The 106,698-nt window shown below is 38.5% G+C and overlaps 3 protein-coding genes across 4 annotated transcripts; 2 read left to right on the forward strand and 1 right to left on the reverse strand.

The window, feature by feature from the left end:
* Nucleotides 1-243: 243 nt before the first annotated feature.
* Nucleotides 244-13,474, reverse strand: LOC139935327 (scavenger receptor cysteine-rich domain-containing protein DMBT1-like). Of its 2 annotated transcripts, none has more exons than XM_071929858.1 (10): nucleotides 13,185-13,474; nucleotides 11,026-11,130; nucleotides 10,095-10,433; nucleotides 8,412-8,744; nucleotides 5,725-6,045; nucleotides 4,774-4,940; nucleotides 4,374-4,554; nucleotides 3,377-3,724; nucleotides 2,083-2,415; nucleotides 244-1,838 (listed from the first exon to the last, which is right to left on the reverse strand). In XM_071929858.1, the coding sequence occupies exons 2-10, from the start codon at nucleotides 11,102-11,104 to the stop codon at nucleotides 1,642-1,644; spliced, it is 2,298 nt and encodes a 765-aa protein (XP_071785959.1). In that variant the 5' UTR covers nucleotides 11,105-11,130; nucleotides 13,185-13,474; the 3' UTR covers nucleotides 244-1,641. The 2 variants fall into 2 exon arrangements, with proteins under 2 accessions (XP_071785959.1, XP_071785961.1); XM_071929860.1 differs by having other exon boundaries at nucleotides 11,026-11,135.
* Nucleotides 13,475-22,352: 8,878 nt separating this feature from the next.
* LOC139935259 (cysteine-rich venom protein VAR5-like) lies at nucleotides 22,353-71,101 on the forward strand. Its single transcript, XM_071929769.1, has 9 exons — nucleotides 22,353-22,613; nucleotides 43,999-44,138; nucleotides 61,427-61,714; nucleotides 62,224-62,324; nucleotides 63,857-63,945; nucleotides 64,872-64,907; nucleotides 65,982-66,083; nucleotides 68,285-68,413; nucleotides 69,098-71,101. Exons 1-9 carry the CDS (start codon nucleotides 22,574-22,576, stop codon nucleotides 69,109-69,111), a joined length of 939 nt encoding a protein of 312 aa, XP_071785870.1. The 5' UTR covers nucleotides 22,353-22,573; the 3' UTR covers nucleotides 69,112-71,101.
* Nucleotides 71,102-75,818: 4,717 nt separating this feature from the next.
* Nucleotides 75,819-102,916, forward strand: LOC139934696 (uncharacterized). The gene is made up of 5 exons (XM_071929057.1): nucleotides 75,819-76,002; nucleotides 87,209-87,443; nucleotides 92,822-93,027; nucleotides 95,042-95,164; nucleotides 96,097-102,916. Exons 1-5 carry the CDS (start codon nucleotides 75,924-75,926, stop codon nucleotides 96,669-96,671), a joined length of 1,218 nt encoding a protein of 405 aa, XP_071785158.1. The 5' UTR covers nucleotides 75,819-75,923; the 3' UTR covers nucleotides 96,672-102,916.
* Nucleotides 102,917-106,698: the final 3,782 nt, after the last annotated feature.

The raw sequence follows: 106,698 nt of genomic DNA on the forward strand, positions 1-106,698 counted from the left end.
ATGCGTATGGTTAGAAAGATGTTTTAGAGTATAATGATCCACACAAGTATCACTCAAAATTGCACGGTTTTCTTTTTACGTCGCGAACTATCACCGTCGGCCATTTATGGGAGTCAAAATTTTGCCCCCCATAAATGGCCGACCGTGTTATTGGACGAGGTAAAAAGAAAACCACGCAATTTCGAGGCATATTTGTGTAGATCATTGTATTCTACTTTTACATCATCTTTCTAACCATATGCATTCTATAACAAACGGTCACAAAACGCTTTTAATAGACCAACTCGATCGATCCAAGGCAACGTGTTCCTTTAATACATAGTTTTCGAGAAAGAAGTAACTTTCTACGAATTTGATCCCGAGACCTCAGATTCAGAATTTGAGGTATCGAAATCAAGCATCTGAAAGCACACAACTTTGTGTGACGAGGTGTTTTTTTCTTTCATTATTATCTAGCAACTTTGATGACCAATTGAGCTCAAGTTTTCACAAGTTTGTTATTTTATGCATATGTTGAGATACAACAAGTGAGAAGACTAGTCTTTGACAATATTACCAATAGTGTCCACTGTCTTTAAGATTCACTATCTGCAGAAGTATACCTCATGAATGAGCCACCGTGGGGTTGATCTTCCTCCGTCGTGTGGTCTTTATTCCGATTGAGACACTCTTCATATAAAGTCTCTATAGACCGTATTGAATAACCCCTTTTTGCTATAAAAAGTCGCCACCATGTAGGGCAAACTGTATGCGCATCCAAACGCCTAAATCATCGAAGCACGCAGCACGCAACATTCCCTGTTTGATTTCTACAGCACATGTATGCACACACACAGGCATGTTTATGGTGCAGACCGAGGACTTCTCTTTATTCTCCCATTGTTTGGACATAGTTTATTTTTCAACATCAATAGTAGACATGCCCACGCACACACGCACACACACGAACGAATATCTGAACGGTGACGTCATATTCAATACGGTCTATAGAAGGTCTAATGAAGTAAATAAATCATACATTGATATGCCTCACAATGTCCCTGGCCCTCCTAGCCTCTTTGAGTTGGTTTTTTTTTTTTTTTAAATCTCCTTCACTTTTTTGAGGGTCACTTTACGAGGTGCACCAGCTTATAAAGCAAACTACCTCTCAAGTGATAAATGCAGTAAACCCAAACCTCATATAGAGGTGTACCTTTTGTAATCTGTCTTGTCGTAGGCATCTATGTATAAGAAGAAGGAATGAATGGTCTCCGAGGCTTACTTCATTGGTGAGGCACACTGACTTTATGACAAAACTTCCTCAATGAGGTTAATGCAACAATGTGAGGTTGGCACAGTGCTACCCCTCACCATGACACTTCTCATATCTCATTGCTGAGGCACACTGACTTAAAGAGGCTAATGAGGCTAAAAGAAGAAGCCTCAACGAGGCTAAATATGAACTTCTCACACGGCTGCCTTAGACGCCAGTCCACTCCTCATACCACATCCCACCTAGACACAGCCGTTTCAAACTCACTTCAAAGGGGGAAAAAACCTTCAAAGCCAGGCATTGTGTTTTGTCTTTACTTTGTTCTACAAAAGCGAGGCAATTTCAGACGGCAAGTTTGCAACAAAATCTATTTACAAGGATGTGCCTCATCAATAGGCAGAGGAGTTATCCTGTCTGTCAAGAACCGCGTACCTCATCTGGGTCGCAGCTTCAGTGCGTCGTGATCGCCTCACGAAGAGGCAGTAGCCAGCGACGGCGGAGAGTACGAGGGCCATGATGGCTAAGAGAAGTGCCAGCATAATGGCTAACTGGGACTTTTTGGATGTACTAGATGAAGTCTCAGAATCTGTGAAAGGAATAATGAAAATAGCTTATTGTAATGTGGTGGGTACATGTAGCTCACTCAACATTTGAGAAAGATGTAATTTTCCATGAATTTGATTTCAAGTTTAGTATAAAACATTGTGAGACTCATTTCGAGAAAGAAGTGATTTTCCACGAATTTGATCTCGAGACTTCAGATTTAGAATTTAAGGTCTCGAAATCAAGCATCTGAAAGCACACAACTTTGTGATATGGGTCTTCCTCACCTCCTGTTGAGCAAACTATCCCGGCAGTCTTCTTCTCATCACAGACATGCTTACTGGCATCGTACCACTCAATGGTAGCACAGTCCTGCACCAGCAACTCTGTTCCGACACAGGAAAAGGCCCACATGCTGATGTCACCGGTGCCACTCCCGTAGTACCCGGTCTCTTGGACGACTTGTCCCTCTTTGTACCCAAGCTGACGGCAAGCCACCTGGGCCTCGTTTTGGGTAAGCCCCGCCCCGCAGACTGACCCCCAAATGCTGTGGTGGTACACCTCCACTCTACCATTGGAAACCTTGGAGCCATTGTTGAGCCGGATGACTATGTCCAGCTCTGTAAAGAAATCAACATTAATTGTTCATATAAGTATTTAGTTTTGTCATAGTATGAATCAAAAACGACTTATCTATTATAATGACCCCTTGACGCCAGTGACGATTTTCCCCTAATTGGGTTTGAACACAGTTCTCCAGCTTGGGCAAACTGAGGGCGCTATTTTCCACATCAAATAGCCGCCACTAACGTCACGATTCCTTTGTCGTGCGGGTTTAGTGCGGGTTGTTTGGGGCGTTCTGGAGAAAAACCATTTTTACCATGTTTTAACGTGAGGTAAGAGACTCGTTATATTTTTTTTTAATGTTTCCTATGGAGTGCAGCTACTAGAAAACTGTAATATCTATATATTTGAGATCATCCTTTATTGGCTGTTTAATGTGGGCAGTAGCATACATGGATAGTCTACTTCTTAAGATCAAACCACACCTGATACTGCCCTCATGCTTCAATGCATGATTATTCATCTAGGTCAGTTATGTAACTCAATCATTGCGGTTGAACATGGCAACAATCATTACAAGTACACAGACCATAAAAGGTTATTTAAAAAAAAACATTTTAGGACACCTTTGGTTATTGTCAAAGACCAGTAATCTCACTTGGTGTATCTCAAATTATGCATAAAATAGCAAACCTGTGAAAATTTGAGCTTAATTGGTCATCGATGTTGCAAGAAAATAATGAAAGAAATAAACACCCTTGATGAACAAATATGTGTGCTTTCTAAAGCATAATTAAATGCTTCTTGTTTCAGTGAGAAACTTCTTGGTTACTTCATAAGTGTCAGAGGGAGCCGTATCTCACAATGATATTTACTATCAACAGCTCTCCATTGCTCGTTAAGTTTTTCTGCTAACAATTGTTTTGAATAATTACCAATAGTGTCCAGTGCCATTAAACAAAAAACATGCTTTCTGACACTTTCGGTCAATGTAACATAAACTGCAACTGTACCTACCACTATCAATCATTGACCCATAGCAGACAACGGCTGCCGTCTCCTCTGGTTTACAGTTATGCCAGTCATGTCGATACCACTCCAGAGGGACACAGTTAGCGACGCTCTCCTCTGTACCGGTGCGACACGGGAGTTTGTCCAACAGAATCGGTTTCCTCCCATCGCTGAACCGTCCATCTGAGGGAATGTACCTAGCGGCGTAGAAACCTAGCTGCTTGCAGACGACGTTGGCGGCATGCATGTCAAACCCAGTCACGCAGATGGTTCCCCACAGTCCGTCGTGGTACACCTCCACCTGGCCCTCTTTGTGGCTGGGGCTGCCCGTTAGTCGGACGTCTACTGACACAACTGAAATTGTTCACAGAATTCCTTATAAACTCTTGTAACGGTTGTGGTGTTCACTGACTACCAGTAATAAAGTGCATTTCACAATAGTGTCTCAATGCCTTTTACATCAGCAAAAATGCTTTACACCAGCAAAAATGCTTGCCAAAACTTAGCTACAACTTGAATCTACCAGTTCAAATTTAGCGAGACTAGAATTAACCAGATGCAGTATGAGCCGTAGTTTCCCTGTTGTTTTGACTTTCAAAGTAGTACTCAAGTAGTTCTGCAGCCGATTTCACAAAACTTTACGCAACTGCGTAAGTCTACTTGCGCAACGTTTATGGCCTAAGTTGCGCCATAAACGTTGCGCAAGTGGACTTACGCAGTTGCATAAAGTTTCGTGAAATTGGCTGCTGATTTACTTGAGTAATACTGAAGTAGTTCTGAAGTAGTACTCAGGTACTACTCAAATAGAACTTGAGTAACACTCAAGTAGTTCTTTACGTAGTAATCAACAAGTACTCAGGTACCAGTACGAGGTACAAGTACCAGGTAAAAGCCCTACAACACTGTTATTCAACATACGTACATGTCTATGAAAGAGTAACATTTCCCTGGGTATTCCTTTCTCAAAATTGTCAGTGATTGAGCGTTTTGTATCGTACCCCACCTGTTATTGGTTTAGACTCCACGTCGCATCTGAGGCCTGCAGTGTCATGTGATGTGCAGACACTGTGTGCCGGGTACCACTCGGTCAGCTGGCAGTCCTCCAACTGTTTTACATCCTCTGTGCATTGGACACCGCTTAGGATTATAAAATCACCATCACCATAGAAACCCGGTTCTTTAACCTGCACAGAAACAAAATAACTTCTTGACATTAAGTTTCCATAAAAATCTTGTTTTGCAGAACTGAGTTACAAGCCAAATGCTTTTCATAAAAGGAAAGGCCTAGTGCTTTCGACTAGCCTACATGTAGTTCCTTGCATTGTCAGGGTTTTCTTTTGTTACTCTGCGGTTTGGCGGGTCGTTCGAACTCCTTCTCTTCCTTCCTCCGTGCATAGACCTACCTCAAGGGCTTTCCTGAATCCCAGCTGGCCACAAACCACATCTGCCTCGAGTATGGAAAAGGTCTTGCCGCAAACTGCTCCCCATTCTCCGTTGTGATAAGCCTCAACCATACCCATACCAAGTGATTCCTGCCCACCCTGCACAAGTCTCACTGTGACTGTAGGATCTATACATAACCAACGAAAGAAGAAAACATTCTTAAAAGGCCCTATCCCATGTGGTTCAAATGATGTTGTTGGTGTGTTAAAGACACTGGACACTATTGGTAATTGTCAAAGACCAGTCATCTCACTTGTGGTATCTCAACATATGCATAAAATAAAGATCATGTTAAAATTTGCGCTCAATCGATCACGTGACCAATTCTTATGTGTTGTAAAAGAAACGTTTTAGATTTTTGTCATGGTTCCTGACCATTAAAAGTAAAAGTTAAACTTTTTTTCGTTAATGATTGGGGCCGAAAATCTTTAATATTGAGAAGTCAATCAATCCACTTATCGAGGTAACTCTACTGCACTGCAGCGGAGTGAGTCCTTAATCGGCTAATAGCTACCTAAACGAAGACAGATACATGTACATGTATGATACTGTATGACATCGGCCTAATGGGCCATTTGTTTTTACCGTGCAAGGGGGCTCTCAATCTTTTCCGGGGGTATATTCATTCATACCCAAAACAGTTATTAATCACTGGAAAACATTACAACCCCAGACATCTAATCTGTCACGGACAATAAGACTTTTAAAGAAGCTGTTTTAATCCACATTTAGAGCAGGGCAACTACGGGGCAACAAACATAATAGAACGTCTATTAAAACTGTGCAGGACTAATCGCATTTACCTCCGGAAAAGAGAAAACTACTAATGGGAGCGCCCTCATGTTGTCAAAATTTTTGCGCATTGGTTAACAAAATGGAACGTCAAAGGGAAGAGGCAATTTAAAACCCACCTTCAGGAACTCCACATATCACTCCGGCATCCTCTCTATGATGACAGCTCGTCTGTGGGTACCAACCCGGTTGATCACAATCCGATATCGACGTCTCTGTCCCTTCGCAGGCCACATCAGACAGCAGAATGGGCCCCTTACCCCTGCCGTAGGGGCCTCCGATGGAGACAGCCGGGCCGAGACCGAGCTGGCGACAGACAACCTGGGCGTCGTTCAGGTTCCACCCGTCGTCGCACACTGTTCCCCATTCACCGTTGTAGTAGACTTCAACCCGACCATTGTACTGTGATGTGCCATCCATTAATCGAACCATGGATGCCTCTACATGTAAAGACAACAAAGAAGAAAGTTTTCCCAATATTCCTCAGCACGCTACTCTTGGGGCATGATAATCTTCTTCTTTTCTTTTTTTTCTTTTTTTTTTAATATCCCGGGGGATAATGGTTTATTCACAACATTTCACAAAAAGTACATCAAATCGTCAAAACAAACATACGGTATACTATTTAGTGAAAGCAAGACACAGCGTATTTAAAGAGAGATAACCCTTAGAGCATTAATCTTGGAAAAGAACAGAATTGTGATCCCATTTATGATAGAAACTGGCCAACTTATTGTTACAGGTGGAAATAAATTTTTTCATGGCATAATAATTTTTGAGTTCTGTTTTGAATACTAAGAAGGATGGTTTGTTCTTGGACATTTTCATTTTGTAGATATGAAAACGGCAAATTAATAAAATAAGGTTAGCAGCTTTACACTTAAAGTCTGTTTTGCCAAATAAAAATGTTTCATGGTCAAGGATGATGTTACGCTAATGTTATGATAATCTTCTTAATCTTCAGATTGTTTGGCCCTCAGAAATATTGCTAGTAATAAGGCCTGAATAGTCTATTAGAGCTTACACCTGGTGATGTTGTACAGCCCTTCTACTCGATAAAATTACAATGTTCCTACTTTTTGTCCAGCAACCAAACATCATGTCTGCTGGTACGGCATAAAAAGCTTTGACTTATGGTAAATAATGAAAGCGGCTTCTTTTACTATATTGCTCCAGTCTGCACTAAGTGATGCTTATGGCGCTCAAACATTTGGTTACTAATCCTGCAAGGTATGGGGAGCTACATTTAAAAGTAAGGGACATTTTTCCTTAACATACGCCAATGGCTTACAAGGTGCCGTGACGTAATATGAATCCAATTAAAGCCATACACTTTCGGTACAGAAAAACAAAAAAAAGTTCACAGATTTACAAATAATTTACAGGGTTTACAGAAGGTAATGGTGAAAGACTTCTCTTGAAATATTGTTCCATGAAATGCTTTACTTTTTGAGAAAACATTAAAAAAATATATAAATTCTTGATAGCGAGAATTACAGATTTATTTTAAACACATATCATGACACGGCGAAACGTGCGGAAACAAGAGTGGGTGGGTTTTCCCGTTATTTTCTCCCAACTCCGATGACCGATTGAGCCTAATTTTTCACAGGTTTGTTATTTTATATATAACTTGTGACACACGAAGTGTGGGACTTGGACAATACTGTTTACCGAAAGTGTGTAATGGCTTTAAACCAGGAACACCAAAGGTTCTTTGCCTATTTTAATGGCTTTACAACCAGAATTAATGAGTATAAATAACGGATTAGTCTTAAATGACAAGAAGGCTGAAGCCACATAAGACTTTATTTAAAGGAACACGTTGCCTTGGATCGGACGAGTTGGTCTATAAAAAGCGTTTGTAACCGTTTTTTATAAAATGCATGGTTGGAAAGATGTTTTAAAAGTAGAATACAATGATCCACATAAGTTTGCCTCGAAATTGCGTGGTTTTCTTTTTACTGCACGAACTAACACGGTCGGCCATTTATGGGAGTCAAAAATTTGCCTCCCATAAATGGCCGACCGTGTTAGTCGACGAGGTAAAAGGAAAACCGTGCAATTTCGAGGCATGTTTGTGTGGATCACTGTATTCTACTTTTACAACATCTTTCTACCCATGCATTTTATAAAAAACAGTTACAAACGTTTTTCAAAGACCAACTCGACCGATCCAAGGCAACGTGTTCCTTTAAAGGCCATGTCACACATGGCAAGTAGTAAGAAAACCCTTCAAGACAATCTCCTAGAAGAAACACAACATTCAAGCTTTCTCTGCACATAATTGTCTCTGGGACAGTGAGATCATGTCAGTTGTGCTGTCGAAGTGTTCCTTTTGCATACATGTACTTAGTACAGTTGGTTGCCTCCAAGTTGTCTGGACAAGAAATTGCCTTTTGTGACACCACCTAAAAAGGTTTGGGTTAACTTGCACAGTTTAAGGATAATGATGGTAAACATGCATGTAAAAAAGCTTCCCTTAAAATATTACTTCCTGACCTGCCATAGTTTTTTGAGAAATCAGTAAAACAATTTTTTGAAAAATAATTTTCCTCTCAATGAGACGAATTCTTTTTTTAGCATGTACATGTACAACAGATTTACTTGACTCTCCTCAAAACATTGCTCTGTGATTTTCCCTTTTTTTTTCTTTCAAAAAACTGACAACTAATGAAGGTGAAACTTCTACAGGTAAAATATATAACATACATGTATGCCTACATCTGCATTCATGGTGAGTATGGATTCATGTCATGGTCAATAACCTGATCTACAAAAGATATCAAAACCCTTTAAGACTCACCTGACTGCATCATCTTACAGATGACGCCGACATCGTAATAATGGTCACAGTTGTGTTTGTACCAGCCTTGGTGACTGCAGTTACCGAGAAAATCCTCACTGCCATCGCAGTCAACATACGACAGCATAATAGTTCCGTTGCCTACTCCGAATGGGTCATAGTGGTCCCTAACCCCAACAACATCGGAATAGCCGAGCTGATGACAGACGACTTGACCATCTGTGTGTGACCAGCTGTTCTGACCACAAACTGTTCCCCACTCACCATTGTAGTAGATTTCTACCCGGCCAGAGTAAGCTGTTGTCCCGTTGACCAGACGGATAGACATTGGGTCTGGTAGAATTGAATATGAAATTAATAATAAAAAACACGTCAATCGCATTATGAACCACAGTTTCCTCAATGCGCCTACCGGTAACTTGAACTAATGCAACAATAAGGCTAAATTAATTGAACCATTGAACGTGCTCAAAGATCCAAGTGATGTCACCGGGCATTTCGGAGCGCAGTAGTCAGGGTCTCAGATGTCCAGCGTGCCAAGCTCTCCTGGATGACTTAGCATGCTGTTGTTGCAAGCAAGAATCTCCAGTACTCTGCTATAGGCCTACATGTACCTCCCTTACGTCCCAAATAAATCTTCGAGACTTCTTTTGTTATCGTAAGAGTGCTTTTTCAACATGCAACCTAAAACCCCCTTCTGGCTTTCAGAAGAACCTTCTTTGTAATTCCCGCTCCACAGATACTTTATTATGTGATTACTTTTCTCGCAATACTGTCGTAGACACTCCACTCGTTCACCACACGATTTACTTGTTGACACTGCCATGACAGCTATGGTACGAGCTAGAGCAAAACAGTCGGTCGACTCAGCACGGCACTAAAATCGACTACTTTCGCTTGCTGTGCGTAGGCATACATGTGGCATGACATAGCATGACGTAATACTACTATTTGGTAATCCGGATCTTTGAGCACCCCAGATATCCGAGTCCACCACATGGGGACTGCACAATCAGTTACAATCAAGGTCGAGGCCTACTCTATCTACTAATGGGGGTAATATATTAAATCTTTTGAGTAAGGTAATGAAATCCCAAGGAATCTCAAAAGTCATCAAAAGCGTAATGAACGATTTCCATTGTACAGCAGAGCAAAAAGCTCAAAAATCAGGATTTGCTACTCAGTTTTATTAGCATTCAGTGTGCACAATACTAGGTTCAGTCTAAATTTCTTGCTATAAGAAATTGCTGGACGAAGTTGTTCCCTGAAAACGTAGCGTGGGTAACCGTGGAATCACTCTTTAAAGGCAGTGGACACTATTGGTAATTACTCAAAATAACTATTAGCATAAAACCTTTCTTGGTGACGAGTAATGTGGAGATACAGATGGTATAAAACATTGTGAGAAACGGCTCCCTCTGAAGTGCTATAGTTTCCGAGAAAGAAGTAATTTTCCACGAATTTAGAGCTTGAGGTCTCGAAATCAACCATCTAAACGTACACAACTTCGTGTGACAAGGGTGTTTTTTTCTTTCATTATTATCTCGCAAGTTCGATGACCGATTGAGCTCAAATTTTCACAGGTTTGTTATTTTATGCATATGTTGAGATACACCAATTGTGAAGGCTAGTCTTTGACAAATACCAACAGTGTTCACTGCCTTTAATCCAGTCGTGACTTACCTGGGAGGTTAGGTCCACCATCTTGATGACATGCAACGGCCGCCCTGTAGGTTTCAGGACAAAGGTCGTGTGTACCGTTCCCTTGGCGACTACAATTCAACAACGACGCCTCGTCTCCTACGCATGACACCATGTCATTCCAAACAGGGTGTGAGGGCGCTTTGTCTTTGTAGTTTGCGTACGGCGAAACCAGGGAGCCGCAGCCAAGCTGACGGCATACGACCTGCCCCTCCGGCTCGTCCCAGTTGGTGCGGCATACCGAGAACCATGTGTCCTGGATGTTGATCTGGACCTGGCCACTGCAGCGGGTAGCTCCGCCTATCAATCTGATTGTGGCATCTGGTACAAATAATATAAAAAGTTGTTGATGAGATTGGAGACCTTCCGAGCTTCCAGACCAGGGCTCAATTTCACAAAGCACTAAAAATCCATCGTACATTCGTAAGACAAATTAATTGTCAGTATCACCGTAGTGATTTACATTGCGAGGTCACACTTCACGTAGAAAATTGCTACTAGCAACTACGATTGATTTCCAGTTTAAAAGATCAATCTTAGCTCTTTGTGAAATCGGCCCACGGGCCCAATTCAAAGTAATTGTAAATATTCAGATAAAAAAATCTGCTATACGTCAAAGATGTGCTATGGTTTGTTTGTTTGTTTGTTTGTTTGTTTGTTTGTTTGTTTGTTTGTTTGTTTGTTTGTTTGTTTGTTTGTTTGTTTGTTTGTTTGTTTTGTTTTTTGTTTGAATGATCTTCCCATTAAGGGAACTCGGCAAACTCCCACAAAGGGATATAAACACCAAGCTGGCAACAGCCAATCTCTCTCATACAAACATTGGTTTAACGTCTTTGATTATGAGTTTCACAAATCAAGAAATTGTGATTCAGTAAACTAGACGACAATATATTTACTCTAGTCATCCACTCACCCTGTCCCTCTTTGCCTGCCTGTGATTGTTGAATCAAAAGAGCAAATAACAGCACCCCTAAAAAGACGACCGCTTCCATTTCTGTAGACCTTCACTCAGGAATGTCTGCACTGACAAACAGTGGTATGGGTAGAACATTTTGTATAGTAAAATTAATCAACCAGTCAGCTCATCTTGAAATCTAGGAAACCACTTACAACCTTACAAACACTTTTTAACTCATAACCCCCAAAAGAAGTATAATTTTATAGGCCTACTGTAGGCCACATTAAATTATAGGCCTACAGTAAATTTTAATGTAAATTTTACTATAAATTTTACCAGGCCTATAAATTCTTACTTTAAAATTTTTACTGTATTAAAGTTTAAAGGCAGTGGACACTTCATGTTTTGGTAATTGTCAAAGACTAGACTTCACAGTTGGTGTGTACTCAACATTTGCATAAAATAACTAACCTGTGAAAATTTGAGCTCAATCGGTCATCAAAGTTGCGAGATAATAATGAAAGAAGAAAACACCCTTGTCACACGAACTTGTGTGCGTTTAGATGGTTGATTTCGAGACCTCAAGTTCTAAATCCGAGGTCTCGAAATCAAATTTGTGGAAAATTACTTCCTTCTCGAAAACTATGTCACTTCAGAGGGAGCTGTTTCACACAAGGTTTTATACCATCAACCTCTCCCCATTACACGTCACCAAGAAAGGTTTTATGCTAATAATTATTTTGAGTAATTACCAATAGTGTCCACTGCCTTTAAATACTGATACAGCGCACTGCCCATGGTAGGATGCCTTGCGGTGATGGCATTTGCCTGTACTTTCTGGAATATCTAAGTACATGTATTTGAGTTGCGATGTCCTCTCGACCAATCAGAATGGATCAACTGTCCAGAGTATCTGTGAAAATTTGTTCCTACTCCTGATCTTTGTGTTTGTCTTTTCATAAAACGCAGTGTCACTTTGGAATAGCTGACAACAAAGACGGTAACAACAAAATACAATATTGAGCATCAGTAATAGTCTAATGAAAGACAACAAAATCTATACTGTGTCTCTGTCTCTTTCTGGTTAACGGAATCCTGAGCATTAGCTCTAACATGTCTAATATACGAAATCAAGCATCTTCGTGGAACAAGGATATTATCCTTCATATTATCTCACAACGCTGACGACCAATTGAGTTCAAACTTTCACAGGTTTGTTATTTTATGCATTTTATGTTGAGATACACCAAGTGAGAAGACTGGTCTTTGACAACTACCAAAGGTGTCCGAGTGTCTTTAAAGAACACTTGTGATTGTGTTAAATACAAATAAAAAAAATTTTACCCGGCAAAACAAAAAGAGTACTGCTAGCTGGTTTCTGTTTTACAGTTCATTTTGTTCAAACAACTGACACTACTCCACTGACAACGCACAAAGACATTGACACATAACATTCAATCATCATGACTTAATAAAAACAAAAACACTGAACAAGGACGGACAATTAATGACACTAAATCATGCATTAGTAGCAACACAATTAGCACAATTAGGACAGCAAAGACAAGCTGACAAATAACATTCAATTATGACTTAGTAACAAACAACAACAAAGACACACAATGATTTACATTAAATCATGCGTAAGTAACAACACAATTAAGAAAACAACGACAAGCTTACATGACATTCAATAATGAGTTACAAATTACAAAACAAAACAAAGACATTCAATTGGGCCTATATTGACATTGAGTTAGCCTACCTTTACTGTCAGGTCAGCAAAAAAAGAAACAAATAACATTTGTTAAAAACAATATTACTTACTTGGCAACAAAGACAGTGGCAAATGACTTAATTTAGTTATGTTAACAAAACAATCAACTGCCAACAAACGGCAAGCCACCGACCATAATGTCAATGAAAATATTAATGAGTTTATGACACTCATTCATTAAATGTCAATCATGACTTTTAATAATTATTTCCATAATCAATCAATCACAATGTCAATCAATGGTATTCAGTTACAAAATTAAGCTGGACACAGTTACAAATCACATTAATTAAAGCAATTCAACTTTACTCTCTTTTTTGTCAGTTAGTATCATTGTTTAGACAATGTGTGTGCTTTTTGGTGATGTTTTATTAAATTAAAACACAAAAAAACTTACCCGACACCCGACCACATGTGCAAAGGCCAGTGCAGTGCAGTGACTGCAGTCAGTCAGTGAGAGCTTCGTTCTAGTATTTTATCGTCGACGGTTCGGGGTCGTATAAACTCCTTAAAAATGTTCTTGAAATAATATCTCCGATGGAAACATTCAACACTTCGTGAGAGCATAGAGCAAGACCGGAGGGATAGAGGCAATCTAACATTGATCAACAAAAAAACTGTGCCCTTATAAAAAATATGAAAAGGAATTAAAGTACCAAAAACAGAGCCTGTGTTTATGGACACAACACAATTACTAAACACAAACTCAACACACACTCAGTTTGATGACGCCCTCTACCGCTTCAATTATTACAAAAACAAAGTACAAAGAAACATTATTAGAGGGCGCTGTTTTAACCAACAAATGTTGCAACTAGTTGGGGCGTGGCAGCATTGGTACGGGGGGGGTAAAAAAAAAGGTATAGGCATATACCTTTGGAAAATACTCAACAAATTAGTAACCATAACAAAAACCGACTTAATTGGCTCAAGCTGTTGATAATGTATACACTTTTGATAAGAAGTTATTATCAAAGGAATAATGGTTTTAGAGGGATTCAAACAACATTAATTCAATCCGACTCTAGAAGAAACGACGGATTATTACTCAAAGCAAAATTAACTTAAAAACTGCTTGATAACGAGCATTGGAGAGCTGTCGATAGTATAAAACATTGTGCGAAACGACGGACGCCCTCTGAATATTAAAAACTTCCAGCTAGGTATTTTATTCCTATCTGAAAGCACACACATTTTGTCCAACAAGGGTGTTTTTCTTTCATCATTGCCTCGCAACTTTGATGACCAATTGAGCCCAAATTTTCACAGGCTTGTTTTTTTTTTTTTGTTTTTTTTTTGCTTATGATGGGATACACCAAGTGAAAAAAAACCTATTTTGTTGACAATATTATTACTAAATGTGTACAGCGCCTTTAAACGATCAAGCGGTTCCAAAAACCAAAGGTGTATGCCTACTTTTATTATTTTTAGCCCGATCTAGGCATAGGCCCATCAGTGACATTACATTTTTTAAATGAATGTGCAAACGAAAACAGAGAGTCTAAGACAAGTGTCTACAATTATTAGACCGTTCAACTAAACCAACCAAAAAGTCAAAATGATTTTGTTATTGATAGTTTCATGTTTTCGTCCCTTCGTGAAAATTGCTGACGACATTGGTTGATATTGACACATTTCAAAATGAACTGTGGGGATGTTTGTCTGGGGCCTATAACCATACATCAATTCGATCTTGTGATATGGAAAGGTTTGCAGTAATACCATAACTATCTCTAATGAGTTGGGGTGGTTCTGAAAATAACCGTTGGTTTTAACTCGACGTTTCGATCAGATGCTCTGATCGTCTTCTAGCTTTCTCCAGGCTGGGCGATCAGACCATACTGATCGAAACGTCGATCAACGGTTGTTTTCACAACCACCCCAACTCATAGAGATAGTAAATACATGGTGTAACCGCAAACCTGTCCATAAATCGTATTTCCACTATGCAAAACAAGCAGAATAGGGACGTGCAAAACCACAAACAACGTGTTTAATATGTTTTGACAGACTTAAGTATACGCAGATCTCGTGTGGTTATAAGTTCTCCATAATAAACTAAAGTCGTCTGCATCATTTAGATTCATGTAGACTATCCCCAACGGTCACTTCCAAGGAAACAATAGTGTCTATAGTTTCGCCACAACGCAACGCGCATGTTAATGAAGTATTGGCTCGATCGGAAATAAATTTAGTCAAATCAACCGGACCCAAGGGACAAAGAAGTACTAATAGTGAGTTTTTGGTTGAATTATTACCGCTCCATCTGCAAAATAAACGGAATGCTAATAATCATCTTTTATTTTGGATTTTCTACCATCCTTATCACTATCAGGTACTTGCCTGAGCCTAACCTGGCCGTGTTCCCCTGTTCAAGGCAGTGGGCACTTTTGGTTATAATTACTCAAAATAATTTTTAGCATAAAAACTTACTTGGTAACGAGTAATGGAGAGCTATTGATAGTATAACACACTGTGAGAAACGGCTCCCTCTGAAGTAACGTAGAATTCGAGAAAGAAGTAATTTTCCATCAATTTGATTTCTAGACCTCGGAATTAGATTTTAAAGTCTCGAAATCAAGCATCTAAAAGCACACAACTCCTTGTGACAAGGTATTTTTTTTTATCTCATTCATATCTCGCAACTTCGACGACTATTGAGGTTAAATTTTCACAGGTTTGTTATTTTATAAATAATATGTTGAGATACACCAATTCAGAATATTATTAGTCTTTGACATTTTACCAATAATTTCCATTGCCGCTAAAGCATGAGCGGTTCGTGCGATGTACGAATAGTTCAAAACGATTTACATGTTTATTTATTTCTTATTTTCAGTGTTGGTCTTCTTCAACTTTACCCGAATTGGCGGCTCTTCTCGAAATCAATTATCTGAAAGAACACAACTTCGTGTGGGGGGGGGGGGGGACAAGGATGTTTTTCTTTCATTATTTCATAGATTCGAATGTTTCTGAGGGTTAAAGATAATCCAAAACTGTATTACTTCGAAGCCAATCCTTTCTCGAAATAGTTTATAATATCAACAAGCTGCAGTGATTCTCATTTTATGGCCATTCTTTTTTTGTACATTTTTTTTCCAATCTACGACCCTACCTTTAAATATCCCCATGTGCGTTAAAAAATATCCCTTCAAGCCGACTACCTTTGACTTTGCCAACAAATTTCCCCAAGGACTACGGTAATACTCAAGCTGATCACATCCTCATGCTAAACAAGTATGCCGCCTCGGTTCGCTTCAAATGTATCATCAGCTAAACACAAGAAAGAAAGGGAAGACAAGCCACGTTAATGTCTGACGCCTCTGCATTTATTTACGAAACCCATCGAGGCAGATTTCCAAAAAGCTCTGGAACTGCAATTCGACATCCCGATAATAATAGATTACTGTCAGATGATGACAGATGATGACGTCATAAACGTAAGATGTCGACATCCAAAGTTATAATGAAGATGTAGAAACCCTGAACGTAGAATATAGGATAGTAACATCCTGCAAATTTTCGAGAACCAACCCAAAATACACACTTTCGAGATGTCGTAATCCAGAGACTATGCGTTCATCCGGAACACGACATCTTACTTTCAATCATGTCGTCATCCCGGCCATATAAATCATCTCAGGGCGTCGTCATCTTACGTTCATGACGTCATCATCATGCAGTGAGCTATCACAGGATCTCAACAAGTTTTACAATGGCACTTCCGGGGATCCGTATAGGATCTCAATGGGATTTCAAAATGTGATCTCTCCTCGCAAATCCACCTTTGTGATGGCGTTATGAACCATCTTGGTCGTGTTCCTTGGTTACCATCCACCGTATGATGTGGGTTTTGTTGGTACTTTGACATTGATTAAATTGTGACATGATACTTGCATAGGGTCTAGGTACTTTTTGTAAGGACAAAAAAAAAACACAATGTCCACAGATTTCACCAGTTTTAAAATAATGATGGTAGAAAGCTTCACTGAAAATTTACTTTCTAAGGTGCTGTAGTTTTTGAGAAAATTGGTAAAATAAGGTCATGAAAATAACTTTCGTCTCAGTGATCGTGAGACGAAAACTATTTTAACATGTAAAGACGTATGTTCATGACTTTGTTTTATTCATTTCTCAAAGTACAGCACCTCAGCAACTAATATTTTAAGGTACACGCTTTATGTCTACTATCATTATTTTCAAACGGTGTAAGTTTAACGTAAATCTATGGACATGGTGCTTTGTGTGACAAAAAGTCGAGAAATATTTTAGTCTAGAAAAAACACGAAACAGTGCTTGGGTCAATGTTGTAAGTATAATTAGTTTATCAGTCTGAAATGTTAACTGGAAGGTTTCATCGCATCATACTTCCTTCCCGGTCAGAATTGACCCGGATCCGGGTCCCATTTCTGGGTCAGTATGACCCGTTAATCAATTATCAAAATTTAAAAAATGTCACAGAAACGGTTCAGACTGCCGCATAATCTATGTCAAAATCCCTTTTAGAAATCACATTGAATCTGACTTCAAAAAAATGGGCTAGGCCCCTTAATTTGAGGCACTGGAATCTGATCATTGTGACCAGGAAGTTTTTAGAATGAACGCAATTTATTCAGTTCGTAAGAGAGCAATCTTCTCAAACTAAAGGGCACTTCCCTGGACTTGATAACAAGTCGTTAGGCGCTGTCTATTTGTCTGCCGTTCATGCAACAGTCACAGTGCGATTATACATTGTATGCAACGGTCGTAGGTAGCGCGTGGCAGCTCTAAAACTCACTGACTCACATACACATTGGGAACGAGGATGAGTGTACCGTCCCCGTAGCGATACCGCGCAACTACACACCGCGCTTAACAATTACCGTCTTGACTTCAAGACTAGGCACTTCCTAGCTCCCATTAAAATAAAATAAAAATGTCCTTGTCAACCTGAACCCACAATGGGCCACGGACCCCTGGGACCTGTAATCCGGATCAATTATTCTGACCCAGGAGCTTTTGGAATGACAGTTCTCGTTTATAAGAAGCATTGAATTCCCAATTTAAAATCGCTCATTCCAATCAGGGAGGCTAGCGCATCACACCTTTAAAGGAACATTACAGAATTGGATTTTGCTAACAAAAAAATCACTGGCGGTGTAATCACTTTGTGTAATCCACCATATATACGTAAATTGACAAACCTGTAGAAGTTTGAGATCGATCGGCCATCTGGGTCACGAGAGAATAGTATGAAAACCGATTACAAATTTTGCATTGCATCCATGCCAAAATGAAAATGAATAAAACGCTCACTGAGCGATAAACTCCAAACGCGAAGTTAGATTATTTATTTCTCATCAAATATGATATTTCAGACAGAAATATTTTAAGAGATGTTTTCAACTATCATCATCATTAGACTGTGTAAATCTGTGATCTTCAAGGTTTTGTTTCTTACCAATTCTGTAGCGTTCCTTTAAGTTACAAATCGGCCAACAACAAGTGACGGAATTTCCGGTGTTTAAAGAGACGAAAATAATAAACCCTATATCAATATTATAAGCCGTATTTTTTTCATTGACAGAAGTGCACGGACTCGGTTCGTAATCTTACGGGTCGTGGGACGGCCGGTCGTCAGGCGATGTATCACTTTCCTCGAGTCACTTGGACCATCCCTTGACAGGATTTTATTTCCCGCTTTTTGTGTAAACAACGGTGATCATACACCCGTTAAGAATTCACTGCCGGACGGAGCGGAGTGTGAAATAATTCGCGCAGCATGAACAAAAATCCAATCTTATTATATCTGGTGATTATTATTTTTTTTCTTCGGGCGAAGGATAGTTGTATTACCCCCCCCCCCCCCCCTTTTAAAATTTGAGAAACCAGTTTGCCATCTTTAACGACAATGGACACTATTGGTAATTGTCAAAGACCAGTCTTCTCAGTTGCTGTATCTCTATATAATGCATAAAATAACAAACCTGAAAAAATGGTCGTCGAAGTGGCGAGATAATAATTAACAACAAAAAATATACCCTTGTCACACAAAGTTGTGTGCTTTCATGCTTGATTTCGAGACATCAAAATCTTATTCTGAGGTCTCGAAATCAAAATCGTGGAAAATTACTTCTTAAAAAACACCCTTGTCACACAAAGTTGTGTGCTTTCATGCTTGATTTCGAGACATCAAAATCTTATTCTGAGGTCTCGAAATCAAAATCGTGGAAAATTACTTCTTAAAAAACACCCTTGTCACACAAAGTTGTGTGCTTTCATGCTTGATTTCGAGACATCAAAATCTTATTCTGAGGTCTCGAAATCAAAATCGTGGAAAATTACTTCTTTTTCGAATACTAAGTTACTTCAGAGGGAGCTGTTCCTCACAATTGTATTATTACCAACCTCTCCCAATTACTCGTTACCAAGTAAGGTTTTATGCGAATAGTAATTTTGATTAACTATACCAATAGAGTCCACTGCCTTTAAAGGAAGTGGACACTATTGTTAATTACTCAAAATAATTATTATCATAAAACATTTCTTGAGTACGAGTAATGGGGAAAGGTTGATGTTATAAAACATTGTGAGAAACAGCTCCCTCTGAAGTGACGTAGTTTTCAAGAAAGAAGTAATTTTCCACAAAATTTGATTTCGAGACCTCAAGTTTAGAATTTGAGGTCTCGAAATCAATCCAAGAATCATAGTGTCCATCGTATTTAAGCTGACGAACTGGTGAAAATTGACAAGCTAAACTGGTCCTATACTGGACTGGGCAGTCTCTCTACAGAAAGTTAATAACAAACTCTGGGTTTTCAACCAATCTGATAAAGGTTCACTCCAACTTCCGCGTTGGAGTGATACAACTTTTAAATTCGTTGACTGAAATGTTTGTGTTTTATGCGTACTTGAATTCTGTATCCTTTCACCCTTTTAAACGAAAGGAAAAAATAAAGACGTCAAGAATTATTCACTGCTTGATGAGGTAGAATCCAACAGTTGAGTGTCAACAAAATGTCTACTTTTTAAAGGTTAAAACACACTCATCACTTCATGCCTGGTGTACCTTCTAGCCGGATACAGTGCAGTGCCGGGTTTCCAAGTATAAACCCGTGTCTTCGTTTTTAATGGAAGTAACGCCAGTGCTACCCTGTGTGACATGGCCTTTAAGACCATGTCACGACACACCGGGCAATTTTGACAGGCAACTTGAACGGCAACCATATGCATTAAATGCAAAAAGGAACACTTCGGCTGTACGACGTACATTTATAACAGCTTTTTTGTTTCCTTAAGTAATCTACACTCAAATAACGTATTCTTCTTGGAGATTGCCTGAAACTGGTTGCCTCGTCTGACATGACATTAAAGACACTGGACACTATTGGTAATTGTCACAGACCAGTTTTCTCACTTGGTGTATCTCAACATTTATGCATAAAATAACAAACCTGTGAAAATTTGAGCTCAATCGGTCGTCTAAGTTGCGAGATAATAATGAATGAAAAAATACCCTTGTCACACGAAGTTGTGTGCTTTCAGATGCTTGATTTCGAGACCTCAAACTCTAAATCTGAGGTCTCGAAATAAAATTCGTGGAAAATAACTTCTTTTTCGAAAACTAGGTCACTTCAGAGGGAGCAGTTTCTCACAAAGTTTTATACTACCAACCTCTCCCCATAACTCGTAATCAAAAAAGGTTTTATGATGATAATTATTTTGAGTAATTTCCAATAGTGTCCACAGCCTTTAAGAGTGAGTGAGTAAGTCTGTGGACGTGTGTAAGTCCACAAAGTATTGCAAGTCCGTGTGCATTTCGTGGGCCTCTTTTTAAAAACAAAAACAAACACCCATTCTGAACTAACGACTCAGAATTACAAAACAGCATCTTCATTTGCATCATTTCTTCGGGGTCATTGAGGGGGCCCATAACTTTGCGATGCCCTATTGTACGCGAACATTCCTCATAATAATTTTCGCTGAAACACGTTATTTCCTTTCCTGAAAAGGGGACAAAGGACACCGTTACAAAATTTTCATTTCTAGTTTTTCTCAAACACAGACAGTCTCAGATCGCATAGTAGGGCAGTGTCATTTCTGTAAGACTAGCTTAGGGCAATACATCGGGTCCCAGTCCCAAACCCCGTACACGGTTCGCGATCAGCTGTTAAGACCATCTTTCACGTTAATAATTGAGCTGCATACGTTCTTTCACACTTGTGGAAATGGATCGCCCCCTCCTCCTACTACCTTCCAACCTGGATTTACGCTACATAGATATAGACCTCTCTTTGGCTAACCCAGGTTGTGCATTTTTAAACGTCAGTATGTAACTGTTGCAAGTTTTGGCGACATAGATGAGGGCTATTCAATTGGAAATGGCTAAGTTTGTCTGCCTTGTCTAACAAACACTTGGCAACATTTATATTGCGTCAATACTGATTTTAAGCACCACCACAAGGTAATCGGTAATTAGAAGTTTCAAGCGCAATATCCAAACATAGGTCAGCTGTCATGACGTGCCTTTGTCTATTACTGACGTAATGCCCTGGAATGACTGATAGTTTGTCGCAGAGGGCGTTCTTACCCCAGTGGACAATTACTTGTTTCACCGGAGTGCAACTCGTGCAGTGAAGTGAAAACTTGTAAATGCCACTGGCCTATCTTAACACCTGGTCCAACCCCATACCCCATCGTAAATATTCATGTATGTAAATATTTATTCACATACAGCAACCGCTTGTGTTTGATACTCTCGCATTATGTTCACAAGATTAACTTATACATATCTAAGCATTAATTTGAATATACACTAAACCAGAAGCAGATCCTTACGAACCTCTCCGGAACTAATATCATGCCAATTTTTTTCTTGTACAGTCCTCGGTCATTTTAACAGCTGTTCTTTGAAATTGAATAATATCATTTTGCAAAACGTGGAAAATGAAATAGTTTGGAAAAAATACTCGGTTCCGATCCTATAGTTTCAAACAAAGAAAGTAAGATAATTGGAACACGTCATCGAAGTTTAATGCAGCGTTTAATTATGCTAATTTAAGTCTGCTATATACATGTTACGTTTGGGTAGGGGAATCAAAATGAATTCAGAAACAAAATTTGCAAAAGATATTCCAGATACAATGACGATAATGTATGACAAATCTTTAATTTAAACTATTTCCTACAGTAGGCCTTCGCAAACAGCACGTGAATTTTTTTTTATATTTAGAGTGTACAAATGAAGCGCAATTGTTGTGCGTATCGAGTTTTAAAAGAGTTGTTCAGCATCTGTAACATATTTTATCAAGTTTTCAGAAAATGGTGACCTCAAGATGTGAAATCAGAACAACATATTTGCCTCCAAGGAGAAAATCAATGCGTGAAAAGTCACGGCCAGCCCCAGGCTCTCCCTTGCAATTGGCGTTTTGCGCAGGGAAAACTCTCCGTGTATGGTATTTGCTCAAAAAGGGGCGGGACCGATTGTTTCTTTTGGCCAATCGGGGCTCGCGTTGCATATCACTGTCAATGTGCTCGTATAAAAAGGCGCGTGGATGACTTTTGCTCGTGAGTATCGTCTGCCAGCGTACGAGGGTTTTGTACAATTATAATTGTATTGTGTGTCGTGCCGTGTGTGTAGTAGATATCAAAATCACTTTAATTTAGTACAAACAACAAATTAAACAACCCGCCGTGGCCAGGGTGTTTTGTTGTTGAAGACTGACCAGTATAGTTTGACACCGAGCGAGTGGGGGCCAAATAAGACGTGGAGACTTCAGAAATATTTTGTGGCTGATTGCAAGCATTATGACAAGACATCTGACGTTCCTCATCTGTTTGTTCTATGGTAAGTAAAAAGAACTCTGTATGTCGCTATTAAAGGCAGTGGACACTATTGGTAATTACTCAAAATAATTATTAGAATAAAACCTTTCTTGATTACCAGTAATGGGGAGAGGTTGATGGTATAAAACATTGTGAGAAACAGCTCCCTGTGAAGTGACGTAGTTTTCGAGAAAGAAGTAATTTTCCACAAACTTGATTTCGAGACCTCAAGTCTCGAAATCAAGCATCTGAAAGCACACAACTTCGTATGACAAGGGTGTTTTTTCTTTCATTATTATCTCGCAAGTTCGATGACCGATTGAGCTCAAATTTTCACAGGTTTGTTATTTTATGCATATGTTGAGATACACCAACTGTGAAGATTAGTCTTTGACAATTACCAATAGTGTCTACTGCCTTTAACAACCGATCTCGCATGTGTGTGTATCAGTGCCAATGATGTGTACGTTTATACCAATCAGTGCAAATGATGCGTCAGAAATATCTGATGCTACATCGTTGCAGTCAGAATTCGCCTGCCTGCCGAGCAGCAAACAATTTGGACACGACGACCGGTTTTAAATAAAAATAATTTGTTTAGAGGCAAACTATCACACAATGCTGTAAATGGTATAAACTAAGTGCATTGAATTAACTCAGCACTGATTTTATGGAAAAATATTAGCCTTGCTCAAGGCAGTCGCATTATTCGCTCCGAAAAGACGCAGCTGTAAACCCACCCGCCGTATACTCTGTGCATGGTGTGTGCGATCACACCGAATGACCCACCCGTATACACACTGTCACATCGCACGAATACTGTTCACACAAGTCATCGCACTCGTACACCACTAACCGCATGCGGAGGCCGTCAGACCGACAGCCTTGTCGGATCTGTATCTTCCCGTTTTAATGTGTTGTATTGAAAAAATTCCAATAGTGGACGAAATTGGGGGGGCTCGAGGATAGGCTAGTATGCAGCTCATGAATATGTATATCGTTCGTCAGACCTATCAGACAACACAGGATGTGAGGCAAATGAATTATTCATTTTGACGTCCAATCACGCACTTCCCTTACCACGACCTTTGGACCCTATCATGCGTCCGTGGTGGTGGTGTGTGAGGTAAACATGTCTCGTCTTTCGCGGGCATTATGGTAATGAGCTGACCGTGGGAACTCTTCGCTTATTATAGTAATGATGTCAGTGGCTTCAACACAGATCCTACAAGGCTGTCGGCCTGACGGCCTCCGCATGCGGATAGTGTACGGGGGCATCGTGTCGTGCGATGTTACGCACAGTGAATACGGCTGGGTTTTACGCACAGTGGATACGGCTGGGTTTTTATACAGCGGCGGTCTTTTTTCGGAGTGAATAATTCGACTGCCTTGAGCAAGGCTAGGAAAATATTTGTGGATTGAAGGTCCTCCGGTTGTGGTAATCTGTAAGTTACTTCGAATGGGCGCAACGAGGTTTTTTGTGATCTGACAAATGCACGCGATGATGGAAGACGAAAGAGTAAAATTTTATTGGTAATTTTATTGGACACTATTGTTTGTTTGTTTGTTTGTTTGTTTGTTTGTTTTTATTTCCAAATATCACAATAAATAATCATGAAACATACAAGAAATAAGAACAACGAGTGATAAGAGGAGGGCACCAGGAAAAAGCCTAGGCTTGTACAGAGCCTGGACCCTTTATAATGTAAATTAATAGGTTTTAGTTTATAACAATAACAATATTGATTATTGAAATTAAGGTACGGTGAAAGGTATAGTGCAAACAGCAAAAATAACACAAAACAATGATTGTTTGTAATTAAACTGTTTTGAAAAAAATTGTTTGCTATGCAGCCATAAATACATATTGAGAGTTGATAACAAAAAGGAAAATTAACAGAACATTATTTAGGAAATTACAAAACTTGATAATTTGGAATGGATAATCATGGTACGCGTGTAGTTACAGGTGGTGTCATTTTAGACGATACTGGTTATAAGTAGGTTTTTCATGTATTTTTTGAAGCTGTGCACAGTTCTAAATGAAGGTATTGGGGTGAGCTGATTCCAGAGTAGGGGGCCTTGATGTCTGACTGTTTTCATAAATAAAGTGGTCCGAGCCTTTCCAATATGAATTTTAGTAGCTGATCTAGTGTTATGTGAATGGATGTCAATATTTCTCGTAAAGAGGAGTCTTACGTTACCTGGTAACAAGTTAGATTCAAACTTAAACATAAGGACCCCAAGATGATATTTATACAGTTTAAAAATATCGAGTGTTTTAAATTGCTTGAAAAGGGGTGCAGTGTGCTCTCTAAAGCTAGAATTGGCTATAACTCTCAAGGATTTCTTCTGTACGATTAATAGCTTGTTCAGGTAAGAAGCATGAGTATTTCCCCAGGCTAGAATTCCGTATTGAAAGTGGGGCAATGCCAGCGTATAAATAGAGAAAAGCACATTTCTAGGCAGAATATGTTTAAGTTTACGTAGAACACCCAATATTTGGGAAACTGATGTGTGAATCTTTTGGCAGTGAGACTTCCATGTAAGGTTGCTGTCAATTATAACACCTAGAAATCTAAAAGAATTAACTTGGCTTATTTTAGAGTTGTTTATATAAATATTGGTGTTGTCATCTTTACATATATTTGAAAATAACATAAAGCAAGTTTTCTTTTCATTAATTGATAGTTTGTTACATTTAAACCACAATGAAACCTTATGCAGTTCTGAGTTCATTACTGAAACTGCCTCCTTTAAGTTACTATGACTAAAGAAAACATTGGTGTCATCGGCAAAAAGAATAAAGGATAACTTAAAAATTAATTACTATTGGTAATTACTCAAAACAATTATTAGCATAAACCCTTTCTTGGTGACAAGTAATGGGGAGAGGTTGGTGGTATAAAACATTGTGAGAAACAGCTCCCTCTGAAGTGACATATTTTTGGAGAAAGAAGTAATTTTCCACGAATTTGATTTCGTGACCTCAAGTTTAGAACGTGAGGTCTCGAAATCAAATTCGTGGAAAAGTACTTCTTTCTCCAAAACTATGTTACTTCAGAGGGAGCCGTTTCTCACAATGTGTTATACCACCCACCTCGACCCATTACTCGTTACCAAGTAAGGTTTTATGCTAACAATTATTTTGAGTAATTACCAATAGTGTGCACTGCCTTTAACTCATTCAAAAATTATGATCTTTGTATCGAAAAATGGTGGATGAAATAATGAGGACACTTTCACATTCATTAACGCTCCAACACTGTTGACTTGAGATTTACATAAAACTATCAATTAAATGTGTTTTGCATTTTTTTTCATGGATAGGCATAGTTTTTTTATGATCGTTATTATTATTATTATTATTTTTTAGATTGACGGATGGAGTTGGGAAAAAACTAAAGAGTCGACGAAATGTGCAAAAATGTTGGGGGGTTTTTATAGGAAAGACCGCAAGGATATTTTGTGTATAGTTACTCTCTACTAATTGTTTAACTTGAAACCTCGGTTACCAAGGCGATCTCATATCGGCATAAACTTAGCCCTGGCGGCCTTACACTTTCGTTTTGTGTACAGAGAAAGAGTCCTATACAGGGCTAGCATAAACTGACCTTTCGGTTGTTGTACTCGGAACAGGGCTGTTAGGAACGGTACCCCAAAATAACTGTATCTATTTCCTTCTGAATGTAACCCCTTAATCCACAGGAGAGCGGATTCCTTTAAAAAAAAAACTTGCTTCGGGGAGGTAGAGGCCTTGGTATGGGTGTTTGTAAACAACAGTTGACGGGAGGTTTAAAATGATCTTTGCGCTAGTTATTTTCGCAGAAGGAATTACCATACATTTGCCCGTAAAAAGAGAAACAAGTTCGTTATGATGGAAAGTTTACAGGAAGACACTTGGGTTTATGGCATCTGCGTTAGAAGTGTCTTCATTTCTGTTTGTGTAATAAGTATCTTATAAATCAACAAGTTGTTGTTTTTTGAACACTTTTTTTTCCCCCGGGTATGGTTTGTGGTGTGTTATTTATACCAACGGATTGGTGAAATTTTACTCGTTTTTCAACACCAAGAAAACTGTCTGGATTCGTTGGTATTCTTCGGTATTATTGTGTATGATGTATACATAAGTCATTTATCAATCTTGACTTATTTTGGTCATTATTGAATAGCGATCTTTGCGTTGGTCGACTCACTTCACGTCATTCGTCACTGTAGCTGCTCACAACCAAAAATAGTTTTCTGTTTGTTCGTGGACGACAGGTTTTTCAGGTTAGTGAGGACCAACATTTCGTTTGCGCTAAAACAACCTTTACAACACTGATGTAGGATTTCGCTTGTATTTTTTACTAAGTTATGGATTTAAAACATGATGATTAAACGTATACAAACAAAAAATTGTATCATCGAAGGGAAGGTTGTCTAACAGCTCAAACGAGAGATTTTTGTGCAAACAACTCGACGTTTCGGTTTATTGTCCTCTTGTCTTCATTGAGTTGTTGGTGTAGCTACGAGTCTTGTTGTGTGTACTCCAGTGGTCGTATTGTTCTTAACGGAGGTGATGCTGATGTACAATGCTAGGGATAACGTTCTTGCTGTTGACTACATATTTGCATAAACTTGTTGATGTTCCAGCTGCTGTTGATGTTTTCATTTGTGCTGCTTTGTTTATGTTGCTGCTGCAGTTGTTCTTGTGGTATCATTCTTGTTTTTTCTTGCTGCACAACGACAATGACAAAATCGACGATGACGACGACGACGACGACGACGACGAAGACATCAACAACAATAACAACAACAAAATTAACAACAACAATAACAACAACAACGACGACGACGACGGTGACAACAACAACAATAACAACAACAATGACGACGGTGACGATTATAACGACAACGACAACAACACCAACAACACCAACAACACAACAACAGCAACAACAACAACAGCAACACAGCACCAGCAGCATGACAGCAGCATGACAGCAGCAACAACAACAACAACAACAACAACAACAACAACAACAACAACAACAACAACAACAACAACAACAACAACAACAACAACAGCAACAGCTACAACAACAACAACAACAACAACAACAACAACAACAACAACAACAACAACGACAATAACAACATCAACAACAGCTACAACAACAACAGAAACAACAAAAACACCCAGAAGTACACTCCCCCGCTGATGGAGGGAAAACAATAATGATCACATCATCATGGGATTGATTTTCAAAAACGGCCGTGCGTTGCTTGACGGTTCCATGATAATGACAATCAATACAAACAAAGTTGCCTTCGGCCTTGAGCATCATAAATCTTAATCTAATATACAGGATATCAAGAAACTATAATTTTTAATAACTATCCAAGTATCATGATTGATGTACTTATGTACGCGCGCACGTCATTTCCGTAAGAAAAATATAACATTGACCCATGTAGTGGGTGTTAAGGGCTTGATTAGTCACACCTCGGTAAAACTAATTACGACCCGTGTCAAGTCTGATCTCACATCGTATTTCTACACAGTGTAACATTACAACACAGGTTGGGCTCTCAATTTCGGGAGGAGGTTGTTTCTTAATGTGAGGCGTTCATCAACAGCTGAAAGCCTCTGGTCTCGACGTGTACTATGTTATGATTCCTACCACAAACACCGCGAGATTACGCAAACCGGGTTGTAATCTTTCCTCCGGGGGGAGGGCCAGGAGGGGGGGTTTGGCTGCCCAAGACGGACTGGATACAGACACCTGCTCCATCCAGTGAACGGATTTTTGTCAGGAGTGGGTTGTTTTTATGGCTGGTGTTACTTTTAGCAATGGATCAGCCTCGGTTGAGAGAGCAGAAACGGAATAAACATCGTATTGCACGGTTCACCACGTTCCAAAAGGCCACGTTTGAATTGGCTACTTCTTTCGCGCCAAAACAACTTAAACGCAAGCGTGTTCTAGTATGATAGTTGTAGTTGGTTGTCGTTGTTTATGGATTTCCTTTTTAACTCGGCGATTTTTATGCCCCTTGGGCGGATCGACAGTAATTTTGATTAACTTAACTTGCACTTTTGGAGAGAAAATTGATAGTCTTTGTTGTAATCAAATGTACATTCTAGCATTTAAAAAGAAAACACGAAAAAACACAATTTAAGAAATGAATGAAATATTACAATGTGCCAGAAACATTTTGCAACTGCGTTTTCAAAAACGGAATAACCAAACTTTTTTTTTAAAGGAAGTGGACACTGTTGGTAATTACTTAAAATAACTATTAGCATAAAACCATACCTGGTAATGAGTAATGGGGAGCTGTTGATAGTATAAAACATTGTGAGAAACGGCTCCCTCTGGCGTAACGTAGTATTGTTTCCACGAATTTGATTTCGAGACCTCAGATTTGGAATTTGAGGTCTCGAAATCAAGCATCTGAAAGCTTCGTGTGACAGAGATATTTTTGGTTTTTTTTTTCGCAACTTCGATGACCGATTGAGTTGAAATGTTTACAGGTTTGTTATTTTATGCATATGTTGAGATACACCAAGTGAGAAGACTGGTCTTTGACAATTACTAAAAGTGTCCAGCCGTTGATTTCACAAAACTCTTCCTAACTTAGGACTAATCTTATGACTTAGGACGATTCCTAACCCTGCACTTCAGCATGACGACCTTAAGATTTATCCTTAGGACGAGTCACTCGTCCTAACTCGAGATAAAACGATTCCTAACTCTTTGTGAAATCGACAGCTGTAGGGTATTTAAACACTTTTTGATGTTTTTTAAAACTAGGCTTTTGCACAGATTGTTGTTTCTCTCTTCCTTCCATACAGACAGCTTGTTCTCTCGCCATAGTTGAATTAATGTTGTTGACAGCAACGTTTTACGAGCCAGTGTAGAAACATTATTTTAATGGATTTATAAAATACAAAAAAAGACTTGTGTGTGTTTTTTTCTCGGTGAAATTGATTAACAAAAAGACAAGCGGCCTGGGGAGAAATCCATTTAAAAGCTCGCTCACGTCATTGCCCGCTGCAATTGTAATTGAGCCGCATAAAACAAAATAGTCGCATCATAATCTCTGAGGAATATGCAGACATTTTTAAAGGCAATTGTTATTGAATGTTTAGAAACTCGCCTAAAACTCGCGTTGATTTTAAATGTATAGCTTCGAAGTGTATTGCTGGTTAGCAGATATTGTAAGAGTTCACGGTGATAGCCTAAAGTTGACACAGTCAAGAAGTGTAGTTCCTGCGTAGCTTGTTATCTTATAGTGCGTCTCAAAGACTTTTTTGCTAAGACAGGTTTATAAGTTGTTGAATCATGTGAACCAAAGGAGGACCTTAAAGACAGTGGACACTATTAGTAATATTGTCAAAGACTTGTCTTCACAGTTGGTGTATCTCAACATAAGCATAAAATAACAAACCTGTGAAAATTTGAGCTCAATCGGTCGTCGAAGTTACGAGATAATAATGAAGAAGAAAAAAAAACATTGTCACACGAAGTTGTGTGCTTTCTGATGCTTGATTTCGAGACCTCAAATTCTAAACTTGAGGTCTCGAAATCAATTTCGTGGAAAATTACTTCTTTCTCGAAACCTATGTCACTTTAGAGGGAGCTGTTTCTCGCAATGTTTTATACTATCAACCTCTCCCCATTACTCTTAATCAAGAAAGGTTTTATGATAATAATTATTTTTGAGTAATTACCAATTGTGTCCACTGCCTCTAAGGGTTTACAAAAAAAGGTGCTGCGCCGCATTTAGCAGCAAGGAAATTTCAATATCGTTTCAATAAAGTTGTACTTGGTAATGTAATTCGCCTCATTAAGGCAGTGGACATGCTATTGGTAGCTACTCAAAATAATTATTAGCATGAAACCTTACTTGGTAACGAGTAAGGGGAGAGGTTGGTAGTAAAAAACATTGTGAGAAACGGCTCCCTCTGATGTAACGTAGTTTTCGTGAAAGAAGTAATTCTCAACGAATTTGATTTCGAGACCTCAGAATTGGATTTTGAGGTCACGAAATAAAACATCTGAAAGCACAAAACTTCGGGTGTGACAAGGGTGTTTTTTCGTTCATTAATATCTTCGACGACCAATTGAGCTCAAATTTTCACAGGTTTGTTATTTTAAGCATATGTTGAGATACACTATTTGAGAAGGCTATTCTTTGACAATAACCAATAGTGTCCACTGTCTTTAAGGGAGAACACACATGCTTGAAAACAAGTTGGGTTTACAGCGCCCCTTTATAGTACAAGTAAATCACATTACGAGTTTGTCGCATCAATGTCTGAACTCGAGCAGAGATCATCACGCCATCGCAATATTAATAATTGTGTTGACTCGTGAGAATCACGTCTGACCTTTTCCCAGATGCGATTTTGTTTGCTCGTGAAAGCAACTTACATCAACATTGTAATTTAATTAGTGATTGATGCCTTCTGAAAACAGATGAGTTCTTCCACTTTTTTTCGTCTCCAAAACGGAGACAAATATATCTGCCCTGTTTGATCTTCGTCCAATTGGATCGGCCGTTAATCCTCCAGTAATAGGTTTCTTGTCCACTTAAAGCCATTATACACTTTCGGAACAGAACAAAAAATAAAAGTTCACAGATTTACAAATAACTTACAGGGTTTACAGAAGGGAATGGTGAAAAACTTCTCTTGAAATATTATTCCATGAAAGGCTTTACTTTTGGAGAAAACATTAAAATAGTTATAAATTCTCGATAGCGAGAATTACGGATTCATTTTTAACACAAGTCATGACACGGCGAAACGTGCGGAAACAGTAGGGTGGGTTTTCCCGTGATTTTCTCCCGACTCCGATGACCGATTGAGCCCAAGTTTTCACAGGTTTGTTATTTTATATATAAGTTGTAATACACGAAGTGTGGGCCTTAGGACAATACTGTTTATACCGAAAGTTTCCAATGGCTTTAACCCCCCCTCCCGCAGATCACCCTCTCTTTACGTTGTTGATCGGCAGTTCATTTTTTTTTCCGCAAAAAGTAAGTTTGAAGTCAACAATTCAATAACAACATGAAAATGATACGTTACTGCTTACAATTATTATATCAAAACAAGAATCTTTCAGGAATAGTCTTCACTTTCTGTAAAGTTGAAAAATAAAAATTATGTGGATAATTAATTTGACACCAAGGGATCGTCAAAAGTGCCATTGGCGCTAAATTCACGATAATCCGAATGAAATACGATCGAGAAATAATCCGTCAAGAAATAATCCGGTCTGGGAGGAGAAAAAACAGAGATGAGGGAATTCGACGTAGTTATGAACATTGAAACTCTAACAGTTGACGTGGTTACTGCCAGGTTCATTTTGCATGAATAAAAAAAAAAAATTAATGACGTCATGTGCAAAAGGGTCTGAAATGAAATGTCGGGTTACGCATTATCGTATTATACAGACAAACAACCGGTTTGAATCTTTCGCCATCTTGAACGCTTTGTCAAGCGCCGAACAGCTATCTCTCGATGGAGGCCAGACTAATTATTCCTTCCGACCTCGGTTTGGATACATAGGGCTGATGCAGGATGAAACACAACATGATACACGACACTTTGAACGGAGTCCTTAGCATCACATGACGATGCGGTGATCAAAGACCCGGGCCCAATTTCATAGCGCTGCCAATTTTTCGCTTACTGTGCGATTTCTATTTCATAACGCTGCTAACCGTAAGCACACGAAAAGGCATGCTAACCTTCCATTGCTTACCGCACGAAATTAAATGACGTCACAATGCAAATCCACGGTAAACACGCAATATGGCCGCCCAATTGTTCTGCTAACCTGTGAAATACGCTAATGCTTTAGCAATTTTGTTCTGCTACAGTAAGCACTCAAAAATAATGTGCTCACTGTTAAGCAGCGCTATGGAATTGGGCCCCGATCACCATTAATAAATCGATTATCATGCGGAGCGAAAAATATCATGGCAGATTGCTGCCACTCAGACAAATCAACCAAATATCGCTGTTATTATTTTGTCATCGAGTGCTGAGGGCGGATATTTTCCGCTTTCTTTCTCTCTTTATTTCTCTCTAAGTATCTGTTTTTGTAGTGGGCCGAGTTTTATTATAACGCTTCAATTTGGCCTAAAACCGTCGTGAGAGCTTGTAGGGTTTCAGGCGAAGCAAACCATGACGTGTTTGCCAAATGATGCGTGCGAAACACTTGATTCTGAAGGTTAGAGTACCTCTCATGACGGGATTAAATTGTATTTCAATTTCATGGACAAAAATAAATGTACACTTGTGTAGATTTACAAAACCCATTGCATTCTACATCGCGACGTACGACCGTTACGAAGTGTTGCATATTAGATTAATGGACCTTTCAATTGATTTCATATTGACATATAAATATATATATATATATAAGATTGACAAATAATTACTACTAAAAGGTTTTTTAGGTTTTAAAACCACATCAACCCGATCCCGGGAGACTGCTTTGTAGCATCCAGAATACACTATTTAGTTTCGTTCTATTAAACAGCTACATGAGCGGAATGTTTTCAACGGAAATGTTATTTTAACTTGTGAATGAACGGAAACTGTATTGGTTCATGCACCTTTGTTCAAAATATGGATAGTGCGCATGATCAGTGACATTTGAAACTTTGCATGAAACAAACCTAGAAAGTTAACAGGCTTGTGGCAATACCATAACCCCCTCTCTTAAGTCTGGGTGAATTCACACATTTTATTACCAACTAAATCATCAAATCCGTAAGAAATGAACTTACGGGAACAAGAAACAAAAATTGAAAGTGTTTGCACCGTTGAAGACATTTTGTACTTGCTTATTTTATAGACACTAGACAATACTGGTAATTGTCAAATACTAGTCTTCACAGTTCGTGCATCTGAACATATGCATGAAATAACAAACCTGTGAAGATTTGGGGTCAATCGATCATCGAAGTTGCGAGAAAATGATGAAAGAAAAAACACCCTTGTTGGACGAATTTGTGTGCATTCAGATAGGAATAAAAGACTTCTAGCTAGAAGTCTTTTATTATTTTAGTGAGAATTTACCCCTTTCTAAAAAAAATACTTTACTTCAGAGGGAGTCGTTTTCCACAATGTTTTATACCATCAACAGCTCTCCAATGCTCGTTACCAAGTAAGTTTTTGAGTTAATATTTGTTATGAGTAATTACCAAACACGTACCTTCCCTTTAATGGTCACACAATGTTTATATACCTTGTTTTGTTACGAAATGCGTTCCAGCCTGCAAAACGCAATTATTATTCTAACATTGACTTCTAAAAGTATTTACTTCAATAAGACGACCCTTTCATCCGTCTATTTTTAATAGTCCCAGCTCGAAAGTAAATAATTGTATGTTGAGTGTAAACTTCAATCAGTTAAGGTTTTCCTGTGGGTGTATGTTTTCTTTTCCTCCACCCCCACTTCTTTTCCTGAAACTCTTCTAAAATGTCAAATAAAGCAAAGGTTGTTTCGGTTTTATAGTTTGCATTGTCTTTATAGAAGTATTTGCAATTGGAGATCTGAGTTTGGGTACTTGTGTCTTTTGTTGTTGTACTTTAAAGACAGTGGACCCTATTGGTAATTGTCAAAGACTAGTCTTCCCACTTGGTGTATCTCAACATATGCATAAAATAATAAACCTGTGAAAATTTGAGCTCAATCGGTCTTCGAAGTTGCGAGATACTAATGAAAGAAAAAAGCATCCTTGTCGCACATTGTCACACGAAGTTGAGTGCTTTCAGATGCTTGATTTCGAGACCTCAAATTCTGAATCTGAGGTCTCGAAATCAAATTCGCGGCAAATTACTTCTTTCTTGAAAACTACGTCACTTCAGAGGGATGCCGTTTCTCACAACGTGTTATACTATCAACCTCTTATTACTCGTTACCAAGTATAAGGTTTTATGCTAATTATTATTTTGAGTAATTACCAATAGTGTCCACTGCCTAGGACTAACAATTTCCACGGCACACGTTTTTGCTGCTTATCAAAGATTGGTTCAACATGCTCATTCTGATGGTGACTTTGCTGTTTTGTTTCTTTCTTGTTTTTGTTGTTGCTGTTGGTTCCTGTTGTTGTTGAGTTAGAACTCGTCTTATCTCGAGTTAGGACGAGTAACTCGTCCTAACTTAGTATTAATCTTAAAGGAACACGTTGCCTTGGATCGGACGAGTTGGTCAAAACAAAAGCGTTTGCAACCGTTTTTTATAAAATGCATATGGTTGGAAAGATGTTTTAAAAGCAGAATACAATGATCCACACAAGTTTGCCTCGAAATTGCGTGGTTTTCCTTCTACTGTGCGAACTAACATGGTCGGCCATTTATGGGAGTCAAAATTTTGACCCCCATAAATGGCCGACGTGTTAGTCGACGAGGTAAAAGGAAAACCACGCAATTTCGAGGCATGTTTGTGTGGATCATTGTATTCTACTTTTACAACATCTTTCTAACCATATGCATTTTATAAAAAACGGTTACAAACGCTTTTCAAAGACCAACTCGACCGATCCAAGGCAACGTGTTCCTTTAAGGTCTGCATGCTACAGTGCAGGGTTGGGACTCGTCCTAAAGTCCTAAGATTAGTCTTAAGTTAGGAAGAGTTTTGTGAAATTGACGGCAGTAGATATTGCAATTGGACACAATGTCAGGGGACACGGCAGAGATAGTCCACTTATTATAGCAGCCAAGAATATGAAACCATATTTCCCTGATTGCCATTCACATTATCACATCGAGGGTGAGGACAAGCAGAACCTGGTTCTTTCTAGCATAATGCAAATCGGCACTTGCTTTGCACCTGACACACTTTTGACGGATATATTGTGAAGGCATGACCGAAATATTGAATTGAATTGATTGCCGTTGCAGCCAGGTTACAGCATAATAAAGTTCAATTCTTATTGACTATCATTAATTCATAATCAGAATATGAGTGAGTGATGAATTACCATAAGACAAAGTAAATAGTGTGATGTTACGGGACGCCGTTCATTGAAAGAAGTTGAAACGGCCGTTGTCAGATGCAATTGTGTCCGCCATGGAATACTGTCCGCTCCGGACACTTTTGCATGTGCAATTGTGTCCGGGGCTATGCAAAAACCGTCCGGCGGACATTTGCGCGCGTAAGCGAGCGTGCATGCACTGAAAATGCAGCATGAATATTCACGTGTTTTATGATTGCAGCGAATACCCGACGACCGAACATTTCCCATGTCATTCATAACATGCACTTAGCTTGTAAAAAAAGTGACGAACGTGTTCCGTCGACCAAGGGCGTTTAATTTACTACAAGGAAGGTTTTGCACGGGGGCGGACACAACTGCATATGCAAATGTGTCCGGGTGGACACAATTGCATTATGCAGCAGCGTCCGGGCGGACACGATTGCATATGCAAAACCGTCCGGCGGACATTATTGCATATGCAATAATGTCCTCCGGCTAGTAGTGCATAGAGGACATAATTGCATGCGTTACCGTTAAAAACCGGCAGGGTCGTGGCCGTGTTATAAAGACACAGTTTCGGAAACTGAACAAACAATGGATCAAGCTCCCTTATTCATGTTAAAGGCAGTGGACACTATTGGTAATTACTCAAAATAATTATTAGCATAAAACCTTACTTGGTGACAATTAATGGGGGAAGGTTGGTGGTATAAAATATTGTCAGAAACGGCTCCCCCTGAAATGACATAGTTTTCGAGAAAGAAGTAATTTTCCACGAATTTGATTTCGAGACCTCAGATTTAGAATTTGAGGTCTCGAAATCAACCATCTAAAAGCACACAACTTCGTGTGACAAGGGTGTTTTTTTCTTTCTTTCATTATTATCTCGCAACTGCGACGAACAGTTGAGCTCAAATTTCCACAGGTTTGTCATTTTTTGCATATGGTGAGCTACACAAAGTGAGAAGACTGGTCTTTGACAATTACCAATCGTGTCAAGTTTCTATAGTATTATTATTTTTTTCGCCATTATTTTATCGTATTTTCCTTCACAACTATAAAAGAACAGGAAAGACTTGTTGACTTCTCCACCATAAAACCAATCAATGTACCATTCCTTGAAGGCATCGACATTTTCTGAAATTTGAACTCCCTTGTCCGCAGATCACATCAACACTTGATTAGTACAATAATTACTCGAGGTGCTGCTAGCTAACAACGGGATTTATCCATCCCTATAACCATAAGGAACTATGGAGTAAATAATACTCAAAAGAATAATCTATTATACAAGTCACCTCGCTCGTGGAATAATGTGATGGCCCCCAGGTTAAAAACGAAATGACATTGAGTGGGTCGCCCGCCTGATGATAAAAATAGACAAGTTGAAATCAATGTAAGTCTTTTTTTTTTTTTTTCGAGAACGTGTAGGCTGAACAAGAAATGCAAAACCAATTCACTATGGGATCAGGTGAAATTGGGCCCATGTGGGTGGTAACGCCAGTAGAGTGCCCCACGCTTGGAGTAGTGGTGTGGGAGAAAAGTAAAAAGACTTATATCTTAAAACACTTGGGGCAAAAACGTCTATAAAATGCGTCCATTCCTGATTGGAATCGAAGGGGGAAATCGAAAATAACCTGAAATCTGCTTGAGCATTTTAGTTTTTAAAGAAAGGGGTCTTTCGGTAACTTATCTTGAGTTATAGGTGACATCATCGTGTTATTTTCGAAAAAGACCAATAAATAACTGTGTCTTCTTCTTCTTATTATTTTATTGCAAGAACGCTCGCTATCCATTGTATTGTGTGTATTCTTTGCAGTAATGACTATTGAATGAGACAATCAAAAAACCCTGTCTTTGTTAAAGGCAATGGACACTATTTGTAATTACCCAAAATATTTATTAGCTTAAAACCTTACTTGGTAACAAGTAATGGGAAGCTGTTGATAGTACAAAACATTGTGAGAAACGGCTCCCTCTGGAGTAACGTAGTTTTCGAGAAAGAAGTTTAATTTTCAACGAATTTCACTTCGATTTTGAGGTCTCGAAATCAAGCATTCGAAAACCACTCAAATGGTGACCTATCTACAAAATTAATTTAATGAATATAGATATGTGAAAATCATCCCCTTTCTTTAGCTGGCATGGTCGCCATCTTTGACGAAACGTGCAGGGCTCTCATTGGCTGAGAGTAATCCCCAGTGCGTACACGCGTGCACTTTTCAATCGTCTGACATCGAAGATGGCGGTCAATGACGTTATGTGTGATCCATCTTATAATCTTATGGGACAAAGATGTAGTATTTAACATTTTTGAAACAAACACAGCAAATCTTTATTGAACGAGGGACAGTTCAGAATGGTTGAACATACCGTAAATCCACTCTGAATGAGGGGGGGGGGTTCTCACACAGTTCAACATTTTCTGGTAACCAAGCTAACACAAAATCGTCGTCAGTGTTAAGATTTAAATTGCATAGTAAAGTTGAACGCCTCACTGTTTCCGGTCTCCCGGATTGACTCTCATGGATCAACTCAAAAACGAGAACCTTGACTTTTATAACGCAACATTTACCCAAGCTGTACAGTGCGTAAAATCCTACAGGCCTACCCATAGCTCGTACACGGCGACTCATCGGATACTATTACCATAGAATTCAGTCACCATCCATCTCCATGATGAGGTTAATCGATACTGTCTTGTCACTCGTGTACGTCAGGAGGGCAGACTTCCAAGTATACGCCGCAATACGTATCCGATTACCTTTTACCCCCGATCGAACTTCCTGTCATTCCAGCCTATATTATACGCAATATTTGTGTATCCGTTGTCTTTTTTTCTCATTTTTTTTAAACCGGTTTAAAGCTGCCCATCCCTCAGACGTCATTTTTCTTTCTTGATACGACTGGCCCACGTCACACGGAAATCTCCGGGGCTTTGCAAAATCTGAAAGTTTCCTTCCATTTTCGTTGAATTTCGTCTGTGGCTTTCAAAATGGAGTAGGGGTTTTACAATACAATCGGATAGAAGTGGGAAGGGCTGGTTCTTTTATGTATTGTTAGAAATATATATTTCCCGAAATTTCAAACATATACAAAATGTATAGCTAAATCCATTACTCAAAACGTTTTCAAGCTATTAAGGAAAAGACTACAGTTTTATTCAGACAGATTTGGCACAAAGAACCAATCTTTCAAAGGAAAAAACGAGCCACGATGCCACAATGGCAAATAGGTTTGTTCGGCCGTTTCTTCCCTACCTTTCACCAAAGATTATATATTTGACAATTACCAATAGTGACGAGGGTCTTTAAAAGCGAAGTGTATTTTTTACAATAACTTTCTATAAGGAATATGGCGTATAGTCCACCATAAACATAATTTTGTAAATGGTTATTACACCAAAATAGGTCAATATAATTTCATTTACGTGTTTTCCTATTCAATCCTTTTTTGGAAGTTACGAGACTCATGGAAGAAAAAAATAAACCTTTTCACACAAAGCTATGTGCTTTCAGATGCCTTGAATTCGAGAGAGGTCTAAATATTTTAGAGAGAAACTACTTCTTTCTGAAAAACTGCGCTACTTCCGATGGAGTGGTTCGTAACATTGCTTAACACCACCAACGATCTCCATTGCTGTTTCCAAAGAAGTTTTTTGGCTAATAATTATTTTGAGTAATTACAAATAGTGTCCAGCGCCTTTAAGGTGCGAACCACTTGTCTTTATACAACGTGGGTGCGAAGGACGAACCGTACTACCCCAACAGTCGCCACCGTCCATTAAAACCCTAATCCGTCTGTGAGAAACGGACAAAATTAATGTAATAATTATGTTGGCGGGGGAGATTTTTTTCTGGTATAGAAAAACTACTATCATCGCTCCTGTTTCCCTAGTGCATTCCCCGAGTATTATTCTACAACTGTTAGTAATTTCTCCGTATATTATGTAGGGAATACATTATAATTGCGGTCAGTAAGCATTCATATCACAAAAATAAATCGGCACCCCAAACAAAGATATTGACAAAACAGGGACACCGCCAATATAGGGCTGGATGGCTTAGTTGGTGGAGCGCCGGCACGTTGGTCCGGGGGTCGTTGGTTCGAATCCCACTCTAGTCAATTCTTTGTTCAACCCCAAGAATCAAAAATAAATCTTATGTCAATATAAACCACAAGGGAAACTGACTGGGTAAATTTTGAAATGATTTTTGGGGTTGAACAAAGAACTCTTTGTTCAACCCCAAAAATAAATCTTATTATTTCATTACCAAAACAAAATTAGCATTTGAGGATCGCTTACATCTCATATAAACGTTTGTTGCAAGACTCTTCGGAAAAGCGATTTAATAATAAGAACAATTGACGTAAATGCATGCATAAATACATACAAATAAAGTGATTTACTTATAAAGATCGCTCACGTCTCAAATCTTGGATACGCCAAATGAGGATACTAGGTCTTGTATTATTACCAAAAGTAGACCCTGCCTTTAATCTTTCGCTGTGTAGCAATCCTTCCATTCCGAAAATGGTTAAATATAATACAACTTTGAACATGTGCCAACGTTCAGTTATCAACCATAGTATTGAAACAATATTGTGATAATTTGTCTGACGCAGACAGCTCCCGCTGCACTAGTTTTCTGTCTAGTTTTTGTTTAAGCAAGGCAGGACAATATGAAATCCCCTTTTTTTAGGAACTGTGTGTCTATTCTGTGTTGTATGAAAATAATACGGTTTTATGAGGTGTGAAATGTAAGATTCCTACAAGCTCCAACAATCACATCTTATGTCAATACATGGATAGGAGTGGAAAGAGACCACAAAGACTTCTTTGGATTGCAGTTTATTAGGGACACCCTGAAACATGGACACTCATAAAATGGATTTCGCTAGGGAATTATAAAATAACATCAAGCTTGGAAATGTTATAACCGTCTACAAATACCGAGTCTTCTATGCAATTATACTGTATTTTCTAAACTTGAAAGAATGTGTAATTCTGTGCACTGTTAGACCATACTCCGTTTTCGATTCTTGCTCGGTGTTGCAGTCACTGTGGGTGTGTGGACTTTGCTTTGTTTTTAGGGAAAATCCTATTCTTTAACACTCAACAACACTGCGTGGACGTGTGTATGTCCACACACTGTTTATATTATGTAGACTTGTCTCGTTATGAGGTCCACACTTCGTAAACAGAGTTCACTTTTCTTTTCTTTTTTACTTTTAAGATGTTATTGACTGATTGGTTTTTTTTTATTCATTATTGGGTAGGGTGCGTTCTAACGCCCTTTTCTCAAAAAATTTGCAGACGAAATAATTCTTTAAAGGCAGTAGACACTATTGGTAATTACTCAAAATAGTTATTGTAATAAAACCTTTCTTGATTACGAGTAATGGGGAGAGGTTGATGGTATAAAACATTGTGGGAAACGGCTTCCTCTGAAGTGCCATAGTTTTTGAGAAAGAAGTAATTTTCCACGAATTTGATTTCGAGACCTCAGATTTAGAACTTGAGGTCTCGAAATCAACCATCTAAACGCACACAAGTTCGTGTTGCAAGGGTGTTTTTTTCTTTCATTATTATGTCGCAACTTCGATGACCGATTGAGCTCAAACTTTCACAGGTTTGTTATTTTATGGATATGTTGAGATACACCAACTGTGAAGACTAGTCTTTGACAATTACCAATAGTGTCCACTGCCTTTAAAAGGATTGCCACTGGGAAGATGTTTTTTAAATCAGTGAGCTCTCAGATTTGAACTATATAAATGTACCCCCCCCCCCTAACTGTTTTGTCTTTGGCAACCCGGATCTTGAGCATGCTATCATTAGTGCCCTTTGACGCACACCCGTCAGCATACATAGTCTCGAACGAACTCCTATTTATTGCCAAGGCATTAAAGGCAGTGGACACTATTGGTAATTACTCAAAATAATTATCATAAAACCTTTCTTGGTAATGAGTAATGGGGAGAGGTTGATAGTATAAAACATTGTGAGAAACAGCTCTCTCTGAAGTGCCATAGTTTTCGAGAAAGAAGTAATTTTCCACGAATTTGATTTCGAGACCTCAGATTTAGAACTTGAGGTCTCGAAATCAACCATCTAAACGCACACAAGTTCGTGTTGCAAGGGTTATTTTTCTTTCATTATTATCTCGCAACTTCGATGACCGATTGAGTTCAAATCTTCACAGGTTAGTTATTTTATGCATGTGTTGAGATACACCAACTGTGAAGGCTGGTCTTTGACAATTACCAATGGTGTCCACTGCCTTTAAATCATATTAATTCAGCAATAATACGAAATGTGTATCCGTGTTCTGTGCGGGGACAGTTAATTGTTCAATCGTGAGTAAAATACCCCACTCTGACATTTAATTAACTAAACTTCGCTTTGGCCTTTATACATTAAGGCAATTTTAATGAGGACTCGATCAGTGTCGAAATGGGTTGAAAACGTTGAGGTTTGACGAAGAGGTTTACGTGATATAGTCGTGTCCCCCTGGGGTAAAAGATATCATTTTACGCTCCTTTTTTTTCTCTTCAAATAAGGCTGTTGAATTATTTGCTCACTCTGTCAGTACATGATAAGACCATTTCTAGAGAGCCTTCGGGTGATATAGAAGTAGACAAAATTCCTAGGCTTATAGAAGAGTATAAAAAAAACTCAGAAGATCCAGTCCTCCCTTTCTCTCTCTACGAATGGTGATGATACGATAAGCTACAATCTTTTGGCCTACTACTTGTTATCAGCTATTTACTTGGTTGCTTTCTGGGGAAACGGAACCAAGAAGTATCCTTCATTGTGACATTGCGTTGCGTTGCAAAAGTCGATGCACCGGGATAGATGTATACACGCCAAAAAACTTAATGGTGGGTGGGTGGGGGGGGGACAAACAGGCTATAGTTATTATTTTAAAGACACTGTACACTATTGGTAATTGTCAAAGACCAGTGTTCTCACTTGGTGTATCTCAACATAAGCATAAAGTAACAAGCCTGTGAAAATTTGGGCTCAATGGTCATCGAAGTTGCAAGAAAATGATGAAAGAAAAAACACCCTTGTTGGACGAATTTGTGTGCTTTCAGATAGGAATAAAATACTTCTAGCTAGATCTTTTTTATTATTTGAGTGAGAAATTACCTCTTTCTCAAAAACTACGTTACTTCAGAGGGAGTCGTTTCCCACAATGTTATAAATTATCAACAGCTCTCCAATGCTCGTTACCAAGTCAGTTTTTAAGTTAATATTTGTTTTGAGTAATTACCAAACGTGTACCTCCACTTTAAACAACATTATTCTGCGTATGATTTATTGTACCTGGCAATTATAAAGGCAGTGGACACTGTTGGGTATTACTCAAAAAATTATAAGCCTAAAGGTTTACTCTTTCTTTTTAAGTGCAAGCAATTTTTTGTTTAACCTTACTTGGTAACGTGTTATAGGTAGCTGTTGATAGTATAAATCATTGTGAGAAACGGCTCCCTCTGAAGTAACGTAGTTTTCGAGAAAAGGAGTAATTATCCACGAATTTGATCTCGAGACCTCAGAATTACACATGTTATAATAGTTGTGCACAAGACAACAAACATTTAATGAACATTACATGAACATCAGATAAACATTGAGTAACTCTTTGCAGATCATGTATTTGACAAACTCGGGCACTTTTTGTTCGTTGTTTTATACACATCGATGTTATTGCTAGCATCGCTATAAATGCTTCAACAGGGGGTGGTTTTCAAACTTTGTTCATAAAATGGACACGAGCAATGTGTAAGAATGACTGTGTGATTTGCAACAACAAAAAACAGATGGTGGCACCAATAGTTTCCTGTTTCGTTATAGATTTTTAAAGGTGACAATGACTAACCTAAGATATTCAGTTAAGAATAGAAATGGTGCGAACTATTGGAAATTGTCTAATCACCATGCTTACAACTCATTGTAAATAATGTATTCATAAATACCGCAGACAGTTTCGCTATTCCTATTGGTGGAGAGCGCGTCACGTGGGTGTGTATAAACCTTTGATAATGACCAGTAAAAAGTGTTGAAACATGGGCGTGACACGCGAGCTTGCACCTGTCTTATAAGACAGTTTCGTCATTCCTATTGGTCGAGAGCAACGGCTGGAACAGTTGTGCCACATCACGCGATACGCGCGACGCGCACAGCATTCCCTTATAAGGAGTTGTTTACCCGAGGGCGGCGGAGGGCTTTACCATTTCATAGCTGGAGGGGTGTTGTGTTGAACACAGACTTATGAATTATTTGAAATCCATCTCACGACACAATTTTGTTTGTGGTGCCAAAATGCTTTTGTTTCCCCCAAATGGAAGGCCATCTTTTACAGGGAAGGTGAGAGGCAATAATTTCTCAGGAATTTTTATTTGTGTTTTCTCAACAGTTTCGGACGTGAGCAATGCACTGTATCTCCCTGAGCTAGAGATCAGACAAATGATTGTAAACACCCACAATACCTTGCGGCGGAAGGTGGCCACACGGTGGGCAGACAAAGGACTGGCCGCGAGCGACATGAGGAAAATGGTAGGTCAAGGTTTAAATTTAAAGAATGCACTAAAATGCTACCCCCCCCCCCCCCCCGACCTCAATAACAGGGTATAGGAAATTAGTCCTTATACTTTTACCTTATCCATATTGAAAGTCATCCCCAAATTATTTTTCTTTTGTAAGTTTTCTGAATGTGTTTAGTTTCCAAAATCAATGTGTATAGATATAATAATTGCAATCTTGCCCATAAAAAAAAAAGTCCAGCGGTGATCGTTTAGCTACGTACTGCCATGTGATATTTTCTTGCTGTTCGTCATTAGTGACCTGTTGCAGGTAACTTGTTATTAGTTATTTGTTTATCCCCCAAACCCAATAAATGTTTCATCTCTATTACAGAATCCCCTTAATTATTGTGTCATTGTTGTTGTTTTTGTACAATTGAGACAAGTTATAGGCCGAGAGGACACGTGAAAAAGCCGATGTCGTTGTTGTTTAAGTTATAGCCAACGAAAATAGGATTTCTCGGTCAATTTCGGAAAATGAGCAGCCAATTTAACCACCAAGCTATTCTATTTCGCACAAAATCGAATGCTACTCAAAAGGGTCATTCGATTTCGTTTTGGGATTAGTCAAATGTAATGTTGCGTCATTCGAATTAACAAAATAATCATTCAATTTAACAATTCATCAAAGCAGCATTCAAATTCGTAGACGCTTCTTGAGGCGTGTGTGTCACGAAAAAGAATGACGCTGCGCAAAATTGAACAGAGTATACTAAAGGAATTTGGCTAGATTCAAAACGAAATTGAATGGCCGCATTCTGAATTTGTCACACAATAACAACTGGAGAGGCAAAACAGCTTTAATTTGAACGCATGAAAATGAAATTGACTGCTCATTTGCCGAAATTGACCGAGAAAACCTATAATATGGGGATGATAACCAAAATAAAAAATAGTATCAGTTACTTTTATGCTTAACCACATTCCAATTAGAATCAACTTGAACTGTCTAAGTTTTGGAGAAGTCTTTCATCAGTCGCCGCTACAACATTTTACAAAAAAATTATCAGAGAATTACAGACTCGCTTACTTTGTATCTCTTTGCTTTATAATGGTGAGCAAAACAAAACTCCATGATTCGTTTGCCGACCGAGTGATCGAACGCAAGGGACTGAGGTGTTTCTAAGGATCAGGAAGGTTCGAGTACCGTCCTTGATACTTCTTAAGCACGAAGCTTTGCCATAATTGCTTTTGGTTGGGACGTTAAACCATACTCCAGGGTAAAATGCATGTCTGGAGAACCGGTAAAAAAATATATTTACAGTTATTGCTCAGATAATCTGTTTGTCCCTGTATTTTGGGCAGTGACTTCCGAGTGCGCTGTAGCAACCTTTGTAAGGTGTTACATAAATGAGTCTCATAATTCAAAATATTAACTGGAAATAAATAATGATAAGCGCTTTGAGTAGTAGATCAATCGGTCCAAAAAACTAGAATTATTACATAGTAATAAAGAAGTCGGTATTTAAGAGAGGAAGTTGTTAACTTAGTATGTATGAAACACGGGAATACTGTCTTTGGGTTTTTTCTCGGTTTTTTTTCATCGAGTCATTTTCCACTTTATTCTAGCTCCCTAAAAAGCACTTCCAGTCACCCTTATCCCCCACAAAACGAAAGCGAACTGTGGACAAAGTGCATATCAGCTCTTCGAGCGATTTATCGATTTTGCGTGGGGAAAAACGCAATTTCACGGGATATTGTGCGATATCCATTTACACTTTTACAGGGTTGCTCAATTTCGTAAAAATAAAAAGTGTGATTTCCTTTCGATTGTGCTGGATGGGGGGGGGGGGGTCTCTACATTTTTTAATATAGGCCCTTCCTTTGGGCATGGAAACATATACTGTTGATATAGGTGTACTTTCTGAAGACACTGTTTTCGATTTATCCCTTTAGTCCCTGCACCGCCCGAGTTTGCTGAAATCCAATTTCTCACGATTCTTGCAGTAAATTACTGGAATCGTAGTTCAAATTTTAAAAGATAGCCATGGCTTAATGTGTATGCACAATTTTTATCCTTTCGGTAATATTTTTATAAAAGTACAAGTTCTCATGGGAACAATAAATGCCTCTCGTTAAACGGCTACGGTAATTTTTATGACGATAATTTTTGTGCACGGATAAAATGGACACAATAGCTTTTCAAGGCTTTTGTCTGGCTCAATGCTCATACTGATTAAATGCGAAGGCGTTAATTTTCGACAATATCATCATAAAGGATGAACAGTTTCCTGTTTACTAATGACCGTTTTATTTTTCGTAAGAGCTAAATTATTTCATCATCATTAGCTTCGACAAGTCAACTGTGAAGTGAGAATTAATAACGATCTATAACAACTAGATATATTAACAAATGCGTAGACCTACTAATGACTATCGAGTTTTCTTTTGATGTTCCTTTTTTCCTACAAACACAAGCTAGCGAGGTTTCCTCGTACCGCATACAGTGTATCGCTATAGGCGGCTGGGCGGTACAGTGGCTAAATGGTTATGTGTAAATTATTGTCTTTACAGAATGGCTAATATTACGAGGGTCATATGGTTATAATCGTTATTATAAAAAATAATAGCTAAGGCCATCTACCCTAAACTCATTATATTAGTATTAAAAAAATGGTACATTTATATTTCTGGCAAGGGAACCAGAGATGCCTCATATTAAATGAACTTAATCAATGTAGCTTGCAAGCCTGAGGAAAACCTGTATACAAAGTTGCTTGCTATGGACGTGAACCAGAAACATTGGGGCTGACTCATACGTCTCTTCCCTGGGTTTAAAACACTGGACCGACGGCTTAGAGACACTGGACAGTATCGGTAATTGTCAAAGATTAGTCATTACAGTTGGTGTATCTCAACAAATAATGCATAAAATATAACAAACTTGTGAAAATTTGAGCTCAATAGGGCGTCGAAGTTGCGAGATATTCATGAAAGAAAAAACACCCTTGTTACACGAAGCTGTGTGCTTTCAGATGTTTGATTTCTAGACCTCAAATTCTAAATTTGAGCTCTCGAAATCAAATTCGTGGAAAAATTACCTCTTTCTAGAAAACTACAGAGGGAGCCGTTTCTCACAAAGTTGTACTCTGTCAACCTCTCCGACATTACTCGTTACAAAGAAATGTTTTATGCCAATAATTATTTTGAGTAATTACCAATAGTATCCACTGCCTCTAAGTCTCATCCAACGCAAGTAGGCAAAGTCACTTGCACTGGGACACAGGTGCCACGGTCGGGACTCGAACCCCCACACTTAACATGGATGATTTTGGGAGCCACTTCAATGATATAATTATAGTTTTAAGTTTGATGATGGTTTGGGTCATGGTTCAGTTTGTTAAAATGATAACGAAACTGTGTTGTGTGCTTGATATTTCATTTGAGGTAGTTTTTTGTACAAATATTTGTATATGCGTTAGTTAAATAACTGCTTCATTTGCCATACACGCACATTTGGGAAAAGCGTTGGACGTTGGATTTTAAGAATAATCATCACCCCCCCCCCCTCACTTCTGTGACAAACTCTTGGTGGCGCACTTTTTAACGAACCCTCCTAATTATTCATTGCTTGTTTTGTGTCTGTTTGCATTTCATCATTGTTGTGTATCATATCTACAATTTAAATCGAGCACAATTTATTTTCAACTTCAAACAATTTGAATTTAACCACGCTAGGACAAGCAGCCAAATTTGTACACCTCAAATTGCAGCAAGTACACATCAAAGTACACATCAAATTGCAGCACGAAGTACAGCTTTGCTTTGATCTATGGCACAGCAACACTTTAGTAGGCCTACTTCACCTCAAGAGGCTAACAAACATTAAAGCTTTCCTCCTTAAAGAATACTCTTTCTAAAAACAAACAGTACAATTTCAACTGTGTGAGATGTTGTTGAGGGGAAAGAAGAATAATATTTGGAGAGAACTAACATATTAATACTCCGTCTGATGAACGAGGTGTTTTCGTCACACCTAAATCAAAAGCTAGCATCACAAACATCGAGACCAAAGTATTTGTTTTTCTGCCTTTTTTTACCGTGTTTCTCATTGTTACTCCTCGCATGTTACACACTGACGCTTACATTAAGGGGTGTCTCCGCTCTGCCACGCACCCTACCTGCACAAATATTATCATCATTTTTTTACGCAATTGAGTTTTCTGAAGCTGTTATTTTTTCGCAGGTCATCAGCGGCTACGTAAACCTTCTTTGTGTCTTAGCAAAGATGCATGCACCGAGAGGGCAAAACATAACTGCAATGATTTTGAGAGGCTGGTGGTAAACACCCTGCGAAAAACGTTTGTCTTTTTCCCCCTTTCTTTTCCAGTATTTTGACTGGGGTGACATGAATAACATGTTTGTTTGCTCTAGGGTGGACAGAACAAGTTCTCGACAATTGCCGAAGTATTTGAGAGTTTTTTGAGAGAGACAGAGACACGGACTTGACAAAGTAAGGCAGTAGCTTGATACCGCCTCATGTGTCTTTAGTGTGTCCAGTTTAACAGGCGATGTTTGTATTAGTTTTGATTGTTCGAAAATCTTTTGACTAATTTTAAACCCGGGTAACCTTTTAATAATAATGGTCCCCGTTTCGAGGGGGTATGAGACTGCTGCTCTTATCGACCCCAAGATCGACCCCGATTCTCCAGCTTCATTTACACACCTTCACCTTCGCGTGTAACTTTTTAATAAAGGCAATGACAAAAACAGTTCAAATTTTATTAGAGAGATGAATTAGCTTCTGGGTACAGATTGTACAACTCTTAGGCAGTTCACATATTAAAACCCGCTCACACTGATATCTTGTAATCCTGGAGTAGTATATGTATGTGCGTGTTCGATTAGCTTCTCTGGGTCGACCCCGCGGTGCTCACCCGAGTGAGCCCCTGACAAAAGCTAACATCTGACGTCACACTTCGAGCTCGTAAATAACGCCCCAGCAGACCGGCATCAAAAAACAGCGTGTAGTTTAACCTTTGACATTATTAGTTTCATATATAAATACGCAGTCAAATTCTATTGCGGATTTGAGAGCAGTGTACTGTTTGGGCAGCTAGCTCATGTCACTGCACGTTTATAAAAATGATAGTACACTGGATCTAGCGGCAGGGACCTGTCTTTATCCTTGCAGATAAAGACAGGGGCAAGTCTAGAGCCAAGCGAATTCCCACACTCGCCCTCTCGTGGTGACGTCACGCACTTCGGGCCAACCTCGGACCCGTTAAGCAGGGCACTGGGGGCTGACCCGGGTGAGCCCCCAGTTCTATGTTCCTGGCAAAGAAACAAAAGGATGCTTATAAGTGAACTTTAATTACAAGTTTACAAAACAGTGTAATTGATACCCTGCATTTGCGTAGGAATTCCAAAACAAAAGACGTTCGATGACGTCGTACTATTTCAAATAATATTTTTTCTTTACATTTTGTTTGCACAGATGATTGTTTAGTTCATTCCTGAATTTCGATGAAATTGAATCAAGACACCACTTAATTTTAAGTGTTCGTTGGGGTAAAATGTCCTCTTTGGAATATATAGACACATTCATTTGTTGTTGGTGTCCGATGAAAATGTTTTTCAAACTTCACCCTGAAAGAGTATCAAAATCATACACCATTTGAACATGAGGTAGGAGACCTTAAATTATTTTCCCCGACTTTTATGGGGACTCTCACTTTTATTTCAAAACTTGTCTGTGCGCCCCTCCCGTCCCCGATACAACTCAAGAATATTTTGTAATACACACTCTTTGAAGCTGATACTAAAGCATAAAAGACAAGATAAAGATCAACTTAATAGTGGTTGAATACTTGAAAGTAATCGTCCCATGGTTTGCCTATTAAGCTTGCTAACCGATAAGCTATGTAAGACGATCAAATTTCCTTTGCGAAAAACAATTATTGTGTCATATTTCAAGAATTTGATAAGTTAACATCAATGGCCTACGGACACCTATAGTGTCACGCGATTGACTTCAACGCGGAGTTTTTTATGGCATTTTTTTCTTCTTCTCTGACGACGATGGAGAGAAACCAAGTGCTTCGGGAGGCTCTTTATTAATAATCTATCTTTCACGCAGCTTTTTGAAAGCCAAAGTAAAACAATACATTCCAAATGTGAATTAAGAGTCCGATTTATACCACAGCTTAAAGACACTGGACACTATTGATAAAATGTCAAAGACCAGTCTTCTCACTTGGTGCATCTCACCATATGCATAAAATAACAAACCTGTGACAATCTGAGCTCAATCGGTCATCGAAGTTTTGACTCGGAGATAATATTGAAGGTAAGAAAAACACCCTTGTCACACGAAGTTGTGTGAGTTAAGGTGGTTGATTTCAAGACCTCAAATTCATAATCTGAGGTCTCGAAATCAGATTTGCGGAAAATTACCTCTTTCCTTTCAAAAACTAAGTCACTTCATCAGAGGGAGCCATTTCTCACAATGTTTTATAATACTGTCGACCTCTCCCCATTACTCTTTACCAAGTAATGTTTTATGCAAATAATTTATTTGAGTTATTACCAATAGTGTACACTGCCTTTAAACATGCGTGAGATACACGTTAACAAGCCAGCAGTGGAATAGCACAACACATGATCCTTGCTCAAATCTGCTAAGTGTAATGATCATTAATTTACGTCAGCCCGATTTCAAGTTACTTTGAACAAAAATGGCCAAACAAAATTGAGTCTGTTTACCAGATAAAAAAAAAGAGTTTACCCAACAGAATAAGTAGCACGAAAATTAACTGTAAGAGGTCATGGACTCATTGTCCGTTGCATATTATTTAAAGCAATACCTTTATTAGAAGCAGCGTGAAATTTGTCCCATTTTCTTTTGTTATAAAACATCATCAGTGCGCAAATAATTCTGCTTGCATGGTGGAAGCAAGTCACCTGAAACAAATGTCATGCATTATTTTGGCTTGTGTTTAGCACTCTGTGTCTTTGCTATAGAACTTTAATAAGGGAATCAATGTGTGGTGAAGAGGTTTTCAACTAGTGGTTTAATCCCAACGAGGCCTGGTTCTTGATAGTTTTACCGAGACGAAGTCGAGGCAAATTATAAAGAACCAGGCCTCGGCGGGTTCAAACCACTAGTTGAAAACCGATTCAACACACTTTGATTCCAATTCATAATTATATTTTTCGGTCAAAAAACATTAACACTTATGGTCAAAAAGTAATGGTAAGGCCCAGTCAAGGCCCTCGGGTAAACAACTCCTTATAAGGTATTGCTGTGCGCGTCGCGCGTTGCTCTCGACCAATAGGAATGAAGAAACTGTTTTAAAAGCACAGGTACAAGCTTGCCCATGTTTCAACACTTTTTACATGTCATAAACAAAGGTTTAACGTACCTACGTGACGCGCTCTCCACCAATAAGAAAAGCGAAACTGTCTGGTTTTTATGAATGAACATTGTAACCAGCAAAAACACATGTCTGTATTTATAGTGTGTCTGACTGGTCTTCCATTTGAATGCTTTTGCTTTCAAAATGTTGGCTCCTGAGTTGGGTTGGGATAGACTCACTCGGACTCGACACTCTGCAGCTTGTAAGTTTAAGGCATTTGCAGCCCCAATTATTTGCAGATGGTTTTAAGCAATTTCCAAATGCATGTCGATAAAATTAATTTCTGACACATTTTTCAGGAGAGTTCATAAACTTGAACACAACACGGAGTCACACATGAGAAACAACGCCAGTGGCTGATCGGATCAATTTTCTGTCAGATGAATCCATAATTAACGAAGTATCGGTGCTGAGGTATTAATATGACACTCTTTCCCCCGGTTCGTTGGAAATTGTTTACAAAAATGATCGATCTGTGTTCTTGTCAGCTGCGTGCATTGCCCTCATTTATTCCTCAACCCAGTCATCTGCCTTCAGTCTATATGACCCTTTGCAGTCCCACTGCACTGCCGCGGGGGGCCAAAGGTCACCACACGAAATGGCGGGAAAGTCACGTCTGCGACCAACACGTGGCAAGGTAGGGGTTGACTCGCGGGCGATCGGCTCGCCTTGCCTTGCTTGTTTCACGCCCGTCTTCTTGCAAAGCGGGGATCGACACTTTCATGGTGTAACCTTGCGGCTATATCAGAATCGAATTCCACCATGGCTGGCTGGGATATGACTGTATAATGTAGTCTTAAAAACTGCCAAACCAGCATTCAAGGCTTGTGCGTGAGAATAATTGACATATTTTCTAAATGGATTGTGTGACTTTTTCACTTCTTAGAGTTAAGTACGGCATTACTATTGCCATTGGTTGCCCGCGGCGGTGGTTACCAATATATACTTGATGTGTTGATAATTGTCTATTCCTTTAGGCAATCTGAATGTGTGCATGTCAGAACGGATAGAAAGCGAAGTGAACATTTGTATTGTTCAATTCAATCACATTACTTAAAAGGAAGGTTCGGAACCACTCTTAAAATAACGGCAACTAAAAAAAAAAAAATAGCATCCGTGAAAATTGTCCATCTTAAATGAAGTCATGTTCGAGGAAACTGCATCTGAAACCTTTCGAAATGGTAACAGCTTGTTGTGGGTTGTTACAACAGAAATTAAGAACAATGTATTTACATACTGCAAATTGTGCATGATTTTTCCCAATTTCCCCGATTCACATAACGAATTCACTATGCCTTCGATTGTTTAGTCAGCAATACCAATATTATGTATAGTACAATTACAATACATTGAAAGACAATATGCAAAAAGACAGACTCACTTCCCAACGAGAAAAAAAAAATAATCAAAAAGTATTTCGACACTACACAACTTCTGACCTGATTCCATAATAAAAAGCGATTATCCTTCCTCCTAATGCCGTTCCAAGGATCTTTGCAGGGAATGCACTTAAAGATTGAAGTAGCACGCGTGAACTTTGAGGCTCGAGATTCGTCTTTAAAGGCAGTGGACACTATTGGTATTAATTCAAAATAATGTTCCGCATAAATACTTACTTTGTAACAAGCAATTGAGAGTCGTTGATGACACTGTAGATTTCCACGAAATTGAATTTGAGACCTCAGAATAAAATTGTGAGGTTCCGAAATCAAGCATGTGAAAACACACAACTCTGAGTGACATTTTCTTCCATTATTATCTCGCAACTTCGATGACCAGTTGAGTTCACAGAGGTTTTATGCACATGTTGAGATACACCAAATGAGAAGGACTTGTTTTTGACAATAACCATGAGTAGTGTTTATTGTCTTTATAAGAGAAAGTACGCCTTCGGTTTTAAGAACTGTCGCTTTGTTTGTATTTATATTCCAATTCAAAACGTCGTAGCGTTTTTAAAGATGCTGGGCACTATTGGTAATTATCCAAGACTAGTCTTTACAGTTGGAGTGTTTCAACATATGCATAAAATAACAAACCTGTACAAATTTGAGCACAATCGGTCATCGAAGTTGCCAGATATTAATGAAAGTAAAAAAAAACACCCGGTCGCACCATGGTCACACGAAGTTGTCTTCAAAGACAGTGGACACTAATGGTAATTGTCAAAGACCTGTCTTCTCACTTGCTGTATCTCAATATTACATAAAATAACAAACCTGTGAAAATTTGAGCTCAGTCGGTCGTCGAAGTTGCGAGGTATGAATGAAATTAAAAAACACCCTTGTCACACGAAGTTGTGTGCTTTCAGATGCTTGATTTCCAGACCTCAAATTTTAAACTTGAGGTCTCGAAATCAAATTCGTGAAAAATTACTTCTTTCTCGAAAACTACGTCACTTCGGAGGGAGCCGTTTCTCACAATGTTTTATAATGTCAATCTCTCCTTATTACTCATCACCAAGTGAGGTTTTACGCTGATAATTATTTTGAGTATTTACCAATAGTGCCACTGCCCATAAGCCCACACTTTCACAGATTTTCGCATCAAATTATGTTGAGACCACTCTTCATTGTCAGCCGATTATTCAGGTCATTATCACCTGCTTGGCACGGTCAAAAAACTTGATGTGAAGCGTCACAAGATATGCTTCAAACCAATCAGGATTCCTAACGATATAAACCTATATTTTCTGACAAGATGAAATCTAATATACCTGAAGTGAAATTCATTTTGAAGTTAAACTGCACTGACTGACCGAACACGTCGTATACAATGTATACACTGCTTTTATTGGATTGTACTAGAGGGTGGAAATTTGTTGGCTGAGTATTTAGTGGTGGCTGTCTCACCAGTCATTCATCCGTGCTTTACATTCTTAATAGTTGTTTTAATATTAATGACAAAGAGAGTCCCCTTAAGGTCCGATGGATATATGCAGGCAGGAGGGAGACTATTGGCGGGGGAAACGTCACAACAACACGGTCAATGACTTCTCCCATTTCTCGGTCATCGTAGGCTGGAGTAAAGATAAACATCGGTCCTGCACCGCTCTAATTGGGCTTTGAACTCTTTTGATTCTGGCTTTTAATTTCAATTGTCGGAGACCTTTTTCCCAAACTCTATGGTCAAAAAACCATCCCCTTCGAATGAAGGAGAGGGGACGCCTCTTTAAAGTGACCGCATTATCATCACCAAAGACGGAGATGTTGAGTTGATAGGTTTTTCGATACGGTCACAGATATCATGTTGACAGTGATAATGATAGAAGAGCACCCGTGTAGATAATATGCGCAAAGCTCATAGCTCGTGAAGATCGCTCGTGGTGTGTTTAAACTAGATTGATTGACGATCTGTGAGCTGTGACACACAAAAGCTACAGGCTTATGCTGGATCACCCTGCTGAAATTGGTTTCTCCGGTAAGGATGTAACCCCGGTGTTGATGAAGGGGGTTATTTCGTCTCTCTTGATCGGGTGTTGACAAGACGAAACTCGTCTTCGGTTTCCGATCTTAAACGATTAAAATCAGCGCGTTACGTGTGTCACCCGAGAGTTGAACAACCTACTTGTTTTCTTTCTCTGCATGTCCCACCCTCTCCCATTTCAGAAAAAAAAATGTTTACTTACTTTTAGCAATCTTTTACTCTTAAAGACACTGGACCCTATTGGTAGTTGTCAAAGAGCAGTCTTCTCTCTTGGTGTATCGTATCTCAACCTGTGAAAATTTGAACGCAATCGGTCATCGAAAGTTGCGAGATAATAATGAAAAGATAAAAAAAAATTCCAAATCTGAGGTCTCGAAATCAAATTCATGGAAAATTCATAATAATGAAAAGATAAAAAAACTTGTCACACGAAGTTATGTGCTTTCAGATTATTGACTTCGCGACCGCAAAATTCTAAATCTGAGGTCTCGAAATCAAATTCATGGAAAATACTTTTTCTCGAAAACTACGCTACTTGAGAGGAAGCCGTTTCAATGTGTTATCAATAGCTCCCCATTACTCGTTTCCAAGTAAGGTTTTATGATAATTATTGTTTTGAGTAATTATCAATACTGTCCACGCCCTTTAAAGGAGATTGCAATTGCTTACCTGTGTATTCTAACACACAGTAAGCTAACTTGCTTAATTTATTTCACTTGGTGCGAAACAATTCTTGTTCGTTGAGATTGTACCAGAAAACATTTATTTTAACAGGATGAGAGTACTCTTGGTTATTAAGATCTGTATGTGTGACCCTATCAAGTAGAAAATAAAATCCTACTTTTTCCAATGATGATGCCTGCAAGTGTCCAATTAATATACTTTGCGCTTAATTAACTCACGTGAACTTCTGTTCTACTTTTATCTTATTTCAATTCTTAATTCTTTACCTCTTGAAATTACCTACATATTGTGTAACAAAGATGGCACAAAGTTGTACCATTATTTACAATTGTTGCGATATCATCAGCTGGATCCGATGATAACCAAATGATCATATAGGTCTCTAACAAAAAGTCATCTTTGGCAAAATGAACTAATCGAAGGAATGGGTGGATACCATTTTTACCATCATAGGATCAATCCCAAACTTCGAGGATACATGATCTGATTAAAGGCAGTGGACACTATTGGTCATTACTCTAAATAATTACTATAGCACAAAACTTTACTTGGTATAGTGGGGAGTAGTATAAAACTTTGTGGGACACAGCTCCCTCTGAAGTGCCATAGTTTTCGAGAAGGAAGAAATTGACCACGAATTTGATTTCAAGACCTCAGATTTAGAATTTGAGGTCTCGAAATCAACAAATATGTTAAACGCACACAACTTCGTGTGACAAAGGTGTTTTTTCTTTCATTATTATCTCGCAACTTCGACGACCAATTGAGCTCAAATGTTCACAGGTTTGTTATTTTGTGCATATGTTGAGATACACCAAGTGACGAGAAGACTGGTCTTTGACAGTATTACCAATAGTGTCCAGTGTCTTTAAAGGCAGTGGACACTATAAGTAATTGTCAAAGACTAGCCTTCACAGTTGGTGTATCTCAAAATATGCATAAAATAACAAACCTGTGAAAATATGAGCTCAATCGGTCGTCGAAGTTGCGAGCTAATAATGAAAGAAAAAACACCCTTGTCACTCGAAGTTGTGTGCGTTTAACATATTTGTTGATTTCGAGACCTCAAGTTCTAAATCTGAGGTCTCGAAATCAAATTCGTGGTCAATTTCTTCTTTCTCGAAAACTATGGCACTTCAGAGGGAGCCGTTTATCACATTGTTTTAGACCATCAACCTCTCCCCAATACTCGTCACCAAGAAAGGTTTTATGCCAATAATTATTTTGAGTAATTACCAATAGTGTCTACTGCCTTTAACGTATCTCAAAAATATTCGGGGCTGATCTTGTCACTTGGACGATTCTTCTTGTAAGGAGGGACTCAAAAAGAGTATTTGAAATCCGATCTCCCCACAGGTTGCGGTAAAAAAAAAAGCCTTGGCGGAATCATCGATGGACAACACTCGTAGGCGGTGTGTGACGAGTATACACAGAATCAAAAGAAGATACTTGCGGGGTCTCGGGCGTTAGATTTCATCCCACTGACCTGCACTACGATATCAACTCCCAATATCGATATGACATGAAAGATTAGCGTTGAGAGAGAGAGTGCGAGAGATAGGCGCTCGTTGGGAAGTTACGCGCGGTGTAATCAGCGATTTTAGGCGGGAAATCCTCCCTCTATACTTCACTCCATTTTCTTCTTCTCGGTTGTTCTTCCTCCGTCTTCAAAATGAGGACAACTGCAGTTAACGGAGGGCATTGATACTGGGATTGTAGTATCTATCTAGCCTTGGGCTATGTGTTTTGAATCTGATGTCGTTCCCTTTCAGATCACATTGCAGTTGTCTTCCGTTAAGTCTCGTGTTTTCTTTTGGGAGTATCTTTTGATTACTTTATTAAGGGACGAACAAACATCTGAACATCTCGGTATATTATGTGTCAATATGAGAGCGAGGGCGTACTTGTTTCTTTACCCAGGCTATTTCTAGTTTGACTTTCGTCTTTAAAAATAAAACGATCGTTATAGGGGGAGATTGGGTTGATATGATAGAAAAGATAACCACAATTATAGAGACACTCTGTATGTTATCATTTCTCCTTTCTTTTTTGTTGTTGTTATTATTCAATCTACCACCCCCCCCCCCTTTTTTTGCGGGGTGTGCGTATTTATTTTGTGTGTTTGTGTGAGTTTTATAGTCACACATATTAAAACCGGGGACCTATAACAAAAGGGGACAATATTATGGTCCACGGTTCGGGACAGGTCCAACAGCCAATTGAGTTCTTCAATTTGAATAGTTCCGCAATTTTTATTATTTTTTATTTTTTCAAATATAATAGACCATTATGGTCGCAAAGATTATTCAACTTTGCAAAAGCAGCGAAGAGGCTGGTCAACCACTCAATTCCATCAGCTGTGAATAGGAAGAAGACACTTCAACCGAGGAATGGTGAAAATGTGGTATTGAATGTGCAAAAAAAAGAATGAATGAGAAGAACAAAATCATGTTTGCTCAAAAAACGAGATTGATTGCAATCGTAGCTCAAAAGGAAACACTATATAGGGCCCATAGCTCGACTGAAACTGTGGAACATGAAATACTTTGAAAGCGTCTACTGATGAAACTTAATTAACTTTTGCTGAAATACACAGACCAAACCTATAAAAAGGAATTTCTTTAGAAAGGCGTCGACAGCAGTGGAAGTACTGAACAAACTTAACCCGAGTACGGAATATTAAGCAAGAAGTCGATTTTCTTTTTGATTGTGAACACTTGTAATTAGACACCTATCATGCTGCCGCCATATTGGTCATGTTCCTTGTATCCAACAACAGTAACAAAAGGAGTACAAAAGGGAACCAGTCTTTTTTCCACTTCGATCCACGGTTTGACTCGGTGTTTTGAATGTGAGAAAGTTGAGTACTGCACCATGATAAAGGTATATCATTGAGAATCATTTACAATCCAGATAAATAGTTCAAGTGCTATTAACAAATGAATTAAACGGTTGGCCTAATTTAAATGAAAGGCGGTTAATTACAATTTACAGTAATCTTACAATTATTCCAGATTTCAAAGTTGTTGCGTCCAATCAAAAAAAATAGAAACTTGCTCGTCGATGCAAATTAATTTTACTCAATTATCCACGCTATAATTAATAGTGTTTATCGGCCACCATGGAGACCATGAAGCGTGAACCAGTGTCAACGCATTACTGTGACATAAACAAAATTGTATAGTGGAGAACCATGCAGCTTCGATCGGGCAGTAGAAAATTAGCTCTAACACGCCTCAGCAGTGTGTGCCATTGATGAGAAAGTTTACTCTTCATTCAACCATGAAGAAGCAATCAAACATTAATTTTTTGTCTAAATATAATATTTCATTTGCATATAACACATCTTAAAGGGTCTATGTATTTTTTGGGGGAGAATAAACACAATGTCCACATATTTACATTAAACCTACACAGTTTGAAGATAATGATAGTAGAAAGCGTCCCTGAAAAAGTACTTGCTGAGGTGCTGTATTTTTTGAGAAATGAGTAAAACAATGTAATTAAAATAATTGTCGTCTAACTGATCATGAGACGACAATTATTTTAGCATGTAAAAACGTTTTTTCATGACATTTTTGACTCATTTCTCAAAAACTACAGCACCACAGCATCTGAAATATTCAGGGAAGCTTTCTACTCTCATTATCTTCGAACGGTGTTAGTTTAATGTAAATCTGTGGACATTGTGTTTTGTGTTACAAAAAGTACCCAAATCCTTTAAGTTGTGACCTGTCCAAACAACACGCTGCATTATACCACAGGCACCAGATTACACAAAGCCCTTTTTTAACCAAAACTTCTTAACTCTCTAAGAAAATAACCTAATGTGTTTAACATGATCACGCAGATTTGCCGCAAGGGTTTTTATTACGACATTTTAAACAGCAATTAATACTGATTCACTGACTTCAATTTCGAAAGACGATTCCTTCATACCATTATCTGCTGCTATGCGGCCAGTATCAATTAAGGGCATGCTCTAATTTCATTATTCATACTTCAATTTCTCTCGGGTTTTATTTTCTACAAGACACTGTTAGCTAAACGTGCACGCATCGGGTACGGTATAGTCTTTTTCTTAGTCGACGACAAGGGTCCGTGACAAAGGTAAATTTGTTACCACACATGCGTGGTCGCAAGCAGTTCAAACTTTACCGCGTGCATGTTGTGCTATGAACTTGTTCATGCCAGTTACAAAATGTGTTTTTCTCTCATCCTCATCTCTCTATTTATTTATTTATTTTTTTAGCATGACGCACCATAAAGCAAAGCGAGACGATGACATTTTATATTTACATTATATTCATAGTTCGTCCTGCACGTTTGCCAATTTTTAAGTACGGTGTCGCATTTTATGAACACGTATGTCCAATCTTCTAGATAGTTTGTTAATGTATAAGGGGTTACGCAAGAGGCACTAGGCATGCTTGTAATGGGGATTAATGTCTGGGGGTAAAGATGTAGATCAGGTTCCTTTTATAAAACGAGACTATACTTTTAAAGGCAGTGGACACTATTGGTAATTACTCAAAATAATTATTAGCATTTGTTTACGGGGTCGGGAGCTGTTGATAGTGTAAAACATTGTGAGAAACGGCTCCCTCTGAAATAACATAGTTTTTGAGAAAGAAGTAATTTTCCACGAGTTTTGATTTCGAGACCTCAGAATTAGATTTTAAGGTCTCGAAATCAAGCATCTGAAAGCACATAATTTCGTGTGGCAAGGGTGTCTTTATGCTTTCATTATCATGTCGCAACTTCGACGACCAATTGAGCTAAAATGTTCACAGGTTTGTTATTTTATGCATATATGTTGAGATACACCAAGTGAGAAGGCTGCTGTGACAGTTACCAATAGTGTCCAGTGTCTTTAATGGATCACATTAGGTAGGTCCATTCAAACTTCTGTGTTGATGCCTTCGGGTGAATGTACGAAGAGCTGACTGCACCACACGTCAAAAACTTTAACAATCATTTACTTTACATGTATAATAGATTTAAATCAAAGTATAATGTTTGGCGTGTCGTTGCCGCATGGTATAAGCAACAGAATGTGGGTTCGAATCCCGGTCACGACACTTGTGCCCTTGAGCAATGCCTTTTAACCATAATTGCTTCGTTAAAAAGTTGGGAAGGTAATGTATTCTGCCATCTCCTCGTGGGGCATTGGTGATACCCACGCATTTCATTTTGGACTGTCACAGGAAGTATGTGGCAATGTGTCCTTATTATAGTGACAGCCCTCAGCTTGAAATGATGTCAGGCGAATTCTCATAAAGAAAAAGATAAGAGATGTTAAATTTGCATCGGGGATAAAGAATATTAATTTTTTTTAATTTTATTTTTATGTTTTCATACACCGATGTGTGTTAGCACTGTATACTCAGTACTTTCCCGAGTCCTGTAAAAAAAATATCACAGGCATGTTACTCGGGTGCAATTCTAGAGCAGTGTGTTACCAACTAGACTACCGAGGTTGCCCGGCAGCTGGAGGCAGTTCGAATCCTATGTTAAGGCAGCGGGTACCGCAATGATATAAGAGAAAAAGATGTCAATGCCAATGTGAAGAACGGGCACGAGATGTACAACTGTCAACAACAACAAAACATAAACAACAGCGCCGATGGCGACGACAACAACAACAACAACGCCCTTGTATTGTATATTCTCCACTGCTTTGTTTTGTTCTCTCTGTGACTCAATTAATTAACAACTTGCTCCCGCATCAGGACGCAACATTTATTTTTCACTGCAACTGAATTTCCAAACCATCTTCTTCTTTTTTTCTTTCTAGCGATGGGACGAAGGGTTGGCAACAGAAGCCGCTTCCATGGCAACGTGTGAGAGTCTCAGCGGTGAGGAGGCAGGTTACGACTACATGAGCTCATCGACATCTCTAGGGGGCGATTCAACCGCCATTTTCTACGACGACCTTGTGAACATGGGGAACGGAAAAAACGTCGCCGTCAGCCCGTATGGAAACATCCGGCAGATGGTCGAAGGGTGGAGCTCGCAAGAAACTCATTTTAACTACAAATTCCAGATGTGTGCGTCGGGTCAGAATTGTGACGCGTTTTTGCAGGTAATAGCGCCCTCTTTGTTCCAGTTCAGAAAGTACAAACTGCTATAAGCATTTACAAAAGTTGATCAATAAAATTCTGTATGTTTTTTATATCGTAATTTCTCTGGCCCACAATATTTATGTATGTTATGAAACTTAACCCTGTGTTTGTGTGCAACCTTTACACGTCGGGGAATTTTTTGAGATTTTCTATTTATATTCTTAAAGTCAGTGTCAAATATCGGTTACTACAAAATTTTACATGATTTTTGTTTTACCAGAGACATTACTCATTCGTCACTGTGTGTATTCGGTAACTTCCGGAGACGAAGAACAAAACAAACAAAAAAGGAAAATAACAGAACTCAATAGGAAAATACCGGGGTGGTCCACAAGGAATTTTGTGCAAAAGTCTAATGGAAAATCATAAGTAAAGGGACGATGGGAGGAACAGCAAAACTCTCCACAGGGATGCATATTTTGAGAATGTGTGTTTTCGTCAGTGGTAATGTTTTTGCTGTGGTTTACAGATGATCTGGTCGAAAGCAAGCAGTGTCGGTTGCAGCTTGAATCCTTACTGCTTTCAAGATGGTGAAAGTGTCAAACTGCTCGTCTGCCTGTACGATAAAGCGTAAGTAACTCATAGTTTTACCTAGAACTTATGCACAAGACGTCATAGTATAGACGATGTGACCTATGGTTACATTCAAACCGCCCTCTGTTGACAAAACACTGTATACTTCATATTTCGCCGGGCAAAAAGACGCGTATAGTCATGGTAAGATTGCATACACTTTCTAGCTGGCTGCCAAAACACAAAGGTTTTGCCCGGCGGTATGCACGCAAATCATGTTATGGTTTTCGAGTGACGTCAGAGGTCACATCGTCTAGGGGACTCTCGGCCAGTGGTCAATGACGGTTGCTTATTGGTCCATCGTGTGTGTTGCACCAATACAAGTGGAGGGAATGTAGTTCGTTTAATCATAGAGGAAGAAAATAGATTTTAAAAAAAATATTTTCTTCCTCCATGGTTTAATCACTCTTAAAGATACTAAACACTATTGGCAATTTTCACAGACCAGTCCTCTCACTTGGTGTATCTCAACAGATGCATAAAATAAGAAACCTGTGAAAATTTGAGCTCAATTGGTGGTCGAAGTTGCGAGATAACAATGGAAGAAGAACAAAAAACTTTTCACACGAAGTTGTGTGCTTTCAGATGCTTGATTTAGAAACCTCTCAAAATCTAATTCTGAGGTCTCGAAATCAAATTCGTGGAAAAATTACGTCTTTCTCAATAATTAGGTTACTTGAGAGAGAGCCGTTTCTCACAATGTTTTCTAATATCAACCCCGTTACTCGTTACCGAGTCTGAAAAGCGTTACTGCAGTAACACTTCTCAGAGTGCGTATTCCTTGTTGGTATTATTGTTCATGCTTTCATATTCGCTCCGGAATTCGGCGATATCTCACACACGAATACAATTTTCACATGTAAGTTTCTTTGTATTACGCCTATATAAAATAGCACAACAATCGAAAGGTTCCAAAAATGAAGATTGTACTTTTCCTTCATTTTTTTATTACCGATTATTTGGAAAGCTGAAACAGTCACCACTTCCATATTTGTATAGGAAGACCTATACCCTCTCGTAAAGTATCAAGGGCAGGTTTATTGCTTTCTCACAATTTGAGGGAAACTGGCCAATAAATCCTCCTGTGTTTTAACTTGAATCAAAAATTAAAGATGTACATTTAATGCAGTGGACACTATTGGTAATTACTCAAACTAATTATCATCATAAAACCTTACTTGATTGGAGTAACGGGGAGAGGTTGATAGTATAAAATATTGTGATAAACAGTTCCCTCTGAAGTAACGTAGTTTTCGAGAACGAGGTAATTTTCAACGAATTTGATTTGGAGACCTCAGATTTAGGACTTGAGGTCTCGATATCACACGTCTGAAAGCACATAAATTCGTGTGACTATGGTGCGACAAGAACATTTTTCTTTCATTAGTATCTTGCAACTTCGACGACCTATTGAGCTCAAATTTTCACAGGTTTGTTATTTTATGCATATGTTGAGATACACAATTGTCCAGTGTCTTTAAACTTATAGCTTTATTTATTTATTTTTGTTTCCGTCATTTTTATTTTAGTGCAAGTATATTCGATGTCCCATATTCTGTCGGTGAAGTGTGCAGCCAGTGTGGTTCGGAGGCAGGGTTTTGTGAACGAGACTTATGCGGTAAGTAACTTTTTAAAAAGGTGCCAGTTCAATTGAACACGCACAATTTAATTTAGCTTATATATACACAAACACCAGCTAAATACGACTGTTTCCTAATATTGTTTATTACATTTAAATTCAAGCAGTTTTATAAAAATTCAAATCTGGGGTTTTAATTGTATTGAAATGATCGACTAATTTGTTCAAAATTAATGATTGACTTTGTACAGTAACTTGTGGCATTTACTAATTTATGTTCGGACATTAACTGAAAAAGGTTGCACTCTTCATTGTAAAGTCTCGGGTCATAATTGACTCAGATCATTCGGGTCCCGGGTGACCACCATTTTGTGGGTCAAGCTGATACGGAAAATGGTTACAAGTGGAGGTTTTAACTCAGGGTTAACCCACTTCTTGGCCCATCTCCTGGTAATTTTTGTCACAAATTCAGGCTCATACTGACCCGGAAATGGGTCAGGGCCCACGGAATCCGGATTCAATTCTTGATTTTCTGACCAAAAGTTGTTAGTGTGGTGTGGCCATAAGTAATCAACCTCGTCAAGCTTGAAGACACTGGACACTGTCAAAAACCAGTCTTCTGTGAAATTTGAGCTCAATCGGTCGTCGAATTTGCGAGATAATATGAAATAAAACACACCCTTGTCACACGAAGTTGTGTGCTTTCAGATGCTTGATTTCGAAACCTCAAAATCTAATTCTGAGGTCTCGAAATCAAATTCGTGGAAAACTATACCCCTATCTCGAAAACTTCGTCACTACAGAGGGAGCCGTTTCTCACAATGTTTTTACTATCAACCTCTCCCCATTGCTCGTTACCAAGTCAGGTTTTATGCGAACAAAATTTATTTTGAGTAATTACCAAAAATGTCCACTGCCTTTAATTCTTTATAACTTGATTCCAATTATCTGTTTGTTTAATTTAGTTCCTTCCTGCCATGGGCGCCCATCTGAAGAATGCGGTATGTATCTTAAGTTATAATAATAATGATAAAAGTAGTAGGTATTTGTAATGCGCCAAATCAAACCTTACAGATGTTCAAGGCGCAGCAGAGACAATGTAAACAAACACATGTACATATCCAGTGAATGCTAATCAAACAACAATAATAACACCATTTAAAAACAACAACAATTGGAAGAAAACAGAACCAGGAGGGAAACCACAACCAGACCTGAAGCATTGAGCCAAAGAAAGTGCCGCCAAAGCCGGTCTCTCTAAGACGACATCGTGCAGGCCAAGCCGAGAGATACCGGGCACACACTAAAACATTATATGAAAGATCAAAAAAGCAGAGTATGAATTAGGGAAAACATACACAAATTAACGATGGAAAGCAACAAAACTATGCATTTAAGAAATACATCTTGAACAGGTGATTTTTTCAGGGCAACTTTGAACTTGTGTACATCGGAAATATTATGAATAATTTGAGGGAGTTTTTGTTGTCAATGTAAACATAATAATGAATAATAGCTGTTATTACATCTTTTTTTCAGAAAGGAAATTAATTTACCATCAAAACTTACAGCAATTAACAAAACAAAGGAATATTATTACAAAATCCTGCTGTTGACATTGAAAGCACTTTTGGGTCTACAATCCCGGTCAAAATGCTTCGGCCAGCCATTCTTAAAATTACAAAAAAACATTCCCTGTCCACTTTTCACTGACAATAAACATTGTCTCCCCTCCTCGCTCAATGTTGACTGGAATAGAGAATACTGTGGAACAACGAGATAATGGCCGAGATTGCCTGAATTTTTTTCAATTTTCTTTCAAACATTACAAACTCAGGCTTTAAAAAGACTATAAAATTGGGCCTAGTAATGAAAACAAGTCTCAATAGAAGGTCTAAGTCCAGCATAATATTATCAAATTTTGATTTAAAGGTTTAAATCGACGGAATTCGTCGTAATATTTTGCATTTAATAATGTTGTTTTCCTACATCCACTCCTATGATTCAAGTCATTTATCTATAAATGATTTATTTTCATATAAATTACTAATTCATTGGTCTTTTTATCCCGAAAGGTTGTCTGAAAACGTGTCACCACCCTGGAATCGGTGAGGGCGTGCTTGATGAAGAAAGCTGTACGTGTAACTGTTTGTACGGACTCGGATCCGATTGTCAAGGTACAATTAATTCTTCTGTAGGTGCTCCGTCTTCAAAATGATCGTTAAAGACAGTGGACACTATTGGTAATTGTCAAAGACTAGTCTTCTCACTTGGGTGTGTCTCAACATTATGCATAAAAAAATAAACCTGTGTAAATTTGAGCTCAATTAGTCATCGAAGTTGCGAGATGATAATGAAAGAAAAAAACACCCTGGTCACACGAAGTTGTGTGCTTTCAGATGCTTGATTTCGAGACCTCAAATTCTAATATTGAGGTCTCGCAATCAAATTCGTGGAAAATTACTTCTTTCTCGAAAACTACGTCACTTCAGAGGGAGCCGTTTCTCACATGTTTTTTACTATCAAACGCTTCCCATTACTCGTGAGCAAGTACGGTTTTATTCTAATAAATATTTTGAGTAATATTACCAATAGTGTCCACTGCCTTGAACATGATTTCGTCTAAGTGCGCCTTTCAATATTCCTTTTTTTACAAACTGTTTAATAGTATTATGGCTATTAATATAAACCACAAGGGAAACTGACTGGGTGAATTTATAGTTTATTTGGGTGTTGAACAACACAAACATTACTACAGTAGGGCTTGAACCCATGCGGTTTGGTGCCCTGTCTCCAATGAGAGGTCCCATAGCATAGTTACCAACTATAGCAAACAAGCCGTACAGTGCACGCTCGCCATCAAAATGTGGTCCAGCGTGTGGAACGGGTTGGGGAAATGCAGTGAATCACGGCACGTTAATCTGGAGGTCGTTGGTTCGAGTCCCACTCAATGGTTCAAATCAATCCTTGAACACTATTCATAATGTTAGTTTCATGTTGACTGACTTGGCATTCTGGGTACCAGACACAAGTTTATTAAAGTAGCAAACCTCTGAATCCTTGAAAAGAGCCGCGTCTCAAAAACTCTTTAGTCTCCTGACGGTGACTAGGGCAGGCTGGTCGAGACGTTAATTAGCCACTTATACCCTTAAACCACAAAGCTACATTTACAAATCCCTCCCAAGGCAGGACAGTTCTTTCTAGAACCTTTTTGATTGTTTTCATTGCGTTTTGTGTGATTTATTTTGTGTAAATATAAAATATAAATTATGGCGCCGTTCAATGGCGACACATTCTCTACTCTCTAAAATGTAAAAGAGTGAAAAACACCACTCTTTACATTTCGGGCTGTCCCTCATTTATGGCTCTTCAAAAAGAGTGGTGGTTATTTCACTCTTTTAGACGGGTTTCACTCCAGGACAGAGTGAAAAATCACTCAAAAAGATGCAAACTTCAATCTAAAAAAGTGGAAGATCACTCGAAAAAGAGTTGTCTTTCATATGGCTCCTTAAAGAGTGTTTTTTCATTAAGAGGGTAGAGCTCTGACGATTTCGCTGTTTTTATGTGTTTTATAGCCTTGCTCAAGGCAGTCGCATTATTCGCTCCGAAAAGACGCCGCTGTGAACCCACCCGTATACCCTACCCTGTTCGTGGTATGTGCCATCACACCGCATGACCCACCCGTATACACACTGTCACATCGTACGAAAACTGTTCACACAAGTCATCGCACCCGTACCACTAACCGCATGCGGAGGCCGTCAGGCCGACAGCCTTGTCGGGTCTGTATCTTCCCGTTTTAATGTGTTGTATTGAAAAAATTCCAATAGTGGACGAAATTGGGGGGGCTCTCGGATATGCTAGTATGCAGTCCATGAATATGTATATCTTTCGTCAGACCTATCAGAAAACACAGGATGTGAGGCAAATAAATTATTCATTTTGACGTCCAATCACGCACTTCCCTTATCACGACCTTTGGACCCTATCATGCTCGTGTGTGATGTAAACATGTCTCGTCTTTCGCGGGCATTATGGTAATGAGCTGACCGTGGGAACTGTTCGCTTATTATAGTAATGAGGTCAGTGGCTTCAACACAGACCCTACAAGGCTGTCGGCCTGACGGCCTCCGCATGCGGATAGTGTACGGGGGCATCGTGTCGTGCGATGTTACGCACAGTGAATACGGGTTGGTTTTTATACAGCGGCGGTCTTTTTTCGGAGTGAATAATTCGACTGCCTTGAGCAAGGCTATGTGTTTTATTGATTGCGATGTTTGTCTGCAGTTTCACTGAAATATGGCCGAGCTGAGTTTTTTTCCTGCTGAATGAAATTGTTATTTTATCGTATCTTCTCTCTCTCTCATCTGACTTCTAGAGGTGTGTGTGAATCCTCAGCAGTATTTGAACTTTGATTTTTGTGCGGATCAAAACGACCCGGACTCCTGCGAAAGGATGCCTGATTGGCAACGGACAACATGTCCGGCCAACTGCGATTACGGCTGTAGTAAGTGTTACACTTGTATACCAATTACCCCCCCCCCCCCCAATAATAAGTTTGCATGCCACACAATTTGAATCTGAAAAGCCTAACTGTCGGTAACGTTTCTCAGATTGTGTATTCCTATTAGGGATTATATCACTGCGGATTTTTGGCAAAATCTCAAAACGCAACCTTTTGAAATCATTTCCAAAGGTTATATTTTTTGTGTACATCTAGCATTTATACGATTAAAGACACTGGACACTTGTGGTATTAATATGTCAAAGACCAGTCTCCTCACTTGGTGTATCTCAACATTATATACAGTAAAATAACAAATCTGTGAATATTTGAGCTCAATTGGTGGTCAAATTTGCGAATAATGATGAAAGAAAAACACCATTGTCACACGAAGTAGCTTGATTTCGAGACCTCAAAATCTAATTCTGAGGTCTCGAAATCAAGTTCGTGAAAAAATTGCTTCTTTCTCGAAAACTACGTCACTTCAGGTTGGGCCGTTTCTCACGATGTTTTATACTATCAACCTCTCCCAATTTCTGTTTACCTAGTATAAGGTTTTATAATTTTGAGTAATTACCAATAGTGTCCACTGCCTTTAAAACGATCGAAAGGTTGCAAAAACCAAAGGTATACCGCACCTTTAGTTTGAAGATTTTAATGATGTTTGTTTCTCTTTCGTCATAACAGGAACAGCACCGTGATTATACCATTATCGTTCGGTTCAGACAGCCCGCCAGCCTCAACTCACGACGGGTCCCTGCCAGTCCACCCAACACTCAACTCAAACACACATGACATCATTTAGATTGATACGAATATTATGGGATATGAACTAAACTCTGTGTCGAAACAATCTTCATAAGTCGTAATTCGTCAAGATGTACATATGAAAAATAAAATGAACACAATTAATTATGACTTTGTATCAGGTTTATGATTGGTGTAAATTACATTTTTTGTTGAGGCTCTGTGATTTTCTTCATTTTTAAGAAGTTCACTTGTTTTATTCATAGGACGCACATTGTTTTAAAGGTCTGCGTTCTACGCATTATTAATAAACTCAACTTGTCAGCAAAACTTGTCAATATTGTACACAATGTTATGGATATTATGCGAATCTAGATTTCCAAATGAATGATCAATTGTCAATAGTACAGGGAGGTTGTATAGGGTAATACATTGGGTGCGTTCGTTTAGCTACCCAGCTAATCGAACGATCACACTCGCCCTCTCGTGGTGACGGCATGCATCTCAGGTCCCCCCCCCCCCCCCCCCATGTGACCCACTCCACAAGCAGGGCACTGGGGGCTGACCCGAGTGAGCCCCGGTCAAAGCTGTTCGAACGCGGGGCAGATCGTGTCGACCCAGGGAGGCTAAAAGAACGCACCCATTCTACACACTTTGGGATTTTTATAAGACTCGCTCACTATACCAAAAAAAAAAAAAAAACGCTACAATAATTTGATGTTTCTCTTTAGTTAACAAGAGGGAGTAGTCACGGATTATGAATCAGATCACATAAATTAGTTCCACTTTATTATTTTTGATGATGCAGTTGAACTTTTGAATAGACATTTTCAAAGGATTCGTTATGCAGTACTGGTAAAATAAAACCAACAGAGTGGTGTTATTACGCCCCTTCTTTAAAGGATATGGCAACACCTGGAACAAAACCCCTAATTATCAATCAATCAACCAATGTACTTTTATTTTCCATGTCGACAATAAACAAAATATTATCGATGAGTAAAATAATGTAGGACGGATGCCAGATGTGTAGACATTTAAAGATAATAGCTATACAGAAGTTAACATACTAGTCAGCATGCAGGGAAAATTTAAGCATAGTGCTTTTTTGTATATTTCCCTGAGAAGTTATTTGCCAACAATGAATCAGTAAACGTGTTTAATTTACTGTCAAACAATACACAGTTAACAATACTGTGGTGGTTTGTATTTTGCTGGTCAAGAAACGTAAATTTGTTCCATAATTATACCAAATAATTGTCCATAATGAACGGCATTTTGTCCGCATTGCTGACGGTTTCGTGAGATCAGAACTAGGCCTGTATCTTTCTGAAATTGTCTAAGTAGAAGTGCGCCCTCTGTGCTTGCGCTCAGACTAATACCGTCTGAAACAAGGCTACATGGGAGGTAGGCCCTATTAAACTCTATTGGGAGTGTGTTTGTTTTAATTTATTTCGCCAGTTCCACATTTCGGGCCGACAAAGAAATTTAGGCCCACTGTATGTTAATAAACTCAACGTTCAGAATTTAACATCCTTAAAAATGTTTGGTGATATTATAATAATTACTGATCACCGATGTCACTTGTTTCTATTGCCGCGTTCGAAATAAGCTCCGTATGAACTTGTTCAAAATCCTTGACAAAACAGACACCGAATTTTCTTTCGTTTCGCAATAATATTGTTTAATGAAAGATAAAACAAAAAAAGATGAGAACATTAATTATTCAATTAATTACTACAATATTGATGTGCTATTAAACTATTTTAAATGTGTGTGTGTTTATGTTTGGTAATGAAAAGGACAAATCCATACGTTCAATATCTCATTTTTGTTGGCACAGGTGAATTTCAAATATAAGTTTTGTTTAGACTCTGAACGCTTGTTCGGTCACGTTTTTTAATTATTATTTGATTTTAACTTTCAAACGAAAGTCTTTCTTGCAGGAACTTCCTTAATAAACTTGTCTGTTTTGAATAAATATAAAGGAAGAAATAAAATATCAGTGTATCACGAGAGTGTTTGTTGATCCCTTTGCCCCCACGCAAAAATCCTAAATGGTTAGTCCAGAATTTTTATCAAATTTTAACCAAAATTTGAGGAAAGAAATAACAATGGGGTAAGTCCAGCATATTTGTCCAACAGGCCAAGTTTGACCCCAACATATGAATAACAAGGGGTATTCGGCATTTTTCCCCAAATTTGGACTAGGTCCAGCATTTTTATCTTAATTTGAACTCAAAATTAAAAAATAAATCATTAAGCGTAAGTCCAGCATTTTTGTCCAACAGGCCAAATTTGACCCCAAATATGAATCACAAGGGGTATTCGGAATTGTTTTTTTCCAATTTGGACTAAGTCCAGCATTTTTATCAAATTTGGACCAAAATTTGAGGAAAAAAATATTAAGGGGTAAATTCGGCATTTTTATCCAAGTTGGACTAAGTCCAGTCCAGAATTTTCATCCATCTTTGAATAAAAAGTTGAAAAATAAATCACACCTGGGGTAAGTTCAGCTGTTTTGTCCAACAGGCCATTTGACCCCAAATATGATACGCAAGGGGTTCCGTACAGCATTTCTATCCACTTGAACCAAAAATTGAAAAATAACAATAAGAACCAACATTTAAATGGGGTAGGGGGGGCTCAACGAGATATGGTCATGAGTATTCGGTCTCCCCCCCCCCCCTCCCCCCCCCCCCCCCATCCCCCAATGCAAACTGTGTACAAACTTCTTTTGAAAGCGCCCTCGTTTGAATCCTCATCCTCAGCCCATGTTAATTTCCTACTGGGGCACCGAATCTCTGGTGTACAGAATTCCATGAGACACCGGGATTGTCTGATTTTGTTTCAGCGTGAATGTTTCTTTGAAACATTACAAAATAAGGCTTTAAAAAGACTGATTACTTCTCTTTCGTGAATTCTGTTTGCCCTTGTTGGGTAACAATGCTAGACTTTCCTCGTATGTTTTTATTAAATTAATGTTGGCACAATTAAAAATGCTGTACTTATAGGCTTACCCCTGCGTTTGTTTTAATTTTGGGCTCAAATTTGATAAAATGTTTGAACTACCCCCTAAAAGTGTATTGTAACAATTCCGGTCTCAAGACATTAGTATACAGATCGTAAAGTTTATTAAAATTAAAGTAAATTTGTGCAGAAAGTTAGTCGGAGTGAAGACCAGGCATTCAGGGGACTCAAAGTCTGATCGAAATCAGCGTGGTGATCACCCATTAGAACCCTTAAGGGATGGCTAGTCCCGGCCCCTCCTTTACTTTCCGACCCGGAATAATCATCCTACCCTAATTTGGGGAGAGACATGACGGACCCCAATCACTTACTGGTGCTAGCAGTAAAAGTCATGTCCCTATGGTACGGGGCGGGATTCGAACCGGGTCTCCCAGCTCTGGAAAGCCCGCAATTGAACTATCCAGTGCACCGTGTCGCCACAGTGCCCGTTGGTGTTTGAAGCTGGTTTTTAATACTACTTATATAATTCACTGGCGTCTATAACCAAATAAACAAAAAAGGAACACAACCGGGTATTGAACCCGGGACTCGTGGCTGTCAGCCAATTAGCACTTCATGTAGCTACGGCGCGACCTGTCGTATTATTATAGAATAATTAAATTAAAAAAATTAAAAAAATTACAGGTGGGGGTTAGAATGTGAAGTTTGAAAGAAGTGTTATCGTGAAAGCACTTTTAAATTTTAGAGATTGACCAAATCAATCTTGAGAAATCGATGAAGTAACAGTGGGATCCTCTCTCTGCTCTTTAGCATTTCACAACCGCGGCAGTAGGCGTGTGGCTCGGGATGACTGGAAGTGTGTTGAGGGTGAATGTTTACCTGATATAAGAGTCACAATGAAACCGGTGAGTTAAATCAATAGACTTTTGCTAATTGGAAAATTATTGAGCTAATTATTGGAAAATCACAAGTCCAGCGTTTTAATGATTTGCTTGCCAAAACATTAAAACAAACCACAGCATTTTACGTAAAATTACTTCTGTCTCGAGAAGTACGTCATGAGGGAGCATGCATGTTTCTCAAAATGTTTTATACTATCAACAGCTCTCCATTTCTTGTTACCAATAGTGTCCACTACCTTTAAATATAACAAAATTAGAGTTTGAAAAGAGTTACAATTTGAGTATGTTAGTTTGGACCAATGATTGATATTCAGCCACGGGCAAAACAAGCATGCAGCTACGGCGCCACTAGACTTTTTTCAAAACGAGTTGAACAAAATCTTATAACTCGGATTCCGCGACGTCAATTTGACCCTTTTTTGACACCGATTCCGGACCATATTGGTAGAGAAATTATTCAGGACGGACAATTTTCTAACCCAAATGCATTATGCAAAGACCATGGAAATGAGACACACGGACAAAAAGTGGAAGCGGATGCTGTCTGATCGCACTTTTGAAACAATAAGTCTTGCATTGTTATCTCTCTATGATAGCCTTCTGCAGCAATGACCCAAAATACATGTAGTCCAAGACCTATACGGGGGTACACGTGGTTTGAGCAATATAAGAGAGGGTCATCCACAATGATCAAGAGATGTGCATCTTTGGTTTGAAATTGATGTTTTACCAGTTAGACATAATCAGTGAAATGTATGTTTGGACAGAGTAATATTATTTTTGTACACACTGCGCGGTAAATGACATAGCGCCCTCTATTGACATAAGTGCGTCTAGACAAGATTGCACTTCTTTCGAGGAAATGGAAACTTCTATGGATGCACCCCGTCAACGGTCCCAGGGGTCGATTTCACAAGGAGTTAGGACTATTCCTAACTTAGGACTAGTCCTAAGAGATATACAAATTGCATGGATAGTCCTAAGTTAGGACGAGTAACTGGTCCTAACTCGAGATAAGACTAGACCTAACTCTTTGTGAAATCCACCCCTGGCTTAATAAACTCCCATTGCAAACAGTGCACAATAATGCTAAAAGTCTCATATAATTATTGACAACAAAGGAGAAAAAATACTATAGTTATTAACGTCTGAGCATCAATCTTCAAACCGTCCTCGGCAAACAAAACACAACTTGACATTAATAATAACATTGTAGGCTAGGCCCATAGAGTGTAGGCCTACCCATTTTTCGCTCTCAAATCATTCTTCAGAACTTTGTTAGTGGCCTATAACAAAACAGTTATGATGTTTGAACTTCTTAAGGACATAGGACACTATTGGTAATTTAATTGTCAAAGACCAGTCTCATTTGGTGTATCTCAACATTATGCATAAAATAACAAACCTGTGAACGTATTCGAGGCTCGATTGGTTGTCGGAGTTGCGAGATAACTATGACAGAAAAAAATCCATGTCACACGAAGTTGTGTGCTTTTAGATGGAAAAAATAATAATAATGCTTTTAGATGCTTGATCTCGAAATCAAATTCGTGGAAAATTACTTCAATTTCGAAAACTACTTAACTTCAGAGGGAGCCGTGTCTCCCAATGTTTTATACTATCAACCTGTCCCCATTACTCGTATCAGGTAATGTTTTATGATAATAATTGTTTTGAGTAATTACCAATAGTGTCCACTGTGGTGTGCATACCATGAACATCTCTTATTACTTATTACTTTCACAGCGCCCCCTTTCCCAGCAGCCAGCTCTCATCTCCGTGATCATATGAAACTAACTTTTCTCTCGGACAGAAGCTGTTCCCTTTAACACTGTGACTCTCTGCCTTCTGACTCAAGTCCCAAGCCAGAAACTTGAAGTAAAGTAGTCAAAAATCATCCAAAACAAAAGACGACAACCTTGGAGGGGGGTCTGAAATCAACTTCATCAATTAATTTTGAGGCCGAGTTGCACCGACGCCCTTCACGGGAAAGGTCGAGGAGCTCTGAATCCTCTAGTGCTCCATGCTTCATTATCACCGATTCATGTTGACCATACATTAATGTCAAATTTGACATCTTTAGCTATTGACCCCCCCCCCCCCCCTCCCCCTTGTGGCGATCGAACCACTAAGTGCATAACTCATGGATTGGGGGTTGGGGGGGGCCTTCACATGTGTGGCCGGGTTTGGGTTTTTTGTGGGGGTTTTTCTTTTGAGTCTCATTAAACATGTATGGGCAGGGGTGGGGGCTCCTGACCTTTGACCAGGGTTTATAAGCACCCTGAAGTGTTAACCGCAAACACTTCCTGTGGGACCCTTCAGCTTATGAGGATTATCTTACACGGCACAATATTAAAGTTTTAATGCTAATGATCGACACTGAAAAATATATTTTATAGTATACAGCAGAATTAAGTTTTGTCATGGAGGTAGACCTCAATGGTTTTACACTTCAAAGTAGATTTGTATTGAATTTGGAACACAAAATTGTTTTAATTAATTGATTCATCTAGATTAAGTTATCCCGAAAACGTATAACACCTAAAGCGGAAGGCACTACGCTTTGTTGAATAGTTTGACTTTGAACCATGGAGTTTAGTTGGTTGAACCTTCTCAGTGGTTTTCTTGAATGAAAATTTTGGCTGGTACTCTGCGGGAAACGCTTCCGCTGCGCTAAAAATGCGCATAGTTTATCTGACGTTGTTATCATAAACGAACTTACACTTCACGACAGCCAGGAACGTGCACCAACAAGCGGTCGCTTTGTGTGACACGAACTACGCTAGACTATGCAATGTAATTGATAAAGAGAACGGCCATATTTTTTTCTGACTGAGATCCACGGATTTTTACTACACAATTTCGGAGTTTTCTCATTGTTTTAACCGTCCACCATGGCATGGTTTGTAGTGTTAGTGTCGGCAATTTTAACAACATGTGTTTCTTCTGTGGTATTGGAATCATACGAGCCAGGTACGTTTGGATTTTAACTCTTTTTTTTTTACATTATTGCTAGCCGTTCGTTTTTTGACACTGACTGGCATGACTGGTTTATCGACTGCACAAACACATAAACAACAATACAACGTGTGTGTTTTGTATCTCATGGTATGGTCATTTACTTGGTATGACATTGGTATTATTGATAAGGGTAAGACAGGACTTTGATATTTTGCCGGTGACAGTAAGAAAGACTATTTTGCTGGTATACCGAAAGTAATACTAAGTAATTAATTATAATTGTAGTTACCTCCAGAAGAAATGTTTACAAAACTTCATGTGAAAACCACAGAAAAGAAGGATGATGTAATTTTTATTGTTATCATAATTGTTTGGATAGATTGGGTATATTAAAAAGTTGTACATGTACATACAAAATTTGGAAAAGTTTCCGTATGGCGCCACCACTTTTTCATTCGAAATAAAATAATATAGTATCTAATTTACCTGATTGACATATCCCTTTTTGTAAAAATGAGTGAAAAAGTGGTGGCGCCATACGGAAAGTTATCCCAAAATTTAACTTATTGTAACACTATACAGCACCTCCATGGTACACAGCAAGGTAAGGAGGAATATTCTGATTTTTGTTGGGATGTTAAAAAGGCAATGCAGGATGATGATGTGTCATCATTCAATTTGCGAAGTGTGTCAGACTCGGATCAGAGACCTGAGTAGTCCACGTCCAATCACTCGGCCAGAGTACGGTCATGAGTCCATTTGACCAAACAAAGATTTTGTGATTTAAATTGTAATTAATAGATACCTTTTTATTATAATAAATTAATTATGCACCGTTGTTTTTTTTGCTAAATTGAAATGGTTTTCTTGATGAGTGGTTGTGGTTGGTTACCATTGACATGATTAATTGGGTTCGTGGTAACAGTATGTGTTTGTTTTGGTGTGTAAATTATAATTATAATCTTATTACTAATAATATAAGTCAGCAGTATCTCAAAAATTCATTTGTGAGTGCTATCCATGCGTGGACACAGGTAAACTTGAGGTACACACGCAAACTTGATTCCCCTGCCAACCCATTGGTCAACTCATACCCCTACGAATTCGTAAACTCACACAAACTTGTACGCACGTCAAGGTCAAGAGTCGAACACACACAAACTCATTCAATTTGGAAATAAAAACACACAACCAGGATTGTAGCCACGGTGGGTGGCGGTGGGCGGGCCTGCCCAGCACTGACAATTTCCGCCCGGCACTTCAGCTGAAAAATAGACTGCCGCCCACCACAAAATTTCCCCCAAAATTAATAAAAAATTAAAAGTTCTACTGATATTGATCACATTGCAAGACTAGAATAGTCATTTTTTTTTCGTGTTTTGTCATTTTAAATGCAGTTTGTAATTTTTTTGAGCCAGAATTACGAGCAATAAAAACCTCAAACGTGTTTTCCTACGTAACTTGCCTCTTGCCATCTTGTGAAGTTTTCTTCGTGAAATGTGCCCTGACGTTTTTATTGGACGAACTATAGTACAGTGTGACAGCAGTGCTGGTACCGTGCACATGTACACGATGTATGTATGTACATGTGGTGTACACTAGCGCGCGCTGTGGTAGACCCTAGAGTGCACTACAAGTCTAGTCGTGAGGTTTTCGCGGGGATTTCACACATTCCATGTACACACAAACAGTATCGCCACACAACAGTACAAGGGCTGTGTAAAGTCTAGTGTACGAGTTCGCGTGTCCCGGCTGTAGGCATGTAAACACGTTCGCTTCGCCCACACGTGTGAGCGCGCTGGGTTTTTAACTTGAATGAGATCTGTGTAAATTTTAAGATGGCCTCGCAACGTACGGTAAGCTGGACGACTTTTTTGGAAAACGCAACAAGATGGGAAGATGATATAAAAGTATCTCGTGCAGCTTCAGTTAGTGCTGAGAATGAAACTGTACCTGAGACTATCGAGACAGTTACTCCACCTTCAAAGTTCAAGTTCAACTTTATCGCGGCGGGATTACAACAAGCAAACAGCAGAAACTATTTCAAAAACAGTCTGTTCACAACAAATGCATCACAATTATTTTGTATTTACACATTTTTGTAATAACAATTGTCATTATACTTAAAAATTGTGACTCTTGAATCTTACATAATGTGCATTTGGCACGATTGGAATGTTAATATTTAGCCCTGAAAACAATCCTTACAACAAAGTACGTGCGCACTGCTCGCAATTTCTGACCAAGTTTAAATTTAGCTGCGCCCACCACTAAAAATGTCCTAGCTACAACACTGCACACAACTGGTCAAAAGGAAAACTTCTTGGCTTTATTGTAAAAAAAGAAATCAGTTAATGGCCTGACATTTCAACCCTGTTGTTTGGTTCTAAGCAATTTGCAATCACCTTATTCTATTTACCTCATTTCAAAAAATCTTAACCAACAATGTGTAATTTCTACACTTTGCACAAAAATGGCCAAACTTTTTCTTTATGTCAAAACGATTGAAATGTTTGTGTTCTGCGTATTTAGTTGGTGCGTTTACAAGTAGACCATACATTGGGTACACCACACATTCCTTTGGAGTATGCACTGCATCAACCTCGTTCCCAGGGGTGATCGATCTCGTCGCGCCATTTTTTCCCAGCATGCCTGGCTCGATCATAACCCCCTGGAAGTGTTACCCAAAGTTAATAACTATATAATTACATCATTATATGCATACGTTTCGGCACAAAGAGCTTTTTGAAGACGCCAGCGTTTCAAATTTTGCACGTATATGATAGCCAATCAAAGACACGGATCGGAGTTTCCCTCCCAGGTGTTAGAGACGTACATGTGTTGAGTATGCAGAGCTAGCGGGTGATACGGCGCGCTTCCCATGGTAGCGAGGTTAGTAACAAATAGTCATTTTTTTTTCGTGTTTTGTCATTTTAAATGCAGTTTGTAATTTTTTTGAGCCAGAATTACGAGCAATAAAAACCTCAAACGTGTTTTCCTACGTAACTTGCCTCTTGCCATCTTGTGAAGTTGTCTTCGTGAAATGTGCCCTGACGTTTTTATTGGACGAACTATAGTACAGTGTGACAGCAGTGCTGGTACCGTGCACATGTACACGATGTATGTATGTACATGTGGTGTACACTAGCGCGCGCTGTGGTAGACCCTAGAGTGCACTACAAGTCTAGTCGTGAGGTTTTCGCGGGGATTTCACACATTCCATGTACACACAAACAGTATCGCCACACAACAGTACAAGGGCTGTGTAAAGTCTAGTGTACGAGTTCGCGTGTCCCGGCTGTAGGCATGTAAACACGTTCGCTTCGCCCACACGTGTGAGCGCGCTGGGTTTTTAACTTGAATGAGATCTGTGTAAATTTTAAGATGGCCTCGCAACGTACGGTAAGCTGGACGACTTTTTTGGAAAACGCAACAAGATGGGAAGATGATATAAAAGTATCTCGTGCAGCTTCAGTTAGTGCTGAGAATGAAACTGTACCTGAGACTATCGAGACAGTTACTCCACCTTCAAAGTTCAAGTTCAACTTTATCGCGGCGGGATTACAACAAGCAAACAGCAGAAACTATTTCAAAAACAGTCTGTTCACAACAAATGCATCACAATTATTTTGTATTTACACATTTTTGTAATAACAATTGTCATTATACTTAAAAATTGTGACTCTTGAATCTTACATAATGTGCATTTGGCACGATTGGAATGTTAATATTTAGCCCTGAAAACAATCCTTACAACAAAGTACGTGCGCACTGCTCGCAATTTCTGACCAAGTTTAAATTTAGCTGCGCCCACCACTAAAAATGTCCTAGCTACAACACTGCACACAACTGGTCAAAAGGAAAACTTCTTGGCTTTATTGTAAAAAAAGAAATCAGTTAATGGCCTGACATTTCAACCCTGTTGTTTGGTTCTAAGCAATTTGCAATCACCTTATTCTATTTACCTCATTTCAAAAAATCTTAACCAACAATGTGTAATTTCTACACTTTGCACAAAAATGGCCAAACTTTTTCTTTATGTCAAAACGATTGAAATGTTTGTGTTCTGCGTATTTAGTTGGTGCGTTTACAAGTAGACCATACATTGGGTACACCACACATTCCTTTGGAGTATGCACTGCATCAACCTCGTTCCCAGGGGTGATCGATCTCGTCGCGCCATTTTTTCCCAGCATGCCTGGCTCGATCATAACCCCCTGGAAGTGTTACCCAAAGTTAATAACTATATAATTACATCATTATATGCATACGTTTCGGCACAAAGAGCTTTTTGAAGACGCCAGCGTTTCAAATTTTGCACGTATATGATAGCCAATCAAAGACACGGATCGGAGTTTCCCTCCCAGGTGTTAGAGACGTACATGTGTTGAGTATGCAGAGCTAGCGGGTGATACGGCGCGCTTCCCATGGTAGCGAGGTTAGTAACAAATATTCAGTGACATATTTGTTGGCAACACATTAGTATTATTATAAAACCTTGTTATATATATTAATTTGATAAAAAAGCTGTTGGATTCAAGTCAAGTTTAGGGATCAGGTTGGCTCATTGTTTGTTTTTTTTCTTCCCTTGCCTTTCACTCTGTGGACCCCAGTTCACATCCTACCTCTGACTGTAGAGCCTATGCATTTGAGTCAGTTTTTCAGTTGCTACCTGATTGTGTGGGCTTCTTTTCCCAATTTGGGGTTTTTCTCAATCATGTAGAACTGTACACTTCTTCCTAATTCCTGTCCAACCACAAAGCTTCAGTATTTAAATACAAACAAGTAGGAAACAAAAAAGATTATTAGGCTACTGTTTTCTAATGTTCCCCAAAATTGAAGCAAACATTATTCTAAAAACTCACTTCATAAACTCAATGAAAAGGCACAGCCGTCCTACATGTACAGTACTGTACATGCATGTATTGCTCAGAAATGTTTTTCATCTGAAACCCTGGGATGGTCTCTGTTGTTACATGTGTGTTGATATTAAATCAAAATGTTTTCGTGGTAATTCCATAACTTGCTATATAACTTAAAGACACTGGACACTTTTGGTAACTGTCAAAGACTAGTCTTCTCAGTTGGTGTATCCCAACATTATGCACAAACAACAAACCTGTGAAAATTTGAGCTCAATCGGTCATCGAAGTTGCGAGATAATAATGACAGAAAAAAACACCCTTGTCACACGAAGTTGTGTGCTTTCAGATGCTTGGTTTCGAGACCTCAAATTCTAAATCTGCTCAGGTCTCAAAATAAAGTTTGTGGAAAATAACTACTTATTGTTATTATTATTAAATGCTGTGACTGAGTTGAGCGTTTTCATGAAGTGGCGAATGCATTATTTGCAAGCAGCAGGTCTCCTTTTTGTTTTACATGTGTTTTGGGTTTTTTTTTTAAGGATGTGAAGAGTTAATCCAGAAGAAGAAAAAGTAAAAACTTTTTGGTTTTCTTAGTTTGGCTAGTGTGTGGCCTAATTCAGGCAATGTCCTGTTCCCTAATGTTACCTCATGCACCAAATCGTTCAGCCATTGACAAAGATTGTGATACCCTGTAATGTTGATGTTTTTTGTGCATATAAGTCTTTCTGATAACTTCACTTTGGTAAATTGGAGAAGGATTTGTGACTGTACTGGTTTTAATGTTGAGTTTCTATATTTGTCATTATTTTTGTAGAGAACTCCCAAGTTTTCAGATGTTTGGACAAGGGAAGAAAAAACCTTCAATTCAGTTTTTCAGTCACATACTTGTAGGCTTATTAAGGCAATTGTCATGTTTGTACAATACGCATGTTTGTACAGCTACAGTCGTGGATTTATCCAGCATGCTTTCTTTTTTACACCGAACGTTGCACTTTCAGGATTCAAGCGAAAGAATCACAAAGTCAGAACTGGGAGAAAAAAGGAAAGAGCTGGATTTGCAAAAAAGCAGCATGAACATAGGGTTGTTTATTTTGGCTGAGGTTTCATGGTTAACTGAGTCTATTGTCACCGGGGACAATGGGTGGGCAATTGACATCATTACAAGCTGTCCAATTTGACAAGCTTTTGTCAAAGCATTGCAGGTGAGCAGCCTTTGTGTTCACAAACCTTCAATTTGTATCCTTTGCCACATAAACCAGAGGATCTTGTTTGGCTTGGAATATTAATCCAGCAGCACAGTGCCAAGGAAAGTTGATTTAAGCATCACTGCTGGGTTACCTAGATTGCAGTTGTGTAGACATGTTTACTCTTGCACTCCAGGCCCACCTCTGTTGTACTCTTGCTTTTTTGTCAAGCATAATTTGCTTATTGTGGTAGGCATGTTAAAATGAACATGCACTCATTCTATCCCTTACGAGATTCTTAATTCGTTAACTTTCCTAATTTCATAGGCCTTGAAATTGTTTAAATTTGATTTTTTTGGGGTAGAGGTATGCAGTTTGTTTAGACATTCCCTACGGTACCATAGGGGGCATGCAGGCTACTTGTTTTAGGTTTGGTTTTGCATTGGTACCCATTTACTGTTTCCTCAAAAAAAGATTTAAGCAATGTGAATGCAATACATGTAACATGTTAGTCGGATCAAATTCAACTTTTATTGGGGAATAAATTCCGATGGGCACCCATTTTAGATCAGACATTGGCATTGCTGTAGTGTACTGAGATAGGTCTCTTGAAAAATCCAGGGTTTGTTCCAACACCTTTAAGAAAGAAATATCGACTTCACCCACACCTTTAAGAAAGAAATATCGACGGAATGGTGTATGCATTTATTCAACCCAGCAGCTAAAACAAGACACGCTGTTTTGAATTTCTAGTTCATCCCATGGATGTGTTAACATAACCAAGGGGTAGATTTCCTACGGCTTATTGTTTTTCCTCCCTGACCTAGGTTGCCTGACGCCTTGGTTGGGCTTGGTATTACATTATTTTCCTGCATACGGAGGAAAGAGCAAGGATTTTTAAGGGCCGGCGGACATCCGTGAAATACTTCAATAGTTTTTCTTCAGTGTGTTGTGCACCCCCTTGGAAATATAAATTGTTACATTCATAAGAAGGGGGTTGGTTTCAATTTGGATTTCCTGTCATTTCAAGAAGATTTTTTTTTTTTTTTTTCCCTTCTTAATTTTTTGTGTGAAATTGTAATAAATTTATACAATTTGGAAATTTGTCTTTGTGTAGAAAAAAACCCAAATAGGACTCAAAAACAAAAGTAAGTTGTTGGAAATGATCCTAAATTACTTCCTACTTTGGAAAATTATTATAATGTGGACAGTCTGATGTTAAGTATCGCTAAAATGGTATTTTGATTTCAAAGGATTTAATGTACGTGTGTCAGGATATCCTTTAACATGGATTTTGATACTACTTTGATTTTTATTTGGTGTAGGCCTAAATATAATAATTGTTAAGTGAAAGTATTTTACTGAAAATAAACAAAAAGGGTAAATTATTGTGTCTGATCTCGCCGAACATTTTTTGTCAATAATATTCCTCCATCGACACCTCAGTAACAAACTCAATTGTTACAGACGTTTCTTGCCTGAAGGATTCATGTTTCCTCATTAGCATTAGAAAGGCACTTATGATGCCATGGTGGATGACTGTGTGTGACTCATCGAGGCGGTCGGGGTAGAGGCAGAGAGCGTAAATGTCTTGGTCAACGTCGGGCAAGATTATTCACAAATACACTACTTCTACCACAACTATGCCTTAATATTCCTTGGGGCGTTTTTTGGTTATTCAAGGGTAGGCCAGAGAGCAGTCTGAAGAACCCTTTGTCTTGCTCATGAATCTGTCCTTTGTTTCTTAGAATAGATGTGGAATTGATGGTTGTGAAAGAGTGTTTTTCGACAAATCATGCTACGTTCAAAGAGTTCCAGCAAAATACATTACTGTGTGTAATTATGGTGTTATTATGTTTGGGAGAAAAAAGAGCATAATTTACATTTAAGGGCAGTGGACACTATTGGTTATTACTCAAAATAATTACTAGCATAAAACCTTACTTACATTGTGAGAAATGGTTCCCCCAAGAAAAGTCAATTTCCACGAATTTGATTTCGAGACCTCAGAATTAGATTTTGAGGTGTCAAAATCAACATCTGAAAGCACATAACTTCGCTGGCGAGGGTGTTTTTTCTTTCACTATTATCTTGCAACTTCGATAACCAATCAAGCTCAAACTTTCACAGGATTGTTAGTTTATGCATGTTGAGAAAACAGGAAGTGAGAAGACTGGTCTTTGACAATAGACTGCAAGTCTCGCGCGCACCGGAGCGAGAAAACACTACAAACAAAAAAACTTGTTTTTATCAAATCAAATCTTTGCTTTAAATTATTCTAAATACCAAATTTGAACAACAAAAATACTCATAAGAGCTTGTTTAATTTAGCATTTATGCAATTAATCGATTAAACATGTAGTTTATGTATAATAGACAAAAGGAAAATTCTGGGACAAGGATGACTATTTGATCTAAAAAAATATTTAAACCCCTGTTGCCAATTTACGCCCGATTGTGAAATTATCAAAAGCTAGGTTTTACGGGTGCGCACAATGTTCGCGAGGGCGTTGGATTAATGCGTGATGCAGTTTTAATGGGGAGCTGATGCTTAAATGACACATGAAAAGGCTGTTCACCCCTCGCGAACAAAACAAGCGTCTTCGTAAGGTTTGTGCAATCAGAGATGGGCAAAAATTCTTACTTTTTTTCAAGTAACTTGACCTGAAGTAAAGTTTTCATATCGGTTTTTCATCGTTATTTCGTTGAATTTATTTGTACTTTTATTTTATGTTGTTAATTAGTATTACATTTCCAACAACATATGCAATTTTTATGGTCATCAGTTACGTTAAACTAAAGTCATGGCTGAAACGAAATCTCCCCAACGTAAAACTCCATTAGATTGGGACCACAATATGCGCGAGACTTGCACAGTCTATTACCATTAGTGTGTCCAGTGTCTTTAAGCTTACTTTGTTAGGGTTATATCCACTATTTTTTTATTTCATAAAAGTACACTCTAGACTTTTAATGAAGGGAATAGACAGATTATAAATTTATTTCAACTTCAATTTTGTTCGATGTTGTTGTTTGTTCAATCCATTTACATGTATTGTAAGAATGCCTTGATCTCTAAGGCTACATCGTGTATTATGTTCACTACACTTTAAAATTACTATTTGAACTTCATGTGTATATAGTACTAGAATAATGCAATTTGTTTAAGAGTACCAGACAGTGCTGTTCTACATCATCAGTGTACTATTGCTTTAGGGCATTAGACCACATTCTTGTTTGTAGTGCACTGTGCATAAAGTGTACACAACATGCAGTGTAGCCATACTAGCATAATTAGTTCTATGTACACCATCTGTGAACCAAGAGATTGATTGATGGACAATTTTACCACTCTATTTCTACCAGCATTCCTGTACAAAGTACAAGGCATTCCAGTAAGCTTCTCATGTGGGTTGGACTTCCCATTTCTCATTTGCATTCCCCTGTTTCTACCCCTCCCCTGGGTCTTAAAGACACTGGACACTATTGGTTATTGTCACAGACCAATGTTCTCACTTGGTGTATTCTCAACATATATGCATTAAATAACAAACCTGTGAAAATTAGAGCTCAATTGGTCATCGAAGTTGCAAGGAAAGAAAAAAACACCGTTGTCACACGAAGCTGCTTTCAGATGCTTGATTTCGAGACCTCAAATTCTAAACTTGAGGTCTCGAAATCAATTTCATGGAAAATTACTTCTTTCTCGAACACTCTGTCGTTTCAGAGGGAGCCATTTCTCACAATGTTTTATACTATCAACTTTTCCCCATTACTCATTACCTCATTACCACGTAAGGTTTTATGCTGTATAATTATTTTGAGTAATTACCAATAGTGTCCACTGCCTTTAAGCAGGGAGATCTTTGGGGGTCATGGGTCATCCTCTTTCCTCCCATGCTTTACCAAGCTACCAATTCTCTAAATTGTTTTTGTACACAGCAGGGACACCTGAGTACACAAAGACCAATGGGGTTGGGATTTCCAGTGAAAATAACTATCAGAATCAACGGATTGATCCTCTTTGTAATGCAACTGAAGAAGATGAATTCTGCCGTATTCATGGACTAACAACTTAACAAGCTGGATTATGGGAATTAGGGGTTTAATATGAAAAAAGGGATTAGGGAAGTCCTTACACAACACCCAATTTCCATGTAGGACTACATTTACATTTAACAACCTTCATGTAATTGTAAATTTAGTGCATTGGTTAAAAACAAAAACAAGTGGATAAACACAACATACATAAGTGAGAGTTTGTGTTAAGAAATGCTTTTAAAAATGTAGCTTGGATTATGGATTTAGAGTTCCAGAGTTTGAGAATGATAATCTGAAAAAGCATGATCTCCTTGTAAACAGTACAGTACTACATAGGTTTAGGGACTGTTTTAAAGAGGATACAGGTTTGGTAATTACTCAAAATAATTATAAGCATAACACCTTACTTGGTAACATGTAATGGGGAGAGGTTGATAGTATCAAACATTGTGAGAAACGGCTCCCTCTGAAGTGAAGTAGTTTTCGAGAAAGAAGTAATTTTACACTAATTTGATTTTGAGACCTCAGATTTAGAATTTGAGGTCTCGAAATTAAGCACTACAAGCACACAACTTTGTGTGACAAGGGTGTTTTTTTCTCCCATAGTTATCTCGCAACTTCGTCAACCAATTGAGCTCAAATTTTCATAGGTTTGTTATTGTATGCATATGTTGAGATACACCAAGTGAGAAGACTGATCTTTGACAATTACCAATAGTGTCCATTGTCTTTAAAGAATGTGTCATGGAGGTCGAGTTGTCATCCATAGCTTTCCATGCGTGCAATGTAATTTTACAGCCATTGAAGTTGTGTAAGGATGGACATGTGGTCTTGTTCACAGGTTTTTGGTATGTGAGCAGCAGTGTTCTGTTTTCTCTATGGTTCTATGAACAGAATGTACCATTGCCACCAACCACCCCCCCCCCCCTAACCGTTTAACTTCACCCAAGCCCCTCTAAAAATTAAGACAAATTTACCAGCCTTTGGAGATGTCAAGTTTGTGCTATTTCAAGAGTGTTTTTCGGTGAACAGGTGTATGTACTGTAGATAGTGAAACTGTTGGTAGCATTACCTTAAAAGGAAATTGTCTATGTTATTTACAAATGTTTTTCCTCCTTATTTCCACAGCATATATTCAAGATGCTAACCCCTCCTTCATGTGCTTGCCCAAAAACGTCAGTGATGTCTCGGGGAGGGTCTACTCACACATGAACGTAGAAAGTGTTCCGTACGCGGGTAACAAGGACTGTACATTTACAATTAACACACAGCCCGGACGGCGCATCAACATACGCTTCGACTATTTTGACCTGGCGCCCGGATTTGACAGGGCGCACAACCAATGCCGCTCTGATGCTGACAGGTTGGTGAAGTCTAGGTCAAAGACCTTATTATTCTACAGCCATTAATTGGGGTTTCATTTAACTGATACCCAGTCAGTTTCCCTTTCATAGGTTATTCCTTCATAATTTGTTTTGCCTATCGAGAGAGTCGTATTAATGTAAAAACTACAGAATACATTATTTTTAACGGCCCTAACAGCTTGGTAAAAAGTTCCCTACACCCTGATTGCAGTGCATTCACTCATGTGGGTTGAGAGCAATTTGTTCAATAATGCTTTGTGGGTTCATGGATGTGGGTTCTTGGCAATAGATGTGATAGATGAGAAGACCACATCTGGGCCCAATTTCATAGAGCTGCTAAGCACAAAAATTTGCTTAAAGCATGAAATTTCATCCTTGATAAAAACAGGATTACCACCAGAATTTCCATTTGTTTCATGTTGTCAGTTATTGGTCTTCAGCTGATGTTTGCTTAAACCCTAAAAGTCACTTGGAAAATTGGTTGGTAATCCTGTTTTTATCAAGGGAGAAATTTCATGCTTTAAGCAAATTTTTGTGCTTAGCAGCTCTATGAAATTGGGCCCTGCACACCAGACATTTAACACTTGACCACATACTGAACAATTATCATACATTAGCTCTCTTGTTTGGACTTCCAAACCCAAGGATCTTTAGCTTACTGGGAGACCCCTTTCATGGCCTGTCCATGTTTTATCCATGGTTGCACATCATTTCTCTCTGGTTGCACTAGGCTTTGGTTTGCACCATGTACAATGTAGCTTAGGACTGAAAGGTCATTTGTTGTTTGCATACTTAAAAGATAAAGGGACAGTATTGACTCCTTTAGAAAAAACAAATAGTAATGCAAAAAAAACTCTGATTTCTTTATGCACTTGTGTTGTATGTCTGTACAATGGACATTATGTCAGATCGAAGATGACTGTTGTTCTGAATTCTAACATCCTTGAAAATCAATTTTTCAGCTCACAAATTGTGTGAATGGGGTTTTCTTGAATTAATGAAAGTGTAAATGTAAGGTATTTTAAAGGCAGTGGACACTATTAGTGATTACTCAAAATAATTATTAGCATTAAAAACCTTACTTGATTATGAGTTATGGAGAGAGGTTGTTAGTATAAAACATTCTGAGAAATGGCTCCCTCTGAAGTGACATAGTTTGCGAGAAAGAAGTAATTTTCCACGAATTTGATTTCGAGACCTCAAGTTAAGAATTTGCGGTCTCAAAATCAAGCATCTGAAAGCACACAAGTTTGTGTGACACAGGGTGTTTTTTCTTTCATTATTATCTCGCAACTTCGATGACCAATTGAGCTTAAATTTTCACAGGTTTGTTATTTTATGCCTATGTTGAAATACACCAAGTGAGAAGACTTGTCTTTGACAATTAACAATAGTGTCCATTGTCTTTAATCTCAAATGCTTGCTTATTATCCAAAGTAGCAATTAATTACACTGCACTTCTGTTTTAATGAAAGAGTTAATTAAAAGCTGGCTCCTTTGTCAGTTGCAGGGACAGACAGAGTGAACCAGAAAGTGAGAATGCATTTACTGGGGGGGCCAACACCAATGTTGGTCATATTAAATTCCTATCCAGACGCAATGCACAATTGCTGGAATTCGAAATTGGGACAAGTTTAGTTTCATGTAATATGTACGAATCAGTACAAGCGAGATTGGTTTAATTTTTGTTTTACTAAAGTTAAAAAAATTTTATTTAAGTTTTAGTTTAGTTATTTGGCGCTCATACATATTATATGTATTATGTATGCCTACTTTCTGTAGTACTGTTCACCTCAGAAGAGTAAAGGTAAAACAGGGTATCCTTAAAGTTTTAAATTACGCTTCAGATCAATTTTGAACTAAGATCATCAGGTTTGTGGGTTCTCCGCTCATGCACAAGGTAGTGTCGGTCTGATGCGAATTGCAGCCAAAAATGCGCAAATAACAGCCAATAGGCCTACCTCTTTAAAAATTTTTTTTCTAAAAGAGAAAATTAAGAATGCCAATGTCCTTGTCCTAAAGTTGAAAGCATTCCTTCTGAACGACATCTGCTGACCATCGGGTAAACAACAGGCATGACAGAGGCATGCGTTACCTTCAGAGCATGACAAAGGAGTGTGATTACCTTCATCTCAGCTGGGCTGAATTTTTTTTTTTACAAACATTCTCTTTTTAGGGGGGGGGGGGGCATTGTAGGTGGTTTCTCCCGCCTTCCTCATCACTAACTCTCCCAAATGTTTGACAGAAACATTCGGAAGAGAAAAACCCCAAGTTGCAGCCAGGAAAACCATGTAAATATAGGCCTACAATGTACAATGTATGTACAGGTACTTGGTGTCAAAATGCATTAGTTAGGACTTGATAATTTGCAGTGTTGAACTGCTTGAAACTAAGCTGAAGTTCCATCTGAAAAGTTGGGGACACAATTTTTGACCTTCGAGGGTTGCATTGTACACAATGTACATGTGAATGTATGTTGTAGCACACCCACTTAATCTAACATTAGGTTGGAGACTTGTTATTTTTCCCCGCGTCCATGAGGACTATCTATAATTAGAAAATAAGCGCACCTCAATAGTAACACTTATTTTACCTTGGAAACCTTGCTTAAACTTTGGGAACCACCAAAATTGTTCATTTGAATCCTTCTACCATTGCAGCCAAAGTCTATTTTCCAACAGCAACAGGATCTTTCCAAATTGAAATGGTTCATCAAAAAATGAAGGACAGAGTACCCAAATCAGAATTTGTTTCATTTCTACTTCTAGAACCATGCACAACCAACCAGATATTTGATGATGATTGACATACACTCAATTCATGCATTTATGCTAATGACCAGCTAGTAAATGATTCAATGAAAGCGCCAATTGGATTAATACAGTAAATCTGGATGTCATGCATTTATGCTAATAACTCTGTACATGTTCTCTGCATCATTTTAAGGTGGTTGCACCCCCAAGGAGATGATGATTCAGGGTTCAGCGTAGAGTCGTACGCAGAGACATTTCAATAAGCAGGGCAGGGCATGATTCAGTGTTTACCTATTTGGGCAGGACTGTACACGTATACATGTGGATGCTGTGAGAAACGGCCTGGGAAATAAAAATGGTTGTCGTGTAGGAACAATTATGATAATTTGAGTTCGTAGTCAATCCCTCAATCAGATGTTTTCATTGGCATTGGTCTGTGTGAACTGATCGTTTAATATAATTCAAGATGATGAAGGACCGATGCTAGTAAGGCGTGCTAGTGAACGCTTCATATTGATTTCTAAGGGCACCATTTTCAATTGCATTCATTCAGTATCATTTAAAGCTTTCATTTAGCATCATTAAAATGGGTCCATTTGATTTAGGTACTCACAAGAAATTTGACATCTGTGTAGCAGGGGGGGGTACGTTCTTGTGCAGGGTCAAGATTGTTTTTTATGAGCCTGGCATTAATTATCTTGTAATACGTGTACTTCATTACATGTAATCCTAAAAAGAAAAAATATTTCTTTCACAAATCAAGAAAACAGCAGACAAACAAAATGAAGACCCGATGTTGTTGAATTGCTTTTAAAACTTGCAGTTGGATACACCTAATGTAGTCAGGAATGCTATTTCTCCACTGTAAACAGAAATCCTTTTTTTGTTTTACCCCCCAACCCCACCTTTATATTTTTAATTTGTTTATATTCATTTTAAGACAAAACCATTCTGAACAGCCAGATTGTAGAGTATTACATTTGTGGTATAATTGTGGTAAACAGGCTTCTCGCTGGCAAGCTTTGCGCTCACAGTTCAGTTGAAATACTATTGTATCCATGTTAGATCAGTATGAATATTAAAATTTAATGCACAAAACCACTGACAAAACCTGCACCATTTTTTTGTCTTATTAACCACATTACCAGCGAACATCATTTCATGGTGTTTTTAAATACTCTGATAGGAATTTTATTACACTTCTGAGTGAGAGACGTGAGATCTTGTGTACAGTTGTAAGCCGTGCACATTGCTTGGTCATATTTTATTAAAATGGCTGCCTGTGAAACAATTTCAGTCAGCAATAATGTATGACCAGAGTAAATATGGGATGTCATTTAAACTTCCTTTAAGTTACATAGTACATCACTTTATAAAGTATCCAATATATAATGCTACAATGTAGATGGGTTTCAGGGGTTATGATCGAGCAATGCATGCTGGGAAAAAATGGCGCGGTGAGATCGATCACCTCTAGGAACGAGCTTGTGATCGAGTTCATTATGTATTTTAGTGTCCTGGTTCGACCCTGCACTCCCTGTCAAAACCAGAAGTGTACATTAAAATATGGAGATGTGTAATTTTAAGGGTGTTTATGTTCATCATATTATTATTTGATTGAACTTGTTACCTACTGCTCACAAATAGCTGATTTTATAGCCTATGTTTTCTGACTTCACTAAAAAATCAATGTCTGGGAACAGTGCTACCACATTTTTTCTTGTGTTAGCCTTTTGGGGGATTGATAATGTTAAAGGAACACGTTGCCTTGGATCGGACGAGTTGGTCTATAAAAAGCATTTAAAACCATTTGTTATGAAATGTATATGGTTAGAAAGATGTTGTAAAAGTAGAATATAATGATCCACACAAGTATCACTCAAAATTGCACGGTTTTCTTTTTATGTCGCCAACTATCACGGTCGGCCGTTTATGGGAGTCAAACAGAAATAGCCGACTGTGTTATTGGACGAGGTAAAAAGAAAACCATGCAATTTGGAGGCATGTTTGTGTAGATCATTGTATTCTACTTTTACATCATCTTTCTAACCAATGCATTTTATAACAAACGGTCACAAAACGCTTTTCAAAGACCAACTCGACCGATCCAAGGCAACGTGTTCCTTGAAAGACAATAGACACTAATGGAATTGTCCATGACCAGTCTTCTCACTTGGTGTATCTCAACCTATGCATAAAATAACAAACCTGTGGAAATTTGAGCTCAATTGGTCATCGAAGTTGCAAGATAATAATGAAAGAAAAAACACCCTTTGTCACACAAAGTTGTGTACTTTCAGATGCTTGATTTCGAGACCTTAAATTCTAAACTTGAGGTCTCAAAATCAAATTCATGGAAGATTACTACTTTCTTGAAACCAACATCACTTCAGAGGGAGCTGTTTCACAATGTTGTATACTATCAACCTCTCCCCAATACTCGTAATCAAGACAGGTTTTATGATAATAATTATTTTGAAAAATTACCAATAGTATCCACTGCCTTTAAGTTTTTACAACTTCAGTATCATGACTTATTAATTGCCTCCACACTACAATGTCAGACAAAGTAAAAGTATTGCCACCCCATTTCAAATCATTCAAATACTCTCCCTTTGTACTAGGTTCATGGTCTATGAGTCGGGCAACATCTACGTGATCAAGAATGGAATACTCCAGCCAGAGATGACGTACTGCGGAGGCACAGGCATCTTCCCTAAAGACTACCAGTCCTACAGCAATGTGGTGACCATTCGATTCCTTACAGATGGCATAAGCTCAGCGGATGCTGGTGTCAAGCTAGTCTACACCTCGTACAAGCCACCACAGGGTAAGCCAAGCCCTATCTTGGGATCTGAAATATAGAAATATGCTGGTTTCAAGGGTAAATGTACTTTTTTTTAACAAAAAACACAATGTCCACAGATTTACATTAAACTTACACAGTTTGAAGATTATGATGGTAGAAAGCTTCCCTTGAAATTTTACTTACTGAGGTGCTGTAGTTTTTGAGAAATGAGTAAAAGTAATAATTTTCGTCTCAGTTTTAGCATGTAAAAACGTATTAACGTAAAAACGTCTTAACGTTTTGGTATAATGTCATAACTGGTTGAGGGGATTTTACATGCTAAAATCTCATGAGACCAAAATTATTTTGTGACTTGTTTTACTCATTTCTCAAAAACTACACAACCAGTTAGTTAGTAATATTTGAAGGGAAGCTTTCGACTATCATTATCTTCAAAACATGTAAGTTTAATGTAAATCTGTGGACATTTTGGAAAAGTACCCGAATCCTTTAAAGGTGAATAGTTGATGATAGTTTCCCAAAATTTGAAAGTTGACAAACAAGTTCCCTTGGCAAAATCTATTTCCCGAGGGAACTAGTTTGTCAACTTCAAATAACGAGGGGAGCTCATATTGACTGTTCACCCGAAATAAACCATGTTATATATATTTTACTGTACTTCATACATATTCAGTTACAGGAACAATATTATTTGGAGCAAGTAAAGTGCACCATGATAAGTTTGTTCATGTGTTGGATGTCGCTAGAGCAATGTTCGTGCATGTGTACAATACCCAGGGAACAGTTCCATGATCGTAAAGCGCATGTCAAGTAGACTATCGCCCGGGCTGCCCCGTTACGCACTTGGTAAATGCACACTGGCCAGCCCCCGATTTTATGAACGCTGTGATGCGCGGCAGACGCAAGTTGCGACCGGTTACACGTCGTAAGTTGCGATGCGTATAAAAACGATTCCATCAAAGTTACGATGTGTCGGATACGTTTAAGTTCCTTGACAACGAGGAAGAACACGTCGTTAGTTACGACTACCCAAGGGTTGTCATAAGAATGCGATGTTTCATGTGGTTATGCACAAAATGCATTAAAGGACACAAAATTACCACACGTAACTTCCATGAACAAATTGGGAAGACACCAGAATTTTTTTGAGTGTCTGCTATCATGAATGAACTATAATACATGACTGTTTCATGAACAAGTTGTATACAACATAAAACAGCCGCAGAACTTTAGCAGTTCATCCTCGTCCAAAGGGTTGTTTTTATTATGAGTGAAAATGGTTTGAGTTGCGACTCGTCACGCTTATGACGCGTTTGGTAAAATGGATTGTAGATCTCATCGCAGCCGCGACAGGTTTGAGGTCTGCGACGCATCGCAAACCCTACGATGCGTCGCTACTTGCGATGAGTTTCGTGAAAATACGCAGGCCACAGAGGTCTTGACCTTGGTGCCCCTTTAAAAGTTTCCCCTTGGAAGTGATTTTCCAATGGAAGTGCACTTTGCAAAATAAATATGGCCTTGCCCTTTCAAAGGTGAAATTCCAGGCCTGTGCAAGTACAATGTAGACTTACGCCCGAGCTGCCCAAGTGTTAGTCTACTTGAATGCGCATTTACCTTGTGTGTGAATACTCGTGCGCGCGCTTGGTACAGTAGGTACATGTGAAGCAAAGATATCAACTGGCACGTGATGTTGAATGGACCTGTGAGAACTCGACTCTCGGTCATGAATATGTGTGAGGTATAGTAATATTGTTTAGTACAAAAAAAGTTCCCATTGTAATTGTTGTTTCCATGGTAACTATTGTTTCCATGGTAACTATTGTTTCCATGGTTACTATTGTTTCCATTGTAACTATTGTTTTTACAGTACATTTTCTTTCACCAAGCAGTTATCGTGTGTTATAGTTGTGGTGAGAGATCGTTTACTTTTGCAGCTCCTTCATTGTGGAACAATTAACCAGATCATATTAAACCTTTCTCCATGACTGACTTTGTTAATTTGGAGTTTCTTTTTCTATTTTTGTGTATTTCCCAGAAGGCTCCGATGACTGTTTCCGTTGCGTAGACAACAGTATGTGCATCGATGAAGCACTGACATGTAATGGTGTCCCTAACTGTAATGACGACTCAGATGAAGCTCATGCATTGTGCATGGCAGGTAAGATCAGAAACTAGGCCAAGAATTTCACTGGTTAGAGGTCGGGCTGCTTATTCTGCAAAGGGTGCACAGGATCTTAAATTGATACTTGGGGATATGTTTAAAGGCACTGGCCACTATTGGTAATTACTCAAAATATAAGTTAGCATACAAACTTATTTGGTAGCGAGCAGTGGAGAACTGTTTATACATGTAGTATGAAACATTGTGATACACGGCTCCCTCGGAAGTAACAGTTTTTTAGAAAGAAGTAATTTATCACTTAAATATTTGAATTGAATTTGAGACCTCAGCTGGGGTCTCGAAATCATCTGAAAGCACACAACTTGTGCGACATGGGTTTTTTAACTTCCATTATTCTCTCGCAACTTCGATGACCAATTGAGTCAAAAATTTCACAGTTTTGTTATTTTATGCATATGTTGAGATATACCAAGTGTGAAAACTGGTCTTTAACAAATTACCAAAGGTGTGCAGTGCTTTTAGGGGGCTCCAGAGCAAAGACAGGGTCATAAAATCTGTGTGATCTAAGGACAAAATGAGGTTCAAGACAAGGCTTAACTGTTAGTTTGACTAGAATACATTTTACAACACTGATCATGTTTCTTAAATTACCAATCAGTACAGTCTGAGCAGAAATGGTTGGGGATTTAACAGGAGTTGATGCAAGTCAGATAACATTTTTAAGCAGAAGTACCAAACTAACAACACCAGTCAAAATAGACTCCAACATACAATGAACTGTTCAATTTGCATGATGCCTACCAAGCGCCACTCTATGATGTTGCCTAGTAGATCTTGCTCATCATGGCGCCCTGAAAGTGTCAGAAACCTTGCACTGCCAGCCGTGATTAATTGAAAAGGGATAGAAACATCAGTGCTGATCAATATTACAACATGTATCTAACAGGATTGTTTCTCTCTGTTTCCAGAACCAAGTAACTTCATTGAGATCGGGATAGAGAGATTAGGCCTTGGTGTCGTGGCAACGATTGGTGGTGCCATCGGCCTTCTCATCCTAATCATCTTCATCACCTGCATCGCGTGTTGCTGCTGCTGCCGGAAAGGTGGAGACGACGACTCCAAGCAGTATCGAACACCCCCAACTCCTCGGCCAGGTTCTTACCCATCCCACAACTCCAATTACTCTTCATACTCGTCTTCTGCCTCGACGACAAACGGCATGCCTGGGGGGATGCATCCCATGCCGGGACTACACAGCCGGATGTATGAAGGCCTGCACGGGATGAATGGCAGCGCCGCTGATCGCAGCATGAACGGCAGCATGAACGGCATGAATGGCATGGGGTCCCTCCCCCACCAGCACTCGCACCAGCACCTGCCGCAGCAGGGCTACACACACCCACACCAGCACAGTATGAATGGGATCAATAGGGGGTCGCCGTACCCCAACTATCCGCCCATGTACCCCTCACTGCAGAACGGCGGATACAGCGTGGCGTACAACCACGACAACGGGCGTATGGAGTTCCCCCACAAGGTCTAGACGGTGGAGGGGGTAGAGGAAAGAAACCTTTCAATTAAAATTGATCGTACAAATAAAGGGATCAAGCATTTAAGCGCTCTGCCATAGGATGCCATACAGGGTATTTATTACTTATTATCAAATGTCATCTTTGTTTCTGTTCTCCTGCCTACAAACTATATTCCCCCGATCATAAGTTGAAAGTTTATCCACAAACAGTTAAACAGGTCTTTCAAAAATTGATACAGTCAGACAATGTTGTCTTTACTTTAGGATTAAGTCAATTTGCAATTTTCAGAATCCACATTCTTATGGATGCCATGCGGAAACTTATGCAAAACAATCAACAGGGGACCAACCAAAGCATACAATACATTGTATTTCGGCTTGGTATCTTGTTTTCTGTTGACCATAACTATTGCCGCTGCTTTGTAAGCCCATACAAAATTGTAAAGCAACTTTGGTCTATTACTAGATTGTCTCTAGTTTATTTCCTCAGCCCTTGTAGTTTCACTCCACTGAAATATTTTTAATTTGTTTTTTTTTGTACAGTGTGTTATCCTACTGACACTTTCTCTTTATGTGTTCATCAATAGTTTCTGTAAATCTCGCACAAAAAAATCTCATAAATCTTAATTTAGAATATTATGAAACAGATCGGTGAACAAAAGATGCACAAATAATTATTCCAAACCATGACCTGCACCGAATAAATTTCTTTTAAAGGAACACGTTGCCTTGGATCGGTCAAGTTTTTCTTTGAAAAGTGTTCTGTAACCGTTTGTTATCAAATGGATATGGGTAGAAAGATGTTGTAAAAGTAGAATACAATGGTCTACACAAATATGCCTCGAATTTGCATGGTTTTCTTCTTACATCGTCGACTTACACGGCCGGCCATTATGGGAGTCAAATTTTTGACTTGACTTCCATTAATGGCCGACCGTGTTCGTTCGCGACGTAAAAGGAAAACCGTGCAATTTTGAGTGATACTTGTGTGGATCATTGTATTCTACTTATAAACAATTCTAACCATATGCATTTCATAACAAACGGTGTCAAACGGTTTTTATATACCAACTCGTCTGATCCAAGGCAACGTGTTATTTTAACTTGCACAGTATTGTTGAGATTACCTTCATGAGGCACATCATTTCCTTTGCCTGAATCATGCACCCCTCATAAAAAGACGCGACTGTGATTTCCGCTATACCACTTGGGCCCAATTTCATAGAGCTGCTTAAGCAAACAAATTTGCTTTGTAAAATAAGATTACCGGCTAAGACTCCACTCAATTGTTATGCTAAGTAAACAACAGCTAAATATTAGTCACAAGCAATGTACATGGCATGAAATTTTTGCCAGTAAAATGTGTAAAAATAAGCAAGCTATTTTCGTGCTTAAGCAAATCTTTTGCTTAAGCAGCTCTATGAAATTGGGCCTTGGTATCAAACCTTACGGTAACAGAAATGGGTAACAATCAAATTTAATAGGTAACAGAAATGTTTGTTTGTATAGCGAAGTGAATTTTTTGGGTCAACAATTACTGCGTTTTTTTATTTCCAGGTGTAGAAGCATTTATGCTGAAATAGATAATACGTGTCTAATATCATTACAGATTTATACACACTTTTGTGCTGCAGGGGAATATAGAAATGATTGATGAAGCGCCCACGTGGTCACTGTGGCAAACTTCAATACAACCGTGCTACTTTGAATGAACACAAAGTTACCCCCATCTTTCTTTTCCTTTTTTTGTTTCTTCTCAAATTAATTACTTATTTCTATCAAGGTACTTGCTGAAACTTCTTTTCTGTTATTTCCCTTTGTGTACGGGTAAATAAAAAAATATTATAGCCAAGAAAATAAAAGTTACGTAAAAGTAAAATACAAATTTGATATTGAATTAATTTGAAAAATTGTTAATGGATTTTATTCATATAGCCCTAGCATTTTACCAGTATTAATTGTAACAATTCTTGTCGAGATTGTGAAAGTATTCAGTTAATGTATTTTTCTAAAGCAATGCTTAACTTAAAGCCATTACACACTTTCGGAACAGAAAAGAAAGAAAAAAGTTCACAGATTTCCAAATAATTTACAGGGTTTACAGTAGGTAATGGTGGAAGGCTTCTCTTGAAATAGTATTTCATAAAATGCTTTACTTTTTGAGAAAACGTTTTAATAATTATCAATTCTCGATATCGAGAATTACGGATTTATTTTAAACACGTGTCATGACACGGCGAAATGTGGGTGGGTTTTCCCGTTATTTTCTCCCACCTCCGATGACTGATTGAGCCTAAATTTTCACAGGTTTGTTATTTTACGTACAATTTGTGATACACAAAGTGTGGGCCTTTGGAAAGTTCTGTTTACCAAAAGTGTTCAATGGCTTTAACCTTTGTTAGTTATAAACTTGACAAAGCATCGCATGTGTATTGGTAGTTAGTGGTATATGTAGGTTGTATTCATTCCATAGAGTTATATATAAGAACTAGAGGGCGCACGAGTAATGCTTCGTGCACAAAAGCCACGGGACCGCAAGATGACAAGCGCGTCATTCTGCACGCGCGTTGAATATGAAATACAAGTTTGAGGTCTTTTTTTATTGAACGCTCACGCGATGGTGTTTGTTCAACTTAAAAAATGGCCCCACAAACACACGCTGTGAGATGCCAGTTTTGTCAACTTAGAAAATGGCCGCCTGGGCGCATGCCGGGGCGCGTATATAGGCAAGTGCGCTCTCTAGTTCTTATATATAACTCTATGATTCATTCAGATATATTATTGCAAGTTGACGATGACAGAGAGAAAACTTGTATTATTTCATAAAAGATTCTAGCAGTAGACAGCACTCAGCCACACAGCAGTAAAATTAGTAAAATTAGTAGTTCAAACTACACTCTGCTATGCGGTTATATTTAACTTATGTTGACAGTGTTTATGGAACGGAGTAAATACTTGTTGATTTGAATAATCCTCTGGGCCCAATTTCATAGAGCTGCTTAAGCAAACAATTTTGCTTAAGCAAAAACACCCTTGTATAGTAAAATCAGATAACCGGCCAAACTCCACTCAATCGTTATGCTAAGTAAACAACAGCTAAATACCAGTCACAAGCAATGTATATGGCATGAAATTTTTGCCAGTAACATGTGTAAAATAAGCACGCTATTTTCGTGCTTGCAGCTCTATGAAATTGGCCCCTGATGTTAGACAATAGAATAACAGGTCTTAAAGGAACACGTTGCGATCGGACAAGTTGGTCTATAAAAAGTGTTTGTAACCGTTTGTTATAAAATGGATATGGGCAGAAAGATGTTTAAAAAGTAGAATACAATGATCCACACAAATTTGCCTCAAATTTGCAGGGTTTTCCTTTTACTCTGTGGACTAACACGGCCGGCCATTTATGGGAGTCATAAAAATGTTCTCCCAATTGCCGACCGTGTTAGTCGATGAGGTAAAAGGAAAACCGTGCGTTTTCTAGGCATGTTTGTGTGGATCATTGTATTCTACTTTTACAACTTTCTACCCATATGCTTTTCAAAGACCAACTCGACCATCCAAGGAAATGTGTTCCTTTATTGAAATACCATCAGCAGCTATGCTTGTTTGACTGATTGTCAATCTAATTAATTATAAACATACTACATAATCTTCAAGGCGTAACTGTCCCGTAAAGTATTCATTAAAGGTAGTTGTTGTTTAAAATACAGGGAGGGGAAAAAAAGAAGAAAAAAAAGTGCAAAATGAGAAATTACATGAGTGACGCTTCTTGCGTATCAGTGTTAAGTAACTGTGTACACATTGTCACATTATCCATTGCTGTATGTAAAGACAGTATTCGCTCGGCCCCAGCGGCCAGTCTATCCAGGACTGCTGGGATGGGCTAATCGCTTGCACAGATTCTTGTTCAGGAAGTAGGTCATGCGTACAGTGCATATATATATATATGGTGCAGTGTGTGAGTGTGACGCATGATGGGACTGCGCATTATTAACCCAATGACAGTGCATGATACGTTTGCCCATCCCAGCGCCTTTGGTTAAAGCAAGGCGCTGGGGATGAGCGAAAAGACAATAGGGGACTTTTGGGACGCTAGGTGGCAGCAGGCTTACCAGGTAAAATCCATTGTTTTCGGTAATGCCTGCATGCTCAGAACTACGTAAACAATGGCAATTTACCTGGTAAGTCTGCTGCCACCTAGTGTCCCAAAGTCTCCCATTGACCCAAGCACTGAAAGCTTGTTGTTCGGCACATTTCTCATTATTTTGTTGTGTAGTGTTGGTATGTATCTATAACCCTTCGCTCACTTGACTAAGAAATGATGCCACAAAATCAGTAAGTAGCCTCAGGTCTAAGGTTCGCAAATAAATGACCTTTGACCTTGTGTAATCTGTTTTTAACGTAATGATAATTATTATTATATATAGTAATCACGATGTGAAATTTTTAAGAGAAAAAGCATTGCACATGATAATATGCCAGTAATCACTTTTTGTATTCAAGGTGCGCGTGTGTTTAGAGAATGGCTATATTTTTGTTAGTTATTTACTTACTGTCAGCAGCACTGTAACATTATTGGACAACATTTCTTTGAAAAGTTGACACAGACTTGGGCCTAGGTTCCTCTAGGTCATCATAAAGGTTGGGTCACACATTGGTGTTTTTGTGTGAATGTAATTCAAAACAGACAAAATTCGCCTGTGAAAATTTCTACTCGCTGAAAAAAACAGCAAAATAAAATGGTCACAGTATTTTTACAAGAACCCCGAATAACAGGGGTACCAACTGCATCTCTTGTTGATCCAATCATGAATGAATCTTAATCTTTAGAAATCTGAGAACAATCAAAGCATGAATCGATTCTCAATTTCAAATGTTTTGGGTCGAAAAATTATCCAAGAGCATTATCCGAAAATTTTCCAAATAGTTCAAGCGAATCCTTTTCTCAAAATAGGTTATACTATCAACATCTTCGGTGCTTTCAGCAAGTAAAGTTTTATGGTCATCTTTGGGATATTTACCAATCTATGACCCTCCCTTTAAAGGGAATGTACACGTTTGGTGATTGTCAAAGACCAGTCTTCTCACTTGGTGTATTCCATCATAACCATAATAACAAGCCTGTGAATATTTGGTATAGATTGGTCATCGAAGTTGGGAGAAAATTATGATAGAAAAAAAACACCCTTGTTTGACAAAATTGTGTTCTTTCAGATAGGAATGAAAGACTTCTGGCTAGAAATCTTTCATTAATTTAGTGAGAAATTACCTCTTTCTCAAAATCTATGCTACTTCAGAGGGAGCCAAGTCTCACAATGTTTTATACTATCAATAGCTCTCCACTGCTCGTTCCCAAGTCAGTTTTTAAGTTAATACTTGTTTTGAGTAATTACCAAACGTGTACCTTCCCTTAAAGCCAGATTCCCACCACTTTAAAATATGAGAAAGAATCACAGGCAAACAAAAATAGCTATAGCTTAATAAACAGTGAAGTAATGTTTTGGGGTTTTTTATTTTTTCTTCTGGGAACTGGAGTTGTAAGCTTACAAATTACAAACAAAGGTTATCATTTTTTTTTTTAATACAATCAGTGTGAAATAGTAGGATCTTTGTTTTTGTACTTTTTACAAAATGTACTTTTTTGCACATTTTTTGAAGAAAGAATTTGCATGCATTGTAGAAATATTTAACTGTTTATTTTGTAGATTTGTAAAAAGGGAACTGCTTACGTGTTGATTGCTGGATGACTTGGAGCATTTTACGACTTTAAGATTCCATGATAACAACCACTTTTTTCCAAAGGGCTACTTAGCTTAGAAAGTGTTGGTATTCATCGTGAGGGTAGATTACTATCTAACTTTGCAACAGTTCGGGTAATTGTAATCAAGGTTTTCTAGTAACGCTTAGCTCAAGCACTCTTCAAATTATATTCAAATTTACATCTAAAAGACCTGCCGTCGATTTCACAAAACTCTTCCTAACTTAAGACTAATCTTAGGACGAAGGACGAGTCCCAACCCTGCACTGTAGCATGCAGACCTTAAGATTAATCCTAAGTTAGGACGAGTTACTTGTCCTAACTCGAGATAAGACGAGTGCTAACTCTTTGTGAACTCAACGGCTTAATCATGCTGCTCACCATCCTTGTCTTGCACCTTGTATACAATAGCATCCGTAAACACCCTAGACAACCAAGAGGTACCTGACTTTTTTCCCTTCAAGCCTCGGTTTGGTAATACTTTTCACAATGGGACCGTAAAACAAGATGGAGGCACCATGATTGATTGAGGTCAATAGCAACGTGTAGCTCGCAAGCTGAGAAATAGATATAATCGTTAATTGTCTTTTGTTTTCATTTTACTTTATTATCATTTGTATTTTATTGTACAGCAGTGTTTTCATAGTAACATTTTCAGTGTATGTATAGGCTTAATGTATTGCAGTCTGTTGGAGACACCATTATTGTTATACGTGTACGAGGTAAAAATGATCAAGTACTTTTTAAGATTATTGTAGTTCACACAATCATAACCAAAAAAAATGTAGCTAAATCATTAGAAAACAATAAAAATAGTATAGTATAAAATCTGAAGTGAGTGTGTTCTCCATTGTTCATTATCTCTTCGTGTGAGAAAGAACTAAGTACGTTCTATCCAGGAAACTGTTCCCTAAATAACAAAAGTCTATAGTTGTTCCTAAATCCCGATTTCTTTTCTTTTTAAATAATTCTGTAGTTATGAATTTGATGAAAACTTATTCTTAGCCCAAAATATGAAGGAAGTAAACACAAGCTTTGCCACATGAGGGCGCCCTTTGGGATTTGGTAAACTCAACCGCCGTTCAACACAGTTTTAAGTTCGGTTTACTGTACTTTGAAGCGTGGAGTTTTGACTGGGGCCTTTTTTTCAAAGCCACATCTCGGGCATTCATTCTTGTTTGATAAATCACTCTTTATTTTTTATCCAGCTTCAAAACAGAACAGGAGTTTGCAAGCGTCAGGGAATGTGTATACCGATTTGAAACCGACCTTGCCCATGACTTGATCAAACAAGACGAAGAAAACAACACACACGACACGATCTCTAAGATTGACTTTTCTATTCTCCATTATGTTTGCATGTTTGCTTGCCTCATTGGACGAGGCCATAGCCCTACCCTCAGATTGAGTTCTCCTTGGTTCCGTATTGAGTCAATACGTTTTGGACGAGTGGTTTTGAAGGAGGGCCTATTGTGACATCATGGAGGCTGTTTAGGATGAGAAGTTTGCAAAACAAAAACAAGGGAAACGTGTAACAGTTTGGGTATGCCTAACCTGTAACTCCATGCCGGTACCAACAATCTAAAGACTGGCTGAATTTGTTATACACTAATGGTGTTGGCAATTTATTTTGTGAATGCAAACTTTTAACACAATAATTAACAATAGCTACAGCGCTTCCACCGAATAAGTCCTGGCTACTCTCTTAATGTAAAAGAGTGAAAATGCAGTCTTTGAAGAGCCACAATGAAGGACAACTCTTTTTCGAGTAGTCTTCCACTCTTTTAGATTGAAGTTTGCATATTTTTTGAGTGATTTTTCACTCTGTCCTGGAGTGAAACCCCTCTTAAAGAGTGAATAACCACCACTCTTTTAGAAGAGCCTTATGAGGGATAGCTCAAAATGTTAAGAGTGGTGTTTTTCACTCTTTTACATTAAAGGAACACGTTGCCTTGGATCGGTCGAGTTGGTCTTTGAAAAGCGTTCTGTAACCGTTTGTTATAGAATCGATATGGTTAGAAAGATGTTGTAAAAGTAGAATACAATGATCTACACAAATATGCCTCGAAATTGCGTGGTTTTCATTTTACCTCGTCGACAAACACGGTCGGCCATTTATGGGAGTCAAAAATTTGACTCCCATAAATGGCCGACCGTGTTAGTTCGCGACGTAAAATGAAAACCGTGCAATTTTGAGAGATACTTGTGTTGATCATTATATTCTACTTTGAAAACATCTTTCTAACCATATGCATTTCATAACAAACGGTTTCAAACGCTTTTCATAGACCAACTCGTCCGATCCGAGGCAACGTGTTCCTTTAAGACAGTACGCCGCTAGTTCAGTCTATACATGTCATCCCATCAGGGGGTTGGGGGTTGGGGGAACCCAAGAGAGGACGCACAGTGTTTTCTATGGGAAACATCCGGCCAATTAACACTGTAGAATGATCCCCTTTGCAGCGCTCCTCTCATGCCGTTCACCTTTCCTTTAATAAGATAATCTGACTTGACTGTAGAAACAAATACATCATCCGATTGTAAACAGGATAATGGTTTTATAACGACATTGGAATTATCGCATTAAAACTAGTAAAATGTAACACTTTAAAGACAATGGACACTTGGTGTATCTCAACACATAACGAACCTGTGAAAATTTGAGCTCAATGGGTCGTCGAAGTTGCGAGATAAATGAAAGAAAAACACCCTTGTCACACGAAGTTGTGTGCTTTCAGATGCTTGATTATAATAATAATTTAATGTTAATAATTATTTTGAGAAATTACCAATAGTGTCCACTGCCTTTAATCTAAAAAGTCCAGATATGTGAAGGTGCAATAAAAGTTTACAATGATCAATTATAAAATAATAAAAAAACTACGAAAAAACAAAATACTCTATCCTTTTTTTGTTTTGTTTTTGGGTTTTTTTGTTATGAGAATGAAACATTTCGTCAACTTGTATTTTTAATGAGAATTGTACGTTTCGTAATTTTGTTTACCTAGTGTATATATTAAAACAAATCTTTTTAAAACATATTTATTGTTTCCTGATATCCACCACAGCTTTGTGAAATGAACCCTCTATGGTGAAACTGATTCAGATATACTTTTAGTATCATTCTCTAAATGCAATTATATCAGATTCCGATTCATTAATATATCAAGTTAATACTAGTTGGAGGTTGGAGCCAGCCACCAATGACTTGCTGGTCAGCGATATGATGAAAACCCTGAATTAAAATTTAATTAGCAAGTCCCATTATTAACAGCAGTAACCTAGACCTTGATAAAGCAGTGGGCCGTTTCCTCTGATGGGACGTTCCCAAAAACTCCTTTGTATCCTCCCATTGAGATCCTCCCCCAATGACCCCAATGACCTTGCACATGACTCTTGATCAAACAAGAAATGAAGAAGAAAACAACCATGGATGTAGTCTACCCTGCATGAACAACAAACACGATACTACGCACTGGTCCTTGCTCTATATTATATGCTTAGAATGCATACTCTATTCTCCCTTTATTTGCTTGCTTCATGGACGGCTATAGCCCTGGGATTGAGTTCACCTTGATCCAGTAAAAGTCAACTTCACAGTAAACAAAATAACTTTTGAACGAATTGTTAACTTACATGATGGATGACCCATTGTGACATCATGGAGGCCGTCTCAAGACTCTAATAGTATTAGAAGTTTGCAAAATAGAAACGATGGAACCGAAAAGTTTGTAGAGGAACGATCAAAAGACCGAGTGAATTGTTTTCACTAATGATGTTGCGTTGGTAATTAATTAATGCAATCTTGAAAATCAGTATTCACAAAATAGATAATACTCACAATCCTGTAGGTGCATATATTTTTACTTTACATTCTGTAAAGATTAGTGAGTATTTTTAATTGGGTTGTATTGAATTGAATTGAACTGAGTTAAATTGAAATGAAAAGACTCCCAACCAAATACGTTTTTTTTTTACTTGGCAGAATTTCTATGTATTACATCGCTCTCGTCTAGAAAGTAGAAGAGTCAGACCTATCTATGTCTGTGCAAAACAATGATCATTTTTCTTAGTTTACCATGGATACCATGTGGCACTAATACGATTTATCATCCATGGATACAGAGTGAGTGTTCTCATCGTTACTTTGACCACTACCTGTACAAGTATATCTTTCTGGCATCAAAATTATAGCAAGGCCCGCCGATCCCCTGTTCCCACTCTCAATGTGATTTACATACAAAGTAGATATTAAAAAAAGGATATTTTGTGTTTTAT

The sequence above is a fragment of the Asterias amurensis genome, chromosome 3 (genome assembly GCF_032118995.1).
Source record: "Asterias amurensis chromosome 3, ASM3211899v1".
NCBI lineage: Eukaryota > Metazoa > Echinodermata > Asteroidea > Forcipulatida > Asteriidae > Asterias > Asterias amurensis.

Bases quoted from the DNA above. Each gene is read 5' to 3' on its own strand.
- LOC139935327 (XM_071929858.1), bottom strand. From the start codon at position 11,104: ATGGAAGCGGTCGTCTTTTTAGGGGTGCTGTTATTTGCTCTTTTGATT. The intron at 6,046-8,411 runs GTGAGTCTTAAA...CTTTACATGTAG, and splicing joins CTGTAAGATGATGCAGTCAG to AGGCATCCATGGTTCGATTA. The intron at 1,839-2,082 runs GTGAGGAAGACC...TTCCTTTCACAG, and splicing joins GATAGTTTGCTCAACAGGAG to ATTCTGAGACTTCATCTAGT.
- LOC139935259 (XM_071929769.1), top strand. From the start codon at position 22,574: ATGACAAGACATCTGACGTTCCTCATCTGTTTGTTCTATG. The intron at 63,946-64,871 runs GTAAGTAACTTT...TGTTTAATTTAG, and splicing joins TTGTGAACGAGACTTATGCG to TTCCTTCCTGCCATGGGCGC. The intron at 64,908-65,981 runs GTATGTATCTTA...TTATCCCGAAAG, and splicing joins GCGCCCATCTGAAGAATGCG to GTTGTCTGAAAACGTGTCAC.
- LOC139934696 (XM_071929057.1), top strand. From the start codon at position 75,924: ATGGCATGGTTTGTAGTGTTAGTGTCGGCAATTTTAACAACATGTGTT. The intron at 76,003-87,208 runs GTACGTTTGGAT...TTATTTCCACAG, and splicing joins ATTGGAATCATACGAGCCAG to CATATATTCAAGATGCTAAC. The intron at 87,444-92,821 runs GTTGGTGAAGTC...CCTTTGTACTAG, and splicing joins TGCCGCTCTGATGCTGACAG to GTTCATGGTCTATGAGTCGG.